Source organism: Eptatretus burgeri, chromosome 1 (assembly GCF_056783735.1).
Source record: "Eptatretus burgeri isolate ZD-2024b chromosome 1, Ebu_testis_v1, whole genome shotgun sequence".
In the NCBI taxonomy this organism is placed as follows: Eukaryota; Metazoa; Chordata; class Myxini; order Myxiniformes; family Myxinidae; genus Eptatretus; species Eptatretus burgeri.
The window spans coordinates 97,517,483-97,657,460 of NC_140961.1; the positions used below are offsets into that span (position 1 = coordinate 97,517,483).

The following is a 139,978-nucleotide window of genomic DNA, read 5'->3' on the forward strand; positions in this document are numbered from 1 at the left end:
GCAGACAGGTCCTCTGGCTTAAGGATGGTGCATGCATCGATGCATTACCTTGCATGCAATACATCAGGGTGACCATTTATAGCTGGGCGGAGATTAAAACCGAGGTGTGTGTGTGTACCTCAAAACTACCCTGCCAGCACAATGTTCTCTCTACCACTGCTCAATGACATTGTACAACACCATCTGGATTTGTCTGACAACAGCTCCATGAGAAAGTGAAAAGGAGCACAGGTAATGGTGAATGTGAAGAACAATCCACTCATCATGAAGTGTACAATGGTATATTTTGCTATTTTCAAGAAGTATGAGAGTGCTCTGGACAATCTTGAGGTTAATGATTTCAGGGAGAAAGTTGACTCATGTGAATGGGTTAATTGGCATTTAAGAATGCATGGTGAGATTTCAAATACTATTAACAAATAGTACATCTGAATTCCTATAAGGTCCTTCTGTGACACATTTTAACTCCTCGCAACTTACAGCTACAAGGCCTTCATCCGCAACTCGATGGAGGACTGCTCTCTCCTCTGGGCTGGCTCCACTGTCTCACGTCCTTGCTCAGCTTGACGCTGTGGAAACCAAGGCCTTCAAGATTATTGGAATCTCCTGCGATGAAGCCGAGTCTATGGGTCTATAAGTTTGCCACTACAGACAGATCGGTGTTCCCTCTGTCTTGTACTGCCTCCTTTTTGGTCTTGCATCCTCTGCTCTTTCCATGTCCCCCCCCCCACCGCACTTCCCTCCCTCAGTATTTGCAGGTGCAGGGTGCACCTGGTTCCCCATCAACTCCCTCTGGTGAAACTCCTCAATTCTAAGATCACTGCTCACCTCCACTGATGTGTTCCTCTTTCTTCTTGCCTATGGAACCAACTTCTACGTTCTCTTCAATCATCCAAAACCATCACCTTTTTTCTACTCTTGTTAACTCCCTCTCCCCACCCTCAAACACTTCCTAAATTCCAATTTTCTCCTTTTTGAGAGTTTGTTTCTGTCTCCATCTTGTCCACCCCATGCGTCCTCCCTTGCCCCCCTTATTCCTCCCCACACCCATCATTTGTCCAAGTCTCTATTTTGTCATTAAGCCCTGCTGTTGGTGTCCCCCTTCTCTCTCTTATGTTCCTTTTGCTCTGTTGCATCCTGATCCGTTCAGTGTTCTATCTCTTCCACGGTTCTACCTCTTCCAGTTGTGTTCAAAAAAATATTAAAGTGTTGGAAATTGTAATGCAAATTGTGGATCGATCCCAAGCCAATCGACAATTGATATACCTTGAATCTTCAGGGAAATGTGAATGCAAATACATGCTTATAATCCCTGCCATAAATATTTTTTCTCACGAAAAAATTAAGTCCCACGTGGCGAAGGGAGAAGTCCCACGTGGCAAAGGGAGAAGTCCCACGTGGCGAAGGGAGAAGTCCCACGTGGCGAAGGGAGAAGGAGAAGACTTCTCCCTTCGCCATGTGGGACTTCTCCCTTCACCACGTGGGACTTCTCCCTTCGCCACGAGAGACGTTTTCTGTCCCACATGGGACTTCCTTGTGCTTCCAACCAAAATGAACAGAACCAGAAAAAAAAGACAGAGAAAATTAATTAACTATTTTGCGCCCTCTTAGTTTGCTCCTAAAGCGATTTGCCAATGGGGAGCCTTTTGATTATGGTTGTTGACCCTCAAGTGTTACTGCAGAAGCCCCTCAGACAGAATGTCTTGTGGGTCTAAGGGTTCTAAAATGAGGTCAATAGGATCTACAGGGTCTTCTGGTCCTAAGGGAGTCTTCGCTGTGTCAAAGTTGATTTCCTCTCTCAGCATTTGTAATTGGTGTGAATGAATAAAGACATTGTTCCTCACTCACAACATATTCATTGAAATTCGGTGGAAATGCTGCAGTTGAGAGGATTCCATTGTAAACAAAATTATCCATGTATGCTGTTACATTTGCTTTCTGTAAAATATACATCTGCCTTCAGTTGATATTGATTTGTCATTTTTGAATAAAACTATGTCACAACCTGGAAATGTTGCATAAGTTCCAGGAAGACAAGTCAATCATTTAGTACATGATTAAATATAACTTTAGATATTTCTTCCTAAGTTCACAAATTTAATGAATTTGAACATGAATATAATGCATGGCTTTTTTGTGTGAAGGCATTGTGAAAAGCTGGCAAGGTCCTGTGAGCACCACCTATCAGACTGCAATGTTCTTTATTAACGCCGAGGACGTGCCGAAGTAATGCTTCACTCTCTTGAACTGTGTAACTGTCTACCTCCAAACCCTGTGGGACCATGAAGGGGCTGTTTGTGCTCTTTTCTGATTGGCTGTACTTGGGCCTTGCCGACTGGAACCAACATTGTTTAGACTGTTTCACTCCTTTCCCAGGAAGCAGAGAGCAGTAATTTTGATTTAAAACTTTGAGAAAAGTTACTCTTTCCCAGATGAAAGGCTATTTCTCTTTTATCCTGCTTGTTCAATCATTTCCCCCACCCATCCCTGCTTCAATATATAGGGCTTGGGTTAGGTCATTAATTGCAGAGTTTTATTGATGGCGATTTCTCCTGTATGTGGGTACATATGAAATGTATTAAAGATTCTCCTTTGTATGCTGAACTTGAGTCAAAATTGAGTTCATTTCTACCACAGGGGTCTAAAGGGTCTTTGGGGTCTCAAAGGGTATTAGGGTTATAAAGGGTCTTGAAGGGTCTTAGCGGTTGAAAGGGTCCCAGGGGTCTTAAGTTTATAAAGGGTCTAATGTGTCTTGGGAGTCGAAAGGGTCTTTGGGGTTTAAAAAGTCTTCAGGTTATAACAGGTGTAATGGATCTTCATGGTCAAAATAGTCTTGGCAGTTATGGAGTCTTAAGGGTATTCAGGGTCTTAAGGATCTTAGGGTTATTAGGGGTCTAAATGGTCTTGGGGTATAGAGGGGTCTGGAACTCGCATGCATATATTCATGGACACACGGGCGCACGCACGGCTCCTTTTCGCACGGTATAGATGAGGTCCCCTCTCCGACAACCACTCCTTATAGCTTAGTCTAGCTAACCCTGGAATCAGTCTAGTAGCTTGATGCTGTACCCTCTCTATGTATGGCAGCCATATCCTTCATCAGATGTGGTGATCAACATTGTGGACACAATATTCGAGATGAGGCCTCACTAAATTACTGTAGATTGTTAAATCTACCTCTGGTTTATAATTTATTCCCCAAAGAATACACCATAAAACCCTGTAAGCTTTACCAATGGCTGCTTGGCAAAAAGTGTTGTTTGCTTACCCCCCTGTGTAACACACATCTATTATTACCGTATCTATTACCACCCTCAGATCCTTCTCCTGCGTAACATGCTCTGAGATTGCCCCTTATATGATGTAATCTCTATTTTTATGATTCTTACCCATCTCAATAACCTTACATTTATTTATGTTAAACTGCATCTGCTAATATTTTGCCCAATCGATGAAAGTATGTTGATGTTCCTGAATCTGATCACCTGCCCCTCTGATATCTACCTTACCTCTAAGCTTCGTGTCACCTGCAAATTTGGAAAACCTACTCGTAACCCCACTGTCCAAATCGTTGAAGTAGATTATGAATAACAAGAGTGAGAATTGCTTTACAACACATGTCCCCTACCAATGTGATATTTTAAATAACCCAACGTATATACATGAAGCAAAAACATGTGTACGGCTTATGTGCATATATAAATATATAATACATCGTGGTTATATACCTGGGATCATTCCAATTGCACTGGGCCATAGACTAACACCCAGGCCTAAGGCTTGAGGCCTGCCAATCTGTTCTGTTTGATGCAATGGTGGCACGTGATTTTATTGGGGTGGAGTCAGGCCAGCTGTCCAGCCAATGGGTGTAAAGCAGTGTGGTGGAGTCACAGCAGCTGAACACTGACCCATGTATGATGTGATATTTTCCAAGTCTAAAAAGGCCATAACTCTGACAAATTGACAAAACACCTTGAAACTCGAACTTGTTCTGTAACTCATCATAATAAAGCGACATACCAAGTTTCAGTTGAATATGTTAAACGGTATTGGGGAAAAAGACAGAAAAACCACAGGTGGGACAGACAGACAGACAGACAGACAGATGGACAGAGAGCAAACCTACTGCATAGTCCACTCAGGTGAAACATACAGGGGGCTGCAAAAGTAGGTATACAGTAATGAAAAACAAAACGTGCGCACAAAACGTATTTTATTGATTAATTAAACAAGCATATCAATAATAACATACCAAAACATACCAATAATAAACATATTAATCCCTCAAATGTTCAAACTGTTTTCCCCCGGCATTCACACACTCCACTGGTATCATTACTGTATACCTACTTTTGCAGCCCCCTGTATATATTATATATATATATATATATATATATATATATATATATATATATATATATATATATATATATATATATATATATATATATATATATATATATATATATATATATATATATATATTGTTACGGATTCGCGCCCGCCGGCGTGCTGACGGCCACGTAACTCGAATCGCGGCACGTCGCCCACCGGACGGACAATCCAGTCGTGACCCTCTCGGACTAACGCCGGGAACCAGTCACGGGTGGACCTTTCGGTCTCGCCGCGATCGAGCCAATCGGCCCCCGTGTGGGATAGGGTTGCTCGCCAAATTCGACCTACCTAAGTACCCACACGGAGGGTAGACCGGGCGATCGCACCTCGCCGCAGGTCGACTTCGGACACGGGCCACTTAAGCGACCCGTTCCGTACTATCGGGATAACCGAGCGGTGTTATCGTCGGCCTCGACGGTTCGATTAATTATCGGGCGTATTCAGCCCACTACCAACCCTTTACGTGAAGCAAGATGAGGATTCAATGAAAGAAATGACGAAGCGAAGCGGGAAAACAGTTCAACATAAAGCACATTTATTCGCGATGAACGGAAAGCACACATATACAATTCCACCAAAAGCACATAGAAAAGAAGAAGACAAAAAGCAAATGCGACAATGCAGATCTAATACCGACTACGCGAGCACACGGCAACACTTATACAATTTTACTTCACAGACGGCGCCGACAACACACATTCCCAAAGCAAAAGAAAAGAGAACCACCCTCCAGGATGAGGGGGTAGGCGGGCCTGGGGCCGAGACCGTGTCGGGCCTACCCGTCTGATGATGAGACGCGGAGCGGCGGTGGTGCCTCAACTCCGCGGGCCTCGCGGACAGTGTCCGGCAGGGGGTGGGAAGGGGGCCCCCTTTGTCACACTATCTCAGCGCGGGGGGAAACAGGAGGGGGTTGCTGATGCTCGGGGAAAGGAGGATATAACCCTGTCTCGGGTCCCGCGGCGAGCGTCTCCTCCTCCACCTCCGTCGCGTTGCTGGCCTCTCTGGTGTGCAGCTCCCGGCACCGACGCGAGCACCCCCTCGTCTGCCTTCGCCGCCGCCGCCTCTCCACAGCTCCGTCCTCTTCACTCCGACTCCGCGAACTCCCAACTGCACTCCGCGAACTCCCAACTGCACTCAACTCCAACGCACACGACGACACTTTTCTGACGAACGCAGCCGCTTATATAAGCCCCGTGGCTTCGCCTTTGACCCCCTGCCTTCGACCTTTCACCTCGCTCCCCATTGGCCCGAGAAAAAGTGGGCGTGAATGCATTTTGATCCATGAATTTGCATATAGCGACCGCCCTCCAACGCCCTGGAGGCGGGGCCAAATCGCCCCTCGCTCACCGATTGGACGGAACAAAAGTGGGCGTGAGTCGTTTTTGATCCGTTTTTGGAGCGGAAAGTCCGTGGTTTTGTACACGCTGTTCGGCGCGCGCCCTGCACGAGTCCAATACCGGTACCCACAAGCGGCGCAAGAACGGTGGCGATGCGACGGTTGCGAGGTGTGACAGTAAAGGTCGTGGCTGTTGTGGTGAAGCGGCGTTGTGGTGGGTGGTTGATGTTGTGACGACTGTTGAGACGTGGTTGGTGGTGGTAATCATGGCGGTTGGTCCAAAATAAAGATAGTAAAAGAAAAACGGCTATCCTGAAGAGTCCCAGCACGCATAAATGACATGTATTCCCACTAGACCACGGGTTTGGGCCTAACTACACATATACTTACCGAGATATCTCACCTGAATGGTGGTTTGCGAATTTGGTCAACCACAACAATATATATATATATATATATATATATATATATATATATATATATATATATATATATATATATATATATATATATATATATATATATATATATATATATTGTTGCGGGCCGGGGTCTTGCGGAGAAGGACCACGAGGTGGGGGAAAACTAAGTCAATTCCCACCAGAATCCCCGAAATTGTAGGCCGTCGCTCACGGATAATTCCATGACGCGGCGGGTTGCTTAACTGACCGTGGATGCCAATACCTGAACCGCGTAGCGTAGGGTCCAACTGTCTCGAATAAAGTTACCTAGTTAACCACGCGGTTTTGACTACCGGGGAACCATGCCCTCGGTACACCTTCCCCGAACCAGATCACTCTGGCGAGCGACTACGGTGGAGTGCCAACTACCAACTCTACCAACTACCTTTCCGGAACGGATGCAGCCGAGCAGAACTGCTTAGGACGTACCGGCTCGTAGGAACGGATTATCGGGAATAAAAACCCTGCTAAACTCAGATTCGAACCATGCTGGACCAATGGAGGAAAAGACAAAAACGAGCTGGGAACATTTCTACAATTATTTATTCACAATAAAGCAAGGAAAAGCATGTGGCACAGGAAAAAGGTTTATTGGGTGTGTTAAACAGGGGAAGACGACAGAGGAGTGGTGTGACAATTTACAAGCAACTTAAAAAAGCAGACACAGTGCAGACTTGACACGAGATTAATAAAAGCAACAATTACAACAATAAAGATCTCACACAGGCTTATCTAACGGACAGGCGCCAACACTCTCAGACACACACTCAGACAAAATAAACCCAATGAAAAGAAAAGGGGACTTTTTGCAGCCAGGAAGGGAGGGAGTTGAGGTCACAGTTTTTGGTACCTGAGCGTTTTGATGGAAGGGATGCTCTGTGGTGCGGCACCCGATAAAAGCTGTGCAGTTCGGTCCACAGCCGCACGTGTGGTAATCGTGTCTGGTGGAGTTCAAAGAGGCGAGAGATGAGTAGAAGGCAGGACCAGATGAGAGGCTTGGTCGAGGTCATGTGGGCTAGGACCAGTACAGTAGGCGGGACGTCGAGGCGAGCCAGGCAGCCGGAACACTTTCACAACTCGCAATTCTCTTCAACCTCCCCAACTTCTTCACAATTCCAACGACAACCTTCCCTCGCATCCAACTCAACTCTGAGGATTGTCCAGTACTTTATAGATTACGGAGTTCAGGGTGGAGCCATGGCGAAGCCGACGTCATTATCCGTCCCGATTGGACCGGGCCTTCATGTGGTCCGCCTTTCTGGGCAGGGTTTAGGCCAGACACTGGTAAGGACCGCCCACACCACCGTGTCTGAGTTTGGGAAGGTGAATGGTGGCGCAGCTACTATAACGAACCTCGGGATTCTGCCTCAGAAAACGAGTCTCTGTGGACAGCGGGTAGACGGTGGAAGCGCTTGTCCAACCCAAAGTGCCCGTCGTGATTTGGGCTCAGAAGACGAGACAAGGGTAGCAAGCTAGATGAAGGTACCGTGGATCAAATAAAAAGGAAATAAAATAAAAGGGGAAAAATGATTTATTGATTCTTCACTATAGCCCATCGCAGCACACTCCCTCGTCTTCCCACTCGAGCAGCGTTTCTCAACCTTTTTACCCTTGTAGAGCCCTTGAAATAGTTTTCATGTCTCAGGGAAGTGACCGTTTTTTTACAGCCATTTTTCCCTGCTGTGCAGGGGTTTGGCTTTTTCTTGAGGCAATGTTTTTTTTTTATGGCCGGATGCCCTTCCTGACGCCAACCCTGGTCGCCTCTTACGACACACAGGGATATGGTACACCTATTCTAACCGGGGCATACACCGGGACCAGTACACTGGTACTCACTCCGCCGACCTCGGAAGGATGACAGGCTGAGTCAACCTCCTGGTGTTAATTCAGCAGCCAACGGGGCTTGAACTCAGGACCCTGGGATCCCAAGCCACCACCCTAACCACTAAGCCAACACCAGGAACCCCTGCATAAAAATTATTATATACCATTATTAATATCTAGTTCTTTTTATTAATCACAGCGTTGCCGGTATAAGACGGTAATTTCAAACAAATCTCAGATGTAAATAAAAACAATCCTTACTCCCGAACGAAGAAGAAAAAGGAAGTCTACAACAGCAGCTGTTTCACTTATCGTAATTAATTAATGGCATTAAATCAAACCATGTGACAAATATTTACAATTGAAAAACAACCAACAACAGATTCAAATATAATTAATAAAAAATATTAGACTTATGCGCTATCACAGCTGCGTCGTACCTCCTATTACTCTTGTTTTGTTTACATTGATGACGTCACTCGGTCGTTTCTCGCAAGTTTCTGTGATTCACTGTTAGAACACATGTTTCAAACCACTAAAAAATCTGATTGAATTGGGCCAATCTGCTTGCTTTGTAATTGGGTTGTGCTGCTTGGTCAATTAAAAAACGTCATTTTTGAAAGTGTTTGTTAACCCCGAGTCTGTTTGACAATTAAAAAATACACCTCATGTAACTTGATCAACAAAACAAACAAATAAAGCTGAAACAATAAAGGTAAACAGAAGAACTAACCTAGGGAGAGAGAGAGAGGAGTGAGAGTGAGAGTGAGAGTGAGAGTGAGAGTGAGAGTGAGAGTGAGAGTGAGAGTGAGAGTGAGAGAGAGACTTCGCACGAGGAAGCACAGAGAAGATAGATGGACACCGTGCATGCGTCCCGTACTTGAGTCAGTCACTCAATGATACACGATCTGCCGCGTACAGGACGTCCACTAACCAGTGAGGGCGGTTTCACACTGGTGCCATATAGACATCGTTAAATACATTCCCTATGGTTGTTATAATTGCAAATAATATAAGAGTTTGAAGCCTCCATGATTATAACCAAGGAGTTTCCAACAATATGCCAGACGTGTATAGTAAAATTACGAATATTAAATCAAACAAAAACTACTCAAAAATACATTAGTCAATTTATTACTGTTTCTCGCGGAACCCCAAGCGACCTCTTGCGGAACCCTGGGGTTCCGGGGAACCCCGGTTGAGAAACACTGCACTAGAGACTAGACAAAAGGTCGGTACCTAACTACATGTATATTATGAAATAACTGACTCGGGTCAACTGTATGTTGTATGCATATGGTTCTGAGAACCGTAACAATATATATATATATATATATATATATATATATATATATATATATATATATATATATATATATATATATATATATATATATATATATATATATATATATATATATATATATATATATATATATATATATATATATATATATATATATATATATATATATATATATATATATATATATATATATATATATATATATATATATATATATATATATATATATATAAAAAGAGCCTGGTGTTGGCGCAGTGGTTCGGGCAGCGGATTGGGATCCAAAAGGTCCTGAGTTCAAGCCCCGTTGGGCCACTGAATTAATACACCAGGGGGTTGACTCAGCCTGTCATCCTTCCGAGGTCGGCGAAATGAGTACCAGTGTACTGGACCAGTGTATACCCCGGTTAAAATAGGTGTACCATATCCCTGTGTCGTAAGCGGCGACCAGGGTTGCGTCAGGAAGGGCATCCAGCGTAAAACATGTGCCAAATCATTATGCAGATCATACGGATGATCCGCTGTGGCGACCCCTAACGGGAGCAGCCGAAAGAAGAAGATGTATGTATATGTATGTATATGTATATGTATATATATATATATATATATATATATATATATATATATATATATATATATATACCTATATATTATTTCTGTTAACGTCTGCGCGTAATTTGATGTTTCTCCTCCAAAACTGCCGGACGGATTGTCGCGACTTTCGGCATGTGGGTGCTCTGTGGTCTAATGAACAGCATGGGCTATGTGAGATCGCGCCAGACAGACAGGTTTGGGAATTTTGGGCGATTTTCGAATTTTTACATTCGTTTGCATGGCGACGCATGACATCACCGGTGAGAGGCGTAATTCCGTCATGACATCATCAGTCATTCGCTGACGTCATTACGTCTGTCGTCGACAGACCGTCACCGATGAGAGGCGTAATGCCACTCTGAGAAAACAGCGTCTGCAATGTAAAACCCTATACTGCACATGCTGACTACCTCAGAAGGTGAATTTGACACAAAAAAATGTAACAAGAAACATTGTATAAAAAGTAAAGATTTATTTAAAAAATATATTATTTTTGTTAACGTCTACGCGTAATTTGACGTTTCTCCTCTGAAACCGCTGGCAGGAATGTGCTCATTTCCCATTTACTAGGGTTTCTTAATATGATGAAGACGATGCACTAAATTTCTAAGCTGGAATTGGATGACAACGTGGCTTCAACAAGATTTTAAACCCATCGATGGCCACATTTATTCCCGTTCTGTCGCCATCGCTGCCATCTATCCAAAAAATATGAACTCGAGTAAGGGAGTACTCATTGCTTCAAACACTGAACATAAACACAACTGGTAATAAATAGTATGGCTCAGAACATCAGCAATGGTTGTCATGTTTTAAAAATCAGTGTGGAAGGAGGGGAACGATGAGCACCAGCTCTGCCAACATGATGTACCCCGATTGGCACCTTCCCAGACTAAACACGCCCTCTTAGAGTGTCAATTTGTATCTGAAATCCAACGTACTTCCCGTACTGAACACGCCCTCTTAGACTCAATTTGTGTCTGAAATCCGACGTACTTCCCGTACTGAACACACCCTCTTAGACTGTCAATTTGTGTCTGAAATCCGACGTACTTCCCGGACTGAACACGCCCTCTTAGACTGTCAATTTGTGTCTGAAATCCGACGTACTTCCCGTACTGAACACACCCTCTTAGACTGTCAATTTGTGTCTGAAATCCGACGTACTTCCCGGACTGAACACGCCCTCTTAGACTGTCAATTTGTGTCTGAAATCCGACGTACTTCCCGGACTGAACACGCCCACTTAGACTGTAAATTTGCGTCTGAAATCCGATGAACTTCCCGGACTGAACACGCCCTCTTAGACTGTCAATTTGCGTCTGAAATCCGACGTACTTCCCGGACTGAACACGCCCACTTAGACTGTAAATTTGCGTCTGAAATCCGATGAACTTCCCGGACTGAACACGCCATCTTAGACTGTCAATTTGTGTCTGAAATCCGACGTACTTCCCGGACTGAACACGCCCTCTTAGACTGTGAATTTGTGTCTGAAATCCAACGTACATATTAATAAACACCCAAAAATAAGTTGCAATAGGCCTACGTCCAGATAACATCAAAGGCTATAATTTGAAGGTAGGGGGACCAGGGAATGGGTACGAGGTCATCCCTTCATTGCCCGGATTCTCTTCTTTTCTTTGTTCTTCTAAAGCGCGGTGTCCGACAATAGATTCTGTACCTTGAGTGTGTGTGTGTTAACTGTTGAAATTAAAGAGGTGTTCGATTGCCGGATGCACCCAAACAACTGCCGTTCATTACATTAATTGTCAATATCAACCGCCATAGTTACCTGTGTTGTGTCTTGCGCGTGTGATCTTTAAATTAAAGTGTCCAAGCGGTGTTCGATCATCGGATGTAAGCCAAAAAGTGCCGTTCATTGAAATTTGCATTCTGATTCTCGGTCAACCTCCACTGCTCCTGTTCAGTCTCGGGCTCAGCCTATATCATGTTAAACTTGCCCCATCAGACGCCAACCTTCCAGTCACACTGCAGAGGATGCAATTTCCAGTCAGACTCGCATACTCGATGACCATAAACAAATCCCAGGGCCAAACATTTGACAAACTCGGAATATACCTCCCAGCCCCCGTGTTCTCCCATGGCCAACTATATGTTGCATTTTCACGTGCAAGAGGTTACTCCTATATATCTATCAAAGTGTACAATAATTCCTCACAATGACTATTCAGCAACAAGACACTCACCCAAAATGTCATCTCCAGGGAGGTCCTTTGGAAAACTAAGGACAGGTAACCATAGTGCATCATATCCCTAATGACATCCTCCCCAGCTTCCTAGAACATCAACTATTTTGCCTCATCCACCTTTTTCCCCCCATTCAACTCCATGCGGAGCACGGGAATATGCTAGTATATATATATATATATATATATATATATATATATATATATATATATATATATATATATATATATATATATATATATATATATATATATATATATATATATATATATATATATGCAAGACAATGTTTCATACTCTTGCCCACACAGTTTATCCCTTTCATGTTCCTCTTTTGCCTTCCCGAGTTATTTTCTAAACTGACCTCCATGTTCATCCGCAATAACTTGTCTCGTTTTATTTTTAGAATTTCGATTCACATAAATACTTCACAACTGCGGTCAGCTCCACCGTCGTCGCGTACCACTTGAACATGCACGTTTTATACACCGCCCAGAAGTGCAATTGTACAGATATTTCGTTCATTTGGGAGAGAGAGGGGGAAGACACACAGATGGTAAAGAAATAAATAAATGAGAGCGAAACGCGCGCCCCGCCTGCCCCCCTCCTCCCCCTCCTCCTCCTCCTCCATGCAATCACGCTATATATGGGAAAAGCGAAGCCGCCGTGCTTTTGGTCCCTCGTCCGGTGCGAGCAGCCTGCCATGCCGTACGAGCTCAGTAAGTGGTCCACGCGTCGGTTTGCCGAACCGAGCTGAGGGACGAGCGAGACTCCCGGTCCGCAAAGGTTCGACGGGCCTTCGTTGTCCAGCTCGCGCAGCACGTCCAGTGCAAATAACGGAACCGTTTCCACTCGGACACCTGGGTGGACATCGCACCGAACTCGGTGTCGGTCGTCTTGCGCTTCTGTACCGTCATCGCTTGGACGTACAACGCACTTGTTAACGTCGTAAACAGTAATTGCTGTTCGCTGCTCGGTGTTCCCACTATTCTTGTCGGACGTGTAATTGAAGATCGAGCCAAAGTTGCTGATTTGTAACCACGTTACCGTGTTCAAGATCGCGATAAACACGATAAACTCTTGGGATGACTCGTCATGAATTGTCACGTGTGGACGGTTCGCGGCTCTGACCTGCCCAGTCTTCCCATTGAATGAATGACAAGACCCGCTCATACATTTCTGAGGATGAAATCTGATTGAGTCTTCTTCTTCTCCTTCTCCTTCTTCTTCTCCTTCTTCTTCTCCTTCTTCTTCTCCATCTTCTTCTCCATCTTCTTCTTCTTCTCCTTCTTCTTCTCCTTCTTCTTCTCCTTCTTCTCCATCTTCTTCTTCTTCTCCTTCTTCTCCATCTTCTTCTTCTTCTTCTTCTTCTTCTCCTCCATCTTCTTCTTCTTCTCCTTCTCCATCTTCTTCTTCTTCTTCTCCTTCTTCTCCATCTTCTTCTTCTTCTCCTTCTTCTCCTTCTTCTCCTTCTTCTTCTCCTTCTCCTTCTTCTCCTTCTTCTCCTTCTTCTTCTCCTTCTTCTCCTTCTTCTCCATCTTCTCCATCTTCTTCTTCTTCTTTTTCTCCTCCTTGTTCTCATCCTTTTTCTCCTTCCCAAAAGCCAATTTTGTATGCTTCTTCTCCTTGTCATTCTCCTTTTTCTTTTTCTTCTTCCCAAAAGCCAATTTTGCATGTTTTCTTCTTGTTCTTCTTGTTCTAATTAATCTATACTAGCCGAAACCCCGTCACAGACGGATTCCGTTCATTCAACCACCCTCACCAGGTCACCCACACTCCAGGGACATGGACTGGACAGGGCGTGCTTGCCCCCTCCTGCTTATCCCCGGCCCCTGCCCCATTCCCCCCCACCTCCCACCTCCCGCCTTCAATTTGCTTACCCCCGCCCAAAAATTTAATTACCCAGCCCCGCCACCGCCTCTTCACTCCCCGTCCCCAGTCTCTTGATTCCCCGCCCCACTTGCCCCTGGGCCTCCACCCCTGTCCACCCCCTTACACTCAACCCCGCCTAATTCACCCCAGCCCCCGCCCACTCATCCCCCGCCCCATTTCCCCCCCATCTCCTGCTTTCAATTTGCTTACCCCCGCCCAAAAATTTGCTTACCTTGCCCCTGCCTCTTCACTCCCCGCCCCGCCTCTTCACTCCTCGCCCCCGTATCTTCATCCCCCACCCCCGCCTCTTCACTCCCTGCCTCCGTCTCTTCTTCCCCCCCCCCCCCCCCTTCACCCCCCGCCTCCCCCTCTTCCTCCCCCACCCCCGCCTCTTCACTCCCTGCCTCCGTCTCTTCATCCCCCCCCCCTACCCCTTCCCTCCCAGCCTCCATCTCTTCATCCCCCACCCCCGCCTCTTCACTCCCTGCCCCCGTCTCAACGAAAAGTGTTTATTCTGCTTCAGAGTTGAAAGTTGACTCTTGCCACTATGTGCGATGCACTCTTACAGGTACGAAGTCTCGTTCAGTCCAGGTCACAGTACCAAGAAAAACGTGACGTCACCGCTAGGAGGAGCACAAAATTGGTCCTTTAGTATTAATATATAGATAAGCCACACTGGACTATTTAAGTCTGAAAAATTGGAAAGGAAGCGAAAATATTTACCCACTCATCAAGTGTAAGCAATTGGTGGGAAGGTAATGAGCGTGCCAGTGAAACTTCAGGGTTCAGGCTGTGCAAGCTAAAGGGATTGTTGATTTAATCTCTTCAAGCAGGCCGAGTGCTTGAAAGCTCTGATTTCCTCTACGAAGGTGATCTGTCAATCTCGTAAATGTCAGCCCGCAATTGTCTTGCAGGGAGTGTGCTCGCCAGCCTTCCGCAGGTAGAGCGTGGTGTGGCGAAGATCTTGGCCGAAGATCCAAAGGGAATTAACTTTTTGTACACCAATGGGAAAAGTGTCATCATCAGAGACATCCAGGTATTCCCTTTGGTTCTCCATCCTCAGCACATTGCATTGTTCAAAGGGATTGTTTGGTTTAATTAAGATTTTAAAAGTTTTTGGGTTTCAGTTGGAGCATCAAATTCTTGCTTGAAGTGGTTTAATCACATTTTGCTCATAATTGCCATCGTACTTGCATCGCTGTTTTTATTTTTGTATGCAGTGTTGATGCTTGTGGAGGAGTTAGAACACAGAACTGATCTGGACGTAACAGAACGAAAAGTACAAGAGAACGAGGAGGGGGGTGGAGGGACATATCAACAGGGTTGAGGGACAAAATAGAGTAAGACTCAGAGAAATAAGGGATGTGGGCAGGGCCAGATTTTACAATAGGCAACATAGGCCATTGGCCGAGGGCCCACCAGTAACTGGGGGCCCACCGGGGACTTGTGGGTTCTCTGATCGGCCAAGGAGTAGGCTAGCAGGCCCTATAGTAAAATTAATAAAATAAAATAAGGTAACGAAAAATATAACAGTACAATTTTAATTGCCCGTTTCCCACCATCTATCTATCTATCGGCAGATTATAGACATAACGTGTTGTATTTAGTGGACTTCATTGTTATATTAGGTGTGTTTTTGTGTTCTTATTTTGTGATATTGGTATCTCTTATACTAGACTTGAACTAATTGATTATTACTTTAGGCTTACCTGATTTATTATCTGAACTCCGACAATCCCTTGACACAAACAGTATCATTGACAAATTTGCCAGAGAAAAAAGCAGGAAAATGTCATTTTGAACTTCACATAGTTGTGCTTGCAAAATTTATTATGCTTCAGTTTCATTGTATTTTTCCATTATTCCTATGTGTAAAGATGTACATGATATGGAACTTGATTTACTTTAATGTACTTGATATGGAACTAATTTGATTAAAAATTTATTGATGTGTTACATTATGTTGTAATTCTTTTTTTTTACATTACAATATTATGACATATAAATATTTATATAATATTTGGGGGGGGGCCCACAAGCAAGTAAATCCAGCCCTGGATGTGGGTGGGGCACAGGGGGTAGACAGGATGGATACAGCCTAAAGGGATGGTTGGTCTCGTGTTTTCCTAAAAATATTATGTTCTTGTATTTTATCCCCACTAATGAAATAATCGAGGTTGATCTGTCGTGATATTGTCATTGTCACCAGCATGGTGATAATTTTGACCAATAAAAATAACATTCCTTTCACAACGTAAGGCCCATCGGGGCTGCCGAGGCAGTTTCATTGGCAAGAACAGTCCTGGACGGGTCACCACTCCGACGCAGATTACCCCCAAAATGGTTATCACCCCAGTAAGCTGGTACTCATTTTGCTGACCTCAGAAGGATGACAGGCCGAGTCAACCCTACGTAGTGTTACTTCAATGGCCTGACAGGGGCTTGAGCTCAAGACCCGAGGATTTTAAGCCAACCTCCTTCACCGTTAAGCCAACACCTGATCATCTTTATTCGGGTCATGCTAATTGTTGCAGTGTTTATACTCTTGGGATAATTTCTGGAATGTGTATCTGTTTGATATATTTATGCTTTGTTTGTTTCGTGTTCAGTTCCGTGGAAGTGCAGTATTGTGTGGATAATTTATTTTAGAAATTTTTTTAACCTTTTTTTTTTTTTTTCATGTGCAGCATCCAGAAATTGCTGACATCTACACTGAGCACACCCATCCAGCCCTCGTAGCCAAGTATTGTCCCAGTGGATTTTACATTGCCTCTGGTGGTGAGAACAAACTTTCATGCCCTCCAGTTAATTTAGGATTCTTTAGACACGTTCTGCAATCACTTTCTACAGTTCCAGTTATTGAATCAAACTATGTTCATGTTGATGTTTGAAAGAAACCTGTCCATCGGAAACAGAAATTTTACGATCAAAGCTTTTATTTGTTTTTGTTTTCCATCTGTGAAGACTTTCTGTTGGGCATTATCCAATGGGTGTTCAGCATCGGTCTGTGTTTGATAATATATCAACTTGCTGCATAGCTCCTTGATTAGCTTCAGTTTATGAGCCCTTTTCCTGAAATGCAGATCAATGCATTTTACATTTGTGGGAATGCCTTCCAAGGGTTAACATTATGTAGTGTCATGATCATTATTTCCAGATTGCATGTTTAGTTTAAGCATGAGATAAAATGACTATTAATTAATGTGTCGTTATTTGTATAGAAAGCCACCATCTCCCTTTCCTGCATGTTCTTGTCGAAAACTGCTTCCCCTTCGAAACGTATTTAATGTTTTATCCCTCTGTAATCTCTCTCGTATATCCTTGATGGAGAGAAACCAGGCCGTGCACATGGGTATTGTCATGAAGGTGGTTTTGGGGCAAAAGGGCATGCCCCCACCATGTTCGCAGAACTTGCACACAGTCTAAGGGCAGTGCGCACCTTGATTGATGACCGAATCACCAAACAGCATCGGGCGAATGATGTGGAGCTGCGTCACGGGATGGAGTGTAGCCAGATGGGATAAAGGTGGGGGCAACTGGGGGGTAGAAGGAGTTGTACTTTGGACTTCGGTGTGGGAGACTGCGTGGTTTACATTGCGGCACAGTAGACACACCCTATCGCTTAGCGCCCCCCTCCCCAAACATGGCCTCTGCAAACTGCAATCCGCAACGGCAGGCCTGAGCTCCCGCATCCTGTACTCTCCGGACCATGCCTGCTTGCTTACATTTGAGCCATGCCATACATTCCTTCCCGTGGCCTGCTATGCTCTGTCCTCTGTCGAGCGTAGCCGGGGTATTATTCCTTATCTTGTCTAATACTCCCTGGTCTTTCTTCTGTGGTGTACCTGATGCCTTAAGGAGTAGATAACTAAGGATCTTCTGTTTGTTCAATACCCAGGGCACATCACTTTGTAAATAAACTGTGTAGATAAATGCTTTTATGTCCATTGTTCTCTCTCCCTGTTTACTTGATGCATATGGACATTAAGTCACTTTGGCTCTGTGAGTGATTTGAATTGCCATGATGCAAATGGCTTTAATAATCCATCGCCCGTTAAAGGACAGATTTGGTTTGGGACAATTAGCGTCCACACAAAACTACCCGTGTCTGGCACTCGGCCCGCAATTTTGGTGCCTGTCTGTCTCTCTTTTTGTTTGTTTGTTTGTTTGTTTGTGGACGGATTTGGACAAAACTTGGTGGCCTGGTTGTGTATATAACAAGGAAGAATTTCTTCTATTTTTGGTGAAGCTATGGATCTCGATCCTCACATTTTTAAAGTGATTCTTCACCATTAAGTGATGGGGCTAAAACGATATATAGCACGATATCTGAAAAAGTTGTGGACGGATTCGGATGAAACTTGGTGGATGAGTTGTTTAAGTGACAAGAACAAGGCGATTAAATTTTAGTTGAGGTCTCAATCCAGGTCCGGCCCATCAGTGGGATACAAACCGTAAACTAATCACCCTTGTGGAGGTGTGCGCTCTACCGAGTAGCCCGTTCTAGTTTCCCCAGTTCTTTTCTCTCTCGTACACCATGCAGATCAATGATAAAAGCTCTTGATCAAATTTGTTGTGTGTATAATTTTGTGGAATATATCTTGCTTCACAGGCATGACCTTTCATATCGATGTAATCCATTTGTTCTCCTTCACTGTACTGTGATGGAAATGCATCATATGCAGTATTTTCTTTTGGATTTGTTTGTTTTTGGTTCATTAATTTCTCTTTGTTTAGTTTGTGTGTGATTTGAGCCTATCGATTGGCGAAAGCTTCATATTGAGGCCTCTGAACAGACAAAATACTCCAAACTTTACCAACTGACAACTGTGTGTCTTAAATGGTTTGGCTTATCAATACTTCCTTTCAATTTCTCAATCTCCTTTCATGTTTTGCAGATGCAACTGGTCATGTGCGTATCTGGGACACAACACAGAAGGAGCATATATTGAAGTACGAGTACCACCCCTTTATTGGGCCAATCAAGGACCTGGCATGGACAGAGGATAGCAAGCGCATTGCGGTTGTAGGAGAGGGACGAGACAGGTATGTTTGTGTGGTTGGACGCCTGAGCAATGAGATCCTAGCATTAGTGGCTTTTGTGGATAAAAACAGTAGGTGTCGATTTGTATTGCCCACTGCTTATGTTAGTAGCAGTGGATCTAACGAGGTTGAGCTATCTTCCATAATCGTACAATGAGTCTGCAAGCAGGTGAAAGCAACTTTTGTTACCCTGCGTGATTAATTCACCTCGTCCTTTTTCACAACCAACGTGTCAAAAACCACGTTTGTAATAGTTCCTGTGATGTGGATTGCAGGTTTGGTGCCATTTTCCTGTGGGACTCTGGTTCCTCTGTCGGGGAGATAATTGGGCACACGAAGATCGTCAACAGTGTGGATATTCGGCAGGTGCGTCCATATCGCCTGGTCACTGGCAGCGATGACAACTCTGCCGCCTTCTTCCATGGGTTGCCTTTCAAGTTTCAATTCACCATGAAGGTAATGCCACATGTTTGCTTTCTGCACCAAGGTGTTTGATTGATTTCTGTTGGTGCTGAGCATAGCTTTTGATTGTTGAACTTGAAGATGGTTAAATCAGGTGAAAAGACTCAGGATGATTATTGCTTGTAAAGTTTCCAACTTGAGTGATAATTATTTTGCTCTCACTGAAACACAACCAGCAACATATGATGCCAGTGTAATTTTACCAATCACTTCTTCCCCCTTACCACCATTTTTTCATTAAACTATTGATGGGGTATCTTTTTTTTTGTATTGCGCACTTTGCACTTCACTCGGTAGGGTTTATTTTGATCGATTTGAGTGGGCATGTATGATCGATCGATCTTTGCACACCAAGAGCACTCAAGTGATTTTCCAAAAGCTGTTTTATATTTATTTATTGATATGATAATGGGCTGTCATTTCTTTATTCCCGCAGTGATGATAAAGTCTTGTCAACAGAGCCGGTATTAAGTCTTATTTTGAGAGCTAACACATTCTCAAAGCTGCAAACTTTGTGTGCAATATTCTCAACACCAGTTGCAATACTTTTAGGATTTATTAAATCAAAGTTGCAACTCTGGGCCCAATCCTATTCCTGATCTTCATAAATGATCTCTCTGACTGGAAAATCCTCTTCATATATTTTCTGATGACTCTATCCTTTGCCATGACATCCCTCATCCTTCAGGCAGGCAGGCTAGAGCCTCTTCCCTCTCTTCTGACCTTGAAAAAAAAAATCACTAGCTGGTCAAACACTTGGAATAATTCTTTCAAGTCAGACAACTCACCCTCTCACTATCTCTCTCTGAAAGGACCGTCTGGAAAACCCTCCAATCAACTTTCTTAACAATCTTCTTGAGGAGGTTCAGTAATTGAAACTCTTGGGTCTCACTATCAGTCATGATCTTTCTTGGGCAAACCACGTTTCGACGATGGCTTCCAAAGCCAGCCGCTGACTGGGCATCCTCCGTCGTACAAAGTCCTTCCTTGGCTCACCTGAACTCCTATCCACCTACAAGGCCTTCATCTGCAGCTTGATGGAGTACTGCTCCACTCTCTGACCTGGCTGGCTCCCCTGCCTCACATCTTGTTCAGCTTGATGCCATTGAAACCAAGACCTTCAAAATTATTGGAATCTCCCGCACTGAGCCTGAGTCTGTGGACATCGCTTTCCCACCACAGACAGGTCGGTGGTCCCTGTCTTATCAAACTCCTTTCTGGTCATGCACCCTCTGCTCTTTCATTGCTTTGTACCCCCCCCTCCCTCAGGTTTCTGCAGGGCTCACATGCCAACATCCACCACCATCAACCCTCTCCTGGTAAAACTACCGAAATCCAGGATCACTGCTCACCTCCACTCATTTCTTATTCTTTTCTCCCCCCCCCCCCCCCACCAATAGTGTAGCAGCATAGCAAACCTGTTGTGCATTTTGTGATACAAGCACCAAATTTGGCACAAATCTACATTAATATGTTGCGAACATTTTCAGATATTGGGCCACTTGAAATTCTCTCTTTATGTCCGCCATATTGGATTTCAAAATGGCTGCCACTTGAAATCTACATTTGCTGTTATCTCTTATCTGGACGTAATGCAGCTATTGACTTGATTCTGGTATCTAAATGTATGTTTTTGTGGGCAAGGAATCCAATGGTACCATTTTCAACTTAATATTATCTATCACAGGCTGTTCTATAATTTTATTTGGAAATTATCTCGGCAAATATTGGATTCAACACAATACTTTGAAAAGAATGTCTTAGTTGTGTAAATGTCTTAGGTATAATACTGACATGCTACATGGTCTAGTATTTGAGGCTAGGTATACTGGTATCTGAGGCTAGGTATATACCGGTACTGAAGATACGTGTACATAAACAGTGTCATGTTAACAAGTTCAGCATTGCCACAAGTACATGTATGTTGTTGACTCATCGTCATGTGCAGTCCCCTTCACACACACAGAGGGCTGTGCACTGAAGGGCAGCCTTTTTGCACTTGCAGCGCCTCACACACCCTTTCTTGCACTTGCAAGAAACCAGCTCAATGCAGCTGTGAGCTGCCTCAGTTAGCCTGGTCCAGTAAGGTGTGTACTGTCCTTCTCCAGTCCTTGACCAACCCCAGTTGGTTGGTGGAGGTAGCTCTGGTGCTGGCAGAAGTATCTGACCCCACACATGTCCACCTTGATACACTGCCCTCTTGACATGTTCCTCTAGAGCTGCCTTCATTGGAGGGATGAGCTGCACATTGTTCTTCCTTGCGAAGAGTTTCCTCCTGGCCTTGTCAATGTCTGTGCATTTGCTGGTTCGATCATACAACAGGATCACGAACCTCTCGATGATGCGCATTGCATCGTCTGGTATGTCACGAGGTGCAGAGGACAGCAGCAGCAGCTCCTCAGTGAGTTCTGGCAGTACCGTCCAGACTGCCCACGCAGTCTTCTTGCCATGTCTATGAAAACTAGACACAGTGTCGCATCCAGTTAGAGCATGGAACATTGGCAGTGCACGAGCGTTCTCTCGTCCCAATCCAGCTGCTATTTCGTGTGCTGCTAGGTATCGGAAACTCTGGCCTGTTCCGAATGCCAGCCACAGTTTGTCTTCTGGTTGCAACTCCTGTGCCAGGGACACTGCCAGCACCACAACATCGGTGTCTACAGTCCGGATGAGTATTGCATGGTGTCCATGCTGGACTGCGTGAGATGCATGCAGCAACATCCGACTGTCAGCTTCTTCATGGTTACATGGGGCGAGTGAGGTCAGATCTGGCAGTAGTGGCTTGCTGAGCACTGCCTCTCCATCAGTAATGATGAGTTGCTTGTCCTCCTGGTCAAACCATTCCATGAGAGCTGCTGAGAGGAACCTGAACAGTTCGGTCTTGTTGCTGTCCACTCGTAGGAAGTTCTGCCAGTTTCCTGGTATGGCTGCGGCAGCCACCACACGTCTCCGCACACCTTGTCCCCGCTTTGCACGTGTACTACCTTTCAGTGAATCAGCAAGGTAAGTATCCCAGACCAGATCCAGGCGTGACACTGTTTGCAGCTTCGTGGACATATATGGGATGAAGATCTGTTGTGCATACTCTTCAAAGGTCTTTGATGCAGCCGGCTTCAGCACCTGGACGATGGCTGCTCCATCAAGCACAATACAGGTCGTGACAGGAGTCTCTGCCTTTGCGTCGGAGACTTCTTCCAAGCATGTGAGGAGATCACTCTCGGTACCAGTGCAGAGGCTTCCACCATCAGACAATGCAGGAGGACATGCTTGATTCTCGTGACAAAAGAACCCCTCAAGGTTTCCATCCCTCGTCTGGCAGCCAATGTACAGGCGTGCGAAGAGTTCACGGTCATTCTTGATGGAGGCGAGCTGTTGCTGACCTATGCTCTGGCTTCTTGGAGTGGAAGTGCTGAACACCTTCAGCTTGTTACGAGGAATGGGTGCATCTACTGCCTTTGTTCTGTCCAACAGACACTCTCTGGTGAAAGCCTCGAACTGCTCTTGGCCAATCCTCTTGGCATTCATCACGGTCTCCACAGCAGCAGGATCTGCGATCTCCTTTGTGTCCAGTTTGACTCCATCCTGACTTTCCTCCTCGAATGGGTTGCCTATCTCCTCTATGACACCGACGAGAGAGCGAACATCTTTCACAAATGAGGCCTGTACACTTGGCGTCTGATCATGATGACGTGTGTCTGCTGTTTGCCGTCTCCAGTGTTGGTTCCCATCCTGGAATTCTTCGATCATCCTGGCAACTTCTGGTCCCACAACCATCCAGCGATGTTGAGCACTAGGGTTGTCAGTGAGCCCAACTGCTCCACCGCCTCCTTTGATGCAGGCATTATTCTGCTCATGTGCCTGGTCAATCGGGATTGAAGAGAACACCCTCTGTGTTTTCTGAACGGTGAAGTGGCTTTCCCTGAATTTCCTGGCGACATCTGGGTGTTTGATGGTGAGTTTGGCCATGTCCTTCAGGTGCACTGGTATCCACCTAGCATAGTGGGTGTGATCCAGTGCATGGAACCAGGGGACCAGCTCTGTCAGAGCATCGAGGTACATCATTAACGATCCCTGCCTGAGAGAACGCACATACACTAGAACCAACAGTTCCAGTTCCAGCACGGTTGCCCAGTAGTGAAATTGGGGGATGTCTTCTCCTCTCTGGCAACATCAGTCTTCAAATTCCGGAAGGTCCTCTGCATCCCTGGTTTCTCCCAGACAGTAGTGGTTGTAGGCACGGTGTTGCAGGATGTACAGTGCTGCTGCAATCACTTGATGTGCTCTTCTTGTGCGCAAGACATGGAATGCTCGCAGGAATGAGTCTGCTGTCCCTGCTGTCGCAATCTCGGCTTGCACAAGTGCTTGCACCCAACCACTCCCTTTCAGCCAGTCCCCCAGTGTCCTCAGTGCCACCATCTCTATGTGGAGGTCACCAAACATCACCACTATCTGGTCTTCACCATCGCTCTCTGGCCACTTCCACTGTATCTGCTTGGCCAAAGCAAACAGTGGCTGATCAACGGTGACCACAGGTGTCTGTCCAGGATTCAGATGTTCCACAGCATTCTTCACGACGTCCATTGAGTGCCGGATCATGGCCACTGTGTGGGATCATGTGTGAGTGCCGGATCACTGTGCGAGTGCCGGATCATGGCCACTACCATTGGATTCCTTGCCCCCAAAAACGTACATTTAGATACCAGAATCAAGTCAATAGCTGCATTACGTCCAGAGATAATAGCAAATGTAGATTTCAAGTGGCGGACATTTTTAAATCCAATATGGCGGACATAGAGAGAATTTCAAGTGGCCCAATATCTGAAAATGTTCGCAACATATTAATGTACATTTGTGCCAAATTTGGTGCTTGTATCACAAAATGCACATTTCTTTTGAATATTTGGGCTAAGCCGCCCCACAACAATGGAATCAACTTCCACATCCTCTTCAATGTCATTCTTCCCTCCAGGTCTTCATGATTGTTGTTCACTGCCATCTCAGATCTTCCCCAATCCAAAACCATGATCTTTTCTCCCCTCGTTAACCCTACCCAACCCCCCCCCCCTCCTAATTTTCCAGTTTTTCATCCCTGATGTTTCCTTCTCCATGCATGTGTGTTTGTTTTCCATCCTGTTTTTGTCTGTTGCATCCTAATCCGTTCAGTGTATTAACTCTTCCACAAGCCTCAACGATGTGTCCAAAAAAAAAAAACTGCACTATAATTTAACATCTGTCAAAAGAAGGCTTGTGATTTCAATGCACTGCTGTAATGAAAGCCTTCTTTAAAAATCTTTCATTGCTGATGCCAAAAAGATAGAAATGTGTATTCAAGATTGAAGCTTTAAATTTCTTCTTTGAGCATTGCCCCCCTCGGGACTCTAGTTTTATATTTTTTTGAAAACAGAAATCTACACTTGTACAGGAGCGAAATACCAAGAAAGCAGAAGGTTTACAGACTGACAGATGATCAATGGGGTAATGTTTGTACTTCTTTCAAGACCTTCAGGATTCATCCTGGCCAATCATGTCAGTCATATCCAATCTTTCTCTCAATTCAAATACAAGCTGGTAGATCCTAGTCTTTACTCCCAGCGTATCTTGCTTGGTCCACAACTCCTTTAAAATGTGCAGAGAACCTCTAACGTTCTTCCATGCATCAATTCAGAGGAGGGAAATCTCTGAATCCTGAGGAACCTCTTGAGACAAAAAAAAAATAACACATTGATGCATCGATGCCACTGTTTACATTGCTACTTGAACAACCTTCTCAGCATAACTTTGAGAGTTCCATTTAAATGTATTTACCAGTCCATTGCACATCGATTTGGTGGTAACGTGGTCAGTTGACAGACATCTAATTGCTCGGACATTTCTCATATGCACTGTGGCACAAACTCTGTGTCCGTATCACTCAATATTTAATCTGGGACTCACAGGTGACTACACATATCCACGTGAACTTCAACCACTGACTCTGTCCCAATGTTCTTCAATGTGAATGGTCTCTGTATATCTGATGGTAGTAGTCCGCAAGGGTAAGGGTGTAATGGTGACTCGTGTCAGTCAGATAGATCTGATTGACTAGATCTATGGCAGCTCGTCTGAATGGGATGCCAATCAGGAGCATCATCTCAAATAGAGTTGTTAGCACGCTCCTCTTGTGAACAGTCCTATGACGGGTGCCACAAGACTAACAACATCTGGTAACTTTGCCATGCTGTCCCGGTCAATAGGTATGAGTATTACTGAGGATCCTGCCAGTTGTCTTCATGTTCTCCATCTTGGCTAATGATAACCTCAGCACATGTTGATGCAGTGGAAGCGGCACGATCACTTCACAGAGGGGTAACCAGATTTGCCCTCAGATGTAAAAAGACCCAGTAGAGTGAACACCACCCCTCTTCTAGAACAGCACTTCTTTCTCCCCCTCTATTTGCACATCCTTCTGCTATTGGTACTTTTGGTGTGAAATGTCCTCTTGCTGCATCTTAATCAGCTGATTCCTGTTCACAATGGGACATCTGGAACCTGGTGACACCATAAGAGGAGTAAGCCGATTAGCCTTCTGTCCATGGACGCAAGTCACCAGGCCAGCCCCTTGCCACACTGGGTCTGGATCATCTGGTGCTTAGGTCTCGGAATATTGCCAACGGGTCAAAGATTCCATCCCGTAGCCATTGGGCTTCAATTACATCGGTCGAGTAAGGAGTGTCTTCCTCGATCTTAGCCATCAGCACCTTCCGTACTGTGTTGTCAATCAACAGCATGTAGCTGAACTTCCCAAGCTACTGGTCTTCCTTCACCTTGGCTCTGTGACAACCTGTGTCCTTCAAGGCCTGCATGCAAGCACTTCTGACCTTAATTATTTTTGTCCTCGTATAGAAGACCATCAAAAATTATTAGTTGGAGTTATTTTTTTTCGAAATATTCAAGGAGACTGGAAGATATGATGTTTTGTAGCAAGAAGCATTATTTTAAAACATGACACGTACAAGTGTGCCCCAATTTTCTTTATCTTCTGGGACGTTTCATTTTGACGGTACAGCCTTGTGAGTATGCCAAAGTATGACGCTTCAGATGTGCTTGCATCTTCTTTATTTATTATACATCCTACAGATGTAAATGAACACTCGTTTTTACTCTGCACATGTTGCACATCATGTGCAGCGTATTTCACCTCTCGATGCCTTGTATTTATTATTTTTAGTAAACATTTCTGTACATCGCCCTTGAGGCTCGGTTTGCAAGCCACCGTCTACCATTCCAAAAGAAGAGACGAAATTATTATTTTATGGAAATTTTTTTTTTTTATCCTCAAAAATAGACCGCAGTGAACACAGTCAAGTTAAAGGATTGGCCTTTAAAACCCTCCTCAAATGGTCCTTATGAAGGGGGACAGCCAAATACACACTGTTTTATCTAGGTAGATTACAAAATGTGAGGCAATGCAAACAGAATTGCTTAGAGTTACCATGTAAAACAGGTGGCCACCTAATCAAAGCTATTGATCATTGCAACATGTTGCTCTATGCAAACCTGAATGCCAAGGACTGAAACCTCATGATCAAGGTTTACTAGTTCGTGAAAATATGTCAAAAAGGTCAGATCTCACCATTAACTTAATCTAACAAATCCACATTCCTGGATATTATACTTGCTCGTACTATAATTTCTCGGTAGGGAATTTGGCCGGGGTTCTGACCTACTATTACTTGTTTGTTTGTTTTTCAAAGATAGCTTGGAAAGGTTACATTTATGACCTAAATCCGGATGGGACAGTCAACATTGCACCCTCGTCCAAAAAAATTGCTTCCTTCCCCTTGTGAGCATAGCATCAAGATAGTCCATGGGCCCAGGCCAGAAATTCCACTTGTCAGTACCATCTAAGGAAACCAATCCTAGTTATGATTTTTTAATTGGTATATATATAGATCATATTTTGATGTGATAACCATCGCAGACTGGCTGCTTATTGGTAGTTATCATCTCTGGAATGTACCCACCCTCTGCATAATGAAAGCGAAAAGGCAAACAAATCTGGATATCCTGAGCTGTTATTGAATGATATTACCTTCATGGGATGTGTCAATAGTCCATTGTATGATTTCCCCCCAAAACGTCAATATCTCAGAATGGTAAAATGGTAAAAATGCAAAATACATCCACTAAGCTGCTCTTCTGGAACGGTTATCACATATTGAAATAATCATATAGTCCCTACCAATAACTTAGTAGCCCTAAAGTTTGGTTTCCCAGATGGTACCGATATATGCCTGGGCCCATGGACTAAGACTGCAGTTTAATTGTGATTTGATTCCATCAGTGAACAAATCTAGGAACGGTGAGCATACCACAAACAGAACCATCTTACATCCCATAGAATTCTCCTCAACTACTCATCAAGCTTAACTCCAACATTTGTCACATTCGACTTGCCAATCCATATGCATTTCCTGATATTTCAACAGCTCTTTGCTTTTACACCCTTCACAAAATAATCATTGTTCTTAAAATTTGTTGGATAAACAAAAGTTGCAAAAAATAAGTCAATAAAAAAAGTAAAGTTGGAGATTAAATGGTTACATTGTCTTCACCATTGAAGATTTAAATGGTACATCATGTTATGCAGGCATTAACTGTGTAGCTAGCATCGGAGATCGATTGCTATTGAAACTACGAAGGGAATGTAAAAACTTGTCTTCACGAGGAAAATAGAAATAAAATATGAAGGTAATTCTTCTGTGATTTTGAAATTTTATTTGTAAGTAATGTTTTTCTTGGAGTTTGCAAAATGATTTGTTACATCAGTGAAGAAAAATATAGAATGCATTGGGGTTTGTTTTTTTTTTTGTTAAAATTGTGGCACGTTTTATTTAATTATTATTATTATTCTCTCTCTCTCTCTCTCTCTCTCTCTCTCTCTCTCTCTCTCTCTCTCTCTCTCTCTCTCTCTCTCTCTCTCTCTCTCTCTCTCTCTCTCTCTCTCTCTCTCTCTCTCTTTCTCTCTTTCTCTCTTTCTTTCTTTCTCTCTTTCTCTCTTTCTCTCTTTCTTTCTTTCTCTGTTTCTCTCTTTCTCTCTTTTTCTCTTTCTCTGTTTCTCTCTTTCTCTCTTTCTCTCTTTCTCTCTTTCTCTCTTTCTCTCTTTCTTTTTTTCTTTCTTTCTCTCTTTCTCTCTTTCTCTTTTTTTCTCTTTCTCTCTTTCTCTCTTTCTCTTTTTTTCTCCCTTTCTCTTTTTTTCTCCTTTTTTTCTCCTTTTTTTCTCCTTTTTTTCTCCTTTTTTTCTCCTTTTTTTCTCCTTTTTTTCTCTTTTTTTCTCTCTCTCACACAACTCTGCTAGTTCAATGACTTAGATGGGAGCAGGAATATGGAATTTGTTCGGGGTCTCGGCAATAGCTCGCCTAGTCTTCGTGAAGGACACCGTGGGGTCTTCAGCATGCACCAACTGTTGCCAGCCCCAAAAAACCAATATCTCTCGTCTTAATTTGATTATTATGATTGACCATACAAGGAGGAGACCACCCCTGGTACACTTCGGAAGTAGTGGAGGGGACGACCGACTTTTGAGATCATGGGTAAAACGTCCTGATCCACATTGTCGTGGTGCAGCTGTGAATCAGCTGACTTGATTTATTCAGTTGGTGATGAATGGATTAGGGTGACCAGGAGAGGAAAGTCTCAACTGCCTGGCTAATAATGAGCAAAACTGAACTATGATGATGAAACAATATAGCCAGCACCAAGATTAGAGCCCCTGCTTATACAAATCTGCCATCTCGTCCGAGGGACCTCCAAAGCCTAGAGCAACATGACACTCCAGCTCCAAATCCAAATGTGGAGGAACTCAAGGAGGAAGCCCAAATTGAAGGGCTGTAGCTGATATACCCAAGGATGGAAGGGTGCTATTAATGAGCAAAACCAAGATAGGAATCAGCTCATGTAATGCTATGACTGTGCATCAGCAAGGAAACCTTGAAATTCTATGAAACTAGATGCATAAATTCAAATTGGAAATACTGGGAATTGCTGAAACATGCTGGACAGATGATGGCAAATTCATCATAGAAGGCCATAACATTCTGTGTTCAGGTAATGTTTCATTATATGGAGCTGGAGTTGCACTAATCCTTAATAAACACACACAGAAATCACTTCTGGGATGAGATAAAACCTGGTTACTCCAAGACTGATCAACATTTGATCAATTATTCACACCAAGACAAATAATACAAGCTGTTATATCTTACAGCTTGGCTCTGATACGAGCCTCGACCAAGTATTCAAAAAAAATTAATAAACAGAAAAATACCTGGAAATGAACAAGGATGCATATTGATGGAGGGCACTTAAATTATTCAGCTTCCCTATTAAGATGACCAAGCTACTTCAGGCACTATACAGCAAGTCAAATGGCACAGTAATACGAATGGCGATCTGACGGACTGGCTATCATCCAAGCTATTCAACTTGTTGCTTGAATTCTTAATTCTACATGCAATACCTGATATGCTGCAAGGAGTTAACATCCAAGGAAAGGTTATATCAAGCCTTTGATTTGCAGACGGCATGGTCTTGCGAACAGAGATGGCAGAAGACTTGTGAATCCTTGTAGATTGTGTTTACAGTAGCAGTCGTGATCTGGGCATGAAAATATCACAAAAACACACACAAGCCATCAGTCGGCCACCAAGCCACCCAAATCAAGAAACGATATAAACAACATAGTTTTAAAGCAAGCTCGGGAATTTACTCATTTGGGGGGTTCCATATCACAGGATCGAACATGCACCAAAGACATCAAACATAAAATTGGGAAAGCACTGGGAGCATTTCAGCGGCGACAAGGCATTTGGACGGCAAAAGTTATAAAATGTGACGCCAAAGTTGAACTGCATAGAGTCCTGATTCTCACAATCTTGATGTACGGGTCAGAAAACAAGAAGATGAACATCGACTCCTTGTTTTTGAAATGGTATGCCTAAGAAAAATAATGGGAGTAACTCGGCTGGTCAAAATAAGGAATACCCATGGAGTAAAACGCACAACAATAGAGTATACCACAAAGAAGGCTTAGATTCTTTGGGCACATTCAAAGGATGCTCCAGAACAATGCCTGGTGTTGGCTTAATGATTCGGGTGGTGGGCTTTTGGATCCTTGGGTCCTGAGTTCAAATCCCGCTCAGCTGTTAAATTAATACCAGGTGGGGTTAACTCGGCCTGTCATCCTTCTGAGGTCGACAAAATGAGTACCAGCATGCTGGTTTTCTGTGGCGGAGTGGCAACCTGTCCAGGATTGTGCTCAGTAGCCAAGGAGAATGCTTAAGCCGCACCAATGCTCTGCACAGAGTATGGTCCCGATCTCTTCCTCCTCCTCCTCCAGAACAGACTTCCATAAATCCTCAAAGAAGGAAGATAAATGACACCACACCAAGAGGAAGACCCCCAAAAAAGTGAATGGACTGCATCGAGGCAGATTGTAGCGCCAGCGAAATAATGTCACTAGCGAAAGCATGAACATTGGCTCAAGATCGAAGTCTGTGGTGACTGATCATCATTATGGGACAGATGGCAGGACAGGGCGCAACAGCACCTGTGTCAACGCTTTAACTAACAAACTATTTCCAGCAGACGGGATGTCCGTTCAACATTCATCTGAGGAACAACACGCACATTGATGCTTGTGAAACACTGGGATGAGAGTTTATCACTAGGTCTGGATTGAAACCCAGGCTAGACAGTTCAAAGGCGAGTGCACATACCTCGAATGTCTGAGCTATCCTGCAAGGCCATAATGGAAAGTGGGTATGCTATGTTTATAAACTTTTGGAAAATGTTATGTCAGACTTGAAACTTGAACATCACGGCCAACTCGAAGGTTCTAAGGGGCCAGTTCAATTGAGTTCAACAGTTTGTTTATATCCTGGTGTTGGACTAGTATCTGAGATCATTTGGTATACAAGTTATTCTGGCTGTTACCATGTTCTGTGTTTTTAATCCCCAGAACCATACCCGTTTTGTGAACTGTGTTCGCTTTTCACCAGATGGCAGTCATCTTGCTACTGCAAGTGCTGATGGTAAGGTACGTCAAAAATACTTACTCGGCCAATTCAAGGTTATTCATTAAGATTAGAGAAATAAACTCGAACTTGAAACACTGAAGCATGTTGCTCTTCATTTTACCACTCTATATGATTTGTGCATTATACACTATCCCACAATAACTCATGAGACACTCAATACCAGTCGGGAGAATTACCCATTCGTGCCAGATTTCAATAATTTGTGACTATCAACAGTCACTGTATAAATAGTAAAGGAATGGTCTTATAGTTCAATTTCATAGCATCATAACCTAGCAGAGGAGTTCCAATGAGGAAGGATGATTGTCTGCATAAGTGGGCACCTCCATCAGGACAATTTCAATCATAGCCATCTCAAAGTCAATTGTGGTGAACGTTGTCGTGAAGAACGGTATTCCTACCATGGTGGCAAGAACAATCTCCAGCATAACCAGCAACGCCGACGAACCAGCAACGTGAAGATGACATAAGAAATGAAGAGCAAATGTGGCCTGCACTCAGCTATTGATGTCTGCAAAAAGAAAAAGAAATATGTGAAGGCTTGGATGCAAAAAGCTGCTGTGTGTGTGTGTGTGTGTGTGTGTGTGTGTGTGTGTGTGTGTGTGTGTGTGTGTGTGTGTGTGTGTGTGTGTGTGTGTGTGTGTGTGTGTGTGTGTGTGTGTGTGTGTGTGTGTGTGTGTGTGTGTGTGTAATAATAATAATAAATGTGTGATGTATCTTAGGCTATAGAGATTTGCACTCGTTCCATGTCACCACCACTGGGAGAGCCAAGAAGTGACAATTCCACCAGAAGTCGGTTGACAGAGCATTTATGTTAAAAATAATTAAATAATTTAAATCCTGATTGCAACTTCATTACTTGTGCTGTTCCACTGAATTGGATTTAAATGGTTTATTGATGCATATATACTCATTGATTTACTCGTCTTCTTTTTTAATGTTGAAAATGAATGCCATTCAAGGTAGAAATATTGATTTGCCTTAATGATTTTTTTTTTTCAATAATGAAAACCATGAAAGTGAGATGCATGAAATCCAAACCATTTTTTTCCAAATGCCTTTGTAATACCTTAACCCTCATCTTTGCTTTTTCATCCTCTAATCTGCCAGATAATTATTTATGATGGAAAGACTGGTGAAAAGGTGTGTGGCCTGGGAGGGGATAAAGCCCACAATGGGGGAATATATGCGGTAAGTCTGCCTTGTAACACTGCAGTACAGTTTGTATGGGTGTTTTTGCAGAACTCCAAGAAACGTCTTTGTTACCGTGTCTCACTCTAAAATGAGGAAGTTTATGGAGGCGATAATAATGTGCAAATTCACTTGTATGTCTCGAAGAAAAATGGCTTGATACAAAGTGTGCCAAAATACGAGTCTCGAATAACCTCATCTTGTCCGATAATAATTAACGTTTTGGAGTCTGTAGTTAATGAAGCTGTTTTTGGAATCACTGTCAAAGTTCATCTGCCTATCTGGACTCTTTATTTGGGAAAGATCTGATGTACCAGGCAAAAATAATTTGGATCTTTCTGTGAGGTTTTATTTCACTAAATGTATCTTTCCAAATAAAATATTAACAAATTTTGAAACACTTTACATTAACTATTATGTTGAATTCGAATTTGCTCGTTGGACAAAAGTTTTTAATCTTATATGCAGTATAACTATGAAATACAACTCATCGCTTCGCTGATGGGGATATTAAGAGGGGAGGGAGGTGGGTAGGAAGGAGGGGAGGGTGGGGGAAGGAGGGGTGTGGGAAGGGAAGGCAGCATGAGGGGAGGGTAAGGGAAGGTAGCATGAAGAGAGAGTCCATCAGGACATAGCCACCATCTCGACACGTGCGGAGATAACCACCCTTCGGATACGTGTGGAGATGACCACCATTCGGATATGTGCGGAAATAATCACCGTTCGGATACGTGTGGAGATAACCACCGTTCGGATACGTGTGGAGATGACCACCATTCGGATATGTGCGGAGATAACCACCGTTTGGATACGTGTGGAGATAACCACCATTCGGATACGTGCGGAGAGGACCACCGTTCGGATATGTGCTGTGAAAAACACCGTTCGGATACGTGCCGAGATAACTACCGTGTGGACATTTGCGGAGATAACCACCATTCGGATACGTGCGGATATAACCACCACCCAAACATAACCACCATCCGGGTACGTGTGCAGATAACCACTGTCCAGATATGTGCTGAGATAACCACCATCCAAACACAACCACCATCCAGATACGTTCAGAGACGCAGAGAGGGAGAGGTATGGGAACGGGGCAGGGGTGGGGGGAAGAGGGGAGGAGAGGAGGAGGACTTGGGCAGATGTGACGTCCAGTTTAATGGCACACATATTGATTAAGCACCTTGCTTGTGAAACACCCAGATGAGTTTATAGCTGAGTCGGGATTTGAACCCAGGCTACACAGTTTAGAGTGATCATACTTCCGTCTCGGTTATCCTGCCATGATGTTAATGGAACATTCAATTTGTTTTTCTTTTTTGTAATTATCTATGCCGAAGTGATGATTCGTATAGTGAAAGAATATCATACAAAAATAGGAAATTGCACTTTTTCAGTGAGCCAGCCATCACCCGAGAGACCACAGAACAATGCGGGGTAATGCAGGCGAGTGCCTCCTGAACATTGTTCAAGTCGATTGACATACAGTAGTCAGTGACAGTGCAAATATTGCAGAGCACTCGCCAAGTGTCTTAAGCACTCCAACAAAACAGATGACTAGGAACAGCTTGATTGGCAAGCGATAGCAATCTCTGAGCCATCATAGTAGGGTAAGAATACTGATTCTGGCTCACTTTTCCCCATGTAAATGAATGGGGGATTTTCAGCGATTCCCTTTTTTTTCCCTAAAAATAAACCCCCTTTTTATCCCAAGGTATATTTATTTGTCTCCCCTTTTAACTTGGAGGTTGAACCTCATTGAATTGAACACCTGGGGGTTGAACAGCTCACTCATTGAACCTATAAAGATTTGTTCATTCTCAAATTCCTTCAATAGTTTAATTTTCTTTGCACAATAATCCCCATCTAAAATATTGACAAACAAAACATTTGAATCTTTATATTTTTTAAGATACCCCATTTGTGCCATTACGAAATGAGAAACTTCTCTTAATGCTCTCATCTGGCCACCTCCTGAGCCACATATCATTTTGAGATTATAGTAAATTGTTTTTTCATTGTTCAATTGATAACCATCAAAGTTTTCAGTCCATTCAAGGATATTCATTTTTTCTTTACATTCTCTAACTTACTAGTTTTTAAATTAATTCGCTTATTTGTTTTATTTACCTTTGTTTTAGTTATTTTTTCAATAAGACTTATTTGATATTTTTCACATTCATTATGTTTTCCATTTATATACCAAGACTGAGATTTTCTCCACTCTTTAGTTTGATTAATACTTGGTTTAACCATTTATATATTGTGAAAAAACGCGGCGGTAGCCCTTAAAAACCCTAACCCATCTTCCCATCGTTAAAACACAATCTATTCTATTCACTCTATCATACAATATCCATATGGAACACAATCTATTCCATTATCTAAAATAAATCTCTTATCATCAAAGGCTCCTAATGCCTTTTTATTTACTTCTTCACTATATATGTTATGTTTATAACTTCTTATTGTATTCATTTTCCTATATTCTTCTTTCTTATTCATCAAACAATTATAATATTTTCTAAAAGTTATTGATTTCTTTATTACATATTTCTTTATTCCCTTTAACCTCTTATCAATCTGTTCACCATACTTATAAGCATATGCCTTTGCTCTCAATCCAATAAACTCACTCATTACTTTTCCACCCAACTCATCCTTAAACTTACCAATAACCTTTTCATTCTTTTTGGAAAATAACTCACTCTTCTTGCTGAAATTACTTGTATCATATACTCCAATATTTTTCTTCATATCTTCATAAACATCATCAGTTTTTATATCTAGGATAAAACTATCAGTGTCCATATACAACAATGAAACATTTTCACCATACTCTTTCTTTAAGTCATTATACAAATAATCATGCATCAATATCTTTGATAAATCAAGAACTGCTGTTCCAATATAAATTGGTTTATCCATTACAATACTTTCCTTTTTCATATGAATTGCAGAAAAGTTCTCTGAAAAAACCTCTTCTCTCTCAAAACTTGGTTTATTTATCAATCTCGAAGCTTCTTTCCAAGATGTTGCGAATCTAATGTTTTGCCTGTTTCTAACATTTTCCATAGTCTTTCCAAATACAGCATTATTCATTAATTTATAAAAGTCCCCTTCAAATTTTACTTTTGTATTTGCTCTCATATCTGTATTGAATTGAATATACTTTTTCACCCAAGGACTTTGTTTAAATTTTAAAACTCTATGAATTTTAGCTACTCTCAATCCTTCTCTCAAAAACTGTTTTAAGCTTCTCTGATGTAAAACATATCCCTCTTTATCATAGAATGTTGTTAATAACTTTTCTGTTGATTTGCCTTTAATATTAAAACTTTTATGATAATCACTGAACCATTCTTTCTTTGGGGTTTCTTTCTCACATGCAAAAGGAAGGTCTTTATGCTTATTATGAAGAACACTCGGGTACCTCAAATCAACTTCAAAATAATAACCTTCTTCTTCGTCATTCAATTCCTCTTGAGAAGAAATAACAATATTCATCAAAGCCTTTTCATAATCCTTTTCTTCCACCCACTCTAATTTACCATAAGGTAGAGATTGAGACATTGCCCATCCATACAAATTATTAGCATCAAAATACATCAAATAATTACTATCTTTTTCACTATCATAATTTGGGAGATATTTATTATTTGCTTTCGCATATCTTTTTGAACATACTTGTGATATTCCACCTCTCTTGGACTTCTCAATCATCAAAAGCATATCAACATCACTGATTAAATCTATATCTTGTTTTGTCATTTTCAACATTGCACTCCAAGCTAAACCAGGAGCTGTGAAATAGTGGGCAGGGTCTAATCCATAACAATTTTTATTATGACAGAGTGTTCTAAAAGCCTCAAACACATCAGCTAACAATAAAACATCTGTTTTTAGATATAAATCATGATATTCTCCAAGGTTCTTTATCTTAAATATTTTCCATATTTCTTGTGCGTGTTTATATTCCTTATCACTTATCTCTTCTTCATAAAGGTTATTATAGAAACTTTATTTTGAAGGAAGTTGTGTTTCTTTAAATCTCATAAATGAATCCATATAATCATAAGGATAAATTCCCTTACTTGTAAGAATTTTCTCTTTACTTTGAATTTCATTCCTTGTTTGAATTTCCTCTCTCGTAAGAATTCCTTCTTCAATCAGAATTTCATCTTTAATCTGAATTTCCTCTTTAGTTAGAATTTCATTCATTGTTCGAATTTTCTTTATAATTAGAATTTCATCTTCAGTTAGAATTTCTTCATTAATTAGAGTTTCCTCTTTACTTTGAATTCTCTCTTTAATCTGAATTTCCTCTTTAGTGAGAATTTCCTCTTTTGGAAAGAATGAATTAAGATTTGGAAAAGAGTCCGTGGAGCTTAGTTTTGATGCGAGGTAGGCTAGTGGTGTTCCCATAAACTTGTAAGAATCTAGAAACCTAATACAAGTTAAAGGTTTTGTGAATATCATTTTTGAAAATGAAATATACTTTTGACTTGTGTTTGTTATGGCAGAAATATTCCCTGGTGTTTTTGAAAGTTCATTTATAAATAGATGTGTATCATAGTTGGCGCTGTTGTGAAGAAAGACTGGAATAAAAGAAGGTAATTTATAATTAAGATTACAACAGGAATGAGCGGGACCTCTATATTTACCAGTAAGATGACAATGGTCTCTAACTTTAGACTCCTTAATTTCCCCCTCACAAATATGACAGATATTGTTCATTCTAAATTCTAATTTTTCTTCTTTGGTTAATTTCATCGGTTCATTTGTTTCTTTCATTAATTTAGTGAGTCTAATACAATCCTTTTCTAATCGTTTTACAAACTCTTGTGAAGCATTTTTTCCACGATAATGTTCAAGTTTGTTATACTTTTCTCCAACAGATGATTTGATATAATAACAGAAACCACAAGGAATATGTTTTTGATATTTATTTGTATATGGTTCTTTTGGATTAGGAGAAGCAGTATTTATCTTTTTAAGGATACATTCAAAATCAGCGTATATCACAAATGGGTGCATGATAGATTTATTATAATCTTCAAAATAAATCTTTTCACCAGGTTTAGGCATTGTAATTACAGCTGATTTATGATTACTACAATATTTTGAATGTTGTTCTAATCGTTCTTTTGTATGAAATGAATTAAGACATCGCTTACAAGGATATATTTTGTTTGCTGTTCTGAATACCTGAGAAGAGATTAATCTTGATAAATTATTGATGTATGTGTAATGTGAATTCTTTCCAACACTAAAATATAAAAGGTCAATGTGTTTCTTCATTTTTATAGTTGTTTGAAATTTTTAATATTTGAACTTTGTTTGTATCCGTTAATCCATATACATTAATAGAAAGATTATTCTTTTTCTCAAATTTAGGAATATCTGTTAGTGGCATTGGGAATTTAAAATCTTTAATGTCCAAGGTATTCTCATATTTCATATATTGTTTTACTCTTTCTGAATTACATTTTGGTGGATGAAAGTGAGCAAGAACAGACCAGAGAAAACATTTATTATCATTGTTCTTAATATTAACAACTGCCTTCTTTCGTTTTATTTCTTTTGGTAATTCAATATAAGAAGAAGCTTTAAGAGGGTTTGATTTTAGAATGTGTATATCTAAAAAGATGATTTTTTTAAATATTGAATCCACTTCCTACCACTGTATTATCAACATCCTCCTCTTGTCTTGATAGTTCTTCATAAACCCCACTATTCAAAAAATCTTGAAATGATGTTATAAAATGAAGACCTGTTCTCATATAAGGAGTATGTTCTTCATCTTGTCTTTTCATATTCATTTTCACTCCCATATAAAACTTTAAAGTTTTCATTTCTTTTAATGTCTTTTTAATAAATTTTTCAACATCGGGTTTCACTATTTCAATTTATTCAGCTATTGATGATGGACCGGGTTCTCCAAATTGAAAAATCCTTATTTTTATATGCCCTTTAAATGCCCCATCAGTGTTTTTAATATAATAGTCTCCCTTTACTTTAAACTCATTTTTCTTGTGTTTTTGTGATTGAAGATGTTTATTATAACTACTCTTCAAAACATCCTTTGAACAGATATCACAATGTTTTCTTTCCAACTCAAGAGGAGATATTTGATGAAATAGATTAAATGTGTGTTTGTTGGTTCGGAGGTGTTTTCTATAATGTTTATATTCGTGATTACAAACATCGCAGTACGTTGTATTCACCATATTTATAGAATAAAACTTTGCTTAAACTAAAATTTTCTTGATGAAAATTTCGTTTAATTTATAGGTGAATCTGTGCTTAAAAACATTTTATCCTCCAACTTTTTCACTTAATAAATACAATGTTTCAAGACACAAAAGACAAGTTTCAATCAATCTCTTCATTTGTTAAAGATGCTGAGAAATATGTCAAGGATGTAAAATTGAACAAAGATAAATATAACAACTATTGGATAAAAACTATTATGGTAAATAATATGAGTTCTTCAATTTCCTTCAGTGGAAGGGCTTTTAGTATACCTGGTAGAACATCAATTAAAGTATCTCTAACAAAAGTTTCTCCTCTCCTTCTAGTAATATATTCAAAACTAGAAAAAGCAATGAAACAAGAAAAAGTATCAAAGAACAAAAACCTTATGGATGAAGCTTTAGAAAGAAAAGATAAGACCATCTGTAATATGCAAGGAGAAATTTGTATTTTTTTCAACAACCCTAAAGATGTAAATCCTGATGAAATAAAGGATGTTAATATATCAGGTGAAATGACATTTCGTTCAATAGTAGTTAACGATAATTTTAAAATTACCTTTAATATAAAAAATGTTGTCGTTGAATCTGATAATGAAAAAAAGTATATCGATATCGATGGTAATATACAACTGAAAGTATAGATGAATTTCAGTTTAAGTAAAGTTTTACTTTATAAATATGCTAGACTTTCCTGATTCTCCATATGACAAATTTGAGAATTGTCCTGCGTGTGAAAGACGGGGATTAAACACAGAGTCAAAAGCCTATAAACAATGTATATTCTGTGATTATCTTCTAATTAATGATAATAAAAAATATAAAAAGGAAAATAATTCTTTTAGATTTACACCAAAAATGAATTACTTTACAAGATTGATTAGAGAAATGAATGTAAAGTATGAGGGTGATAACACACCTTTCCTTACAAGGGAAGAAACTGAACGTATAAGAGAAATGTTCAAAGGATTGTTGTTGTATATTATTCATGGATGTAATTTTCAGGGAAATATCAACACAAGATATTGTATAAATAAAATAATGGATTATCTTGAAATTAAACCTGAACTTAGGATAAAATATAGAGTTTCTAAAAAAGCCAATAATAAATTAAATAACCTGTTTTTCAAATATATAAATGAATGATTTTTTACCTATTTGGGAAAATAAGATAAAATTTAACAACCATAAAAATCTCCCAAATTCATTAAGATGTCTCATAGTTGGTTCAAGTGGATGTGGAAAAACCTGCTTACTTTTAAAAATGCTCCTCACTCCCAACTTTTTAGATTATGATAATTTAATAATTTTCACAAAGTCGAAGTTTTCAACCAGAGTATCAACTACTCTCACAAGGTTTTAATGCTGGTCTTCAAAAAGAAGATATAATCGGTTTATTTAAACGTCAAAAAAACCTAAATGATTATAACATTGAAGATATAATTCAACTATTTTGTGATACACAGAGATGTAAAAAGAAATCAAATCCTATAACTTGTATTCTTAGTGATAATACGGATGATATACCGTCTCCCCAAGATTTGGATAAATCAAAAAAGAACCTCGTTATCTTTGATGATTGTGTTAATGAGAGAAACCAAACGGTAATGGACAGCTACTACACAAGAGGGAGACATTCTTGTTGTAATTGTATTTATCTTAGTCAATCGTACTTTCAACTTCCTCGTCGTTCCATCAGAAACAATGCTAATACTTTTATTTTATTCAAGTTAAATTCAATAGATATCAATAATTTTTGGAGAGATAATTGTTCTACATTATGTAGTAAAAAGAAATTTGAGGATTACATGAAGCACACGACTGAAAAATATAAATATATTGTTGTGAAACAAGATGAGATATTAAGGGATATATTTTTTGTTTTATAAACAATTACATATATAAATGACAACTATTATTATAAATCTTGTGGGTAAATCTGCTTCTGGAAAAAACTTTCATAAATCAAGGTTCTTGTGTAGTACAAATGAGAATATTGTAAATTTACTTAAAAAAACACCCCGTGATACGCATTGTATCAACAACAACTAGAGCAATAAGACCTGGAGAAGTAAAAGGTGAAGATTATCACTATATTTCAGTGGAGGAACATATGCGATTGAGGAATGAAGGACAAATATTTGAGGAGGTTTCTCTTGGTACAACAAAATATTCACATTGTAAGAGTGAGTTAAGGAAACTAAAATCTGGTGGTGTTGGGATATTAGAAACTAATCCAGAAGGAACGAGACAAATTATTAAATATCTTAGCGGAGTGAAGATTTTATCATTCGGTTTTGATGTTGATGAAGAAACTCAACGCAAACGTATGAAAAGCAGAGATGCAAGTATTAGTGAAGAAGAAATTACAACTCGCATTAATGTTAATAAAGAATTTGATGAAATATTTAAAGAAAAGGATTTATTTGAACACATCTACTTGAATGATGAAGAAAAGGAAAATTTCCCTGTTAATCTTTACAATTCATTAAATGATATTTTACAATAAATAAATGGATACAAAAGAAAGAGCAAGAAGATTTAAGGAACATCAAGAGTTGGTTTCAAAAGTTGTAAAACAACAGGAAGACATAAAGAAGAAACGCAGACAGAAACTAACGGGCGAAGAAGCATTTGAAAGAAAACAAGAGAAATTTTTTAAACCACTTTTAAAAACTTCCCAAGAAAAAATGAAAGATGTTTCCACAGTTCCCACAGTAGAATATACTCCCAGAAAGCTTCAAATGTTAAAAGATTTCAGTCAAATGACGGAGGAAGAATTAGAGCATTTAGGAGAATTAGAATATGATGATGAAGGTTTATTTCAACAACTGGAAGAGATTAATCAACCCCTGATTATATTGTGAATGCTGTTCAAAACAATGAATATTCAGCGGATTCAAAAACCAAAGCAGGACTCATTCCAACAGAACAACCAGCAATATTTCATCTTGTTCAAGAAAAGGTATTGATATTTAATGATGAATTAAGGTTCTTAAGTTCTGCTCAACCACCTGTTAAACTAACTCCGAGATTAATGTTTCTTCTCACAAAAGATGGAAGACAAGGTTCAACTGTGAGGGATGAATCAAAGTATATTGATAAACCATTGGATATGGAAAATAATGATGATAGAGTATATATTGATTTGCTGAACACTCTAAATTATAAGGTTATTCTTTCTGGTAAAAGTAGGAAGAATGAGAAGGAGAAACACATTATTCAGGCTTTAAGTATCCTTGGTTCAGGTATTAGTTTTCTTTCAAATGACCCATCGCAATTAGTTAATAGACTGTTATTGTTGTTAGGCAGTAAGAAGGCTGGAAATAACAATTGTTTTAATGAAGCATCAGCCATTTTAGACCAGTTGATGAACATGAAAATAATTAATAAATCTCAATATAAAGACATTTTATCTCATATTAAATAAGATGAGAAGCACAATCCTGAGTTTTAATTTCACAACAAGCGACCACACATCTTCATTCCCATACCCACTACAACTTGACACAACAAAAGAATATGAGGCATCTTTATTGTCCATGGAAACTTATAATACCTTATTTAATATAACCGAGAAAAATGACAAGTTTAGTTATAATCCGGGAAGTGGATACAAAATGATAACAGTCTCACCCGGAGCATACGAGATTTCTCAAATATCTTCCGAAATTGCTCGTCTTATGAAAGAACAAGGTGATGAACCAAAAAATATTGTTATAAACATTCAAAAACATACTTCAAAATCAACGATTAAAGTTAAAAATAACTACAAGGTTGATTTCACAATTGATAATTCATTTAGAGAGTTATTAGGTTTCTCCTCAAAAAAGATTGAAACTAATGGGACGTTTTACAGTGATAATGTCATTCAAATATCCTCAGGAATAAATTCGGTGTTAATTCACTGTGATTTGATTGATGGTGCTTATAATGATGGAAAAAAAACAAATACAATATTTTCATTCAGCGCATACTCAACCCCAATTGGTTATAAATTCAATATGGAACCTAAAAATTTGGTTTATCTACCTGTGTCAGGAAAAACCATACACAGAGTAAATTTTAGGATAACCGACCAAGATAATCGTGTGATTTCTTTTAATGGAGAAGTTATATCCATCAGAATTCACCTACGTGAAGTTTTTCAATAAATAAATACGATGGTTATTGTGAGGAAACACGAGTTGGGAAAATATAAAATAATTACAGGGGATGGGATGTTCCTTTCCCCGTACTACAAGGGTGAAGGTATGTATCTTGGTAGAGGATACTATAAACCTAAGAGACAAAGGGGTGTCGGACATCAATTTAGAGGAGATGGGATAATTGATACTCTCATGGGTATTGGTTCAACTATTCTTAAACATAAAGACCTAATTGGTTCAACTGCTTCTGCTGTGGGAAATGTAGCAGGTGCTGTAAAGAGTATAAAAGATGCTCAGAAGGAATCTCATAAATTACAAGCAATAAAAGAAATTAATAAAGGCAAAACTCAGTTGTCCCCCCAAGAACGACAGAAAATAATTCAAATACTTGGATCAGGGTTTCAAAAGTTTTAACATCTTTTTTCCTAAATAAATACAAGTATGGAAGCAATTGATAGTATCTATGATTTGGATGATACTATTATTATCTCAAACTCCACTAAAAAAGAAGATTACTTCAAGGTAAATGCAATAACTGGAACAGACTGGAATACAAATGGTACAAAAAGTTTTGAAATAAATAATCAACAAACCTATTTGAATCTCTCCGAAAGTTTCTTGTTGTGTAAATTTAAATTCACTAAGGCTGGGAATAACACAAACGCTACACTTGTAAATGATTTCTTCTGGAAAATGTTTGATAGTGTGCGATTGTATATTGGAACACAAGAAGTTGAAGCGGTTGATTATGTCTCTGCTGTATCTGAAAAGATGAAATTTACACTCTATACATTCAGTGATAGAATGGGAAAGGGGTATGTCGAAGGTTTTATTCCTGATATGTCAACGGGAACAAACACAGACCCTGGATATATTCAAAGGAAAGGAATGTATAATGATGATACAAAAGCAGAAAATAGTTTTACTGTGGCAGTTCCTCTTAAAGGTATATTTGGATTTTGTGATTATGATAAAGTTCTGTATGGTCTTAAAATTAGATTTCAACTACAAAGGAATGATAATGAAAATAGATTGCTTTTTGGTGTTGGTAGTGCTTTTGGTGAACAGAATAAGTTTGTAATTGAGGAGATGAGTTGGTATATCAGTGAATATACTCCTAATCTTAAAACAGAAGAGATGTTGAATCGAAGACTTAACTCAAAGAAACCACTCAGTGTATCATACCTCAAAAGAAGATGTCAACACGTTAAACTCAATCAAACTACTTACACGTGGAATTTGGGTGTTCTGGAAGGAAAGCCACGATATCTGTGGATGATTTTTAAAAAGCCAGATGGTGATACTGCGACTGATAAGAATAATGCATTGAGTGATAATGCTAAGGTGAAACAACTTCGCGTTTCTCTAGATGGAACATTTTATCCACGAGATAGATTGGAAATTAATTGGGAAAAATGATTTTGCTGAAGCATACAAGTCTTACCAAAAGGTGTGTGAAAGTAATGGAAATAAAGAACCTATTTTGGATATGACAGCATTTAAAAGTTTGTATACAATCTATGCGTTTGACCTGAGCGCTCAAAAGGAAACTATAAAGTCTAATCGAGTGGATACTTCCCTATACATTGAAAGAGGAGAGAGTGAAGAAGTTGATACATATTGTTTGCTTTTGAAAGAAACAGAATTGCAGATTAATACAGATAATGGTGTGATGATTAGTCTCACATAATTTTTTGTTAAATAAATGAGTGGCAAAGTACCAACTGGGGTATATGTTAATCAAATCAATCTTCATAAACTATCATCTTGTGTTCAAAATCAAAAGCCTTGTACGATTAACGTTAATACAATTCAGAGAAAAGGAGCAGTAAGAATTGATGTTTTGCTCACAAGAGAACAGGTTAAAATCTTGAATGACACTGGCTCACTTAAAATTAAAATGACAAAACCAATGTTGAAAAAATATTCAATAAGAGAGACGAGTGGAGGATTTCTCCCATTTCTAATTCCTTTATTTGCTGGTTTAAGTGCGGTTGGAGCTTTGACGGGTGGTATTTCAACAGCGGTGAAAACTGCCAACGAAAGGAAGGCTCAACTCCAGGCTCAAAAAGAATTGGAAAGACATAACAAAGAGTTGGAGAAACAAATTAGTGGAAGTGGTGTAATTGTAGATTTTGCTGAAAAACTTGAAGGTCTGCCTGATAAAGCGAGATTGTTAGTTGGAGATATGCTTTCTTCTATAGCACAAGCAGGTGTAAAATTAACGAAAAGAGGTAATGGATTATATCTTTCTAATAAATAAATGAGCATTGATGAGTGGTTGAAAGAATTTGGAAAGAATACAACATCAAATTTACAACTTGCCAAATATTGTAAGAAATTAAAAATTCATAATGTGGTTATTTGTATGAGAGATGAATTAACAAATGTGCCGAAACATACAAAGAATATTATTATGAACTTAGAAGATAATGATGGGAACGGTTCTCATTGGGTTTGTATTTTTAATAGTCAAGACAAATATTATTTTGATAGTTTTGGTCTTCCACCACCTGTTGAAGTCATAAAATTCTTACAGAATGGTGTTTATCAAACATTTCAAGTCCAAGAATTAAATTCCAAGTGTTGTGGTCAATTATGTCTATATGTGTTATTTCAACTCAACAAAAATAAAAAATTTTTATGATATTATTTTTAATCTAATATAAATGACTTATGTTGGTAAAGATGGTTCTATCTTTGGTGTATCTCAAGAACTGGATATTGATTTATCAAATTATTATACAAAGGCACAGGCTGAACGACATAAATATAATATAAACAAAAATATTAACATGAAAAATGCTTATAAATTAAAAAATTATCCAAGCCCGACTGACGCGAATGACTTGGTGAGATTAAGCGATTTATCACAATATATATACTTAAATAAAACGGCTGTGTATTCCAAAGATACAGAAGTGTTGATATTATCTCCAGGTCATACAGAATTCACAGTTCGAATTAAAATAAATTTTTATAAAGAAGGGCGTATCGTTTGTATGAGAATAGAATAATGGGGGTATGATATGAATGATTTAGGGTATAATTGGTCATTTAAAATTAACCTCGAAGACCTGGAACAATTAAATCAGTCTCGTAAGGAAGAATATTATGCACTTGGTATCGAGAATGAGTTTTGTGGAGCCACGATTAGTAAACAACAAATAAAAAGAATTTAATAAGGGTAAATATAATAATGGTTTTGCCCTTGTTTATCTCATGAAAACAGAAAAAACAGGATTATATATAATAAGTAAGGAAATACAAAATGATTTAACTATGGGAAGATGGGGAGGTGTTTCGTGCCATAATATTATTCTAACATATATTTCTAATACATAAATGACAGCAAGAAGGCTTCAAGAAAATTATCATTTCTGTGTCCAAGCATACCTTCAAGAAAAGGGTATTCGGTATTTTAATAAATATGTTCTACAACATAAGAATGAGGTATTTTCAATAAAAGATTGGCATTATGCTGATGTTGATAAACCGACAACTTTAGATTTAATTAGAATGTTAAATAATGAAAAAATTATAAGGTTAAGAAAAGGTGAGGCTCTTTTAGAAATTCAAAAGAAATTTTATTGGTTTCCTGTTGTAAAAAAAATTATTTTGGATACAGGAATAACAAGAAATCCTGATGAATATATGTATAATATTCTATGGGGTGTAAACGATTCAAGGATAGTAAGGGATGAGGAAGGAGTTGAAGAAGAGAGGGAAGAGGAGGAAAAGGAGAAGGAGGAGAGGGAGAAGAAAGAGAAGGAGGAAAAGGAGAAGAGAGAGAAGGAGGAAAGAGAGAATAGAGAGAGGGAGGAAAGAGAGAAGAGAGAGAGGGAGAAGAAAGAGAAGGAGGAAAAGGAGAAGAGAGAGAATAGAGAGAGGGAGGAAAGAGAGAAGAGAGAGAGGGAGAAGAAAGAGAAGGAGGAAAAGGAGAAGAGAGAGAATAGAGAGAGGGAGGAAAGAGAGAAGAGAGAGAGGGAGAAGAAAGAGAAGGAGGAAAAGGAGAAGAGAGAGAGGGAGGAAAGAGAGAGAATGAATAAATATCAAAATATGGAAACCAGTGAGATTCAAAAAAGATTGGTGGTATTACAGAAAATAACTCAACCCACCGAGGAGGAAAACAAAGAATTGACAAGTCTATTTGCAATACTTTCGACAAGACTATTAGCATCGACAAGATATGGATTTTAATTCAAGTTTTTTCTTAAATAAATGGAGGAGAGAGTGAAGGCATTTCTAAGGATTCTTTATGTTTTAAAAATTAAGATTCAAATGTGCATGTTGGAAACTAAAAAGGTTTTTGCACTCTGCAGGAATTTTTCTCATAAATAAATGAGTTATTGTCTCAAATGTAAAAAGAAAACTAATACTAAAAATATTTCATATATTAAAAGTAAAATAACAGGGTTATACAAAAAGGTATATGTTCGGTGTGTGGTTCAAAAAAAAATCAATTTATCTCCAAACACAAACTCGGAGGAGATATACAAAAGTTTTTATCAGGAAGTAAATTTACAACTACTGGAATACCAGGGGAATTACATCTTCCAGGGTATTCTTTCTGTGGTCCAGGCACAAACTTGGATAAAAGATTAGATGAGGCAGACAATCCTAAATCCTGGAGTAAACCAATCAATAGAGTTGATGAAGTGTGCATGAGACACGATATTGATTATGGGAATACCACAACGTTGGAAGAAAAGCATGAAGCCGATAGAGAAATGTTGTATAATTTGTCTCTGATACAAAATCCAACCTTGAGAGAAAAAGTTGATAGGTTCATCGTGAAGAAGATGATTAGTGCTAAATTGAAACTTGGACTTGGAAATTCAAAAAACTTATAGGCTCTAATGATGCCATTAAGACTGAAGAGCAATTAGCTGATGAATTACATAAACCAATATTCACAAAGTTTCAGAGAAGGAAAGTTTATTCCAAGGAAGTTGATTATATCTGGTCTGCTGATTTGATTGAACTCAATAATGATAAGGGGTACAAGTATGCTTTAACCGTTATTGATTTGAGGAGTAGATATGCGTGGGTTGTCCCTTTAAAAAACAAAACAGGTAATACTCTTATGTTAGCTTTTCAACAGATATTTAATAAAAGTAAGAGAAAACCTAAAAAATTGTGGACTGATGAGGGTAGAGAGTTTTATAACAAGACATTTATGAATTTTCTAAAAAATAACAGTATTACATTATACAGTACCTTTAATGAAGGGAAGGCAGTTGTTGTTGAACGTTTTAATCGTACCTTAAAAGAGAGACTATATAAAAAATTCACACAACTCGGTTCACAACAATGGTCATCTTTTATTCAGGATATTGTGGATAAGTATAATGACACGATTCACACGTCAACAAATATGAAACCATCAGAAACATTTACAAAATTAAAATATGAAAAAGAGATTAATGTCAGAAAACCTAAGTTCAAAGTTGGTGATATCGTAAGAATATATCGGTGGAAATCTCATTTTGAAAAGGGTTTTACTGAACGATGGACGAAATAACTTTTTAAAATTGTTGATGTAATAGATACAGTTCCTTGGACTTATAAAATATATGATTTGGAAGGGGAAGAGATTTTAGGTTCATTTTATTCACAGGAATTACAAAAGACAAAACTAAGCAGATAATACACCTTTGTGGACACTCGAGGGCCAAGTCCGAGGTGTACAAGTATATAATGTGTGTCAAGGGGTGGACGTTCTTAGATCTGTGAACCCCAAACACAGAATCCTCAACTGAATAGTCAAGGCTTAACTTTTGTTTGTGTGTGTGTGTGTGTGTGTGTGTGCAATGGGAGCAATAGGTTGGCGCTTCACTCCCTCCTACTATACACCGTTGTGGACACTCGAGGGCCAAGTCCGAGGTGTATAACAGTATATAATGTGTGTCAAGGGGTGGACGTTCTTAGATCTGTGAACCCCAAACACAGAATCCTCAACTAAATAGTCAAGTCTTAACTTTTGTTTGTTGATGTGTATGTGTGTGTGTGTCCCAACCCTCACATTCAAAATCTCAACCCAAACCCTCACATTCAAAATCTCAACCCCAACTCAATCCTCACCCAACACAGTCTTTTTCAAAATGAGATTTCCACATATATATATATATATATATATATATATATATATATATATATATATATATATATATATATATATATATATATATATATATATATATTCTCTTCTTCCAATTCTGTCTTTTAAGGCTTTCAGGTTTGATGGCATAGAAAGAGGGAGTAAGAACTTTCTTGATAGGTTTAAATCCCAAAGAGTGGTAGCATTTCAAGTCTTCAAAATAACCCCAACTTTCCAAGTCTCCAAGGTAGTTATTTAAACCATCAAGGCAGAACTCATTTACTGATTTTTTCAAAATTTGTGAGTCTCCAAGGTAGTTCCCATATTTAGAACCATCTTGGCAGAACCCTTTTCCTGAGTCTCCAAGGTAGTTATTTAAACCATCAAGGCAGAACTCATTTACTGATTTTTTCAAAATTTGTGAGTCTCCAAGGTAAAACTTGTATTCTGGCTCATCAACGTATAACTTGTTCAGTGGGTATTGTCTTGATAACTCACAATGAGTACTATTGCTGTAAAACTCTTTTTCAGGATTTTGCTGGTCTCCAAGGTATAACTCTTTGGTTGGGTCATCAAGGACGAACTCGTTCTGTGGGTCTTGGTCGCTCATAAGGTCTTCAACCAAGCCAACAATTTCGCCCCAAGTTGTAGCAAAAGCAGTATTTTCATTTCGTATTTCAGACACAATTTCCTGTGAGAGAAAATAATAATGTATTAATTAAGTTATTTAATTATTAAATGAGTATGCTTCAATCAAAGTTTGAAAATAGGAAAATAAAAATCTTACCTCAACAGATAAGAGGTTTGAATCTAGTTCATCAACTTGAAGGTTTAGTTCCATACAAGACAGAGAGTTCCAAGGAACACCAAAGTCATCCCACTCAAGGTCTTGGTCGCTCACAAGGTCTTCAACCAAGTCAACAATTTCGCTCCAAGTTGTAGCAAAAGCAGTATTTTCATTTTGTATTTCAGATACAATTTCCTGTGAGAGAAAATAATAATGTATTAATTAAGTTATTTAATTATTAAATGAGTATGCTTCAATCAAAGTTTGAAAATAGGAAAATAAAAATCTTACCTCAACAGATAAGAGGTTTGAATCCAGTTCATCAACTTGAAGGTTTAGTTCCATACAAGACAGAGAGTTCCAGGCAAGCACACAGCACACCATTGCCAGCAAAAACAAATGTTTAAAATGGAGCCTGGGCTTGAAGCTTTTATAGAGAAAGACTGGTGGGTGTGGTTTCCTTTGGAAATTCCCTGGGCAAGCCTAGGCAAGCCTTCATTGGGAAATTTTTCAAAACCATAACATCCTGTAATTTTCTAGTGATTTCTTTGTGAGTCAGAGATGAACTGGAAATGATGTAAGAGTGGGCGGGGCTTAGCAAAAGTAGGCGGGGCTAAGGAAAAGTGGGCGTGGCTTAGAAAAAACACCTTATGAAAAGTGGGCGGAGCTTAGCAAAGTGGGCGGGGCTTAGGAAAAGTGGGCGTGGCTTAGAAAAATACCTTATGGAAAGTGGGCGGAGCTTAGCAAAGTGGGCGGGGCTTAGAAAAAGTGGGCATGGCTTAGAAAAAATACCTCACGAAAAGTGCGTGGAGCTTAGCAAAAGTGGGCGGGGCTTAGGAAAAGTGGGCGTGGCTTAGAAAAATACCTCATGAAAAGTGGGCGGGGCTTAGCAAAAGTGGGCGGGGCTTAAAGAAAAGTGGGCGGGGCTTAACAAAAAAATAACCTGTGGCTCAGGAGGTGGTCAAACAAGAGCATTAAGAGAAGTTTATCATTTCGTAATGGCACAAAAGGGGTATCTTCAAAAATATAAAGATTCAAATGTTTTGTTTGTCAATATTTTAGATGGGGATTATTGTGCAAAGAAAATTAAACTATTGAAGGAATTTGAGAATGAACAAATCTTTATAGGTTCAATGAGTGAGCTGTTCAACCCCCAGGTGTTCAATTCAATGAGGTTCAACCTCCAAGTTAAAAGGGGAGACAAATAAATATACCTTGGGATAAAAAGGGGGTTTATTTTTAGGGAAAAAAAAAAGGGAATCGCTGAAAATCCCCCATTCATTTACATGGGGAAAAGTGAGCCAGAATCAGTATTCTTACCCTACTCATCATATTAAACACACACCCTCCCGGAGACCCCTAAAATATTAAATATGTCCGAATTTGACAAAGGAACACTTTTTTCGTGGTCGGAACTGTTGCTAATTTTGATGCTTGAGCTTAAAATTTGTAATTAGGCTTCGTTTAAAAGATTCTGGAGCTTATGGCATGTGCGGAAATTAAATGAAGCCCCAGATGCTGGTGTCTGGGTGTTTATAATCATTGCAATGTACCCAGCGATTTGTAGCCATGATGAACAGGTATTGGATAATATGAGTGAGGAAAGTGAAAAAGAAAACTTTATTGGTAAGAAATCATTGTGACCTGTTCCAAGTCGAGGAGCAGGCCAAAAAAACATGGTGGCTTCAGAACCCATTGAGGTGTAACCCAGGATAGGCCTCAAGACCACAGAGAGCAAAGTGGCTGAGGATTGCCTGATAATGGATGTAGTTAAATAAGGCTGTTAATTATCTTCAAAAGGGGTGTTTTAATTAACCCAAACACCCAATTTTCACTCTTGCACTTCCATGGAGTTCCCTTAATATGCATGCAAAGTTTCAGGCTTCTAGGTTTCAGGGTTTTTGAATTATGGAGGACACACACACCCACATTGACATTTATTCGTACAGAAGCTCAATTTGTGTGTCACAAGTGCTACTCATTCTACAGGCGACACCCCCCCTCTCTCCCAGCATCACAAGCATTGCCTGGCCTCTCCCCCCCCCCCCCAGCATCACAAGCACAACTCATTAGCCAGGCCACACCTTTGCAGCAGCCCAGAAATCTGCCGCACAAAGCCACGTCACATTTTATAACCTCAAACGCACTTCCTTTCTATCCGCTAGACACAGCGACGTTTTTGCTCACCAGAATTGGCAAAGCATTGCAATGACTGTTACAAGTGGCCCAGAAACCTGCCGCATAAAGCCGCACCACATTTGGGACCTCAAAAGTCTGTCAGACACAGTAAGGTTACTTTCTGTCTGCCAGACACAGTGATGTGTTGCTTATAACTCGATTTTTGCTCACCAGAATTCACGAAGCATTGCAATGACTGTTACGAGCAAAATGATATCCCATGTTTGCTTCGGTGCGAGGTATGCAAAAAATAAAACAAGACATCGCTGCATATCATTACACAGCGACATATTTTCTTTATTTTTATTTTTTCATATATATTTTTTTTTTTACATACTTCGCACGGAAGCAAACATGGCAGTTTCTTGCAAGCTGCATCACCTAATGTGTAAAATCATAAAAATGTGAAGTGTAAACTAATTTTCGAAAAGGTATCGTTGCATATGACGTCATTGACTTTAATTGAATAATTTTTTTTGACCCCATTTCAGTTTCGTTTCAGCTTGTAACACTGCCATGGTCGCCTCCTTGCGAGGTATGTCACCTCATGTGCAAGATTAAAAAAAAAAAAGATGTCGCTGTACAATATGATGTCATTGACTTTTGCGTAATGGCATGTTAGGTCTACATAATGAATGTTGAGGTGAAAATAAAGATGGCCACGTGACAAAGTGAGACTCTGTGAGAAAGGGAAACTCCCCCTTGATAGCCAACGATGAAGCCAAGCTGATCTCCGTCATGCCCCTCAACGAAGTGACACTCCAAATGAAAGGGAAACCTGCCTTGATAGCAAATAAAGAAGAGAAGCTGCTCACCATCAAGCCAAGACTGAGCAAGAGCAACAATTTCACCGAGATAATGACCGCATCCACCGTTCGCAGAGCATCGTTCCACAAGAAACAACTACACGATACCTTCATGGTCAAAGAGTTAGAAAATTATATTATTCTAGTCTGGGTCTGACTTGGAGAAAAAGCTGCATTCAGCGATTATCAAATAAGAGCTTATGCCTCTTACCCAACAATACAATTGGAGCCATGGCAACTGAGTGCCAGCACTGGTGCCAAGAAATGGAAAGGGGAAGCACCTGGAATGCGCTGTTCTGGCGGCAAAGTAAAACTTGCACCATTGCAAGAACCTTCACAATTAATGAATTATTTAATGATTGGAAGCATCTCTGATGCCAAGCACTTTCAAATGACTTTGGGATCATCCAAGAAGTGAGGATTTCTGTCTTCATTCCCATGTTCAAAGTTCAGGGCCAGGTCTACCAAAGAATCGGTTCCCTTCAGCCTCTACCAAATGACTTTCCAAAATTCCTATAAGTTAACTTTGTTGGAGATACTGAGGAACAGGCTCAGCAACGATGCTGCAAAATACCTGGACTGAAAATTGAAATCATCGCTCTGCAAGAAATGTTGCACAACTCAAACAATTATGTGCAAAGCTTCAAGTATGCCATGGAGCATCTTGAGTCACCAGATCACAAAACTATCATGGCCGACAAGACACCAGTTGGTCACCATGAAATGGAATCGCTGTCAAACTGGCACCGCCCATTAGCGGTGGTATCCACTGATCTTCTGCCAGGGAGAAGATGGGTACATCTTTCTGATTCAGCAACATAACCCTTCCACTGGACGATCAAACCCTTTAAAGAAAGTAAGTGCCTCTGATTTCTATGCTTACTGCATGATGGTGCAATCTACTGATTTCAACCACCTTCTGTGATGCAAAGATTTATTTCACCAGTTTGTCGCCAACATGTACGTTAATATTGAAAGTGAGAGACTACTCTTCATTCAGCATAATCAACAGAAATTGTGTGCAGAAAGCTACGTTCATCTGAGAGATGAACTAAATTGCGACAATAACGCAAGCAACATTGGCCGGCGTGTCCTTCTGCCTTCAAATTTCACTGGCTCACCAAGGCACACGCATGAACGTATTGAGGATGCCATGACTTGCGTCAAACAGTTTGGAAGCCCTGACCTCTTTATTACCTTCACCTGCAATCCTGCCTGGGCAGAGATGAAAGATGAACTTTTGCAAGGTCAAACAGCACAACATCGGCATGACCTGCTTGCAAGAGGTGTTCCACCGAAACAGAGCAAAATAATGCATCTCTTGAAAGATGGCAAACTTTTTAGTGAAGTGCAGTGCTATGTCTCCATAATTGAGTGGCAAAAAAAGTGGCCTGCTACATTCACACAACCTCATCTGGCTGACAGAAAAAAAAATCAAACCAGATCAATTTGATGACCTCGTCCAGGCAGAGTTCTCTGACCCAGAAGTCGATTTGCCATTGTCCAGAGCATCATGATTCATGGACCATGTGGTCATCTAAACCAATCATCTCCCTGCATGAAAGCCAATCCCTGCACTAACAACTTCCCGCAGAACTTAATTCAAGAAACTCAAACAGGAGTTGATGGCTATCCTGCCTGCAGATGACAAAATACAGAAGATGCCGGTCCCACAGCTCGGCTCAAGATTTGTGGAGGCTAAGAAATCGAAGTGGACAATCGCTGCATGATCCCATACAGTCCCCTCTTATCAAGGATTTTAAATACACACTTGAATATGAAATATTGCAATTCTGTCAAATCGATCAAAAAATCTGCAAATATGTCCACAAAGGGAGCGATTATGGCCATATTTGGACTGGATGATGACAAAGCAGAAATGGATGAAGTGGCAAGATGTCAGATGGATGAACATATAAGCAGCAATGAAGCAGTATGGAGGATCTTGAGCTCCAAAATTCATGAGCATCATCCAACTGTGGTAAAACTTGCAGTTCATCTTGAGAACGGACAGCGTGTCGACTTCACAGAGAGGAAAATGTCAGACAAAGAGTGGAGACACCACCACAAACCACCCTTGCAGCATTTTTGACACTGTGCCAAGAAGAAGATTTTGCAAAAACTCTGTTGCACCGCCAAGTCCCCACATATTATACGTGGAATGCATCTAAAAAGTCGTGGCAAAGAAGGAAACGGGGAAAAGAAGTCGACAGTCATCCAGAAATGTAATAAAGTGCCATTCGAAGGGTGTATACAGTCCACATGCCTGGTGTTGGCTTAATGGTTAGGGTAGTGAGCTTGGGACTCGAGGATCCTGAGTTAAAATCCCCCTTTGCTGTTGAATTAATACCAGGTGGGGTTGACTTTGCATGTCGTCCCTCCGCGGTCTGCAAAATGAGTGCCAGCTTGCTGGTGTCCTGTGTCGGAGTGGCGACCTGTCCAGGATTGTACCCAATAGCCAAGGAGACCGCTTAGGCAGCACCAACGCTCTGCGCAGAGTACGGTCCCAATGGATGGATGGATACAGTCCACCCTAACAATTATGAGTTTCTACTTACACCTGCTCACTGTCAAAGATTCTACCAATTTTCAGGATCTCCAGATCTTTGAGGAGAGGGTCGGCGAGACTTTCTGCAAATCTTGCCATCTTCGTGCCCCATTGGAAGATGATGGGCATTAGGATGCAACACTTGAAGAAGCTGCCGCAGCTCAAGTGCCTGTTCAACTGTGACAACTTTTTGTGATTATTCTTCAGACATGCAGTCTCTCAAGTCTTATGCAACCTTGGGGAAAAACAGAGTATGGCAGAAAACATTTTCTTGACAGTGCAGAGGCAGAATCTGCAATGATGCCGTCTTCAATGAGGCTCTCATCAGATTGGAGGATGACGTTATTGCACTGGGAGCAACAGACCTGTCACACTTATTTATTTTTTTTTTGTATACCTTTTTGAGGCTCGTGTGAGAGCGAACACACAACGCACAAGAAGGGGGCATGAGACAAGAGGGGCGGGAGAGGGAGGGACAAAACAGTGGGGAACAGACACATAAGGAGATCTTTGGAAGGGAGTGAAATGGGACGGGGAACATGGGGAAGAGAAGATGGACATTACAGGGACTTTCCGGAAGGAAAGCAGGGGAATTGAAGGAAGTGGGCTTGGGTGGATTATCGGGGGTAGAAAAGATCGAGGATTTGGATGGGGGATGATAAGAAGTGGTGGTGAACAGCTGTTTTGAAAGCCTGGAGGGAAGAATGGGAAAGAATAGAGTGAGGGAGTTTATTCCAAAGGCGGGAAAAAAGAGGAATGAAAGAGTGAAGGTGAGCAGTGATTCGTGATTTTGGTAGTTTTACCAGAAGGGGGTTGTTAGCTGACGTTGAGCGCCCTGAGGAAATGTGGTGGGGACAAATCACAGAGAGAGCAGGGTGGGGGGCAAGGCTGGAGAGATGGTAGAAGACAGAAAGACCACCGACCAACCTGCGGTGATTGAGTGAGAGGCCCAAAGACTCAGCCTCATTGCGGGAGATGCCGATGATCCGAAATGCCCTGTTTTCTACAGCGTGAAGCCGAGAAAGGTGGGAGGCAGGAGCACCAGCCCAGAGGGGAGAGCAGTACTCCATCAGGCTATGGACAAAAGCTAAGTAAGTAAGTGGTCAGGAGTTCAGGAGGGCCGAGGAAGGGCTTTGCACGACAGAGGATTCCCAATCGGCGACTGACTTTGGAGGCAAGGTTGGAAATGTGGCTTTCCCAGGAAAGGTCATGGCAGATAGTGAGACCCAGAAGCTTGAAAGAAAGGACCTCTTCCAGAGGATTGTTGAGAAAGTGGATGGGGGGGTTTTCTAAATGGTCCTTTCGAAGAGACGTAGTGAGAGTGTGAGATTTGTCCGGATTGAAAGACATGTTCCACGTGTTGGACCAGTTTGTGATTTTATCCACTTTGGACTTCCTGTGCCAGACAGGAATGCAGAGGTTGGCCTTGCTCAAGAGCTGCTTTGAGAAACCAATTACAATATCAGAGGTATCAGAGTTTGTTGAAATAAATGAACCATTGTTTGTTCATGATCAAAAAATTGCATTCACAAATGCAACTGAGTTACATGTGGGCTGTCTACTTAAAGAGAAACAGAGGACGATGAATTAGATCAACTGTGTTTATTACACTTACGGCTGCTTGGTCACCACACTCTGTGCTATTCTGCTTAGGGCCCTGTCACACCTTGACCTTTTAGCCAGCGTATGGCAACGTATCAAAATGTATGTAGAACGCTGGCGTACGCTGAACTATTGATGTTTTATTCAGTTTTGGGCGTATTCATAACGAGTTGGACGTATGCATAACGTATTGGTGACGTTCACAGAACGTTTCGATAACTGATACCAACGAATGCCTCGCGTGTTGTCAGCGTTCACAACCTATGCCCAACGATAGTCTAACTTATGCATAGCACGGCAGCGTATCGCCGACGATCACGTGGCGTAGCCTATTAATAGGCTGCCGCTCAACGATTTAAATCATAACCGCACAAGAAATCGAAGTGTCAACATCACCGTCATGCCGAAGAAATTTTTTTTTTTAAACCATGGAGTCTGGAACACTGACGGGTTCCTCCTGTGAAGCCCATTTTTATATACCAATTCCCCTAAACGCTGCCAATACGCCATTATACGGTAGCTGTAAGTTAGAAACACGTTCAGTAAGTTCTGTGGTCGTCCGGAAGACGTCAAATACGTCAATGTGCGTTGGAGATACGTTACACATAGGTTCAAAGCACGTTACTCATAGGTTAGAAATAAGTTTCGGGTACGCTAAACATTACCTCGACGTGTTTCGACTTATGAGTAACTTACAAGTAACGTGTGTCGACGTGTGTCAACGATCGCATAACCTGCCTACAACTTATGGCCAACGTATGCGGAACGTGTGCGTCATATGCTGGCATACGTCGAAAAATTTTGAGCATGCTTAAAATTAGTCAACGAGCTCGGCGTACTACGACGTATGCCAGCGTGCTTCAGCGTGCTCTTAACGTATACAAAACTTTCCCATAACGTATTCGACGTGTGCCAGCGTATTCGCCAAATTTTTCATACGTCGGCATACGCTGGTTAAAACGTCAAGGTGTGACAGGGCCTTTACAGTCACAATCCAATGCAACAGCTTAACCAGCACAACCTAGCGTATAACCACGAGTTTACCGAGCCAATACAGTGTCAACAACAGCTTAATCATCTACAGAGAACAGTGGTATCACCTGGATGGCACATCAGACTGTAAAAACCATCTGTTTAAAAAACAAGCTCAAATGAGCTAAGATCCTCATCCTCTTAATGATGACGTCATAAAAATGAATATGACGTCATTGTGATGTATCAGGTTTGCGATAAATTATCTGTGCTAATGCCCGGCTTGATTCCTGCAAACAAAATTCAAACAGCTTGCCTAGTTTCGGAGATAATGGTATAGGCGATTTCCTTTAGCGGCGATATTATGACGTTAACTTTTTTCGAGGAAGAATTTCCAAAATCGGAGATGGTTACTGCCTGCGCGTGGGCTTTTTGCATATACATGGCAAGTTTCACGAAGATCCGATGAAAACTCTGGGTTGTGAAACAAAAAATAGGAATGACGTCATAAAAATTGATATGACGTCATAGTGATGTATCATATGTGCGGTAATTCATCTCTGCTTATGAATGCCCTGTTCGATTCCCGCAAACAGAATTCAAAAAGCTTGCCTCGTTTGAGATAATTTTTTAGGCGATTTCCATTAGCGGATATATTTTGAAGTCATAACTTTTTTTTCTCAGAGGAATTTTCAAAATCTGAGATCGTTACTGTCTGCGCAGGGTATTTCTACATATATACACACCAAGTTTCAGGAAGTTTCGATGAAAACTGTAGGCTGTGAAACAAAAAAGTCCACAAGAACAACAACGTGAGTAAGACTTAGAGATCCTCCACGAGGATCTAAAAACTGAGATCCATTAAATTATCGACTTGGAATAGCCAGTGTTGCAATTAAATGGTCACAATGTAACGACACCTGTTACATGAAGTCATTACATACTCTAATGTTGTTTGGGACACTGTTTATCGGTACGTGTAACATCAAGTAGTCAAGAAATTATATCACCAATCTCAGAAACCCCTAATTCCATGTGTTGTACAATACATGCATGTCATGATATGGCTACTGTACTACACACACATACACATCCATCAACCAAGATTTGTTATTTCCCTTAGCATGGAGGAATGTCTGAACCATGGCAATCAATATAACCGCAACAAACTGTATCCCCGGTGCGTACAAGTACCATCAGTCACGACAGCGATCGTCACCCGACACATCTTTAGTGAAGCAATATTACACATGATTGCCATTATTATATAAGAAATATCATGTCCATTACTTGACTAGATGTCAGCACTACCAGCCTTGTTCACATATATTAAACAGAGCCATAACACTTTACTATGAGGCAATACACACGATATGCAACACATACAGAACTTGTTGACGTGAGTTAGCCTCTGATATCAGTCCTTACACTTGTCTCTAACAGGGCTTGGCACGTCATGGAAACAGACTATTTCATCATTCTGTATACAATGTCCTTCAACCACCGAGATCACATGGTTTAGATCGTATTTTTCAACCTGTTACAACCTTTTGACAACTCACTGAAGAGTAACTAAATTACAAATTAACATTAATAAAGCATATTTACATGAAGCCTAAGAGACTCACCGACCAGTAGCTGGAGGTCGATGGTGTGACCAGGTCTGGCAATTCCCTGAAAGTCGTAGGCCAAAGAGCTTCACTACGAATGGTCCGAGAGCGCAAGGCAACCCAAGAGAACTCTCCATCCGTATGGTCGCTTCAGTCGGCAGAGTCTATCCGCCAAAGACCACACATACATTCCTAACTTGATGCAAATCTCGATGATGAGCACTCGTACAAAATGGCTCCCTTTTCCAAACCATGCACCAGAAGTCCAGACATGCTCAACCATGCCCCCTTAGTGTAGTAGATAGTAGAAAAATCGTGCAAATCATGATACAAGCATCAAATTTGGCATTTCTGTTCTGCAGGGCTTTCTGATCAAATCTGCCCGATTGGTCATTTGAAAATCCAAATTTTGAAAAATTTGAAGAAAAAAAAAATTCAAAAAATTTGAAGTCACAGCTGACTGAAATTCTTGAAGTGCAAGTGAACATCCCAGACAGAGAACCAAGGGGAGATGCAGTCATCATTGATGGCTCAGCACTTATCAATGCCCTAGCTCCACACACTTCAAAGATATTTGATGACTATGCGAAAGAAGACATCATCCCAAAGGTGGAATCCTATGGTGCCAGGTACGAGAGGGTGGACGTAGTGTTTGATGTGTACAAGAAGTCAAGTCTGAAGTCCGAGGCAAGGTCGAAAAGGGGGCAAGGAATCAGAAGAAGAGTGACAGGAACCAGTAAGACCCCAAGTAACTGGAGAAGCTTTCTTCAAGATGACAGCAACAAGACTGAGCTGTTTCACTTCCTTGCGGAAAAGATGTGTGAAGCACAGACGACAAGCACAGTCATTGTCACAAAAGGAGAAGATGCCATTAGCAACACAAGGAAGTCACTGGATGCTGTGTCTCCATGTTGTCATGAAGAAGCTGACACTCGATTATTTGTACACGCCAGGGACGCAACGACGGATGGTAGCAAGTCCATTGTCATTAAGGCTAATGACACGGACGTACTAGTCATAGCAATATCTGTACTGCCATCTTTACAGGAGCTAGGTCTTGAGAACATGTGGATTGCCTTTGGCCAAGGAGCCAAGGCACGATGGATTCCAGTCCATGAGGTAGTTTCTGCAATAGGGCCTGAGAAAGCAAGAGGGATCCCTTACTTCCATGCGTTCACTGGATGTGACGTCGTGTCTGCCTTCCGCGGTAAAGGGAAGAAAACTGCATGGCAGACTTGGAACGTCTTTGATGATGTTTCTGAAACATTCATCAATCTCAGCCAGCATCCAACATCGATTCGTGATCTTGACTTTTTTTGAAGTTTTTTTTTTTTTTTTCTTCAAATCTTTCAAAATTTTGATTTTCAAATGGCCAATCAGGCAGATTTGATTAGAATCACCTGGAGAACAAATGTGCCAAATTTGATGCTTGTATCATCATTTGCACGATTCCTCTCAAAAATTGCTGTAATCTGCCCCACTACCTGTGCCATTAATAATTACAACATCTGGCCCAAGGGGAAAACAACCCCTCCACATCCCAACACCAACAACGTCACGTGCCCCCAAAATGACCAGCACTATTCCTCACACGGCCACACAAAGATCATAAAAAGCTTAGAAAATGGAGAAGGAAAGCTCTTCTTCCTCGACGCTCCCATAGGTACTGAAAAAAAAAAAAACGTTTGTGATGATATGAGCCTTCTGCTAGCCAAGTTACAACAAAGGAAAAGGGTTTGCTCTGGCAGTTGCTTTGAGTGGCATTGCTGCCACTTTTCTTGAAGGACAAACAGCATAGTCTGCCTTCAAACTACCGCTTAACCTTTCCCACAACAAAACTCCCACTTGCAACATTGGGAAGGCAAGTGCCGAAGCCAAACTGCGATGACAATGCCACCTCATTGTTTGGGATGAGGCAATCATGTCCCACAAATGTGCCTTTGAAGTCCTCGATCACACTCGACAGGACCTCTACAATGAAAAAAAAGACTCGTGGGAGGGTTAACAATGGTGATGTCTGGTGGTTTCAGGCAAACGTAGCCAGTTATCCCTCGAGGAACAAAAGCGGATGAGGTCAATTCATGCCTCAAGGCCTCCGAGTTCTGGCAGCATGTGACGAGACTTGAACTCAACACGAATATGCAAGTCCACTTTCGTGGTGATGAGATCATGACAGTTTGCTCATCAGCTTCTCTAACTTGATAATGGACATATTCCAGTTAATAAAACTGACGGACAGATTCATATTCCTTTTGGTAACATCATGACCTTAGAAGAGGAGTTGATGGCCAAAATATTTTCAAACATCCAGATCCACAAGAGTGATCACAAATGGCTTTGTGAAAGGGAAACCCTTTCCCTGAAAAACATAACGGTTAACTCCATTAACTACAAATTACTCCAAATGCTTCCAAAGGAACAAAAATGCTACAAATCACTTGTTACAATGTTTGACCTGGACCAAGTGGTCAATAACTCGGTCAAATTCCTTTATTCACTGGAGATTCCTGGAGTTCCACAACACAACTTGTTGTTGAAAGAAGGAACACTAATTATGTTATTGCGAAACTTAGACCCACCGAATCTCTGCACCGGAACCAGACTTGCAATCAAAAGAATGATGCCTCGCATCGTGTGAGCCACCATAATATATTGTTACGAATTCCCGCCCGCCGGCGTGCGAACGACCGTTTTTAACCGAATCGTGGCCGCTTCGCCCACCGAACGTGCAATTCAGTCGCGACTTTCCGGAACAACGCCGAAAACCAGTCACGGGTGTGCTCCTAGCACACCACAACCTTGTCCGCACTCTACCCGCGCTACAGGGTCCCATCGCCAAATAATCGATTTACCTAATTGTACCTCAGCGAGGCCTGCTTGGACACGAGCCGCTTAAGCAGCTCGCTCCGTTTTGGGATAACCGAGTGGGGTATTATCGCGAGGCCTCGCTGGACCCGATTCTATTATCGGCTATTAAAAAGCCCGCTATTATTCCGAAATGCAATAGGGCAGTTCAATGGAAGGAAAATGATGCGACGAACAGGTCAACATTCAAACAAGCACATTTATTCACACACGTATGCAGTCAGGTATTCATGCAGGCACGTATACAAGCATGCACATATGCGATTACACAGCCAACAAAAACAATGCAAAGGAACTACGACCGTCTATTTATTATGTACATTTACTTGTACAGGTTCTACTTTGCGGACAAGGCACCACAACTTTCATACAAAGAAAAGCAAGGAAAAACCCCCTCAAAGACAAGGGGGTAGACTGGACCTCTCGGGGTCTTTATAAACCTGGAGCTTTGAGGACCGAAGGAGCTCCAAGAGGCCGCGCAGGTTACCTTCCTCGCTAGGGCGACCCGCGACGTTCCGTCCCCACGGCAGCTAGCGTAACCGCGGCTTGGCGATTCAGGCCCCAGCCGGCAACGCCTGAGAGGAACGAACGGGTCTTTGCTCTTTTTGAGTTAATGCTCTCTTTAAGAACCCGTCCATCACTCAGCGATACTCGGTCTGTTCCGAGGCCCGATCACTTCAGACCGTTCGGTGCTGGTTGGCGAGCTCTCTCCGGCTCGCACACGAACATGCAGCTCCGCGCGGCACAGCAGGCTTGGCCGTGCTCCCAGCTCCCGTCTCCTCCGCTCTCCTCAGCTTCTCCACCGACTGCAGGCTTCAGGCTCCAGGCGCTCCGAACCCCGACAGACACTCCACCGACTGACTGCGCTTGGCGCTCCGCTCGCCCTTATATAGGGCCCGAGAGACGAGATCTGATCTCCGCACTCTCACCTCTGACCTAAACTGGCTCCGCCCCTCTCACTCTCTTGATCGGAATTCCGAGGCGAAGCTTGCACAGAGCGGACGTGCGTGAAGATAGCAACCCTGTGCGGCGAGCGGACGTGCGTGAAATCACCGACTTGCGTGGCGAGGAAACCCCTGCGTCTGCCTGCAGTGATGCCATTCGATGCAGACTCGCCGTGGCTGGCGCCAAGATGGCATCATTTCGGAAACGAAGGTAAGGCGACGTTCGTGTTGATTTTATCGGGGGAGATGTGGTTTAGGAGATGGTGGGGAGATGTCGTTGTTGTGAAGGCGGTGTGGAGAGGGTGGGTGGTGGTTGGTGTAGTGGAGAAGGTGGTTGGTGGTTGGCGTAGTGGAGAAGGTGGTTGGCATGGTGGAGAAGGTGGTTGGTGGTCGGCGTTGCGGAGAAGGTGGTTGGTGGTTGGCGTTGTGGTTGGTCCAAAATAACGATAGTAAAAGGAAAACGGCTAATTCAAAGATCACAGCCCGGGTGACACGAAAAATTCCCTTTAGACAACGGTGGGGAAATCTATCTGAACACAGACTTATCGGCATAACTGATCTTAGGACCTATATGGTGCTCTGCGAATTTCCACAGCCGTAACAATATTGTGTGTAAATTACACACCCAGACAAGGAATTGAACCCAGGTCCTCTGGGGAACCGTACCAATGCTCTGCTATCTCGGCAATCCACAGGCTAAGTACACAATTCTCCCACATGTAGACATGCCACTCTCCTTCCCCTGCTGCTTCGGAGAATTGTGTGCTTAGCCTGTGGGTTGCCCAGATAGCTCAGATGGCAGAACCCGAACAGAGCGCTGGCACACACACACACACACACACACACACACACACACACACACACACACACACACACACACACACACACACACACACACACACACACACACACACACACACACACACACACACACACACACACACACGACCTGTCGCTTCGCTGACGGAAATACCAATCTTTGCTGTGATGGCTAATCAATAGGGCAAGAATAAAAAGGATTCCTGGGAGTGCAGGGATAACCAGCATCACAAGTTGGCGTTTGCAGTTTCGCCACGTGTACCCATGTACCCATAAAAAAAGAAATTTGTCACAAACCTTCCAGGAAGTTCCCTGAATCCACCGTAGGTCCATTTATTGAAATGCGTTAATCCGTTCTCAAGGCATATATATATATATATATATATATATATATATATATATATATATATATATATATATATATATATATATATATATATATATATATATATATATATATATATATATATATTGTGTTCCTTGTCTAACTACTCCGAGGTTCCAAGGCCAATCTCGAGCAAACTTTGTGGATGATCACATATTTAGCTTCAGCTCCACTTAAAATTCCTCTTCTGCCCCCACCCTGCAAGTCATGAATAAAAAGTTTATTGCTGCCATTGATCTCAGAAAATAACTGGTTACATTGTAGTGCAAAGTGATTTCTTTCCCTGTAATTTGTAGATTATTTTTTTTTTGCTTCCATCACGGTCACCAGGTAAGCTGGAGTCCTGATGGTTCTCAGCTCTTGTCCGCCTCCGGCGACCGCTCAGCACGCTTGTGGGATGTTGCCAAGGCCACTGCAATTAGCACGTTTTCCTTTGGGTCAAATATTGTTGATCAGCAACTCGGTTGCCTGTGGCAAGGAGACTACCTGTTGAGTTTATCCATGGATGGTCGCATCTCCTATCTTGATCCCAGCTGTCCAGCCCACCCGCACCGTGTTATCCATGTAAGATGCATGTTCTTTGTTGGTAACCTTTTAAACGTATAAACTAAAAGTTAAAACATGATTTTAAAAAGTTTCTCTTTCATTCCACTCCTGACCAGGGCCACACCAAGTCGATTCAATGCCTCACGGTGCACAAGCCAAAAACAATCATCAGTGCCAGCCATGATGGTCATATGAATATCTTTTTTTCTGGAGGGGTGAATGCAGAACTTTCACGTGAAGTCGAGGCTACTTTATTTGTGCTTGCCCAATATCGACCTGAATCGCTCGTATTTCATCATAATATGTCTATTGAAGAACAAAGTGAGATTCGTGTGAAACAATCTCTGATTTTGATCGAACGTCTTTGCATGTAGAATTGTGATATTTGTGATGAGTTAACGTTGGTCACAAAAAGCAGATAATGCTAGATCAATGTCCTTTGAAAGATTATACAGCTGTTCATCACCATCTCACGTCATCTCCCCCCCCCCCCATCCAAAACCATGATCTTTTCTACTCCCGTTAACTCCCCCTTTCCCCCTCCCACCCCCAAGCACACCTCCTTCAAAATTTCCAATTTTTTCTTCCGAAGAGTTTGCATCTGTTTCAATGTTGTCCACCCTGTGCATCCTTCCTTACCCCCCTTTCTTCCCCACATCCTTTATTTGTCCAAGTCTCTCGATTTTTATCCTTCAGCCCTGTTGTTGGTGTCCCCCCCGCTCTCTCTTTCTGCTTTCTTTTGTTCTGTTGCATCCTATTGTGTACAGTGTTCTTACTCTTCCACCACACTTGACTTTGCATCAAAAAAAAAAAAAGCAATACAGGAATTTGGTTACTGCCTTGACCAAAACTGCACTCAGTTGGGATGCAGAGAATGGGGTTGGCAGCACTTTTGAAGGACAGGGGCACACAAACCAAGTGTGTGGAATGGGTGTGGAAGATGGCGACTTGTTACTCAGCTGTGGCATGGATGACACGCTACGCTTTTCGGGGCTATCTCCTCCAACCTTTCAGTGAGCTGCTTCTCATGGCTTTTTGATCTGTTTGATTCCATTCGAAAATTATATACACGCATGACTTTTGGTTGATGATTGAGGAGGAAAAAGACAGTAGATAACACACTGCATAACACACTGTCAAACAGGTTATATCACATTTGAAGTTTGTAATAGTGGAATAATTGAGATGTTTTTTACAGCTAATTTTTGGAAAAGGTGATGCTCACTGCATATGTCACACATGAACACTTTACGCATTCTAAAATGCAACCATAAAAGGTGGAGTGGGAACATCACAGAAAGTCTGCAGTGATTTTGTTTTTTAATTTAATTTTATCATTATTTATTTATTTATATACAATGAACTTGTGTACGTAATCCTTTCCCTGAAATGTACCAGTGCCAAGCACGATAAAAAGCCGCAACATATTGCATTGTATCGATTCTTTTGGTGAATGCACATGCGGTTTAATATTCCGTTTTGATAGGTTTTGAGCCAGCCATTTACCTTGCCCTCTGCAGTGTGCAGGACATGCTTAAACTGGAAAAACAGCCAAATTCTCTGGCGGTGGGTCCCGATGGATATGCTGTGGTGCTGTGCATCGAACAGGTAAAATGCCACTCGGTGCACTGGGCACGCCAATTCCGCTCTCCAAAATCGATGCTTCAAAAGCATTTGTGTGCTTATATAATTCATTTGAGGCGATAATTAAAACTCAAATTGACATTCATTCCTGTGTCTCACAATTTTTAGCAGTCACTAACTTTGACGATAATTAACTCCGCCACCGACGGTGGACGGAGGTTATTAAGCAGGATATCTCAAAACATTGTCGATGGATTTGGCCGAAATTTGGTGGAGAGTTTGGGTGTGTACCAATGACGAATTGATTCGATTTTGGTGAAGATCTGGATCCGGATGTGGACACTCAAATTTAAGTGTTTCTTAAACATTGAGAGATAGAGATAAAAACAATATATAGAACAATATCTAAAAAAAAGTTATGGATGGACTGTGACAAAACTTGGTGGATGAGTTGGGTAAGTGAGAAGAACAAGCCGATGAGATTTTGGTTGAGGTCCAGATGTAGATCCGGCCTATCGGTGGGATATAAAACATAAACTGTTCATCCTGGTGGAGGTATGCGCTCTACCGAGTTCCGTTCTAATTTGTTAACTGGTTTCTGAGTAAGAAAGTGAAGGAAAACGAATGTGCAGGTATTCTCAGTTTTTTTTGTGGTTATTTGTTTTAAAGTCAGCGAAGTGCAAGTCTTTTATGACTTGCCATTCTGTGTATACCCTGGACAGTTTGCAATCAATCTCACATTCCTTCATTTCCCAGAATGTTGGCAGAATGAGCTTAATATATGGAATTAATACATTAGGTTAGGTGTAGAAAGCATTCGTGAGGTTATGCGTTGGGGTAGGTTGAGATGGTTTGGACATGTGTAAAGGATGGGGGTGAGCAGCTGTGTGAAGAGGTTTATAAATATGAATGTGAATGGAAGGAGAGCTAGAGGCCGTCCGAGGAAAACATGGGATGTGTTGCTGAGAGACAACTTTAGAGTTAAAGGCCAAACAAGAGGGCGAGCAAGGGATCGTGCAGTCTGGAAAGCAGCCATAAGGTGAATCACTGCTTAGACATGGAAGCAGCCGTAAAACGACGACGACGACGACAACAGCAGGTTTGATATTATGCATAAAGTAATCCACGATGCTACTCTATTTTGTCATATTTATTCCAGAAACATTTGGAACTAGTCATGCAGAAGAAGTATATTCTGCTCAAAATGTTAAAGGCTGAGACTGGAGGGGTTGTTTTTTTTTTTTTTTTTTTTTGAAAGCATAAGCTCTTCAAAATAGTTAATGGAGAGTTTAACTTCTTAAAAATTAATATGCAGCTTTTGTGACTCCAAGGCTGAAGGGCCATGTAAAATATTACACGAAGTGTTTTTGATGGGTGAGCATTGTTTCTGCTGAAGTTCCACCTGTATTTTCTCCTCCAGCTTGTTCTGCTGAAGAACAGGAAGAAGGTTTACACCTTGGACATTGAGGACTATGCACCTAAAGATGTAGCTCTCCACGCTGCAGGAGACACTGTTGCTGTTGGTGGAGATGTGAGTTTACCATTTGGCCTTTTTGGAGATTATGATCTTTTTATATTTATAGTTTTCCAGAAAGTTGTGTTTTTTAAGCTCCTCTAGGATAAAATATAGTTTTGATAATGGGTCACAGTGGAAAGCAAGGTGGTATTTTTGCCATCACAGGACAGCAAGGTCCACCTGTACAGTATTGATGGAAACGTACTGCGTACAAGAGCCAGCCCAGAGACCCTGGATGTGCCTGGACCGGTCATGTCTCTGGCCTATTCCCCTGATGGCTCCATCCTTGCAGTTGTAAATGCCAACAAAGTCATTACGACTTACAAAGTGGCAGATGGTTACAAGGTATGGATGCTGACACAATATTTGAGTTCATTTTTTACACATACACAGAGCACATGCAAGACCAGGACATGAGTAGACAAAATATTTTTTACATAAATTGCAAGGACTTTATAAGAATATAAACCAATGGACAAATCAACAGGCTCTGTATTTTGGGATCCCAGTAGCTCAAGATTTCTGTGCAGCTATAAATGATAAATACGTCACTCAAGATATTGAAAGCATTATCTTACCGGCTGTGCAATGCCTATCTTTGAGCATGTTCAGCCTCGGGAATATTGATTGCAGAATGTTTGTTTTTGTTAAAATTTCCAAGCTGGCTCTTCTATGAGCCTCATTTTTTTATAACTTTCCACGACCTTTACTCTTCTGGATCCGTTTTACTTTCATACTTCACTCATAGTACAGAAACTGAGACATTGTACGCTGACGACTTGGCATATATTGAATGCTGAAAGTGAAAAAGAAGCAAAAGAGATTTTGTTTTGTTTTTTTTTTAATGGAAAAGTGCAATGGAGAAAAGGTTTATGTGTCAATATTAATAAGATGAAGGTTATGGTGAGTGGTGAGGGAGAAAGGAAAGAAAGGACACAATAGCCTTGTTCAATATGCAGAAAATGAGAGTTTGACACAAGTCAATTCGATGTAGGCAGGTTATAGATGGTGTCAGAAGAGGTGCATTCGTTTCACTGGAAATTTGTTTAGATCTGGGATTTTCATTTGGAAAAGAGATGAGATCCAATCATTTCAACAAAATAGATGGAGAACAAATAGAAATGTTCTCGAGCTGAGAATTTAAATTAGGAGAGGTCAAAGGTTTCTGTTACCTTGGAGACACGATAGAGGCATCAGGAGGCTTCTGGCCATTTAGTCCCTGACTTGGAGTGGCTTTATTTGGGGTGATTTCCTTATTAAAAAAAAAGAAGAAGAATTTGCCGTTATATCAAAAATGGTCAGCTTAGGCCCAGGTCACATTTGCCACGGCGGCCGTGGGGTCTCCAAAATCTGCGGCCGCAGTATTTGCACGGTCACACAACGAAGCAGTCACATATGTTTTTATTTTTCGGGGAGCCGCACGGCGTATTTCGGCCTAAGTCACATTCGCCACGGCGGCCGTGGGGTCTCCAAAATCTACGGCCATTAGCAATTATACGGCGGCCGCAGTATTTCCATGGTCACACAATGTAGCAGTCACATATGTTTTTATTTTTCGGGGAGCCGCACGGCGTATTTATGAATTGTGGAGACCGAAAACGTGGGGGTGCCGTACGGTCTTTGATTTGATGTCGCACGGTGACCTTAGGGCGTTCCTGCGGCGGCCATAGAATTTTCAAGGCAGACACAAGGTGCCCGCAAGGTGACCGCAGGGGGGCCCTCAGGCGAATGGGTTAATTTTTTTAATTTTAGTTAACGGTTAAATTTTAGTTAATTTTAAGTTAACGGTAACGAATGGGTTAATTTTTTTTTTTACCAGTTTTGTTTTTTCGGCTTGTCGAATTGCTATGGCGAATGAAGAAATGAAAAAAAGTTATAACTCCGCGTTATAATTCCACGGCGACCTTACGGCCTGTAAAATATAGCCAAACGGCGTAGGGCCACCCTGAGGCCACCGCAGAAACTCTATGGCCGCCGCACGTTTCTGTCAATTCAGAGGGCGTACAGCCGCCGTATCCTCGCCGTAGAGCAAATGTGACTGAGGCCTTAGAACAACTTGGTGGTATCATGAAACCAAGAAACATTCTATTATCCATGAAAGTTGTGAGTTTATAAAGCCTTATCAGATCAACATTGATGTACGGAAGTGAAACTTGAGCAATGTGGATCGAAGATGTAATGAGAATAGTTGAATGGATTGTCTCTGAAAGAAAGACTTTTTAAGCTCACAAATCAGGAAGAGATTAAAATCCATGCTCATGAAGAATAACTTGGGAAGAGAAGACTTGGTTGGTATGGTGATGTGCATTTAAGGTCAGGAGAGGAAGCTGTAAAGAAAGCAATAAAGTTTGTTGCGGAAGGAAGAAAAGCCAAGAGAACATCCTAAAAAGACATGGATTGAAAATGTGAAGAAAGATATGGATTGTTTGGGTTTATGGACAAAACCCATAAAATGGACAATGGTTTATGGACAAAACCCAAAACCCACAAAACCCATTACTCGGCGTCCTGGTAAAAAAAATATTGTTTGCCAAGCATACCGGTTGCCTGGGCACCCTCAACATATTTAATAAAACCACAGCTGGAAAATATGATAGCACAACAATGTGTCATTGTATGATGCGTATACACATACACACACAATCGGAAGAAACCTAGCTTTCTCACAAGTACCGGTCAATAACATGCCGACCAACAACATTCAAACTTCTGACAAGAATCCTCATAGAAATTATGTACAATCACCAAACACAACAAGGAAGCTTAGAGGCAGAACAAAAGGGATGCAAGAGAGGTTGTTATGGAACAATTGGCCACCGACTACTGAACAAGTCCGTACTTCGCACCGAATGATGAAAAATTAACAGACAGCTAAAAACTTGTAAAACAGTTCTCTGAGGACATTCAAGTGGAATTTCGACTATATAATGTGCCAAGTGCACATTTTTAGAAGGTGAACCAACAAAAACACACGACATAAAAATTGACATTGAAACAACAACACAGCAGTTAGAAAACAAAGCATCATACAAATACCACGGAGTAGAAGAGGGACACAAAATACGTCGCAAACAAATGCGCAAAACAATCGCCATAAAATACCTACGTAGAACGATGCTGATCCTGAAAACGTACCTCTCCCTAGTTAACAAAATCAGTCATAAACCAATGCGCAGTACCAGTGTTCCAATACAGCCGTGGAATAGTAATCTGGCCCCAATCAGAAATCAATAAGTTGGACATCAAAACAAGAAAACACCTCAACATCCACAAAATGTTCAATAAAAACCAGTGCATCCTGAGGATGTATCTGCCGAGACAAGGGGGAGGGAGCAGCCTGATGGAACTCAACCAGGTGCACAGAGCGACAAGTGTACTGTCATGGCCAAAAATATTGGCACCCTTGCACTTTTTTCAAATAACACAACTTTCTCTAAAAAAAATAAGTTGAAATTAACAGAAGTATTTGGTGTCCACAATTCTTTATTTCACTGTTAATATTACAGAACCTTTGTTTTTGATTCAGATCTTTAATATATCCTTTTAAATCAGAAAATAAAAATAAATGACATTGACAAAATTATTGACACCTTCGACTTAATATTTGGTATCACAGCCTTTGGACAAAATAACTGCAGTCATGCGCTCCCTCTAGCCATGAATGAGCTTCCTACACCTCTCAACTGGCAGTTTGGCCTACTCCTATTGTGCAAACTGCTCCAGTTCTCCCAGATTTGAAGGGTGCCTTCTCCCAACTGCTGTTTTCAGATCTCCCCACAGGAGGTGTTCAATGGGATTTACATCTGGACTCATTGCTGGCCACTTCAGAACAGTCCAGTGTTTTGTCTTGAACCATTCCTGGGTGCTTTTTGAAGTATGTTTGGGTAATTGCCCTGCTACAAGACCCATGACCTTCGATGGAAACCCAGCTTTCTGACAATGGGTTGAACATTGCGCTCCAAAATGCCTTGGTAATCTGATTTCATGATGCCGTGTACACATTCAAGGCACCCAGTGCCAGAGACAGCACAACAACCCAAAAACATCACTGAACCTCCTCCATGTTTGACTGTGGGGAAGGAGTTATTTTCTATTGAAGGATTCATTTTGCTTTCTGCAAGCATGGAGATAATTTGCTTTCCCAAAAAGCTCTAATTTGGTCTCATCTGTCCACAGGACATTCTCCCAGAATGATTTTGGCTTGTTCAGGTGTGTTTTGGCAAACTCCAGTTGGGCTTTCTTATGTCTCTCTCTCAGCAGTGGGGTCCTCCTGGGTCTCCTACCACAGAACCACCTTTCATTGAGTTGGTGACGATGGTGCGAGTTGAAACTGTCGTACCTTGTGTCTGAAGGTCAGCTTGAACGTTTGGAAGTTGATTGAGGTGCTTTCTCCACCATTTGAACAATCCTTCGCTGCAATCTTCAATCAAGTTTTCTCTTGCAGCCACGTCCAAGGAGGTTGGCTGCAGTGCCATGGGCCTTAAACTTCCTGATAATTGTGTATGGTGGACACAGGAACATCAAAGTCTCTGGAGATGGACATGTAGCCCTGAGATTGTCCATGCTTGGCTGCAATCTTGTGTCTGAAATCCTCAGACAATTCTCTGGTTTTCTTTCTTTTCTCCAAACAAATGGACAAAAAACAGCAGAATGACTTCTCTGAATTTCTCTGTTCAAATTGGTAGAATGAGTGATTTTTATATTGTGGGCACCTGCAACTCACCGCAGGTGAGTTCAATTCCAAAGTAAAGGAGAATCACCTGCTTGAAATCTCATTATTTTTAACAACTTCAAAAAGGTGCCAATAATATTGTCCAGACCATTTTAGGATTTTTATGTGGAATAAGCTAAGATTTAGTAGTTTTTTCAACTTTTTTGTTTTGTTCACTGAAAACCAAAGAAGAACAATACTGTATGTGGATACCAAAAGACTTTTTAATTTCAACAATTTTCTGGAAGAAATGGTGCATTATTTGAAAAATATGCAAGGGTGTCAATGTTTTTTGCCAGACAGGAGGACTAGCTGAGTATGGAAATGTTCATCAGACTATCGTATTAAATTTGTAAACACACATGAACACAACAAACCTGAAAAAGTATCACCAATTCACCTTGCAAGGAATTTCCAAATATAGGTGCAAATAGAAGATGAAACAGCAACAAATACATCCCCAACAATTACAAAAAAGACAAAATAAATATATAAAAAGAGCTTTGAAGAAATGAAGATCCAGGCTTTCATTGACCTCTTATATTCTGCCATTTTGTCTGTACCTGTTTGTGGTGAGGATGTTGAGGTCACGGAGAGTTTCACTTACCTTGGCAGTGATATTCATGTCTCTGCATGTCGAGCCAGAGGTCGATAGTAGTCTGGGTTGGGCTTGCGGAGTCATAGATTCATTGGATCATGGGGTGTGGCACTGCCGGGACCTATGCAGGAGTACGAAAGTCCGAGTCTTCAAGTCCTTGGTGCTTCCATTCTTGCTTTGTGGAGGTGAGATTTGGACTCTGACCAAGGATCTTAGATGAAGACTCAACTCATTCGGTACAAGGTTTCTTCGGAGAATCCTTGGCTATCACTGGTCAGATTTTGTGTCCAACGATCGGTTGCTGAGAGAGACTCAGATGAGATTTGTTACCTGTACAGTCCGTGAGCGTCAGCTGCTGTATGGACATGTGGCTCGATATCCTGATGTTGATCCTGCCCATCAGATTTTCTCAGCAAGAGAGCCCATGAGTGGAGAAGGCGAACGGGACAACCACTTGCCTCGTGGTCACAGCAGGTTAATCGGCATCTCAAGGAGATGGGGATGGGCCAGGCAGCTGCTTGGACGGTGGCCTGATGGAGGCCTCTTGAGTACCAACAGAAAGAGGATTCAGCAATGAGCTGCTCCGGCGCATGCTCCCGAACCCAACCTAACCTAACCTAACCCAACAATAATTCCACAAAGAACGAAATAAATGAAAACCAAAACAATTCCACAATTAATTAAATTAATGGAGGCAACAAATACAGCAACTAGAACGACATTTGGTAGAGTCGATACCTCTGCCAGGCTGAACAGTTTATATTTTGTATCCCACTGATAGCCGGATCGGGATCCAGATTTGAACCAAAATCTGATCGGCTTGTTCTCGTCACCAAACCATCTCATCCTCCTAGTTTTGTCATAATCCGTCCATAACTTTGAAATGCCATAGTACAAGTCGTTTTTGGCCCCATCTCTCAATGGTGAGGAATCACTTTTGAAATTAAAAAAATTATCGTATCCAGATCTTCACCAAAATCAAATCAATTTCACCTCATCACACGCCCATACTATTCACCAAGCTTCGTCTGAATGTGTCCATAACATTTTGATATAACCTGCTCACAGACAGACAGACAAACAGTAGTGAAAACATCACCTCGGTCCACCTTTGGTGGTGGAGGTAACAATCCTGTGACAGTTGAGCTTGAAGCACCGCTCATCAGAATGTCGTGATGTCATCCGGCAGAGTGAACATTTTGACAGAAGTTTACTTTTGATTGGGCTAAACAGAATAAAAGCTGGAAGTAAATTTAGATGTTGAAAGCAGAATTTTAAGACATTGTCATTTATGCCAAAGTTTTGTGATTATGCGCAAAGCAGTGTCGTATGATATATATATTATATAATATTGTTACGGTTGTGGAAATTCACATTACACCATAAAGAGTCCTCAGGTGAGATATATCGGTAAGTTCATGTGTAGTTAGCCCAAACCCGTTGTATAGAGGGAATATGTGTGATTCATCCGGGCTGCGACGCTTTGAGTTAGCCATTTTTCTTTCTCTATTGTTATTTTGGACCATTAAGCCGCCAACAACGCAAACAGCCACTACCTTTACCTTCACAACTCCATCCTGCAAACATCGCTTCGCCGCCATTCCCAAACGACGCCCACCAACCACCACAGCAAACCCCCCACCACCTTCGCCTATCTCCTTCTACAACCATCGACCACACCACCAGTCAACACCAAACGTCATGTTGTCCAGGGCCCGTTCGGTAATTGATGCCGAACACGTCGAGCCGGGGGTACGAATGCGTTCTGCTCAGGGAGAAATTCGGATCAAAAAGGCTTCACGCCCCCTTTTTTCTCCGCCCAATGGGTGAGCGTCGGGCGGTATGGCCCCGCCTCCAAGCGCGATGAACGTGGATTCTTTACGAGAGGAATTCGGATCAAAAGAGGGTCACGCCCCCTTTTTGCAACGCCAATGGCTGAACAGAGGGTGGTGTGGCCCCGCCTCCACTCGCGTTTTGATCCTGAAATTTGCATATAGGCTCATCCTCCGGTCTATAAAGACGCGAGCACAAGGAAGGTTGCAGGCGGCTGGTCGGGGCGAGTGAAGAGTTTGAGTTCGAGTCGAGTGAATACGACGTGACGGTCGGCATCGAGGTTGCGGTGTGGGGGTCGCTCGTCTCGTCGTTGGTGCCTTCTCGTCGCAGGATCCAAGCCAGCCAGCCATTCCCTTCTCCCTGAGCATCAGCAATTCCCCCCCCCCCATCCGCGCTGAGATAGTGCCGGGGGGCCCCGTTCCTCCCCCACCCTAAACGTGGTGCCAACCAAACTGCTTGCGCGGAGCACGCCGGAGAGGGCTCGCCGACCACGCCAGGGGCACGGAGTCGGGGCGCAGCAGCGCGGACATTGCGGCTTGCCCGCCATCGCGTCACGAGGACGTTGGTAAGACCTTCTCGGTCTCGTGGACATGGCTGCTCCTCCAGGTTCCATGCACATTTGGTCCACGGACCTGTCTGCCTCCTTGCCTGTGAGGGTGGCTTTCTTTCCTTTGCTTTTTGGAATGAGTGATGTGGCGCTGAGTCCCGACAAGTAGAACTGTATAAGTGTTGTAAATAATTGCCCTTTTATTCGGTCGTATTGCTTTTGTCTTGACTGTTATTTGTTGCATTTTGTCTTGACTGTAATATACGTGCCTTCCGTGTTTCCATAAAAAATGTGCATTGCTTGTTCAACTGTTTCCCGCTTTGCTTCGTCTCCTTCCTTTTATTGAATCTCCATCTTGCATCACGTAAGGGATTGATAGTGGGTTTAAACGCCCGGTAAATAATCTGAACCGTCGAGGTCGACGATAACTCCGCTCGGTTATCTCTGCAGCACGGAACAAGCCGCTTAAGCGGTTCGTGTCCGGAGTCGACCTGTGGCATGGTACAACTCCTCGGTACGCTACTCGTGCGAGTACTTTGGTAAATCGACCATTCGGCGATCGGACCCTATTTCGCGCGGGTAGAATGCGGACCGAGTTGTGGTGAGGTTAAACCCCCACCCGTGACTGGCTCCGGGCGGTAGTTTCCGGAGGGTCACGACTGAATTGTCCGTTCCGGTGGGCGAGGTGGCCGCTTTTGGCTACACGCGGTCGTTCGCACGCCGGCGGGCGCGAATTTGCAACAATATACACACACACACACACACACACACACACACACACACACACACACACACACACACACACACACACACACACACACACACACACACACACACACACACACACACACACACACACACACGCGCAGTGCCATCATCGAGTTGGCGACCTAATTGTTAGTACAGTATGTAGATTTGTTGAGATGAAAATTGAAAATTTTTGTCATATGTCGGTCCGTCTTGTATCCTGGTGTTGGCGCAGTGGTTGGGGCAGCGGCTTGGGATCCAAAAGGTCCTGAGTTCAAGCCCCGTTGGGCCACTGAATTAATACACCAGGGGGTTGACTCAGCCTGTCATCCTTCTGAGGTCGGCGAAATGAGTACCAGTGTACTGGGTCGGTGTATACCCCAGTTAAAATAGGTGTACCATATCCCTGTGTCGTAAGAGGCGACCAGGGTTGCGTCAGGAAGGGCATCCGGCGTAAAACATGTGCCAAATCACTATGCGGATCATACGGATGATCCGCTGTGGCGACCCCTAACGGGAGCAGCCGAAAGAAGAAGATGTCGGTCCGTCTTGTTTGTTACCTCCACCACCGGAGGTGAAGGAGGTTATGTTTTCACCCCTTTCTTTCTATCTGTTTGTCTGTCTGTCTGTCTGTTTGTTTTTGTTTGTTTGTGTGCAAGATATCTCAAAAAGTTGTGGACAGATTCAGATGAAATTTTGTGGACAGGTTCGGTGTGTAACAAAGACGAACTGATTAGATTTTGGTGAAGATCCGGATCCGATTACTACAATTTTTAAAGTGATTCTTCACCATTGAGAGAAAGGGCTAAAACTAATATATAGCACGATATCTCAAAATGTTGTGGACGGATTCGGACGAAACTTGGTGGACACGTTTGGGTGTGTGGCAAGGACGAATAGTTTCGATTTTGGTGAAGACCCAAATGCGGATCTGGTTATGAGAATTATTTAATTTTTTAAGCGATTCTTCACCATTGAGAGATAGGGCCAAAAAACGATATAATACTGTATGGCATGATATTTCAAAAATGTAACGTGGCAGAGGTATGCACTCCACCGAGTGCCCTTCTAGTTTGTATTATGTTTGTTTGTGAGTTTGATAACCCCTGAATGCTTTCAGCTATCTTTGTTGCACTTTACCGGAGGATTCCGAAGGACAAAAGTGAGGCTGTCAATGTTTTTTGACTATATATGTGAAAGGTCAAAGTGAAAGTGACATCATTTGCATGATTTTCATCATACTTCTTTTTGTTTTATCATTTGCACCATTTTGGTACCGTATAATTTGGTTTTCATTGTTGAATGAAATTATTATATTGGTTAAATGAAAACGTTGGCATTGAATGTTGTGAAACAAAAAAAAAATGACTAACTTTTCACCATTATAACTCGAGAACAATGTCACCTTCTCACTTATTTGCCTTTTCAGTTATTGCACAATTGTTTCTCCGGGGTTACTATTTACTTCTCTTTGTTTCGTAACCATTTCCTCTCACTAGTAGAGATAATGTAATTGATGTTATTATTATTATTATTATAGTATTTGTGGTCATTGAGAGTGTTTTCTTCTTATCTAATCTCCAATTGGAGTCTCATCATTGTGAGGCACCACAGCTGTTTTAGATTAGGAATGTTCCTCATGAGATGAGTTGGTTAATACTATCCTTTCAAATCATACAGTGAATTTGGTGTTGTACCATGGTCTTCATGACAAATGTTCATAGTTGTATAGCAACTGCTGCAGAAACGGTATCCACAAAGGGGAGGAACCACTTTAGAAGACAGACAAATGGGCTCCAATAAAAAGCCTTCCAATTTCTTTCATGCCCCTGCAGAGCTATAATCAAACTCTCTCCACAGGAGCACAATAACTACTATGGGCACCACGCCAAGCCTGTTAGCCTGGCATGGTCCCCGGATAACCAGCACTTTGCGACATCCGGAATGGATTGCTTGGTGTACGTATGGAATGTGGAGGATCCCGATAAATGGATTAAAATCACAGGTAAGACAAGACAGGCCTGGAGTTCTAGTTCCATGCGACTTGTATTTTCTTCATGGGTCGATATTCTCGTTGTCTTGTTTGCTCGTAAAGGGTGTCATCAGTAAAACTGACTTCATTTCTCTGCCATCCGTTTGTCCACACCAGGCGCATCGTTGACGTTCGAACTCTTCACTGTAACCTTACCGTCAATCATTGTTTGTCTTTCATGGTATTTAATGTTTCTTTTTTCACCGTTTGACATTTATTTATATTTTGACTTTTTCCACACAAATAAAATCCTTAAGTTATCACAAAGCTAGTCCAAACCTTGCACATCATTCATCACATTTTTTTTAGTGTATGTCAAAGAAAAAAAAGAAGAAAAAAAAGTGCTTTATGGTGAGATTGATGATTCAGATTAGACCTGGACTTTTGTTTATAATAGGTTGGGTCATGTAGTTAAATTAATAATTTAGATGGAATATGTCTTTATGGTGTTGTTAACCAATGCCCTCAATCATGTTTCCTGCTTTAATGCCTCTGCTGACAATCAAGATGGCATTAATTGAGATAACAGAGGTGGATTTTCTCGTCGATAAAGACGTCAAGCCTGTTGAAGTTGACAGTTGTAGTGATTATTTCCTGTCAAGGACGTCCCTATTTGACTGGCGCAATTAATTTAAATGTGGATTTTAAAGTGTACAAAATGAGCTATATCCTGCAATATTGACCACCTTAATCTACAAAGTAAACATGGAATGAGTTGAGCATCTCATTTTGAGATTAAAGTAATCAGTTCCGATCGATTCACAAGTAAACATTAGTGGCGGTAGTGTTGAGTCTATCATTCATGACATTAGTTGTAGTTTATAAGCAACAGTTCAGGTCAAATTCAAACAATTTTAATGTTCTGGGGAAGGGTTAATGAGGGTAGAAAGGTTAATGAGAATAGGTGTCAGATGACCTGAGGAGGTGAACAGCTATCTTCAAATCCTGGAGGGAAGAATGAGATTGGACAGGTTAAAGAAGTTGGTTCCACAGGTGAGAAAAAAGAGGAACAAATGAGTAGAGGTGAGCAATAAGCCTGGATTTTGGGAGTTTCATCAGAAGTAGGATACCAGCAGACCACTTGTCCTGCGGAAACGTAACCCTCTTATTCTCGATTGTACACTTTTGTGTCTTTCCCATATCACTTTTTTGCCATTCCTTGTGTGTGTGTGTGCGCCATTACTTTGCTTGATTGTACACTTTTATGCCATTCCCATATTCAATATTACCTTCCAACGTCCTTCCCATACCCTCACAGATGCTCATCGCATGTACCACATCAGCAGTCTCGCTTGGCTCAACGCCCACATTCTTGTCACCACCTCACAAGATACCACCGTCAAACAGTGGACCATTAATTACTAATCTCAAGAACAGGTCACTGCAGGCTCTGTGCTTTCCTTTTGGTAACCCAAGGCTCTTTACTGTATCTTGCTATTCTCTCCAACTCTTGTGGAAGTTTCTCTGATACCATTTGAACAGATTATCAGCTCGTAATGAAGGCTTTTTTTTTTTGGTCATTTTGGTGAAATTATTGAATGAAATTGAAAATATCAACACAAAATAAATAATGAACTAGCACGACAATGTTGATTTTTACGTTCTCATTGCAGTTTGACAACAAAACCTCAAATGCATTCAAGATACAATGTACTTGATGGTTCATTTTCATTATTGTTCTGTAAGTGTCTGCATTTCTGAATATAATGATCAATATTGATGAGATTGATTTCTGGAAAACAATTTCTCTATTTCAGCAAGATAACATAAAGCTCTTAGGGCTAAACTAGAGCAAAATACATTATTTGATGCAAAGCTTGCTCTCATCCCATTTCCCTGAGAATTGATAATGCAACTTGGAGGCAGGTTGATTAAGGTTACATGAATGCAACCAAAATCACATTCATGGTTTATGCACTCGAATGGACAGACAGAGACAAGGACGGAAACCGTAAAACGGGAAAGGATATAAGATAATGAGAATTAGGGTTTCAAAAGAATGTTGGCAGAAGGCAAAAGGTTTAGATATATATATATATATATATATATATATATATATATATATATATATATATATATATATATATATATATATATATATATATATATATATATATATATATATATATATATATATATATATATAAAACTCTCATCTTGTATGTATGTATGTATGTTCATGAAATACAGCCAAAACGGTACAAGATAGCACAAAAATTTTCAGCCCATCTGACTCACTATTCTCCTGCGGTGTGCAGTATCAAGTTTCGTTCAAATTGGGCAACAAAAAAATTATAAAAAAAATCAATTCCCGATTCAGTCAAGTAATCTTCAGAAGTATTTGATCAATGCAAACAACCTCAGCGGTATAGTTCGTTGGGGCTATCTTTTTTTTTTCTTGAAATTATTTATTTTAAAATCTCAAACATTTAGTGTAGACAAAGAACGATTTATTTTTAAGCATAAAAAAAATCACCATTTCGATCAAATACTTCCGTGTACATTAACAAATAAAATAATTCATTCGACTTATATGCACAATAATTTCTTTGACTTTCTTTTCTCTATTTCACCATTCTCCTGCGGTGTGCAGTATCAAGTTTCGTTTAAATCGGGCAACGAAAAAGTTATTTAAAAAATCAATTCCCGATTCAGCAAAGTACTCTTCGGGAGAATTTGATCAATGCAAACAACTTCAACGGTATAGTTTGCTGGAGTTATCTTTTTTTTTTGAAATGATTTTTTTTCTCAATTGCTGTCACAACGGGAACCCAATGGGTTCACAGGTCGTCTAGTATATTACTAAACCTCTCATCTTGTATATATGTAAGTATGTATGTTCCCGAAATACAGCCAAAACGGTGCACGATCGGGCAAAAATTTTAGGGCCAACTTACTCACCATTCTCCTGCGGTGTGCAGTACCAAGCTGCATTCAAATCGGGCAACAAAAAAAAATTAATTCCCGATTCAGTCAAGTACTCTTCGGGATAATTTGATCAATACAAACAACCTCAGTGGTGTAGTTCGCTGGAGCTATCTTTTTTTATTTTTTTATCAACTGCTGTCACAACGGGAACTCAACTGGTTCATGGGTCATCTAGTATATATATATATATATATATATATATATATATATATATATATATATATATATATATATATATATATATATATATTGTTGTAGATTCTCACCCGTTCGGCGTGCACACGACCTTTTCAACCCAATCCTGGCCGCGCGTCCACCGAACGAGCAATCCAATCGTAGCTTCCGGATCAACGCCGAAACCCAGCTATGGGTGTTGTTAACCACACTATAGATCAGCCAACTCTTCTGTCCACACGCTACAGGGTTGATCGCCGAAGTATCCATGTACCTAATTATTCACGCAGACAGAAATGCCGGGGATCTACACCTCAACGGAGCCTGCACGAAAATGAGCCGCTTAAGCAGCTCGTTCCGTTTGCGATTGCCGAGCAGTTATATATCGCCAAGCCTCGTCGGACCCGATTATGTTATCGGTGTTAAAACGAGCTAACATTCCAAACGCTCAATGGCAGTCAATGTGAGGAAGGGACGCAATGAGCAGGTGACATTTAACAATGGTGAACATTTATTTGAACACAGGCAATGCAATGAATGGGGATAGGGGACAGGACGCGAGCAAAAACCTACAGCCGAGTTCTATTATGAAATGTAATGCAAATACAACACAGGCACGCAAGTTTCCTAGTTGTTAGACGGGCCCACGTTTCCTAGTTGTTAGACGGGCCCACCACGGACACACGTACGCACACACACACCCAAGAAATGGTGGCTGATGCCTTTAATAAGGACTTCAACTCAGAGGACAGATGAGCTGAAACCCAGAACCTATCTCAAACCTCTCCACCTCGTGTGGTCTTCAAGCTGCTTGGACCCGGGCTCCAGTGAGAGTGAGCTGGATCCAATCGCCGTGAGCCGCGATCCTTCCCGAGCTCCAGCGAATCCTCTCGCGCTTCCGAACACGTGCTGGTGAGACGAGGCGCCGATCCTTCCCGCCGATGCGTCGCTTCCTCGTAGAACCACCTCCAAGATGAGGACAAGGAGTCGCACCAAGCCGGGACCCAAGCGGAGAACAATGAGCTCCGAGCCGAGCAACCAGCTCAACTCTCTCCTGATGAACAAAGCAGCCGACTCTCTTCGACGAACCAAGCCAAAGCCCAAAAAGTGAACAGAGCCAAGTCGAACCCGAAGGCCTGCTGAAAAGCCAAGCTGAAGCAAAAAGCTCTCCAAAAAGCCTCAACCCGAGCCAAGCAGAAGCCGAAGCTTACTAAAAGTCCCAACCCAAACAAAGCAGAGGATCTCTTTATTCTTATCGGCCCCCTCCCCCGCTCCCGGCGTGACTCATGCCCTCGTGCTCCATCCCCCGCTCAACCACTGGTGGGAGGGAGTTGCTTACGTCATGAATCACGGGATGGGAGGGCTCTTCTTCCTCTTTGCAGAAGAGGGGGAGGGGCATCTTCCTTTGCGTTGTGATCGCTCCCTAACTATTAAATTAAATCACAGCGCACTTAATCGATTTCTGCCCATTAAACAATGGAAGGTGACCTATCTATAGAACATGCACTTATCGACATATCTGAGCTAAATGAACCTGTATGTTGAGTGTGATCAAATTCCAAATTCGTAACAATGTGTGTGTATATATATATATATACACACACACATACATACTACTGAAAGTACATGGTGAAATGGCAATTAATAAATAGTGAGTGTGTGAAAATGATTTTGCACGGAACATTTGGGGCCAACAAGCATGTTGTACTCTCAACTCTCTGGCAAGATGGCGTGACACATGAACTGTCTATCATTTTAGTATCAGAAGCGGAAGAAGAAGAAGAAGAGGAAGATAGAAATTTGGTGGCTCAATCATAAGCAGTCGAAAATACATGCTCATGTATGAAAAATACAAGTGTGGCATTTACATCAGGACTTCTGTTCCACGTGACGTATGGTTCATACGTCACGTTACCTGCTCAGCTCACTGAAAGTGGCTGTATTTAATGATTTCCTATCGATTTGATTCAGAATTAAAAGTTTTAATTGTGATATTGAGCATCCTCATGTGGAAATTTTGCCCAGCAAACAGGGTCAACGTGCATGCACAGTCGAAACTCTCTCTTGCAAGGTGGCACGGCGCATTATCAAATTTGGGGCAACTACACATGTGCAGTCTAAGCTCCTCATTTTAGTCATTTTAATATTACAAATAGTTTTGAGTTGGGCTTTTTGGAGTTGATGACAACTAAAATTTCTGAATACTTGCAAAAGAGTGTCTTTAGAACATTTGCAATTAGGTCACAATTTAATTAGTGCTTTTTCAAAGCAGACACAAGCAGGCAGCATGAGAGAATCAAACTCATGTAGTATCAAGGCATGCTTGTACATGATGAAAAGGCACATGAGGAATGAACATCTGACTGAATGTGTTCGTTTTCCAAAAAAAACCAAGATTATTTGTGGTGGATTTGTTTTTTTCTTAAACATTCCTGATTTCCTGTTGTGTGAATTGAAACCTGGCCTTTCGTTATTTTAAATCGGCAGGCAATTTCCTGTGCACTAACAGGGTTTTCCACACTTTTTAAAGTAGGTGTATGTGGAATCCAAAATTAGTGTCTCCCCCGAGTGTAGAATTGGGTCAGTTGTGCTGCACAGTCTCACTGAGGTTGTCCAATTGGCAAACCGTTCATGACAAGAGAATGCATGCAGCACATGGTCAGCAGGAAAGTGGGAAAGTCATGTTTTCATTTTCACACAATTTAAGGGTCACTTTGATGGATCACGGCAAAGCTTTTCACAGAAAATACACAAACATTGTGAGCAGTTTAACCATTGTTTACAAACGTACAAAAAGTAAAAATCAGTATTTTTGAAGTTGCATATTGTTAGTCGTCAGTCTCCTATGACCAACACGTTGGCCAGGCAAGGGTGGGGAGCTGAGAGGTCCTGTGTCCGCCTGTAATTTGCCTGCAAGTCGATAGTCAAGACCACACAACCGTGGCAAAACGCCCTTTCAAAATTATCAAGCAAACCATGACACGCATCTTGCTTTTAATAGCACCTTCCTGTGCGAATCCAATTTACCCATCTTACAGGTTTATATGCTCATTATTTATGTTATGAAATTCCCATTCATGATGGCCACAAGTTAGGTTCTCAATAATGGTTTATTCACAAAATGGGCTGAGAGAGGACGAGAGAACGAGAAAACATGAATTCACACAGTGGCCTGCAAAAGTGTTTACCCCCCCCCCCCCCACCCTCCCCTAAATTTTCACAGCTACCTGAGCTTATTTCATGATGCTTTCAAAGCAAACTTAATATATAGTCTTCACAAACTACTCCAAGGTGATAAAGCTAAACAATTCAGATAAAATGTGAAAAAGTCAGATTAACAGAGAAAATCAGATGATTCTCAGTTTCATAAGTATTCAAACCCTTTGCCGAATTTATCATAAAATAATTTCATGAGCAGATTATTTGTTTGAAAGGTTACAAAATAAGTGTAATAAGTTTCACCTGAATATAATCAATGGTTTAACTTAAAAATTAAGCTCCCACATTTATCTAAGGAATTTTAAGGTGAAAATCACTTGGCCAACCAACAAGATAAGCATGAAGACAAAGGAGCTTGACAAAGAAGTCAGACATAAAGTGGTGGAGAAGTGCTGTTGAGGAGAGGGTTTTCAGAAGATTTGAAAGTCACTCATTATCCCTTTGAGAACGGTGACCTCCGTCATTAAGAAGTGGAACATGTATCATGCCACCCAGACTCCACCCAGATCAGGTCGCCCATCCAAACTCAGCAGCCCGGCAAGCAGGAAACTGGTTCAAGATGTCACTGTAAATCCAACAATGACTTTGAAAGATGTGCAAGGCTCTATGGCCCAGATTGGGGTCAATGTTCATCGATCAACAATATCCCGTTGCCTTCACAAAGCTTGCTTGCCTCTATGGACAGGTGGCAAGAAAGACGCCATAACTGAAAAGGAGGCATCTAAAAGCTTGTTTTGAGTTTGTGTAAAACCATCTTAATGATACAGCAGGCATGAGCAGAAAAGTTTAGTGGCCAGACAAAACGAAAATATAACTTTTTGGTCTAAATTCAAAGCATTATGTTTGGAGCAAAGCTCACACTGCACATCACCCAGTCAACACTATCCCTCCTGTCAAACATGGTGGTGGCAGCATCATGTCATGGGGCTGATTTTCATCAGCAGGACTGGAAAACTTGTCAGGATAGAAGGGACAATGGATGGTGCAAAGTACAGGAGAATCCTCGATGAAAACAAACTTGAGTTAGCCATGAATCTGAAACTGGGTAGGAGATTCACATTTCAACAGGACAATGATCTGAAGCACAAAGCTAAAGTCACACTGGAGTGGCTGAATTAGAAGAAAATAAATGTTCTGTGGCCCAGTCAAGGTCCTGACTTGAACTCATTTGAACATTTATGGCGACACTTGAAGATTGCAGTCCATCGACGATCACCATCAAACTTGGCAGAACGAGAGCAATTTTCACATGAAGAATGAGTAAAGATTTTCACCATCTCACCGTGCAAAGCTGTTAGAGACCGATCCAAAAAGACTCATAGCACTCATTGCTGCAAAAGATGCTTCCACCAAGTACTGACCTCAGGGGCTGAACACTCTTACAAACAGTAAATTTTGATTTGTACTTGTTTTTTTTTGCAGGTTTGCCTGACAAGTAACCTCCTCCAACTATAACAATACTTAGTTTGATCTCTTCAGTTATGAATAAGAAAAGTTCATTGAGAAAAATTATTTCTACATAATTTGTAATTCATCTAAATGTGGCATCATCAGTTGAGGATGAATACTTTTTTCAGGCCACTGCATCAGGTGAATATTAAAATACCCCACAGCCATGATACCTCAATGGTTTCATTACTTAACTTATTATTTGCATTTGGGGGAAATGAATGAGAGGGAGACACACACACTCACAAGAATCAACTGGAGTTGAAATTGTGTAGTTGTAATGCAATGGATTGGAAGTAAAGAATAAATCCAAAATATTGGTAGTGTGGTCATGATGATCTGGGATATGGGTAGGGTGGGTGATAATTTGTTCCAAATCATGAAGAATGGAAAATATGAGAGCTTCAACTCCCCCAACATCCATGTGGGAAGACTTCAGCCACTCCCTGTGGTGTACATTGAAGTCTCTGAGATAAAGAAATTCTGCTTGAGGATGATTGGATATCATGGCCTCATAGAAAGAGTTAAGATAGTCAAAGAAAGCTATAACGTTTGTAGAATTGGGAGAGCAGTAAGTGAAACAGAGAAAGATAGTGATGGTCGGGAGACAAATCTTAAGCCAGATGACATCAACGTTTGCAGATTTGAGGTCCACAAGGCATACAGCAGGCGTGTTGATGTTGGAGTCGACACGCCTATGATACGGAATCGTGAGTGAAGGTTGTGGTTTGAAATGTTATGAGAATTAACAAGAACATCATGTGATAATTGGGTCTCTGAGAGAAGCAAGATATGAGAGGAGCTTGCTCGATGATGTTCAATAGAAGAAAGATTTGAAGAAAGACCACAAATGTTGGTGAAATGAATTGAAAAAGAGTCACGTTGGTTCAAAAGGCAAGGGTCTTGGGAGGGACCGATACTTCTACTACTATTGCCTGAGCCCCCCCCCCTCTCATTGGCAGCAGAGACAGGCAGGTCACTGGAGATTCTTCACACCCCATAATGCCAGGAACTAGGGGCCATTAACTTTTTGGACTTCATCATATTCAATTGGAGGCTGTCTGAGGGAAATGAGAGGAAAGAGAAATAAAAGAGAGATAATGTGACGTGAGGAGTGAAAATGAGTGAATAAGAAAAGTGTATGATGTATGATGTTAGTTTGGAATGTATATGATGTTTGTTTGAAAAGTGTGTGATGTATGATGTTAGTTTGGAATGTATATGATGTTTGTTTGAAAAGTGTGTGATGTTTGTTTGCAAGAAAGAGATATTAAAGGAAGCCCGGTAGCTATAGTTTGAGTGAGACAAAGTAAGACCAGCAATCCTGACACCCTGAGAGTGTAAGATGGTTCCGGGCACCACTTTAACGCTCCGAAGTCAGAACAGTAGTACTACCCTGTACAGTTGCTGTCGACAACCTACTACCTAAAAAACCAGTCGAACCTGATGGGTGTGTTTTTTGGAGACACCATCTCCTTACTGGATGGCCGTTGGCTCCTAAAAGGAGCTCATCCTCCCTTTACCAGGTATTGTTTTTTGTCTTGCAGAGTGTCACAGTCACTCTCCCCACTGGCAACCCAGTGAGGGTCGTCGGTTTCATCGCCGACGACCCGACTATGCGGCAGGTAGGATTGGGTTACACGTTACCAGTGGTAGTCAAGAAACCTGACTGATGTATGTATGTATGTATGTATGTATGTATGTATGTAGTATTGTTGCGGAGCCGGGTGTCGGCTGCGAGCACGACCGCAAGGTGGAGCAGAAGGGTCGACTCTACCGAACACCCGGAATCTAGATCGTACCTTTCGGAAAACTCCGAAAGGTACGGGTCCCTTACAGGACCGTGACTCGTCAATAAATCAACCACGTGGGACAGGGTTATTTGCCAGACTTCAAAATACCTAGAGGCCCACGTGGCGCACTACCGAGTATTCACACCCTCGACGGAACTCGAACGGGACGAGTTGTTTCCGTGCTCGACCCATGCGTAACCCGAGCGGATTGTCACCGAGGTCCCGTCGGTCCAAATACACACCACTACGGCAACAACGGCCTTCTTTAATTCCCCAACATGCACCTTGCTAAACCAATAAAAGAAACACAACCAGAGAGTTGGTGTCAAAGCCACCCAATGCTCGCCTGTTTATACATTTATCGTTTTTAAAAGACTAGTCTAATAATATTTTTTATAAAGCATTGTAGTGGTCTAATCCAAATAATTTTAAAGCAATATATGTATTTGTATATTGTAATCAGTAAAAAATAGTGTGGTAGATAAAACCATGAGAAAGGAAACGAGAAGGAAGCAAAATTATTATTAATACAATGCTGAAAATGGAAAGTGACATCCAGAGAGCAGATAATGTTACAGTGGCAGCATTATTAATGAATAAGTCGAACTACCATGCAGTATCATTTTTATTTGTAATTATGATGGCGTCACAATTATAACAGTGCATGTGCAATGGTATGTATCAACATTATGCAATAATACATTATTATTTGTAATTATGACGGCATCACAATTATAACAGTGCATCTGCAATGGTATTTATCAACATTATGCAATAATACATTACCAACTTGCCTTGCCATGAGAAATGCATCTAAAAGAAAAAGTAATATGTAGTGTTTTGACTTCACAAATATTGAGTCTCTGAAAAAGGTGCACCAACAAAATTTATTTCATTTGGACTTCATTGCATCCCGAGTACACATATTAAATGAATGGCAAGCGTCTAGTATAAACAGGCGAGCATTGGGTGGCTTTGACACCATCCTAGGTTGAAATTTTAAAAAAAAATTAAAATAATTTGTTAATTTCAACTTCACGACACCAATAGTATACCCCAACGGAACCTCCATGCCAAATATCAGCATCCTAGTACACATTAAATGAATGGCAAGCTTCTAAATAACTTGCACCAAAAACTAACATTGATGTGCTACAAAAAAGTTAAGTTCAAAACAGGTCAAAAATTTAAAACATTTGAAAAAAAATTTTCATTCCAACTTCACTACACCAATAGTATACCCCAAAGGAACCTCCATGCCAAATATCAGCATCCTAGTACACATATTAATGAATGGCAAGCTTATAAATAACTTGCACAAAAAACTTTAATGTTGATGTGCTACAAAAAAGTTAAGTTCAAAACAGGTCAAAAATTTAAAACATTTGAAATTATTTTTTAATTTCAACTTCACTACATCAATAAAAAAACCCCAAAGGAACCTCCATGCCAAATATCAGCATCCTAGTACACATATTAAATAAATGGCAAGCTTCTAAATAACTTGCACCAAAAGCTTTCACATTTTCACGCTCACGCCGACGCTCACGCGGGGGGTATCGCTATAGCTCTCTGTTCTTCGAACAGGTGAGCCAAAAATGATGAAGCCGATAATGATTTTCTTGTTGATGAACATTCTGCTGAAAAGTTAAACACCCTCTGAAATTAAAATGACTCAATTTAAAACTAGATATGTGATCACAAAGCGATCACCAAGGGTAAGCCTTCCCTGATTCCCACGATCCAATGACGGCCATATTCTTTCCGGCCCACCATATGATCTTAACCTTAAACATTTAGGAATAGAGTATAAATTAAGAAAATGTGTTTCTATTTACAATCCATGAATATATCTCAACATCATGAAAATCAGAGGAAAATTATTCAAGTTATGATCAAAAAGGTGTTTTTTGTTAAGTTCATGTCGTTCATGCTGCAACAAGGTCACGATCCGAAAAAGTAGATGACGAAAAAGATCCGTCAAGGACATTAATCAAATATCAAGTGCCAATTTCAGTGCAGGTCCATTATTATGATGCAAGAACAACTTGGAAGGCCAAGCGGTCTTTGAGATTCCACATTAGGAGAATGAAGCGATGACAAAAAAATGCATTTTTTTTCCAGACCACCATTTGACCTTGCCCTTTATCCCGGAGGGGTATGATGTAAATGAGTGCAAATGCGCATTGCTCTAGGCTATGTAGGGAGGGCAATTTCGTTCCAATTGGAGAAACTTTAGTCGTTATGGTGAAAAATATTAAAATGTCTATAATTAGATCATGAAGTTAAAAAATTAGGTCACGGGAAAATTATGTCAACCCCGCACACTTTTTATTCCCATTAATGACGTAAAATTTCAATTCAGAAAGCCCCAGCCGGCTCCGAGATATTGCTTGGACATTAGCAGAAAGAAAAAAAAAAAGGAAGAACAAAAAAACATAAATGGTGGTTTAGTACTTTTTGGGGGTTTATGGAACTCTGGGGTACCATTAAAAATTTGGGATGCTTATTGTAGAACAAACCCTACAACCGGTAACAGCCTCCCCCTATTATACAAGGGAAGGAAGGCTTTATTATATTTTTCTCACGAAAATGTGCACTTTGGGTAAGGATACATCATTCATTTGTCATTTCTCGACACAAAAATGTCAGGAATATTAACTCGCATTCAATGTGTGTGAGGTTCACTTCGTCTAATAATTCACTTGTCAGGCCTTTCAACTGATATACAGACATTGAGACATTTGGGGAACTACATAATAATGATCGTTATCTTTCATTGCCATTCTTAACTACTGTCCCGTGAAGTACAGCTCACAGTTATCCATCATCGTTTGATGCCTGTGTTTGAACAAAGTTAATAGATGTCAACCTTTTCAATAATTTTCTGGTGAGTGCATTTCAATTATATCAATTCCAAGTACACATTTGGAGAATTCAACTGTTTGGAAATGCAGGAATACTTGGAAAATATTTTTATTTATTCAACAGCAATGCATAATTATTTTATTTGTTTATTTTTATTTTTCGTGATGAATCTAGCCAAACCAACATTCCTTGCGTTCCTGTTCCATTTTGAGAAATTCTCCTTAAATAGAAGTCTTGGTCATGTGAGTATGAATGAAAATATCAAACTCGATGAACTTATATGGATTGCTGTCTGAAGGACCATATCGGCCTCACAATAGGACCGTGATACCTCTGAGGATGTCATTACATAGTGGAGCAAGATAGTAATTTTATTTTCACCTCACCATCTTTAGGAAACTATAATCTAGGAGGTTTATTAATGAGAAATAGAAATCTCAAAAATTGATTTACATACATCTGATCATTATCAAATTTTTCACTTTATTTACCTCCTATATTTTATTTAAAACACGTGCACCGTGAAAGCAGCAAACACAGCAACTTCTGAGGAGGCAGTCGTATCTTGCTGCAAAATATATGTCTGTCACATGTTTCACAGCCTTTTTCAGAGAAAGATGTAAATTGCAAAATTTGATAATTATGGGATCGAACAATTCTCAGTCGTGGCCAATTACTTGAGACTTACAAATGGAGGATAGTCAAGACCTGTACGGTTGCATGCTCGCTTGATTCGGTTTACAAAAACAAAAAGGAAATTATCCCTCCCGTCCTCTCAGCAGAATTTATTCCTGCGGTGGATAACCTGGAGGATACATGACTATTGCACTTTTACCGGACTTCATGCTAGCTTTAAAGCCATTGAGTCGAACATGAAAATACATATTTTTAAAGAATTAGAATTGCATCAATGCAATGCTGTTGTGACTGCCCGTCAGCAGAGGGCGATGTTCTGTCAATGAGGTGTTTGAAAGTCAAAACTCTCTGGTGATAATCAGATTGAGTGAGCTGGAGATTCCAAATTGGATTGTTCAATAAATTGATTTCGTCTCGAACACCTTGCTGGGTTTACATCTGTCAATCGTATGCCATTCATTCTTTGAATTTAATAATAATAAAAACATGACATTTCACAAAATGTGTCATAAAAATGACGTGCAAGAATACAATATCAATCTCCCTTGCCCTTTTGAAAATTATCTTTCGAGCTACTCGGTCACTGCCATGTGCTGTGATGGCAGCCTGAGTGTAACATGGCATCATCATTGATTGTGCAAGGAATATGCTCTATTTATTATTCTTCAGTCAGAGGAATGATCTATACATTCATCATCATCATGCACATCTGAATTGCAGGAGTGTATCTGGTATGGCACAAGCTCTTTCAATACAGAGGGGTCCAGCAAGCTGTGTCATGTCAGCAAATAACTAAACAAGAAAAGACGTCGTGCAGAGCATGATACTTTCACACTTCATAAAACAAATTTGACCTGGACAAAAATTGGTGTTTGAATTCAATGAACAAATATGAAACTCCTCCACATTTCAGGTCAATGTGATAAAAATTGAGGATTTTAGAAATACCACTAATGTTGTTGACCTTTGACCTATGTTGACCTTTTGACCTCAACAACAATAGGTTTCTTGCCTATGACAAACTCTACCATGTGGTGAAGTTTCGTGAAGATCAGCTTAAAATTGTGACCTGAAGGCGATTGACAAACAAACAAACAAACAAACAAACAAGAAGAAGACGTCATGCAGAGCACGATACTTGCAAAATCCATGAAACAAATTTTATCTCAAAAAAAATAATTGGTGGTTGAAGTCAGTGACGTGATATGCAAATCCTCTTCAAATATCAAGTCAACGAGATGAAAATTGAGGATTAAAAAAAAAAAAACCTCCTTAGTTGTTGACTTTGGGTCTATGTTGACCTCAAATAATTGGCTAGTTGAATTCAGTGACCCGCTATGCAAATCTTGTTCAAATGTCGAGTCAATCGGATGAAAATTGAGGATTTTAGAAATTTGACAAGTTTATTGACCTTTGGCCGACTTCAAACAACAACAGGCTTCTTGCTTATGTCAAACTCTACCATGTGGTGAAGTGTGGTGAAGATCGATTTTAAATTGTGACTTGTAGGTGACAAATAGACAGAAGAACGAAATTAACTGACCGATATACTTGAAAAATCTTCGATTTCAATTTTTGGTCTCTCCAACGTTTCTCATTTTCACACTCCTTTCAAAATTCACAAACATTATCTCTCATTCACTTTTCACAATATAGCCAACAAATTTAAACACAAGGACATCAGAGCAATTATGCATGTACATAATGATAACATACACCTACAGTATCGTACAATCGACCCCTTGGATAGTCCAATCCAATTTTTTTCTTTACCAGATCCTGACTAATGGAAGAGTGAGAAGACAAAGGGTATCAGTGGAAACTGTGCCAGTGTGGTAGTTGAACTCAACAAGCGGGAGAGAGAGGAAGAGAGGAAGAGGAGAAAAATCAACCTGCAAGTCAGTTTGGGGTTAAACATAAGTGTCAGTAAGGATAAAATGGCATGTTGGCGCAATCTGCTGGTCGTCCTGGAGGGAAGAGTGAGATACACCAGCCTGAGAAACGTGGTTTCACAGATGGGAGATGCGAGGAACAGAAGAGGTGGGGTGTGCAGCAAGCTAGGATTTTGGAAGTATAATCAGGAGGGGATTAGAGTAAGAACATGTGTATCCTGGAGATTCTGGGAGGGATCAAGGGCTGAAAGTAGAGCGTGCTAAACAAGAGGAGAGGTGGTACATGTGAGAGTTCACTGACCTGCCTATGATATGAGATCAACAGACCTTGTGCTTGTTGACAGCTTCAGATTCCACAAAATCCAGTAGCAACACATGCTAGCATCCCAGAGTATAGTTGAGAGCAGTATTCCATTTTAGCTCACCTGGAACATAGTTCAGGTGAGGTATTAGCATTGAGTGGTGTTCCGAAAGTTGTCCACGGCAGTAAAAAATAAAAGATAGGAGCAATACATCTGGGTGCTCACCTGGTAGGAGCTGGATAAGGAAACCAGGGAACCACAAGAAAACGTGGATGACCGACAAAATATGTAACGAAGAAGAAAGTAAATACCTTTGGATTTTTTTATGCCGTGGACAAAGTTTGGCACATCACGGGTGATGAAGGTTGTGGTCAAGTTTAACCTAAACTCTGTCTGTGGTTTTAGCATAGAAAGCAAACATATTTTGCAGGGCAACACCCCACCTCCACCCGCCCCGCCCTCCCCTCCCCCGTAGACCCCGATGTTTTTAATATCGTGCACAAACTTTGGTCCATCACGGGTAATGAAGGTTGTGGTCAAGTTTCATCGGAATTGTGTGCGTAGTTTCTGAGAATAAAGCAAATACATATTTTGGGGGGCAACCCCCATAGATACCATTAATGCCCGATTTTTTTTTAATGCCATGAACAAACTTTAGTACGTACACGGTGATGAACGTTGTGGTAAAGTTTCACCAAATTTGCACGTGTAGTTTAAGAGAAGAAGTTGCAAATATTTGTGGATGGATGGACGGACAGACTGAGCACGATCCCGGAAGCTCCCTGAAACTACGTTCAAGGTTAAATAAAAATAGGGGCAATACCCCTGGACACTCACGTGGAAGAATAATTATATTGAGTAGGTCATCATGAGACAGAATCAGCAAAATGTAACAATGGACCAATGTAATAGCAAATAACTATTTCCGGGGCAACCAACCCCGGGAACTCCATTGGACCCCAATTTTTTGCTCACCTGGAATGTAATTCTGGGGAGCTAACGGGATGGCGTGTCCGTCTGTCTGTCCGTCCATCCATAAATACTTGCAACTTCTTCTCTGAAACTACACATACGATTTTGGTGAAACTTTACCGCAACGTTCATCAACCGTGATCGACCAAAATTTGTTCACCGCATTAAAAAAAAAAATCGGGGTCTATGGGGAATATGGTGGGAGGGGGGGTTGTCCCCCAAGATATGTATTTGCTTTCTTCTCAGAAACTACAGACAAAATTCCGATGAAACTTGACTACAACTTTCATTAGCCATGATCAATCAAAGTTTGTTCACGATATTAAACCATCGGGGTCTGAGGAGGTCTAAGGGGGGAGGGGGTGTTGACCCACAAAATGTGTTTGATTTCTATGCTGAAACCACAGACAGAGTTTAGATTAAACTTGACCACAACCTTCATCACCAGTGGTGGACCGAAGTTTTTCATGACATTAGAAAAAATTTGAGGTTTGAGGGGGCTTTAGGGGGGTTGCCCCCAAAATATGCATTTGCTTTCTTCTTCGAAACTACAACACAATTTCAATGAAACTTGAGCACAGCCTTCATCACCCGTGCTGTGCCAAAGATTGTTCACACCATTAAAAAAAAAAAATTGGCGTTTAAGGGTGTCGATTGGGTGGAGGGGTGGTTTCCCCCCAAGAGAGGTATTTGCTTTCTTCTCAGAAATGACACACACAATTCCGATGAAACTTGACCACCCCCTTTCATCACCCATGATGTACCAAAGTTTGTTCACACCATTAACAAAAAAAAAAAAAATCAGGGTCTCAGAGGGTCGATGGGGAGTTGCCCCCCAAAAATATGCATTTTCTTTCTTCTCAGAAACTACACACAAAATTCCAAAGAAACTTGACAACCACCTTCATCACCCGTGATGTACTAAAGTTTGTTCACGGCATTAAAAAAAATCCAAAGGTATTTATTTTCTTCTCCGTTCCAGATTTTGAGGGTAATCCATGGCAACCAGTGGTTTCCTGGTTATCTTATCCAGCTGCAACCAGGTGAGTGCCCAGGGGTATTGCCTCTATGTTTTAAATAGTGTGAACATACTTTGGTACATCATGGGTGATGAAAGTTGTAGTCAAGTTTCATCTAAATTGTCTGTGCAGTTTCAGAGAAGAAAGAAAATACATATTTTGGGGGGAAATCCCTCCATTAAAACTCCCTGAGACTCCGATTTAAAAAAAATAGTGTGAACGAACTTTGGTGCATCCCAGGTGTTGAAGGTTGTGGTCAAGTTTCATCGAAATCGTGTGTGTAGTTTCAGAGAAGAAGTTACAACTGTTTATGGACAGACAGACGGACGGACTAATGGACTGAGAGACGGATGACGCGCTCCCCAGAACTACCTTCCAGGTGAGCTAAAAATCAGGGTCGAAGAGAGCCTACAGGGGGTTTCCCCATCAAAGTAGGTATTTGCTTTCTTCTCCGATACTACAAAGTAGGTACCACAACCTTCAACGCCGAAGGCACAGAGGAAAGTGGAGCTGTAGGTATGAGAGAAAGGTGGATGAACTAAGTGTTTAGAAGAGAAAAAGTTTTGGAAAATAAGCCTTGTGAAACTGAAGAGGAAAACATTGTGATTAAGAAGAAGAACGCATGATTTGTTCCTGATGGAGTAGTAAAGAGAGTGTGGTTGGAGTGAAGAAGACTGAACAATGCATCTTGTATCATTAAATGAAGGCAATGTTTTGAAGAAACAAAATACATTTTGATTACAACTCATGCAAAGGAAATGCAAGGTAATGGATGTTTTGTTCACAGCGATCACAGCAGTGGTCTCGTATGGAATAGGCAAAGCCGAGAAGCGAACGTAGAATTCTTCTTACATTCGCTTCTTAAATATATTAACAAATTAAAGTCTTTTTGCTATGAAAAAATAAATATTACCTTAACATTACCTTCACAACAACTACACTGCCTAGAACAGGATCTCATCTGCAAAAAAAAAAAAAAATCCTCAACATTACCTTCACAACGACAACTACACCACCGAGAACAGGATCTCATCAAATAAAAAAATTAATATGACCTCAACATTATCTTCACAACAACAACTACACTGCCGAGAACAGGATCTCCACCACAATGGTTAAAGGGAATCCACAACGGAGCACCGAGGCCAAACACCAGTCTTGGTGAGGTTGAAATCAACTTTAATAACACACACGATACAACGTGCCCGACTTGGCCAAACCTTCCACGATACAGCACCCCTGCACGGTGACCCCGTGCACCACGCTCGCACGACGGATTAAACCAAGTACTCGACTGGCGTAACCACTTTTTTTTTTTTAACACGGTCATCTTTCTACAATCATGCTTGGTGTTATAAATGAAGAAAGTAGGTGACAGTACATGACTTCAAATACTGAGGCAGAGTACACAAAGTTAAACAAGGATAATGGTCACTTAACCTGGAGGAGGTCACATAAATCATGTACCAGTCAGTCAGATATACTGAGACCATCACCGGGTAGACTGCCCTCCGGTCTCGGGGATTATTCTGCCCCATGACAGTTTCTGCAAGCATTGTGACCACAATATGACTCTAAGCATCCAAAATCACGGTTGGAGCGTCTTGGTGTCCAGACGGTTGGGGACACCGTTGGATGTTCCTCACAGGTGTCGCCAATGGCTTTGGAGTAACCAGGACTACAGGTGTCAAGCCTCGGGGATGCATCAGAACCGAGATCTGGTACCTGGCTACTAGGGATTGGGAAGGATTCAGCACTGTCGGCAGGTGAAGACAGCTCATAGGGGATGAATGGGGGGGGGGGGGTGGGGTCTGGTGGTTTTGTTGCTGGTTGGAGGCATACGTCCTCGGTTTGTTGTGTAACACCATATCCATATCCCCGATTGCGAGGGAGTGGGGGCGTATCCTTCCAGTAGTCTGGGACTTTGTAGCATTCAGACTTTTTCACCCGATAAGCTGCACTCCTCAATTAGGACCCCACAAATTTACGTATGTTGCACCAGGGTCCATCCGTGGCAGAGACGAGGTATCGGTTTCTTGCGCATGACTTGTTATGATCAGAGTACAAATAGATCAAATCACCGACTTCCACTGACACATTGGGCTTGACGGACCCCATGGGTGCCTTCGACTTCTCACTATGGGGGTGGTTAATGGAACGAAGATGGTGTTGGGCTTGTATAATTTGTAAGTCCGAGAAAGGGATTTGTTGATTGGTGAACTGATCCCGCTGGCACCACATCTCTTGAGCCGAGAGTCCTCGTGCACGAACTCATGACTTCATACTGGTGGTAGCCAGTGCGAGGGTTAGTGGAGTTACTGGTCCTCCCATCGGCTCCTGTTGTAGAAGTTCGTGTTCACATTCACGAACTGCCTTCTCGGCGATGGGATTCTTGTTGGGATTTTTAATGCGACCAATCTCGATGCACATCCGGTGATGTTTAAGAAGCTCATCGTGGACCAGACGTGTGAAGCTGGGAGCCGGATCGGTGCGTATGACAGCAAGTGGTCCATCCAATGGTCGGAGCTCTATGCATAAGCGGATCAAGTTGTCGCGGAGAGTGATGTGTTGTTCATTCTCCACAATGCACAATGTAGTGTAGGAAGTGGACCATTCTCGCAATATAAGAACTAGCTGGTGATTGCGTTTGATGATATCCGCTGCGAAGGATCCCCCAACAGCACCAGGGGGTTCTCCAGTGGACTGCTTGGTAATGGTATAAGGAATGTTGAGCAATGCAGCACACTGCTGACACCTCGAGGTTACCTGATCGATTGCTCTGTCCAAGTCAAGAGCATAAAAATAGCGGTGAATCACAGAACAGAGTTAATGACGACTCGGGTGATCCAGTTGAATGTGTAATGCTGTTAGTAAGCCATTGACTACCTGACGTGGGACAATAATGCACTCACATGCCGAGGACAAGGGCTTGTCCCGACGGACTACAACGAGGCCATCTTTGGAAAGTGACGCAACCTGGAGGTAACGTTTGACATCCTTGATGTTGGTTGTTTTCTTCGATGGGTGGGTGCCCTGAATCAGGTGGGCATGAGTCCGCCTTAAGTCTGCGCACTCTGCCTGAACTGCTATCCAGGCAGTTCTGTTGGTGAAGGGCAGTTTGGTTCGGCTGGAAATAATGTCTTGGGCTGACATCTGCAGGACTACGGCCTCCTCCTCGCGTCTTATGAATGCACAAGTTTGACAGGAGGTGTCGGTACAGTCTGGTGCATTGCGGCTGGCAAAATCAGATGGGGCATTGGCGGATCCTGCGAGGTGTGGTACGGTCGCTTGATAACGGCTGACGGTGGACAGGGATGTAGATAGACGAGGGCTCGCTGAAAACTCGCCACGACAGAGCTTCTCATACACTTGTACGCACGGCTTGCTATCAGTGAGGATGGATGCATGATGTTTAGAGAGGATAATGAAGGGACTGAAGTGTTTTACTGATACAGCAATGGAAAGGGCCTCCACTTCACATGGCAACCAGGTAGGTTGGTGTCCGCGTAACTTTGCGCTAAAAAACCCGCAAGGTGAGGTCTTCCATTGCGCGTGATGTACAGAGTTGATCCAATGCTGTGTTTTTGACAGAACCATCCGTCACGATCCATAGCTGATCACTTGGACGAGGAAGAGTAATTGTACGAGCTGACGAAAGAGCAGCTTGGGCTCTGTGGAAGGCACAATGTAACTCATCAGTCCACACAACTCTGTCCAGTGATTGGCATCCAGCCACAACATCATCCAAGGGGGATAAGAGAGCGGAGCAGTTGGGGATAACACGAGCAAGAACCTTATATGCCCCGATAAAGGATCTCATTCCCCTGACCTTCTCAGGAGCCGAACAAGTAGAGAGTGTAGCCACACGGTATGGGCTGGCCTGGATAGTACCGCTAGACCAGATCCATCCTAAGATGGTGGTGCTCTTGGACACACAACTGTCTTTGTAGCAGAGAGGCGAAGTCGACATTTACACAGAGCCTGCAACACCATTCTCCAGTTCTGGAGAAGTTCGTCCAATGTGTCACCACCGCAATCGAGGTCGTCAGCGAGTTTGGTGACGGTCCCCTTCTCTAAGAGATCACCAAGGACGCGACACATGAGTTCTTCGAGTGCCGTCTCTGATCCAGGCATACCCATAGCGGATCTGGTATACACACGTATTCCCCGGAAGGGTGTGGCTACACCGCAGTACTTCATGGACTGGCGAGATAATGGGATTTGGTAGAAGGCACTCGTAAGGTTGGTTGTAATTCGATACTTCCACTGAGCAATTTTGCGGAGGATGGAATCTACGTTTGGCATGAGAGAGGGTTGGGGCTTGCTGTATCGACCCACATCAGCAAACGCTGTGACTGAGCGGAACCCGCCACTGGGCTTCTTGATCAAGAATGAAGGATTCAGGTATTCCACAGTAATCCCCATGTCCTCAGGGCGAGCAAAGACTCCAAGCTTTTCAAGTTCATCAAATTTGTGTTGTAGTTCACGCAGTTTATCTTGCGCATACTGTGGTGGACGACCTTTGCGTTGTGGAGGCTGAACGGGGCCCATGTTAACAACAGCCTCAAAGGGGCCTGCAGCACCATTGTAGCCTTGGAACACTGGGTCAAACACTTCATCATACTCTTCAACAAGGGCACAAAACTTTGATCGTGTGTCAGGAGCGAACATGTTGTCAGGGTCGAGGGTGACAGTCGAGTGTCCTGAGAGTGAAGTGAGTGTGCGTTTTAATTTGGGGGGGCTGGTCTCGGTATAGTCATCTGGGTGTTCTTCGGGTATGTACACAGGGCGGATTTGCAAAATTGCTCATGTCGTTTGAGAACTCGTGGTTCGTTTGTTAAATTGGGGATCCGAACCTTCCCGCTGATGCTACGCATGACACTCGGTGGGGGCCAGTACTCAATGGGTCGCAGCGACCTCGCACTGGGGGCATCCGTGCGAGGTTCGAGTGCGAACGCTGAGTCGATACTCGACATGTCACATGGAAGGACCATTTTGATGAACTCACCGGGCCACAGAGTAGTTGTGTGGGGTGGGGCACGTACGACATGTGCTCGGCGTACTGCATGGCGATTAAGGCTCCCTTCCTGAGAACCATAAACGTATGTGGTGCCGTCACCCAGGATAACTTGATGCTTCGCAGGGCGGATTGAGATGTCATTAGACTCCATGAAAGGTGTTCCTGCTGGTACTTCTACGTCAAGATTTTCAACAACCAGGCCCTCAAACTGAAATTCCCTTCCGTCGCGAGTCAATGTCAGTCTGGTCTCACCAACCACTTGAAGAGGGGAAGACCCATCAGCCTGACGAGCGGACTGTGCACTCTTCTGAATCTTGGCTCCAAACCTCCTTACAGTTGTCTCACGAATCAGGTTACCCGTGGCCCCACTTTCGATGGTAACTCGGGTTGTGTGGTGGCCGTGGAAGGTGTCTAGATATGGAGACTGGCGAGTCTGGACACGTGAGATAGTGGACGGTTCTGTATAGTTGATGTTATTAACTACCTTATCCATATGGGCATATGTTATGTCTCCAGACTCGTCGTCTGACTCTTCAGTTATGTCAGCCACATGGCGTGCTCTGGCGATGTACCGACGATCTCGTTCGGGGAGGAAAGGACACTCACTGAGGAAATGACTGTAATCAGTGTGGCGTACTTGTTTTCAGAGGGGACAGGACTTCGTAAGGTTGTTGGAACGAGTCCCCGAAAAGACTTGACGAGGTTTTGACGATGATGGGAATGATGCTGGGCAGGGGACCTGTGGTCGAGACGTTGAAGTGCGCAAGGACGTTGTATCTTCAGCAGCATGGAGCTCATCTAATAGCGAGTCAAGCGTCTGGGATATCTCCGGTTTGATGGAGGCTAAAGTGCGGGACCTGAGTTCAGTCCCGTAGCATTGTTTGACGAGTGACTGTGGACAAGGCGAAGCCATGTGAGCACAATAAAGTTCTCCAACGAGGGAGATAATTCCTCATCTTCCGTGATCGCCTGGTTATGGTGGAAGATGCCGCCATCTTGTCGAAGCAAGTTATCCTCCACAAACGCCATCAGGCATTGGTCTAAGTCTTCATGGCGCTCTTTGGGGTTATGGCGTATCGCTGCAAAGTCAATGAAGTGTGCGCCCGTCGACTGGAATCCAAAATGTTGTCGAATCGATTGCCATATGTTGACTACAGAGGTGGAGTTTCGGACTATGGTGTTGCGGGATATCACAGGACAGTAGTTTGCAATCTGACCCAGCACAAGTTCCAGTACGGTGACTTTCTGTTGGGCAGAGTGACGCCGCACAACGGGGACATCCTCACCATCATCCACAAGTCCACGAAGAGGGAACGCTCTGCTCTCCTTCTCCCAGGTGATGCCCTCAGTGAGGAAGGGCGCAAAGTTGGGATCAAGTGATAAAATATAAAGAAAATTGTCTCCAATTTTCAAGCGAGTTCACAGTTTCACTCTTGCTAAGTGACCACTGCTTTGGTGCACGGTGTGTGGTGACCATTTTGACGACGGGCACATTGTACGGACGATGTTTATGACACAGTTTACAGAGTGAGCTGGTTGGCCAACTCACCTTCTTGTGAGGTGCGATTGGGGATTGAAGATGGCTCTCGTAACAGGGACGTTCTGCCGATCGCCATCTCCGGGGTGAAGAGTGCGTGGAATCGTATCCCGACGCTGCCACCACGCCACAGGGGTTAGAGGGAATCCCCAACGGAGCACCGAGGCCAAACACCAGTCTTGGTGAGGTTGAAATCAACTTTAATACCACACACGATACAACGTGCCCGGCTAGGCCAAACCTTCCACGACACAGCACCCCAGCACGGTAACCCCGTGCACCACGCTCGCACGACGGATTAAACCACATACTCGACTGGCGCTCATCTGAAAAAAAAAAATTCCTCAACATTACCTTCACAACGACAACTACACCGCCGAGAACAGGATTTCATCTAAAAAAATAAATATTACCTCAACATTACCTTCACAACAACAACAACACCGCCGAGAACAGGATCTCATCTAAAAAAATTAATATATATTACCTCAACATTACCTTCACAACGACAACTACACCGCCAAGAACAGGATCTCATCTAAAAAAATAAATATTACCTCAACATTACCTTCACAACAAGAACAACACCGCCGAGAACAAGATCTCATCTAAAAAAATTAATATATATTACCTCAACATTACCTTCACAACGACAACTACACTGCCGAGAACAGGATTTCATCTAAAAAAATAAATATTACCTCAACATTACCTTCACAACAACAACAACACCACCGAGAACAGGATCTCATCTAAAAAAATTAATATATATTACCTCAACATTACCTTCACAACAACAACTACACCGCCGAGAACAGGATCTCATTAAAAAAAAAAAAAAATATATATATATATATGTATATATATATATATATATATATATATATATATATATATATATATATATATATATTACCTCAACATTACCTTCACAACGACAACTACACCGCCGAGAACAGGATCTCATCTAAAAAAATAAATATTACCTCAACATTACCTTCACAACAACAACTACACCGCCGAGAACAAGATCTCATCTGAAAAAATAAATACTACCTCAACATTACCTTCACAACAACAACTACACCGCCGAGAACAGGATCTCATCTAAAAAATAAATATATATTACCTCAACATTACCTTCACAACAACAACTACACCGCCGAGAACAGGATCTCATCTAAAAAAATAAATATATATTACCTTAACATTACCTTCACAACAACAACTACACCGCCGAGAACAGGATCTCATCTAAAAAAATAAATATATATTACCTCAACATTACCTTCACAACAACAACTACACCGCCGAGAACAGGATCTCATCTAAAAAAATAAATATATATTACCTTAACATTACCTTCACAACAACAACTACACCGCCGAGAACAGGATCTCATCTAAAAAAATTAATATATATTACCTCAACATTACCTTCACAACGACAACTACACCGCCGAGAACAGGATCTCATCTAAAAAAATAAACATATATTACCTCAACATTACCTTCACAACAACAACTACACCGCCGAGAACAGGATCTCATCTAAAAAAATTAATATATATTACCTCAACATTACCTTCACAACGACAACTACACCGCCGAGAACAGGATCTCATCTAAAAAAATTAATATATATTACCTCAACATTACCTTCACAACAACAACTACACCGCCGAGAACAGGATCTCATTAAAAAAAAAATATATATATATATTACCTCAACATTACCTTCACAACGACAACTACAACGCCGAGAACAGGATCTCATCTAAAAAAATAAATATTACCTCAACATTACCTTCACAACAACAACTACACCGCCGAGAACAGGATCTCATCTAAAAAAATTAATATATATTACCTCAACATTACCTTCACAACGACAACTACACCGCCTAGAACAGGATCTCATCTAAAAAAATAAACATATATTACCTCAACATTACCTTCACAACGACAACTACACCGCCTAGAACAGGATCTCATCTAAAAAAATAAACATATATTACCTCAACATTACCTTCACAACAACAACTACACCGCCGAGAACAGGATCTCATCTAAAAAAATAAATATATATTACCTCAACATTACCTTCACAACGACAACTACACCGCCGAGAACAGGATCTCATCTAAAAAATAAATATATATTACCTCAACATTACCTTCACAACGACAACTACACCGCCGAGAACAGGATCTCATCTAAAAAAAAAATATATATTACCTCAACATTACCTTCACAACGACAACTACACCGCCGAGAACAGGATCTCATCTAAAAAAATAAATATTACCTCAACATTACCTTCACAACAACAACAACACCGCCGAGAACAGGATCTCATCTAAAAAAATTAATATATATTACCTCAACATTACCTTCACAACAACAACTACACCGCCTAGAACAGGATCTCATTAAAAAAAAAAAAAAAAAATATATATATATATATATATATATATATATATATATATATATATATATATATATTACCTCAACATTACCTTCACAACAACAACTACACCGCCGAGAACAGGATCTCATCTAAAAAAATTAATATATATTACCTCAACATTACCTTCACAACGACAACTACACCGCCTAGAACAGGATCTCATCTAAAAAAATTAATATATATTACCTCAACATTACCTTCACAACAACAACTACACCACCTAGAACAGGATCTCATCGAAAAAAAAAAATATATATATTACCTCAACATTACCTTCACAACGACAACTACACCGCCGAGAACAGGATCTCATCTAAAAAAATTAATATATATTACCTCAACATTACCTTCACAACAACAACTACACCGCCGAGAACAGGATCTCATTAAAAAAAAATATATATATATATATATATATATATTACCTCAACATTACCTTCACAACGACAACTACAACGCCGAGAACAGGATCTCATCTAAAAAAATAAATATTACCTCAACATTACCTTCACAACAACAACTACACCGCCGAGAACAAGATCTCATCTGAAAAAATAAATATTACCTCAACATTACCTTCACAACAACAACTACGCCGGCAAGAACAGGATCTCATCTAAAAAAATAAATATATATTACCTCAACATTACCTTCACAATGACAACTACACCGCCTAGAACAGGATCTCATCTAAAAAAATAAATATATATTACCTCAACATTACCTTCACAACAACAACTACACCGCCGAGAACAGGATCTCATCTAAAAAAAAAAAAAATATTACCTCAACATTACCTTCACAACGACAACTACACCGCCTAGAACAGGATCTCATCTAAAAAAATAAACATATATTACCTCAACATTACCTTCACAACAACAACTACACCGCCGAGAACAGGATCTCATCTAAAAAAATAAACATATATTACCTCAACATTACCTTCACAACAACAACTACACCGCCGAGAACAGGATCTCATCTAAAAAAATAAATATATATTACCTCAACATTACCTTCACAACGACAACTACACCGCCGAGAACAGGATCTCATCTAAAAAAATAAATATATATTACCTCAACATTACCTTCACAACGACAACTACACTGCCGAGAACAGGATTTCATCTAAAAAAATAAATATTACCTCAACATTACCTTCACAACAACAACAACACCATCGAGAACAGGATCTCATCTAAAAAAATTAATATATATTACCTCAACATTACCTTCACAACAACAACTACACCGCCGAGAACAGGATCTCATTAAAAAAAAAAAAAAAAAATATATATATATATATATATATATATATATATGTATATATATATATATATATATATATATATATATATATATATATATATATATATATATATATATTACCTCAACATTACCTTCACAGCGACAACTACACCGCCGAGAACAGGATCTCATCTAAAAAAATAAATATTACCTCAACATTACCTTCACAACAACAACTACACCGCCGAGAACAAGATCTCATCTGAAAAAATAAATACTACCTCAACATTACCTTCACAACAACAACTACACCGCCGAGAACAGGATCTCATCTAAAAAAATAAATATATATTACCTCAACATTACCTTCACAACAACAACTACACCGCCGAGAACAGGATCTCATCTAAAAAAATAAATATATATTACCTTAACATTACCTTCACAACAACAACTACACCGCCGAGAACAGGATCTCATCTAAAAAAATAAATATATATTACCTCAACATTACCTTCACAACAACAACTACACCGCCGAGAACAGGATCTCATCTAAAAAAATAAATATATATTACCTTAACATTACCTTCACAACAACAACTACACCGCCGAGAACAGGATCTCATCTAAAAAAATTAATATATATTACCTCAACATTACCTTCACAACGACAACTACACCGCCGAGAACAGGATCTCATCTAAAAAAATAAACATATATTACCTCAACATTACCTTCACAACAACAACTACACCGCCGAGAACAGGATCTCATCTAAAAAAATTAATATATATTACCTCAACATTACCTTCACAACGACAACTACACCGCCGAGAACAGGATCTCATCTAAAAAAATTAATATATATTACCTCAACATTACCTTCACAACAACAACTACACCGCCGAGAACAGGATCTCATTAAAAAAAATATATATATATATATATTACCTCAACATTACCTTCACAACGACAACTACAACGCCGAGAACAGGATCTCATCTAAAAAAATAAATATTACCTCAACATTACCTTCACAACAACAACTACACCGCCGAGAACAAGATCTCATCTGAAAAAATAAATATTACCTCAACATTACCTTCACAACAACAACTACACCGCCAAGAACAGGATCTCATCTAAAAAAATAAATATATATTACCTCAACATTACCTTCACAATGACAACTACACCGCCTAGAACAGGATCTCATCTAAAAAAATAAATATATATTACCTCAACATTACCTTCACAACAACAACTACACCGCCGAGAACAGGATCTCATCTAAAAAAATAAATATATATTACCTCAACATTACCTTCACAACGACAACTACACCGCCTAGAACAGGATCTCATCTAAAAAAATAAACATATATTACCTCAACATTACCTTCACAACAACAACTACACCGCCGAGAACAGGATCTCATCTAAAAAAATAAACATATATTACCTCAACATTACCTTCACAACAACAACTACACCGCCGAGAACAGGATCTCATCTAAAAAAATAAATATATATTACCTCAACATTACCTTCACAACGACAACTACACCGCCGAGAACAGGATCTCATCTAAAAAAATAAATATATATTACCTCAACATTACCTTCACAATGACAACTACACCGCCGAGAACAGGATCTCATCTAAAAAAATAAATATATATTACCTCAACATTACCTTCACAACGACAACTACACCGCCGAGAACAGGATCTCATCTAAAAAAATAAATATTACCTCAACATTACCTTCACAACAACAACAACACCGCCGAGAACAGGATCTCATCTAAAAAAATTAATATATATTACCTCAACATTACCTTCACAACAACAACTACACCGCCTAGAACAGGATCTCATTAAAAAAAAAAAAAAAAAAAAAAATATATACATATATAAATATATATATATATATATATATATATATATATATATATATATATTACCTCAACATTACCTTCACAACAACAACTACACCGCCGAGAACAGGATCTCATCTAAAAAAATTAATATATATTACCTCAACATTACCTTCACAACAACAACTACACCACCTAGAACAGGATCTCATCGAAAAAAAAATAAATATATATTACCTCAACATTACCTTCACAACGACAACTACACCGCCGAGAACAGGATCTCATCTAAAAAAATTAATATATATTACCTCAATATTACCTTCACAACAACAACTACACCGCCGAGAACAGGATCTCATTAAAAAAAAAAAAAAAAAAATATATATATATATATATATATATATATATATATATTACCTCAACATTACCTTCACAACGACAACTACAACGCCGAGAACAGGATCTCATCTAAAAAAATAAATATTACCTCAACATTACCTTCACAACAACAACTACACCGCCGAGAACAAGATCTCATCTGAAAAAATAAATATTACCTCAACATTACCTTCACAACAACAACTACACCGCCAAGAACAGGATCTCATCTAAAAAAATAAATATATATTACCTCAACATTACCTTCACAATGACAACTACACCGCCTAGAACAGGATCTCATCTAAAAAAATAAATATATATTACCTCAACATTACCTTCACAACAACAACTACACCGCCGAGAACAGGATCTCATCTAAAAAAATAAATATATATTACCTCAACATTACCTTCACAACGACAACTACACCGCCTAGAACAGGATCTCATCTAAAAAAATAAACATATATTACCTCAACATTACCTTCACAACAACAACTACACCGCCGAGAACAGGATCTCATCTAAAAAATAAACATATATTACCTCAACATTACCTTCACAACAACAACTACACCGCCGAGAACAGGATCTCATCTAAAAAAATAAATATATATTACCTCAACATTACCTTCACAACGACAACTACACCGCCGAGAACAGGATCTCATCTTAAAAAATAAATATATATTACCTCAACATTACCTTCACAACAACAACTACACCGCCGAGAACAGGATCTCATCTAAAAAAATAAATATATATTACCTCAACATTACCTTCACAACGACAACTACACCGCCGAGAACAGGATCTCATCTAAAAAAAAAATATATATTACCTCAACATTACCTTCACAACGACAACTACACCGCCGAGAACAGGATCTCATCTAAAAAAAAATAATATTACCTCAACATTACCTTCACAACGACAACTACACCGCCGAGAACAGGATCTCATCTAAAAAAATAAATATTACCTCAACATTACCTTCACAACAACAACAACACCGCCGAGAACAGGATCTCATCTAAAAAATTAATATATATTACCTCAACATTACCTTCACAACAACAACTACACCGCCTAGAACAGGATCTCATTAAAAAAAAAAAAAAAAAAAAAAAAATATATATATATATATATAAATATATATATTACCTCAACATTACCTTCACAACAACAACTACACCGCCGAGAACAGGATCTCATCTAAAAAAAAAAAAAAAAATATTACCTCAACATTACCTTCACAACGACAACTACACCGCCTAGAACAGGATCTCATCTAAAAAATTAATACTAGAAGTGAACGTAGTATTCTTACATTCGCTTCTGACTTTACCTACTACTTGTTCACAACTGTATACGCAATTTCCGGTTACTTCGGCCTGGATTCGGGATCAGCGATCAAATAATGTAAATCACAATTCAAAATTATTTTTTGATGATGCGGAGATATCTTTATTAAAATCAGTGGAAGAAATATACACCATGTCTGATATTTGGGTCTTTCATGTTTCCGACGATGCCTTTATCTCCCGGCATGCATCATTCCCCATGACAAAAACCGGAAGCAAAAAAAACCGGAAGCAAAAAGGTCATAGCCAACCACACGGATTCCAAATTGCCATGGTATTGTGTTGTTGTCGTTTCCTATTCTCTCATGTGCACGCGTTAAGTATGAAGCTCACTACGTTCGCTAATATATACTGCCCAATGAAGGTACGTTCTCATAATCCAGAGGAAAGAAAATTGAGGACTTTAATAATAATAAAAAACTTGTGGTTTTCACCCAACTTTTCAAGGCTTATAAGTAAACTGATGGACATGTAATTCACATTATGTGAAGTAAATAAACATTAGAGGTAACATCAGTCAGCTCGGTGGTGAAATTGGAAGGGGTGGGATGGGGGGTGGGGTGGAGTGGGATGGGATGGGATGAGTGGGGTGGGGTGGGATGAGTGGGGTGGGGTATGGTGGGGTGGGGTATGGTGGGGTGGGGTGGGATGAGTGGGGTGGGGTATGGTGGGGTGGGGTGGGGTATGGTGGGGTGGGGTATGGTGGGGTGGGGTGGGATGAGTGGGGTGGGGTATGGTGGGGTGGGGTATGGTGGGGTGCGGTATGGTGGGGTGGGAGTCTTGAGGGAGAGGCTGTGGTGGGAGGAGGTACCCGGTGTTGCTCGGCAATGCTGGGTATCTTTGCTAGTATTAAGTGAAATAGTAAAACACAACTGATCTGGTTCAGGAAACTTTGCTTTCATGACCTCAAGGGAGGAACTGCTCGAACCAGTGCACACATGAAATCCACCTGGAATCCGAAGGAAAAGTTATCAAGCGATAAAGGTTTTGTAGGCTGTGAGTAGTTCTGATTTTTCAAGTAAAGATTTGGAACAACGGAGGGTGCCACATTTGTGGATGGCTTTGGAGGCCAGCTTTGCTATCTGGTTGACCCAAGAGAGGTCATGGCTGATGATGAAACCTATAAGTTAAAGAGACAGAACCACTGACCCTTGAAATAGGTGGGTTCATTTTACAGTTCTTGCAGAGTGGCAGGGTGAGAATGCAAAATTTTCAAGGAATGAAGAACATGTTCCATTTATCAGACTAGCATCGAATCAATTGCAGATCAGCAGCGAGTGACTCAGTTGCTCTCTGTCAGTGGGATGTCATACTGTCTGATACAATGTGGAGTCATCTGAAAAGAAGAGAGACTTTTACAAAGCAGGACAGGTCTTTCTGCAGATGAGGACCAAGACTGCCATGAGGAATTCCATCCTCCACTGTGAGAGGAGAGAGGGTTCCATTGATGGCAACACATTGACTGCATGAGTGCAGTCAGGAATGAGAGATCAGGCTGTTTGAAAAAAAGATATGGTCAGAGATCAGGCTGTTTGAAAGCTCAAAAGGTGATTCCATGGCGTTGCTTTTATTTGAAGTGAGCTTACTGACCGCTAATCAACAGGATCTGTTTTTGGACCCTTCTTGTGGGTGGGAGTAATGCTAATTGACAGCCAAAAAGACGGGAGGTGGCCAAAGGATAAGGACAGGCTGAAGAGTGCAGACAGAGAGACGCAAGAGCAGCAGAGCAGAAATTGAGAGGCATGGGTACTGATGACATCAAGACCCATAGCTGAAGAAGTATCGAGGCTCGAAATAACTTTCTCAAGTGAGGATACAAGTTCCAATCCAGATTCAGAGGAAAACACTGGGTAAAGACATTCTGCCTTATCCTGGGCAATCTGAAGTGATGCTATTTGAGCTGAGGGGTGCAATGGAAGGGCAATATCCACCAGTGATGAACATGACAAGGCTCCACCATGACTTTGAGGAAGAAGACTGGTTGGGTAGCTCAGCCTTAAGAGCAGCAACATGATGCTTTCAGGCTTGCCTCTGGATATAGATGTTTGTTGCAAGCTTTACAGAGTGACCTAACATTACCCTCAGTTGGGGTAATTTTCCATACTGAGAAAACAAGCTGCTTGATTACAGCTGCCTCCCTACAGGAATCAGTGTAACAGTAATTAGAGGATATATAGGACAAACCAGTGCATGAGAGAGGGAGAGGGTTGAGGGGGGGGGTGGTGGAGGAGAATGAGTGCAGACTTAATGAAAGTGTTCCATGAATCAAATTTTGTCTTTATTCTACATGACCTCTGTTTTCTAAATTTCATCTTCTTGTTTAAGCTGTCAAAGTTGCTCTACATCTTTAATACTCATGGGCTAATTCTTATTTTGGAAGAGTGGTTAGAGGAGCTTGGGGCAATGAGAGCCTCGTGATTCTTGGACTCTTCCCATCTGATAACAGTTCCAACTGGTGCACTGACAAAAGGCCGTTCTTCTACTCATTTTCTTGGTTACTTCATCGGCTGCAGGTAAGTAAAAATAAAATATATTATTGCCTCGTAAATATTTCGTTTTTTTATTCATTAACAAAACCTCATAGTAAATATACCGTACAATGAGATTGGTTTTAAATTATTTTTTTCAAATAGCGAACAATATGTGAAATATATCGATTCATTTTCCCCCCAAAATTGCATTTGCATTCGAAAATTGAACAATTAAAAACAAATATGAATAAATTCGGTTAAAATTCCCCATTAAATCGTTGAACAATCATGAACACCTGCATACAAAGTGAAAAGCAGGGTAAAGCATTTGGTTCACTTCTGTCTGTCTGTCTGTCTGTCTGTCTGCAAGCGTCAGTTTATGATCGAGGAACAACTTAATTTAAATTGAATGCTATATTTTGAACACAAATCGGAAAAAGAACCAGTAGTTTAGTCGTACTTTGGTTCTGAATTCATCCAGATCGCGCATGCACAGAGAGGAGTGAGATAATATTTTTACTTTGCCTGTCTGGCAGTTAAACAAAATTTAAAATCATTCCAAACAGCAAACACACTGTTTTTAAGGATGTCGTAATGGACACAAACAACAGGCACAAAGAACTAATGTGATGTGTGTGGTGGGTGGTGTAAAAGATACTGCATCAACAGAGGTAAACCTTCAGAAATTTTTTTATTCAACCTTTAAAATCTTCATTTTATTTCAATACAATTATTTACTTGAACACTGTAGAACACAAATCGCCTTTTTAGCACTTTCACAACCCCTCCGGTCAGCACAACTTGGACAAAATTTACAGCATTTTACATCATCTTGACCAATCAAGTTTGTCGCTCATAGACGCCATCCATGTCATTGTTTCCAAGACAGCAGGAGGTAATGTTTTGTCATGTGGCATATTGGACTAGTACTCAGTATCAATAATGAACAAGGAAAAAAAAACCTTAAAATGTCATAGCCCCCCAGCCTCCCATTGTTTTTGTAATTTTGCTGTATCAACTAAAAGGGCAAGCCCATATTTATTTGCAACGAAAATGGCTGCCAGTCTACCAGTCGGCCATCTTTCATCAGGTCACAAAATAAAGTTAGGTGAAAGTGTATGTCATCATGTACTGTATTGTGCCAAGTTTGAACAAAATTGGACCATGCATGTCTGAGAAATGGTTGGGGACATGTTTAAGTTAGAAAATGGCTGCCAGTCGACCATATTGGATCTTATCTTGAAAGAAAATGACGGACATACGTAAGCTATCATTCATTATCTGTGCACCAAGTTTGATCAGCATCGGTAAATGAATGTCCGAGAAATAGTTGAGGATGTGTTCAACATCGGGTTTTTTTACAACTAAAATCACCGCCAGTCCGCCATCTTGGATCTAATCTTGAAACAACTTGACGTGTTTATGTAAGCCATCATTTGTTATCTGTCTGCCAAGTTTAAACAAGATTGGTAGATGTGTGTCCAAGAAATGGTTGAGGAAGTGTTCGATACTGGGTTGTTGTTTTTTTTACAACTGAAATGGCCGCCAGTCGGCCATCTTTGATCACATCATGAAAAAAAAAATGATGGGCTTATGCACACCATCATGTGTTGTCTTTGTGCCAAGTACGAATAAAATCAGTCCATGCATGGTAGAGATATGATTGCAGACGCACACACGCATGCACACGAAAATCGAGACCAAATCCATAAGCCCCCGTTTTGGACTAAATCCAACGAGGGGGGGGGAGGTGGGGGCTAATAATGTGTGTAAGTATAATACTGAAAGGTGGAAATTTAAAACCCACATTACAAGCCAGACAGCAAAGACTACATCTTTCCATAGGCTCACAATGCACAACAGGGTTTTGTAAGTGTGTGTGTGTGTGTGTGTGTGTGTGTGTGTGTGTGTGTGTGTGTGTGTGTGTGTGTGTGTGTGTGTGTGTGTGTGTGTGTGTATGTGTGTGCGCGCGCACACGTGCATGTGTTTCCAGGACTCCAGGCCATAACATTTTATGATTTGAGCTTTTGTCATGAAACTTTCTGCAAGCCCTTATTATGAGAATACGGAGAAGACTAATTAAGTAGAAATAGGCCTTATCAGCCCGTCCGCCGCTGCGCAACGCGAGGCAGCTGGATTTTGTAATGGCTTCTGTGTTTCTTAATTTTGTCTGCTTGCATTTCGAGATGCTTCCAAGTTTATCATTTGAGCTTTTGTCATTAATTTTTCAACAAACCTTTACGATGGGAATATAGAGAACATTTATTCATAAATATTAGTTTTTGTTTTTTTTAAACTGTTGTTATTGTCGGTTCGTTGGAGGACAAAGTGGACGTGGATGGGCTTTGCATTTTTAGATGCTTTCTGGTTACAATTAAAATGAGATTGTCTTTATAATATATTTACCTTTTTGAAGAGTTCCAGAAAACGAAATTAAGAAAGAAGAGCGTCATCCAAAAAGATGGTGGTTTGACCAGTTCGACCAAACTACGACTCTTCAAAGTATTCAGAACAAAGGAAGAACTTCTTTAATTGACTTCATGAATAAGTGGAAACCCAAGTTTGTACTTGGGCTGGATGACTGAATGTGATCCTGAAAAAAGTCATACTAACACACTTATGGGGGGGGGGGGGATTTTGAGTGAAAGTGTAGTGCTGAAACTGGAATACAAATCTCCTGACACAATAAAATACAGTGTTCCACAGAAAATATCTGGACATCAGAGGACAGCATGTTCATTTGTTGATAAAATGCATAATTATTAAATGTGGAAAATGTTGAGTCGAGGTTAGATTTAGGCCTTGGTGAAGTTGGTCTAATACTAGCATGGTTCGGTTTCACTTTAAAATAAGAATCTTGCATCATTTTTAATGCAAGATTCTTATTTGACATGTCGACCTAATAATCCCACTATTATAGAAATACAGCCGAGGCTGGGTAATATTACGCCTCAGGCCTGCACCGGCCAAAGCCTCGGCCTCTGCCAAACTGGTAACTTCATTTTAACGTTTGTTCAGTAACGATATCGACATAATAGTTAGATACATAATTTTTTTAGAAGCCTGACATTAGACTTCTTTTTATAGGTCAATTGCTTTTAGGCAATTCTATGCTTATCCAATAAATGTCACATTTAGTGAAATGATGACCAGCATCCAGCTTGCTGCACACTTCCACACTTAAATACAACACAAGTTGCAAAAGCAAGCATGCTCTGCTGCTTCAAAACAAAGGTTTCATTTGGGAGCCTAAACATGGCCGTCACTGTATGTTTTGTGACTTTAATTATCGAGCCACTCAGCTATCCAGGTATTACCCCCGTTCAAGTGAAGAGAAAAGTGGGGTTGATTTATTTACAGCAGTGGCTATAATACAAACAGCCCGTCAATGCCCGTACTGGTACTGTCTATAACAAGACCCGTTATCATTAGCTGATTCATTACAAGCTTCTTATTGCCTGAAGAACAATACCCTGGAAACCTCTCATATTTATGATCGTAGAACGAACAAACAGCAAGGACAGCTTGGTCCTCTTCCCATTGTTATGCCAAAAAGTGATGACAATGCATTTCTCAATGACACAAGAACAACATCACTTTGGCTATCCTGTTCCTCGTCGAAAACCAGCTGAAGTTTAAAAAAAATAGGCCAAACGTTTGAAAAGGAAAACTAACGAGCGAAACGACATGGAGGATGACGAACTTGCACTTTCCGCAAGCTGCAGTCATATTGCTATGCACGGCACGTTGGCTGACCCTTTCCTGCGACGAACATTTACAGACTTGTTAAAGGGCTTTGTGAGCAGTGACTCCAAAAGGTTTATCCAAAGCCTCTTTGAGGTCTACGTCTATGCTAGGTATTCTTTTTGACATTATATCCTGACCTTTATGACGTAGGCCTTTATGACATGCGAGAAACCTGAAATTATTGATGCGGAGGAAACGGCCAACGCTAGTAGATCATAAAAAGCTTTCAGGTTAGCAAAAATAATTATCCATGTCTTCACGGAATGGTCGTGGTACGTTTGAAAACGACACTTTTGGACTTACGCTGGAACAATACGGTCCATGAAAGGTTTCCACATCATTAAAAAAAAAACACAAGACCTCAGGTTCAGAAGGGCCTACCTTGATGCTATCGGTGTCCTCAATTACAGTCCCCTTGCACTATTTCTCCTTTTATATTCAACGTCCCTCTAGTTCTCTATTAACGCCTCCCTCTCAGGATTAATCCACAGCGAGATAATACGTATCCAGCAAGCAGCTATACTCCATTTCGAAACAAGAATTAACAGCAGTCAGGCTGTTTGCCTTCGTCGTCCATTAGCCTCAATTGACCTTCCACAGAGTGAGCCACGCAGTGCGAATGCAGAGTTTCCCATTTAAGCTTCCAGTGATAAACTGGAGAATACATTTACACACCACGTGCTTAATTCTCGCCAAAATTGCTTTCCAGAGACGTTAGCGAAATGATTACCTAACCTTGGAAATGGCTGCCTATCTGGGCCGGCCTTCCGGCAAGTGGGCACATCCTCCGTGCATCCTGAGAGAAAACGAACACGAACGGCCTCGGAACATCGTAACAACTCTGGGAAAACATGCACAGCTTTTGCTTGAAGCGTACAGCACGACGATACAGCCATGCCGTCTCACGCCTCACATTGCTGAATGAAAAACAGGCAGACTTTGCTTAGGCCTCAATCAAGGCCCACTTCTTGGCCTTTCATTTTGGGCTTATAATCAACTTCCCAATGAGGTATAAAATTCTCACATAATAACTAAGTTGAACCAATCAAGGCTTGAGCTTCGGCGGGTTTCCCCTTGGAGAGACTCTCAGGATGTTTGTCTCCCAGGCCAAGCACAGAGCGGGCCTTGCTCATGGATTCACAGCACTCATGATCGTGGCAGCTTGGAAGGCCCCAGGAGGCTCTGCAGTTAAACAGAATTGACGGCAATGAGAGCACGAAAAACTGCGCTTCGCTTCGCTTCGAGACTCACGAGACGTGAAAAATGCCTTTTATGTGTCCGGGCAAGCTGGTGCCCCTGAAAAAGCGGATAAACATTTCAGTGTACTTGAAGGAGAAAAATTCACGGGTTAAAAAAGTGAAAGTTCTATCTACATCGAAATATTCACTTTACACCTTTAAATGATAAACAAGTTCAAATGAGCTAAGATCCTCGTCCTCTTAATGATGACGTCATAAAAACGAATATGACGTCATTGCGATGTATCAGGTTTGCGAGAAATTAATTATCTGTGCTAATGCCCGGCTTGATTCCCGCAAACAAAATTCAAACAGCTTGTCTAGTTTCAGAGATAATGGTATCGGCGATTTCCATTAGCAGCGATATTATGACGTCAACTTTTTTTCTACGAAGAATTTCCAAAATCGGACATGGTTACTGCCTGCGCGTGGGCTTTCTGCATATACATGGCAAGTTTCACGAAGATCCGATGAAAACTCTGGGTTGTGAAACAAAAAACGTCAAAAAATAGGAATGACGTCATAAAAATTGATATGACGTCATAGTGATGTATTATATGTGCGGTAATTCATCTCTGCTCATGTCCTGTTCGATTCCCGCAAACAGAATTCAAAAAGCTTGCCTAGTTTCGGAGATAATTTTTTTTATGCGATTTCCATTAGCGGAGATATTTTGACGTCATAACTTTTTTTTCTTGGAGGAATTTTCAAACTCGGAGATGGTTACTGTCTGCGCGGGGTATTTTTACATATATATGCCAAGTTTCAGGAAGTTTCGATGAAAACTGTAGGCTGTGAAACAAAAAAGTCCACAAGAAGAAGATGAAGAACAACAACGTGAGTAAGAATTAGAGATCCTCCAGGAGGATCTAAAAAAAAAAACAAGGATTCTCGTTGAGGACACCCCACCCCACCCCCCCCTCCCTAACCACACCTGACTAATGTGACCTGTGCATTTTACATTTAAATAAATATATCAAGATACACAAGGCATTGTGGTGCAGGAAGACATTTGACCGTTCACACCTGTGCTACACCAACACCACATACTATCAGCCATCCACACACAAGCTACCTCCAATCCCTCCATGTCCTGCTTATTCTTTCTCCTTACCTGCTTTCTGCAGAGCTGCTGGGTAACATCATTGACTGGAGGATCAGCTGTGCCACTGATGCAACGCTAAGGAAGATTTCCACTGCATGTGGAATTTGGCCATGATGCCAGCGATAGCTCACCTATCTTCATGAAGGACACCGTGGCAAGACAGGACGTCTAATTTAATGCCCATCCAAGGAATGGCACACACATTGATGAATCACTCTGCTTGTGAAACATCAAGAAGACAGAAGACAGATTCAAACCCAAGCTCGATGGCTTCGAGGCAAGTGTGCATACCTCTAGAGTCTAGGCTATCCTGCCATCCCGATGTCCTGCCAATATCCATGTACTCCTCTATTTCAATGCATCTCGGTTCCAATGTATTCCCAATTTAAACTTATCTGCTCTTTCTTCTGAGACCACCTTTCGAGGGAGACCATTCCATACATTTAACTACTCTCGAAATGAAAACCCCTACCTTACTACAGTCTAACTCTCCTCTTCTTTACTCCCAGGCTCAAGCCTCTGGTCTGTGGTCCTATCTCTGTTTATTCTGCTGAAAACCCCTTCTACACTTATTTTATCTACACCCTTCATTATCTTAAAGCCTGGTATTGCCTTAACGGTTAAGGCAGTTGGCTTGAGATGTTTCCCATTTAAGCGAAGGGAGAAAATATAGGGAGATTTGGAGAAATAAGGGATGCAGGGAGGTATGAGAGCAAGGGGAGGACAAAGGAAGTGAACAAGATGGATACAGCCACAAGCTCTCAATTACAGAAGTGGAAAAAAACTGGAAACTCAGAAAGAGGAAAGGATGCAGGGTGGGGAGTGGGTTGGGGGGGGGTGGAATGGGGTTTGGGAAGACCATGATTGTGAATGGATGACCTGACATGGTGGTGAACAGCTGTCTTGAAGCCCTGGAGGGAAGAATGAGATTCAAGAGAATGTGAAAGTTGGTTCCGTAGGTGGGAAAAAAGAGGAACGAGTGAGTAGAGATGAGCAGCGAGTCTGGATTTTGGGAGTTTCATCAGAAGGGGTTGCTGGCAGACCATGTGCACCCTGTGGAAATCTAAGGGGACAGAGCAAGGAAAGGGCAAGGGGCAGGGGGTGCAAGACCAGAGAGGAGGTGGTGGAAGACAGAAAGATCACCGAACTGCCTGCGATGGGAAAGTGATAGGTCCATAGAATCAGCATTGTCGCGGGAGATGCCAATTAACTGGAAGACTTTGGTTTCCATGGCAACAAGCAGAGCAAGGTGTGAGGCAGGAGCACCAGCCCAGAGGAGCAATACTCCCTCGAGCTGCAGATTAAGGGCTAGTACTCACAGGTAGATAAAAGTTCACTTGTGCCAACGAAGGACTTCGCACGATGGTGGCTTACCAGTCGGTGATTGGCTTTGAAGGCCAATTTGATATTCCACACAATGCTGTACCCTCTCAATGACAGTTATATCCTTCCTCTGATGTAGTGACCAGACCTGACCACAATATTCCAGATGAGGTCTCACTAAATAAAGACATAGGGGGTGGGATCCTAACTATAACACATACTTATCGACATAACTGAACTGCGGGGACTGCTGTCTGTTTGTGTGCAAATGGCTTCCAGATTCGTAACAGTATAACTCTTGACAATAAATTTATTTGACAGCACCGACGCTCTGCAACACAGTATCGTACATCATAATCAGGATCAGAAACTCCTAATCAACTCCCAGCACAACATACTACATGAACAAACGTGTGTTTTAATTGCCGTTGGCCACGTATGAGATGTCACGTGGCACAACTTTCTTCATAAAAAAAAATAATTCTGTCCGTGCAATAAAATAGCGAGCACCCCCTCTTGGATGCAGGGTTTTCAAATGACCGAATCTGCCCCAGAATTATCGGTGTGCATGTTCAGGAACCCTAACTAAACTATATCGTGTGTGCGAGATAAGGATTTTTTTTTGAAACTAAAATGGCTCACAGGGATTCCAAAAGAAGCCAAAAATACCTGGAAACGTACCTTTGAGAAAGGGGTTTCCACTGCACAACTTAATAGAGAACTTTCTGAACTCGGCCAAAAAGCTGATAATTTGCAGCGACCCGCACCGCAACCTGCCGAGGACGTGGTCCGATGCAAGGCCTGTGGACAGGCTGTGGATGGCATGCTCCACCAAACCTCCAAGATAATCTCCGTCAGTGAGGAAAGGTCATATCTGGGTCTTGCCAATGCACAGGGTAAGTTTAAAAGGATTATATTTACTAATAATCGTGGGAGCTCTATGGCTTGTAAAGGCCGTTATCTATCTATCTATCTATCTATCTATCTATATATTACTAAAACTCTCATCTTGTATATATGTATGTATGTATGTATGTATGTATATATGTATGTATATATGTATGTATGTATGTATGTATGTATGTATGTATGTATGTATGTATGTTCCCGAAATACAGCCAAAACAGTACACGATAGCGCAAAAATTTTAGGGCCACCTTACTCACCATTCGCCTGCGGTGTGCAGTATCAAGTTTTATTCAAATCGGGCAACAAAAAAATTATAAAAAAATCAATTCCCGATTCAGTCAAGCACTCTTCGGGAGTATTTGATCAAGGCAAACAACCTCAGCGGTAGAGTTCAATGGAGCTATCTTTTTTTTTTTCTTGAAATGATTTTTTTCATCAACCGCTGTCACAACGGGAACCCAACAGTTTCACGGGTCGTCTAGTATATGAATAAAAGGCAATGTGTGTGTGTGTGTGTGTGTGTGTATATGTGTGTGTGTGTGTGTGTGTGTGTGTGTGTGTGTGTGTGTATGTGTGTGTGTGTGTGTGTGTGTGTGTGTGTGTGTGTGTGTGTGTGTGTGTGTATGTGTGTGTATGTGTGTGTGTGTCTCTACATATGGGGTTTCAGAATGTGGAATGGAGTCCTCCCAAGGTGGGCTCAAAGTATCCACCTTCATTTTGGTAAGGGGTCATGATCCACAGACCAAGCTGTGAAGTGTTTTTGTATTTGTGAGTTTCAAAATGTGGAACGGATCCCTCTCAGGTCTCGAAGTATCCACCAGTGTGTGTGTGTGTGTGTGTGTGTGTGTGTGTGTGTGTGTGTGTGTGTGTGTGTGTGTGTGTGTGTGTGTGTGTGTGTGTGTGTTGTTGGTTTTTATCTCCATGTGCGGGTTTCAGAAGGTGGAACGGATCCCTTCTAGGGATTAAAGAACTGGGACTACCAACCACCATTGCACACAGGATTTTGCATAAAATGACTGAAGCTTTCTTCCGATAAGGTGCAGATTCTGCAGGAACTCAAATCAAATGACGGACCCAAACCCATGTTCACAGCCGAAGCTTGCTTTTATGTATCTGAGAAGGTCAACCTGCACAATGTGATGATCTGGGGCTCTGAAAACCCCACGTGGTCATTGAACACATATGCGATAGTCCAAAGGTCAATGTGTGGTGTGGCCTTCTCCATGACCGCTTGGTGGGTCAGTTTTTCTTCAAGGAGGAAACAGCGACCTCAACAATTTACATGGACATGCTGGAAGGATTCGTCTTCCTCCAGATTGAAGACCTGCAACCCGATATCATTTTTCACCAGGATGGTGCTCTCCCTCATTGGGTCTTAGTTGTTCAAGCCATCCTGAATTAAAATTTTCCAGATCAGTGGATTGGCTGAGACAGACCAACCATCTCCCCCACGATCACTAGACATAACCCCCCTTGATTTTTTTTCTGTGGGAGTTTGTCAAAGATGTCGACAACACCAAGGCAAACTTGCAGGATCTTCGTTCTCAGATCACAGCTGCATGCACACTGGTGGACGCAAGCATGCTGAGCTGAACATGGCGAGAACTCATGTACCGCCTTGATGTCATGTGCACAACAAACGGAGCTCACATTGAAGTGTATTGATGTTGTGCACTAAACTTTTATGAATTTCTGTATCATATAAACCAAAGGGTATCGTTGTATCATTTGTGGTTCTACATGTCCAAAAGTACGTGGACACCTGCTCGTCCAACATCTCATTCCAAAATCATGGGCATTAATATGGAGTTGGTCCCACCTTTGCTGCAATAACAGCCTCCACTCTTCTGGGAAGGCTTTCCACGAGATGGAACATTGCTGCGGGGATTTGCTTCCATTCAGCCAAAAGAGTATTAGTGAGGTCAGGCACTAATGTTGGGCGATTCGGTCTGGCTTGTAGTCGGTGTTCCAATTCATATCAAAGGTGTTCGATGGGGTTGAGGTCAGGGCTCTGTGCAGGCCAGTCAAGTTCTTCCACACCAATCTCGACAGACGATTTCTGTATGGACCTTGCTTTGTGCACGGGGGCATTGTCATGCTGAAACAGGAAAGGGCCTTCCCTAAACAGTTGCCACAAAATTGGAAGTACAGAATCATCTAGAAGGTCATTGTATGCTGTAGTGTTAAGATTTCCCTTCACTGGAACTAAGGGGCCTAGCCTGAACATTGAAAAGCAGCCCCAGAACATTATTCCTCCTCCACCAAACTTTACAGTTGGTACTATGCATTCCGGCAGGTAGCGTTCTCCTGGCAACCGCCAAACCCAGATTCCTCCGTCGGACTGCCAGATGGTGAAACGTGATTCATCACTCCAGAGAACGCGTTTCCACTTCTCCAGAGTCCAATGGCGGTTAGCTTTACACCACTCAAGCTGACGCAATTGGAATTGCACATGGTGATCTTCGGCTTGTGCGCGGCTGCTCGGCCAAGGAAACCCATTTCATGAAGTTCTCGACGAACAGTGTTTGTGCTGATGTTGCTTCCAGAGTCAATTTGGAACTCGGTAGTGAGTGTTGCAACTGACAACAAACTATTTTCCTGTGCTTCGTGCTTCAGCACTCGGCAGTCCCATTCTGTGAGCTTGTGTGGCCTACCACTTCGTGGCTGAGCTGTTGTTGCTCCTAGACATTTCCACTTCACAATAACAGCACTTCCAGTTGACCGGAGCAGCTCTCGCAGAGCAGAAATTTGATGAACTCACTTGTTGGAAAGGTGGCATCCTATGACAGTGCCACATTGAAAATCACTGTGCTCTTCAGTACGGCCCATTCTCCTGCCAATGTTTGTCTTTGGAGATTGCATGGCTGTGTACTTGATGTTATACACTTCTCAGTAGTGGGAGTGGCTGAAATAGCTGCATCCATTCATTGGAAGGGGTGTCCACATACTTTTGGCCAGGTAGTGTATATTAACAACCAAAGTTGTCTGGGTCTTTTTGGAACATCCTGTACAGTCTGAGGCCATTTTCTGGGTGAAGTGTTGAATAATATGTTTTTGTTTTCAGAGCACTCAGTGATGAGAACCAACTTTTGTATGTTCTTGCAACGGTTTCGTCAGGCATTATTTTGTTTTCAGGCCTTTGTTTCTTTCAGGCGAAAGCTCGATGTCGCCTTGGTGATATGGCTTTGTGTCTATCAGTAGGATCGCTCCATCTGTCGTGTTGATAATCATTCCCCAGCGACCTTTGTGACGGCATCATGCTATTTCCGTGAGTTGCGTCTATGTAGGTCGATGTGTTCGACATCATTGTCTTTCCGCTGGGCATGCCGATGACAGACAATGTGGAAGCGTTGCTCTTCTTATTACCTCTGTCACCAAAGGTGGACGGCGGTTATGCTTTCACCCCTGTCTGTCTGTTTGTGAGCACGGTTGTGGACGGATTTGGACGTAATTTGGTGGACGGATTTGGACGTAATTTGGTGGACAGGTTGTGTGTATGACAAGGACTAATTGATTCGATTTTGATGAAGATCCAGAAATGAATACTGTAATTTTTTTAAAATTTAAAGTGATTCTTCACCGTTGAGAGATGGGGCCAAAAACTATGTGTAACATGATATTTCAAAAGGTTGTGGACGAGTTATGACAAAACTCGGTGGATGAGTTGGTTAGGTGACAAGAACAAGCCGATTCGATTTTGTTTCAGGTCCGGATCCGCATCCAGCCTGTCAGTGGAATACAAAACGTAAACTGTTCAGCCTGGCAGAGGTATGTGCTCCACCGAGTGCTGTTCTAGTTGTTGATTCATATGTATTTGTAGAGGACTGTCAAGTTTGAACTGCGTCTTCTTGAAGCTAGTGACTCCTTTTGTTGCACAATAAGGAGTCCAAACAACTTAGGGGCCATTTGTTTGACAAATCAAAGAAGACAATGACTTTGCAAGCCAGCCACAGCCATGGGCTCCATTGTTACGCAGGACAATGGATTTTGATAAGGAGATGTCATTTCCCCCATGAAAACATTCATGTAATCATATTTCAGCACCAGAGGTATGCACCTGGCATGAGCTTTCACTGTAAATAGATCTGCATTCACTAACTTCTCAAGTGATTGTAGTGCAATGCCAAACACCATATCATCAACCCTCCTTGCAAATAGTATTATCCGACAAAGGAATTGCTTTCAATTTTAAACCGCATTCCTCTCAAACCATAGTTTTTCAGCCGTCAATTGCTGCTGGCGAAACAAGATTTTTGTGCACTTTGAAATGCGAAGAGCAGCTTCAAATTAAACTCTCAAAGTCTCAAGAGCAACTCGTGATGAAGCTCTCGGAGCATTGGAACGAACAGTCGAACACTTTTTCATTAACACGTTCACTGCCTCTGTAAACCTTTCACACCGAAGTTTAAAAACAAAATACTCCAGTGGTTTTTCTTTAAAAGTGGATTGTTTTGTTTCCGAATGTCCACCCAATCTTCATGGCTTCATTGAATAATGTGCTCTTGAACAAACAACATTCACACCGTTGTTTTGGGAGAAGTGAAATAGTTTTGAATCACGTTTTTCATTAAGACTCCCTCCGATAGGGGGAGGCTGATACCTGTTGTAGGGTTTGTTTCTCCAATTAGTGTTCCCAATTTTTAAAGGTACCCCAGAGTTTTTTAGACTCAGGAGTACTAAACCACCATTTAGGGTTGTTTATTTTTTGTCGTACACCGCTCATTCCCAATTCCATATCCAGGAGATGCATGACATCATCGCCGGATGCCGAAGGAAAGGAGTACTCAGTTTTTACTGTTTTCTTGTTTGTTTGTTCTTTGCAAAATCGAAGATTTCTCAAGTATATATTGGTTAGTCGATTTTGTTATTCTGTCTTGTCTGTCTGTTTGTCGCCTACAGGTCACAATTTTAAACCGATTTTCACAAAACTTCAACACATGATAGAGTTTGTCATAAGGATGAAGCCTATTGCTTTGAGATCAAAAGGTCAAACAGTCAACATTGGCCAAAGGTCAACAACTTAGGTGAGATTTCTAGATTCCTCAATTTTCATCCGATTGGCTTGAAATTTGAAGAGAATTTATATTTCAGGTCAATGAATTTAACCAACAATTGTTTTTGAGGTCCACTTTGGCCAAAAGGTCAACACAGGCCAGATTTCTAAAATTGTCAATGTTCATCCGATTGACTTTAAATTTGAAGAGAATTTATATTTCAGGTCAATTAATTCAACCAACAATTATTTTTGAGGTCCACTTTGGCCAAAACGTCAACATAGGCCAGATTTCTAAAATTGTCAATTTTCATCCGATTGACTTGAAATTTGAAGAGGATTTATATTTCAGATCACTGAATTCAACTTGTCAATTATTTTTTTAGGTCAACAACCTTTCCTTCCTGAAAGTCCCTGTAAATGTCCATCTTCTATTCCCCATGTTCTCTGCCCCATCCCTCTCCCTTCCACAGATCTCCTAATATCTCTGCTCTCCACTATTTTGTCCTTCCCTCTCTCGCCCCTCTTGTCTCATGCCCCCCCCTTGCTGTGCATTGTGCGTTCGCTCTCATACGAATCTTGACAAGGTGTACAAAAAAAAAAAAAAAACTTTGGTGAGATATATCAATTCCTCAATTTTCATCCGATTGACTTGAAATTTGAAGAGGATATATATTTCAGGTCACTGAATTCAACCAACCGATTATTTTGGAGGTCCACATAGGCCAAAAGGTCAACGTAGGCCAAGATTCTAAAATTGTCAATTTTCTTCCGATTCACTTGAAATTTGAAGAGGAGTTGCATGTTTGGTCATTTAATTAAACCAGCAATTATTTTTGAGGTCAAATTTGTTTTATGGATTTTACAAGTATCATGCTCGACTGCTCTGCACGACGTCTTGTTGCTTGTTTGTCCGGGTGATATCTCAGCCATCCTTTGAGCTAGGAAGATGACTTTTAGAGACAAAAGTAAAGATGTGCTTTGGCAAAACAGTACATTTTTTATTTTTGAATAATCAATTAATTGATTAATTACTTAATTATTGTCGATTGCATGACACCATCGCTGGGCGACGAAGGAAGGGAGTACTCAGTTTTCACTCCGTTTTCGTGTTTTCTTGTTTTTGTACGCCGCTCCTTCCCAATTCCATATCTCGGCGATGCATGATGTCATTGCCAGGTGCCGAAGGGAGTACTCAGTTTTTACTCCATTTGTTTTCTTGTTACTTGGCAAAAAAAGAAATTATTTTGACAAATATGTTGATTGCCTCCGTTTGTTTGTGTGTGTTTGTGTGTGTGTGTGTTTGTCTGTCCACTAGCCTCCAGCCCAAACCGCTCAACCAACCGTTTTGACATTTTTAGAGTTTAATGGCACCGACCCTACGATGGTCGTGCATTGAACTTCCGTAAAATTCGGTCGATCAAAAAGGTTGAGATAGGCCAAAAGGCAAATTTGGGCCAAATTTTCTAAAGTCCTCAATTTTCATCTGATTGACTTGACCATTTGCATATGAGGTCGCTGAACTCAACCACCTATTAATTTTGAGGACAACATAGACCAAAAGGTCAACATAGGCAAAGTTTCTAAAATCCTCAATTATAATCCAATTTACTTGTAATTTGAAGCGCATTTGCATATCAGGTCACTGAATTCAACCACCTATTAATTTTGAGGGAAACATAGGCGAAAAGGTCTACATAGGCCAATAGGCCAAATTTCCTAAAATCTTCAATTTTCTTCCGATTTATTTGAAATTTGAGGAGCATTTTCATTTCAGGTCGCTGAATTCAAACACCTATTAATTTTGAGGTAAGCATAGTCCAAAAGGTCAAAATAGGCCAAAAGGCCAATTTGGGCCAAATTTTCTATATCCTCAATTTTCATCTGATTGACTTGAAATTTGAAGAGCATTTTCATGTCAGGTCGCTGAATCCAACGACCAATTAATTTTAAGGTCAAAAGGTCAGCACAGGCCTAATTTCTAAAATGGATAGATAAGGCCAAAAACTAAATATATCACTGTATCTTAAAAAGTTGTGGAGGAGTTATGACAAAACAACGTGGATGAATTGAATAGGTGACAAGAACAAGCGGATTGGATTTTGGTTTGGATATAACCCATCAGTGGGATACAAAACGTGAACTGTTCTACCTGGCAGAGGTGTGCGATTTACCGAATGCCATTGTATTTGGTGCTGTTTTGCCAAGTTGTCACTCTATGAGTGATTTTTCATTTTCGTTTTTGTTTGACTGGGCGATATCTCAGCTATCCTTTGAGCTAGGAAGCTGAAATTTGTGGTGCATGAAATGCTCTGGTGCATGCTCCCATACCTGACCTGACAAGGAGTCATCTGCCAAAGGGAAGACAGGGTTTTCCAGAGCATCAAAGAGGTCATTAATATACAGGGTGGCCCAAAAGTCTGGAGCCAATTTGGATTTGGGTGGTTGAACTCCATTATATAGTTTTTATCCCCCGCCGCATGGCGGAAGGGGGATATTGTTGTCACCCAGGTCGTCCGGCTGTCCGTCCGTCCGTCCGGGCGTCAACATTTATAACTGTGAGTGCGATAACTCATAAACTGTTCGCCATATCGATTTGAAATTTGGGTCACACATGTACCACCTGAAAAGGAAGAACCCTCTTGATTTTGGGTGTGGCGGGATCCGAGATGGCCAACTGGGGCAGCCATCTTGAAAAAAATGTTTTTTCGCCATATCGATTTGAAATTTGAGTCACACATGTACCACCTGAAAAGGAAGAACGCTATTGATTTTGGGCGTGGCCGGATCCAAGATGGCCGACTGTGGCGGCCATCTTGAAAAAAATGTTTTTTGTAATAAATGGAAAACCGCTTGTCTGATTTCAATTATTTTTCAATGGTGGGGGAGTCCCCATCTCTGATGGTATATTTTTAACCTTATGTTTTATTTTAAAAAGGTATACTGTATTTCATAAAATTAATTTACAGTTCTTTCTTTCCAGATAAATGATGACAGCAAAATTAACAAATGATGAGAGTGGAGCTTGTTTTTATGAGTTACGTAGAATCAAACAGTGCCTGCAAAGTTAATGGCCAACAAATGATAAGTGGTAATCTTGCATGGTAATCAATCAATAAATAAATAAATAAATAATCTTTACTATCAGAAAGCATTTTTTGAAGTCCTTACATATATTTTTTTATACAATATTAACACTATAGATCCTGAATTTTGAGCCACCCTGTAGATGAGTACCAATACTGCTGGGCCCAAAACACTGCAATGGGGAACTCTAACCTCTACGGGGAGAGGGTACCGTTGACAGCAACACATTGTTTGTGTGAGTGGAGAAAGTAAAAAATCGAGGAATTAAGGTGGCCTTATATGCCACAGTCAGAAAGTTTGGGAAGCAAAGAGCTTGACCGACTGTGGTCGATGCAAAAGATATGTTCAAGGAGATGGTCCTAACCTCTTGTTTGAGATTGAGGGCCTCCAACCATTGTTGAGAGAGGAGCAGAAGCATGTCCAGAGTTGAGATGACTGGTATGGAAACCAGACTGATGGTCGTAGATCTATCTGCTTGTTTGAAAACAGGAAAGATGATTTCAGAAGCAATGATGGATTCCATGACTCTGCTTGTAATTGGAAGCAAACTCACAGGCCTATGATTGATAGGGTCTGTTTTTGCACCCGTCTTGTTGACGGGAGTGATGTTTTCTCATTTCCACGCAGAAGGGAGGTGGCCATTGGAGAAGGATAGACTGAATAAGATAGATACAGGGCTATGTTTAAAGGTTATGTTTATTATATAGACATAGTTAAAGGTTATGTTTATTGAGCAAGAGATAGGATCAAGAGCAACAGCAAGTTTATAGGGTGAGAGTCTGGTATTGGAGAGTAAGCACCATGGTTCAGAGCTAGAGCTAGGTTTAAGAAAGAGAAAGTGAGAATTTGTGTTCATAGAGCAAGATCGACACAGTTTAACAGTTTGAGCTCGGTTGAAGAAAACAATCTCGTGTCCAGATAGTGAGAGCTAGTGTCCAGATAGTGAGAGCTAGGGTTCTGAGAGTCAGAACTATGGTTCTGAGACTGAGAGCTAGGGTTCTGAGAGTCAGAGCTAGGGTTCTGAGAGTCAGAGCTAGGGTTCTGAGAGTGAGAGCTATGGTTCTGAGAGTCAGAGCTAGGGTTCTGAGAGTGGGAACTGGGGTTCTGAGAGTCAGAGCTAGGGTTCTGAGAGTGGGAACTGGGGTTCTGAGATCAAGAGTTTGGGTTCTGAAACCAAGAGCTAGGGTTCTGAGACCTTGAGCTAGGGTGCTGAGAGGGAGCACTAGGTCTCTGTTGGTGAGAGCAAGGATTCAGAGTGTGACAGCTAGGGTTGGGAGACTGATAGCTATCAATCGTAGAGTGAAACTAGCGTTTGGAGACTGAGATTTAGGGTTCAGAGAGCAAGAGCTGGGGTTCATAGAGTGAGAAATTTGGTTGGGAGTGCGAGACCAATGGTTCTGAGACTGACAAATAGGCTTCCGTGTGTAAGAGCTAGGTTTGGAGAGCAAGTGCTAGGCTTAGACAGCATTAGGTGGGGTTCGTACTGGGAGAGATTGGGTTAATAGAGAGCTAGGGTTCAGAAGGTGAGCAACGGGGTTCATATAGCGAGAGCTAAGGTTTGGAGAGTGAGTGCTATCATGAGACAGTGAAAGCTAGAGGTGGGGTAAGAGAATGATAGCTAGTTCATGGAGAGCAACAGCTAAGGTTCAGATCGTGAAAGCTAGGGTTCATACATTAATAGTTATGGGCCATCGAGTGAAAGTTTGTGTTTACCAAGGGAAAGCTACAATTCATAAAAATTGAGTGATAGGGTGCAGAGAATAAGAATTAGGATTCTTCATAATACAGAGCATTCAGAGATGGGGATCTAGGGTTCATAGAGTGAGAGCTGGGGTTTGCAGAAAAAGAGATATGATTCGTGGACTGAGAGCTTGGGTTTGAAGATTGAGAGCTATTATTTGAAGAGTGAGAATTGTTGCTTGAAGAGTGAGAGCTGTTGCTTGAAGAGTGAGAGCTGTTGTTTTAAGAGTAAGAGCTGTTGTTTTAGGAGTGAAAGCTGTTGTCTTCAGAGTGAGAGTTGTTTTAAGAGTGAGAGCTGTTGTTTTAAGAGTGAGAGCTGTTCTTTTAAGAGTGAGAGCTGTTGTTTTAAGAGTGAGAGCTGTTGTTTTAAGAGTGAGAGCTGTTGTTTTAAGAGTGAGAGCTGTTGTTTTAAGAGTGAGAGCTGTTGTCTTCAGAGTAAGAGCTATTGTTTTAAGAGTGAGAGCTCAAGTTTTGAGAGTGAGAGCTGTTGTTTTAAGAGTGAGAGCTGTTGTTTTAAGAGTGAGAGCTCAAGTTTTGAGAGTGAGAGCTGTTGTTTTAAGAGTGAGAGCTGTTGTTTTAAGAGTGAGAGCTGTTGTTTTAAGAGTGAGAGCTCAAGTTTTGAGAGTGAGAGCTGTTGTTTTAAGAGTGAGAGCTCAAGTTTTAAGAGTGAGAGCTCAAGTTTTAAGAGTGAGAGCTCAAGTTTTAAGAGTGAGAGCATGGGCTCTGAGACCAAGAGCTGGGGTTCCAAAAATGATTGCTATGGTTTGGACAGTGAGAGCTAGGGTTCACTGAGCGAGAGCTTATGTTCGATGGGCAAAAGTAAAGATGAGTATAGTGAATCTGAGGGTTTGGAAAATTATTGCTGGGGTTCAACTAGAGAGAGCTGTGTTTTTGAGAGTGAGAGCTAGGATTCATGGAGCAATAGCTAGAGTTTGGTGAATTTGAGTTAGAGTTCCGAGAGCGAGAGCTAGTGTTTGGAGAGTGTGGAAGTTAGGGTGTAGAGAGTGAGAGATAGGGTTGGGAGAGCAAGAGCTATGGTTGGAAGAGTGAGAGCTCGTGTTTGGAGAAGGAGAGCTCGGGTTTGAAAAGTGAGAGCTCAGGTTTATAGAGTGAGAGTTACAGTATGCCTTATAGAGTGATAGCTATGGTTTATCAGACAAAATATCTATAGTTCAAAGACTGAGCGCAAGGGTTCGGAGAGTGAGAACTATGGTATGAATAATCTTCTTCTTTCATTTGCACCAAATGGCTGTGGGTTGTAGCATTGTTTTCTGGGGGCACAGCTGTGTCACTAATGCAGTGCCGCTTGTATGTTGGAGCAGGAATTTGTAATTTGGCCAGGGTGTTGGCAACAGCTCACCAACTCATCGTAAAGGACATCCACCACCAACTTATGGTGGCAGACGGATGCCCAGTCAATTGTCCTTCAAAGGAATGGCACACAAACTCGTGAATTTCCCCACCTGAAAAACATCAGGATGGCATTTTTTTAGCTGGGTTAAGATTCAAACCTAGGCGAGACCACTCAGAGGCCAGTGTGCATAAGTCTTGGCTATAGTACCAACCCCAGCAACAATAATGAGAGCTAGAGTTCATAAAGTGAAATGTTGGGGTTGGTGGGCAAGAGCTGGGGTTTGTTGAGTGAGAGCTACAATTCAACTCGGTAGAACTGCGGTTTAGAGAGTGAGAGTTAGTGTTCAGAGGGCAAGAGTTCGATTTTGCAGAGCGAGAGCAAGAGTTTGCAGAGCAAAAGTTAGAGTTCGGAGAGTGAGAGCTAGGTTTCAGAAATCGAGAGCTAGAGTTCGTAGAACAATATCTAGGGGTCAGAGAGGAAGCAAATGGGTTAGATTGCAAGACAGAGGGTTTCAAGAGTGAGACTAATGGTTCAGAGAGGGAGAGCGAGGGATTGTAGAATGAGAACTAGGGTTCAGAGGAACAAGAGGTACCGTTTACACAGCAAGAGCTCGGGTTTAAACAACAAGAGCCGAGGTTCATAGAGGAGAGATCGGTTTTGGAGAGTGAAAGCTGGGATTGGGAGAGGATTAGCATTCAGAGAGTGAGAGCTCGAGTCATACAGCAATATCTTAGGTTCGAAAGCAAGAGCATGACCATATACAGAAAACGTGCGTACGTTGTCGTTTGTGTATGTTCTGTGTATGGCCGTGCCCATTCATGTGATACACTTAAGGGAATTAATTGTTTTGCAAACCGATGTTAAAATAATGTGAATTATAAAATATTCGTTGGAACCTTTCTTTTTATGCCTCTGCCGAAGAAGTCGCCGGAAGTGCATTATGTTTTTGGGTTGTCCAGCCGACTGTCCGTCCATGATAGGTTTTTCTTACCGCGATAACTTAAGTACGGCTGAAGGGATCTTCGTCAAACTTCGTTCAAGTATGTATAGTGATGCAAAGATCAACTGATTCGATTTTGGAGGAAAGAGGTCAAATGTCAAAGTTTAGAGGTCATGTTCGGTAAAAAATGCTGTTACTGTGCTAACTCGTAAACCAGTGATTGCACTTTGACCAAACTTGATACAAGTATGTATAATGATATAAAGATGAAGTGATTCGATTTTGGGGTCAAGGGGTCAAAGATCATTGGTCATGTCAGGTAAAAATGTCATACTTCAGAACAGCTGAAGGGATTTAAATCAAACTTGGTACAAGTATGTATGTATAATGATGTAATAATGTGGGCAGAGGCATATCCGTCGACGTCGTGATGTCGAAGAGTGCCGTTCTCGCTTTTAAATGCCAACTTGTTGTATGTATATGTTTTCATAAACCATATTCATATTCCTAAACGTATTCATAAACCCCAGATATGACCTTCCTATCACTATTAAGAAACACCCAACCCAGATATGGTGTCTCTCTCAGGGAAGTCTGCTTGGTATATCTGGCTCTCACATACATATAGCTGGTACAAGCTTTGTGTATACTCACATCATGAAGCTGTCCTTTGTCGAAGAGTTGTTAACCATTACTTTGTTGGTTCCCACCATGTACAGCCTTTTTGGTCGCTGGTTGCATCATTCGTTAGGGGCATGGCTATGCCGCTGATGCAGTGCCCCTATTGCCAGTACACACTGGTGCTCATTTCGCCGACCTCGGAAGGATGACAGGTTGTCAACCCCACCTGGTATTAATTCAACAGCCAAGCAGGATTTGAACTGAGGACCCTAGGATCCCAAGCCCACTAGCATAACCATTAAGCCAACACCATTACAGAAGTCATTACATTGCAGAAGAAAGCAATTACAGAAGTCCTTACAGCTTGTGGAAAATCCTCAAAAAGGTCAGTATGGTGTCATCTTTACAGCTGGACGTGTGAAAGACCTCATTTTGCAGGATTTTGAAAGAAACAAAACTGTATCATCACAAGCTTCACAATATCCATGAGATCACTGAAGAGGAATGAGTTACTCGCATGTCATTTGTTCAGGACATGTTGGAGATAATCGAACAAGATGACACTTTTCTTGATCATGTCTTGTTCAGTGAAGGGGCAAGTTCTCACTTGGATGGTAGCATGAACCAGCATTTCAGTTCATTTCTCATGAAATGGGATGGAATACAATTCCTGCCTTTCAAAGACGGGCGAGAAAGTCAGCCAACAATACAGTGGACACATTGAATGAAGTTACAATCTTTCAGATCAATTCATAGAATATAAATAAATGCTAAACTCCTGTATTGAATTCCTGTTTACTTACAATGAAATCATTTTAGATTTGCTTGTGTTATTTAATAAATAAATGGCTCAGTCTTACGTCGGGAAAGATATGGAACAACTTGTATATTGTGATGGTTTATCTTTAGGTGGAACAATTCTCATTCAAATAAACTGCGAGCCAGTATTCCATTGGAGCATTCCAATGATGTAGGGTAAATAACCACACACCCACCCCCATTGTCTCCCCACTGCATCGTCGTTGGACACACAACGCAGTTCCTAATTTGCTTCATTTGCATAATTGAGTCCACTGGGAACACAGTGCTTTATTTGCATATCTAATTTAGCACACCTTATTTGCATAACTAATTTAGCACACACACACCTTAATTATTCCTTATGTGCACGCACTGACTGTTCAACAGGCGGGGCAGGCTTCGTTTGCAGCCAACTTAATCTGTGGCCAGAATGGCAATAATGAAAGGTTGATGATGATCCTGTTGGCAAAAAGACAGTTCATCATCTATCAGTTGATGGTTCTTAACTTGCCAGACCCAATGCCTCAATGTCCAGGAAGTACCGTATCTCATGGGAATCAGGTGAGGCGCGGAATGCATCTGCACTGCTGTGGAATCCATCATGGCAATCTGTTCACCTGCAGATGTTCAAGGCTGCAAGAATATTGATAAAGCATTATTCTCCTTTAACGTGCAAGTGCGTAAGAATGTAATATAAGGGGTGGGGGTTAAAGATAATCATGATCAAATCCCTAAAATAGTCAATAATAAGAAAAAAATCTTTAAATTTATGTGCATTATTGAGGCTCGTGGAAGAGATAGAGCATAATGAAAGGGAACAAAATTGCAAGGGGGAAACTTCCAAGAACAGAATAGAATTGAGAGTGAGATCAAGGGGAGGGGAGAAGGAAACATGGAAGTGAACAATCTGCACATATGCTGCAACGAAGCAAGAAGGGTAAGGCAGGAATGAAACAGAAAACAAACAAACCAACTGATAACTAACAAACAAAAAGAGATGAAGGAGAGAAAAATCACAATAAACTGGAAAAAGGGAGTGTTTGGGAATGGTGGTAATTTGGCATCCAGGAGATCATGAGTATGGATGAGGGATGAACAGCTGTTTTGAAGCCAAAATCAGAGTTGAGGGATGCCAGAATATTCTCCACCTTCTCAGGTGAGAAAGACAGAGTCCAAGAGCAGTTGGGTGTGACTGCGCCAGGTGGGTGCAGAGAGAGAGGGAGAGAGAGAGAGGGGGAGAGGGGGAGAGGGGGAGAGGGGGAGAGGGGAGAGGGGGAGAGGGGAGAGGGGGAGAGGGGGAGAGGGGGAGGGAGGGGAGAGGGGGAGAGGGGAGAGGGGGAGAGGGGAGAGGGGGAGAGGGGGAGAGGGGGAGAGAGAGAGGGAGAGAGAGAGAGAGAGAGAGAGAGAGAGAGAGAGAGAGAGAGAGAGAGAGAGAGAGAGAGAGAGAGAGAGTGAGGGGGGTTGGATACACAACATTTGAAAGCAAACACAGAATTGAGGCATTATGCATTCTCAAGAGCAATCAGCTGTGGTGCCATTTGAAGTGAGGGAAGGGAGGAAGGGGGAGCAGAATCCAGACAGACTTAACAAGGCACCACCAGGTCTTTGAGAAAGGAGACAGTTTGAAAGCTCAGCCTTGCAGTTGGCCAGATGTTGTTTGCTGGCTCTTCTGAGAGTGGACACAACTCAGTTCTGGAGTTCACTATCTAATCACCTTCTTGTGTACTGAGGTTTCGAGCCATCCATTTGGAAAAAAAACCTTTGACATTCCGAGATGTTCATACATAATGGTTTCAAGGTTTCCATCATGAAATGCCAAACTTCTACAAGCTTTGTTTGGTGATTATATATCATTCTTTTTCACAGTAGCGATTATTTCTAGACTGGTTGCACCTGAAGATCATCTAGACCTTGAGTCACACTTGATTGATTCTCCCCCACATATTAACTACGCCTATCATGTCACATATAATGAGGAGTGTCCTCCCATAAAACAGCAACATGTGTCCATCAATTTATTTGCAATACATCTTTCCTCAAATGAAAAGATGATGACCCTGAAGATGTCTATTGTTCAATCTTTGAAACCATTTAAAACTTGAGCGAGCATCAGAGAAGTTAGCTCAAGCTTTGAAAGGTCCACAATTTCATGACTGAAAAGAAGATAGCAGCATTAATCATCAACAGCATATCACCTATAGGTCACAATTTCAAACAGATCTTCACGAAACTTCACCACATGGTAGAGTTTGGCATAAGGAAGAAGCCTGTTGTGTTTGAGGTCAAAAGGTCAACACAAGCCAAAGATCAACAACTAAGGTGGTCGTTCTAAAATCTTCAATTTTCATTGGATTGACTTGAAATTTGAAGAGGATTTATATTTCAGGTCACTCGATTCAAACAGGCAATTACTTTTGAGGTCAACATCAACCAAAAGGTCAACATAGGCCCACGGTCAACAACAAAGGTTGTTTCTAAAATCCTCAATTTTCATCCGATTGACTTGAAATTTGAAAAGGATTTTCAGTTCAGGTCACTGAATTCAATCAGCCAATTATTTTTGAGGTCCACATCGGCCAAGAGGTCAACATAGGCCTAATTTCTAAAATTGTCAATTTTCATCTGATTAACTTGATATTTGAAGAGGATTTATAATTCAGGTCACTAAATTCAACGAGCCAATTATTTTTGAGGTCAATACAGACCAAAAGGTCAACATAGGCCAAAGGTCAACAAAGACCAAAGGTCAACAACTAAGGTGGTATTTCTAAAATCCTCAATTTTCATCTGATTAACTTGAAATTTGAAGAGGATTTGCATATCATGTCACTGAATTCAACCACCCAATATTTTTGAGGTCAAATATGTTTTTATGGATTTTGCAAGTATTGTGCTCTGCACGACATCTTCTTCTTGTTTGGTTATTTGTCTGCATTTCATTATGTATGTTCGTATTGGAGATAGTATTACCGACAAACCACTTTGACACGCGAAGCGATGTCATTTATTCCTGGTACGTGAAACACCCTGCAACCCACGCCTACAGAAAAGACTGTTTGGAACACCAACCACATTCTCCATCCAATCATCCAGGAACTTTGATTGAAAAAAAATTATTCATGGGTAGACGCTCCTATGTTGAAAGTGTCGTGTGAATCCTTCAAACGGTTGCGGAGAAAACGAATTTCAAAGCGAATAAAAGTGAAAAGTGAGGGCGGAGAAAAAATAAAGTGAGGACCTTGGCTGACGTTCCACAACATGGTCAAGGATGGTTGTGGATGCCTATTACTAGTTTAAGAACAAATTGCACAAACAATCGAAGTTATGGTTAGGGTTTGAGCATCACTACTTTTTAGAGCTCATTACTGATGTTTCTTTCCAGATTTTGTGTCATATATGTGTACACTTGTGAGCCGCTCATAATGGTATGTGTAATAAACATTTATAAACGGATCTGATATTTTCTACCAAGTCAGGTGTACAAGGGCGCTTGTGCCTGATTGTGTTGACAAACAGCTAAATAAAACATCTATATTCAGGCCAGAGAACGAGGCAAATCGAGAGAGGAAGGTCGACATGATTTTTCCACCAGCAGAAAATAAGCTTTTTGAGAAATGGATTAATAAAATGTGCTCCACTAGTCATTCCTGCACATCACTATTTATTAGCTTTACAGAACTACCAACAATTGCATCATCTAAGGCAAGGTTCTACATAATGCCACATATGAAACAGCATTCTGCATCGAAATACATTCTTTCCCCATCATCCACTTCTCTAATGACATTAGTCATTTGCTGTCTCGATACGAAACATTTTCTCGTGATGGGAATACAATTTGCAAATTTTTCTGCTTCAAAGAACTTCCAATCTGACTGCACTGTTGGCAATCTATGAAGGAATGGACAATACACAGTGCCTTCAGAAAGTATTCACACCTCTTACCTTTTTCACATTTTGTGTTAGAGCCTGAATTTAAAATGGATTAAAGTTAAATAATTCTTTGTCACCGATCTACACAAAATACCCCAAATTGACAAAGTCAAATCAAGTTTTTAGACTTTTTCACAAATTTATGAATAATGAAAAGCTGAAATTTCTCACATCAAGAAGTGTTGAACTCCCTGAGTTAATACTTTGTATGAGTGCCGATGGCAGTGATTACAGCTTCGAGTCTTTTTAGGTATGTCTGTATCAGCTTTGCACATCTGAATATCAGCTTTGCACATCTTTGCACATCTGGATTTTCTCCCATTCTTCCTTGCAAATTTGCTCAAGCTCTGTCAAGTTAGATGGGGAGCGTCGGTGAACAGCAATCTTGAAGTGTTTCCACAAATTTTCAATGGAATTCAAGTCCGGGCTTTGGCTGGGTCACTCAAGGACTTTCACATTCTTGTTCTGAAGTAATATCAGTGTTGCCTTGGCTGTATGCTTGGGGTCATTGTCCTGTTGGAACGTAAATCTTCACCACAATCTAAGGTCTTTTGCACTCTGAAGCAGGTTCTCCAAGGATTTGCCTGTAGTTGGCTCCATTCATTATTCCCTCTATGCTTACAAGTCTCCCAGTCACTGCCGCTGAAAAGCATCCCCATAGCATGATGCTGCCACCACCATGCTACCTTGCTGGTAGGGGTGGTGTTCGATAGGTGGTGAGCTGTGCTCGGTTTACACCAGACGGAACATTTTGCATTCAGGCCAGAGTTCAATTTTCATCTCATAGGACCACAGAATCTTTTGCCTCGCTCTCAGAGTCTTTCGCATACCTTTATGCAAACTCCAGGTGTGTTATCATATGCCTTTTTCTCAGGAGTGGCTTCCGTCTGGCCACTCTCCGATAAAGCCAAGATTTGTGAAGTGCTACAGAGATTCGTTGTCCATCTGGCAGGTTCTCCCATCTCAGCCAAGGTTTTTGTAGTTCTGTCAGAGTGGTCATTGGGTTCTTCGTCACCTCCCTGACCAGGGTCCTTCTTGCCCAGTTGCCCCGTTTGGTCAGACGGCCAGCTCAAGTAAGAGTCTGGGTTGTTCCATATTCCTTCTATTTCCTAATGATGGAGCTCACTGTGCTCTTGGGGACTTTCAACACTCTAGAAATTGCTTTATACCCTTCCAGAGATCTATGCCTCCTCACAATTCTATCTCAGAGTTCTATGGACAGTTCCTTGGACTTCATGGTGGAGTTTTTGCTCTGACATGCACTGTCAACTGTGGGACCCTCATATAGGAAGATGTGTTTCTTTCAAAATCATGTCCAATCAATTGAATTGGTCACAGGTGGACTCCAATCAAGTTGTAGAGACATTTCCACGATGATCAAAGGCAAATGGATGCACCTGAGATGTTGTTGGTTGTTGGTGGACCACAGATGGATACCACCCCATTTATCAGCGGAAGATTCGCTATGCAAAACTATTAATGCGATACAATGGATATATATCTTCTTTTGGCACTGCTTCTGGGACACTCATTGCCAACCAGAGGAGCAGCAACGGCCCATCCACAAGAGGGTCTTCCCCCCCCCCCCCCCGCCCCATGGTGGTACAATTCCATAACCGCTATTATTCACCACAGGGGGCGTAGTCATACAATTATAA

General features: G+C 41.2%; 1 protein-coding gene and 2 long non-coding RNA genes across 4 annotated transcripts; 1 reads left to right on the forward strand and 2 right to left on the reverse strand.

The window, feature by feature from the left end:
• The first annotated feature begins 12,690 nt into the window (after positions 1-12,690).
• Positions 12,691-80,624, forward strand: LOC147035014 (WD repeat-containing protein 1-B-like). The gene is made up of 15 exons (XM_085892512.1): positions 12,691-12,843; positions 14,911-15,032; positions 16,684-16,774; positions 18,895-19,042; positions 19,315-19,495; positions 31,497-31,574; positions 32,686-32,766; positions 65,118-65,351; positions 65,450-65,528; positions 66,190-66,346; positions 66,854-66,941; positions 68,338-68,448; positions 68,599-68,778; positions 78,730-78,874; positions 80,160-80,624. The coding sequence occupies exons 1-15, from the start codon at positions 12,771-12,773 to the stop codon at positions 80,264-80,266; spliced, it is 1,875 nt and encodes a 624-aa protein (XP_085748638.1). The 5' UTR covers positions 12,691-12,770; the 3' UTR covers positions 80,267-80,624.
• LOC147035015 (uncharacterized) lies at positions 28,818-121,325 on the reverse strand. Of its 2 annotated transcripts, XR_015061034.1 has the most exons (4): positions 118,629-121,325; positions 116,658-117,458; positions 31,977-32,086; positions 28,818-30,133 (listed from the first exon to the last, which is right to left on the reverse strand). It is a non-coding gene; the product is annotated as an uncharacterized LOC147035015 (long non-coding RNA). The 2 variants fall into 2 exon arrangements; XR_015061033.1 differs by lacking the exons at positions 116,658-117,458; positions 118,629-121,325 and adding an exon at positions 94,162-94,562.
• Positions 49,374-50,809, reverse strand: LOC147035016 (uncharacterized). Its single transcript, XR_015061035.1, has 2 exons — positions 50,059-50,809; positions 49,374-49,962 (listed from the first exon to the last, which is right to left on the reverse strand). It is a non-coding gene; the product is annotated as an uncharacterized LOC147035016 (long non-coding RNA).
• Positions 121,326-139,978: the final 18,653 nt, after the last annotated feature.

Coding starts and splice junctions, on each gene's coding strand:
- LOC147035014 (XM_085892512.1), top strand. CDS start 12,771: ATGGGAAAAGCGAAGCCGCCGTGCTTTTGGTCCCTCGTCCGGTGCGAG. Junction 66,942..68,337: donor TGGTGCTGTGCATCGAACAG/GTAAAATGCCAC, acceptor TTTCTCCTCCAG/CTTGTTCTGCTGAAGAACAG. Junction 68,449..68,598: donor CTGTTGCTGTTGGTGGAGAT/GTGAGTTTACCA, acceptor TTGCCATCACAG/GACAGCAAGGTCCACCTGTA.